Consider the following 138,951-nt stretch of genomic DNA (forward strand, 5'->3'; position numbering starts at 1 on the left):
AGCAGCCCGCGCAGGGCCACCCGCTCACGGGTGCAGTGACACCGGCGGTGAGGTCTGACGCCAGGTCAGGGCCGCGGGCAGCTCGGCGTCCGCCCGTGACCGTCCCCCGCCGGCCCCCGCGCGGAGCGGAATCCCCGCCGCCCCCGCCCCGTCCACGTGACCCCCCCCGCGCGCGCCCCGCCCTCGGTGCCCCGGTGCCCTGCGCGGCCGCGCAGCGGGGGCGGGTCGCGGCGACAGGTGGGGCGGGGCGTGCCCGGGGCGGGACCCGGAGGGGGCGTGGCCGGAAGCCTTAAAGGGCCGGCCGGCTGGGCGGGCCACAGAGGCCGCGGGGTGCGGCGGTCTTCTGTTCGCTTACGCGGCGTCGCCACCATGTCCCTAACGGCCTCGGCCGGCCGGGGCCCGGGGGCCGTGTGGTCCCCAACCCACGTGCAGGTGACGGTGCTGCAGGCGCGGGGCCTGCGGGCCAAGGGCCCCGGGGGCACGAGCGACGCGTACGCGGTGATCCAGGTGGGCAAGGAGAAGTACGCCACCTCCGTGTCGGAGCGCAGCCTGGGCGCGCCGGTGTGGCGGGAGGAGGCCACCTTCGAGCTGCCGCCGCTGCTGGCCTCCGGGCCCGTGCCGGCCGGCGCCGCCACCCTGCAGCTCACCGTGCTGCACCGCGCGCTGCTCGGCCTCGACAAGTTCCTGGGCCGCGCCGAGGTGGACCTGCGGGAGCTGCACCGCGACCAGGGCCGCAAGAGGAAGCAGTGAGTGCGGCCGGGGGAGGGGACCGGGCGGGGGAGGGGCGGGCGGCCTCGGCGCTGTGGCCAGAGGTCTTTGGGGGAGCCCCGGCTAGTGGTGGTGTCCCCCCGGCTTCCGCTTCCTTCACTGTCCCGCCCCAGCGGGCTCTGTGGAGGCAGGGGCGGCATCTGGGGCGCTTTTGAATCTGCAGGACGCCGCTCAGCGCCTGGCACACAGTAAGCACCAGATGAATTTTCGATGAGTTGAAACTATATGTGGGCAGGCGGACTCCTCCTGTCAGGGTGGGTAGAGTGTGTCTGATGCCTGCCACAACTTAGGTGGAAGCCTCGCGGGTATGTCACTGACCAGGACACTTTGAGACTGATTGGGCCGGGACTCAGGGAGGCATGAAACCCACGGACACCCCCCGCCCTAAAGGCTAACCCAGGGAGCGGGGCCATTGCAGTGCGGGCATGCCGGCTGCCCTGAGATTGCTACCCCTCCCCCGCCTCTTACCGGCCTAGGGGGTTGGTGAAGAGAATTTACCCCTCGAGAAACAATGCTAGAACAGTGTGGTGTTTGCCCTGGGCCCCATGTTGGTAGGGATTTCCCAGTGATGGAGGGAGCCAGGGTCTGCCCTGGCCTGAGCAAAACTGGGCATTGTATCTCTTTGGAGTTTGTCACGCTCTTCTCTGGTCCTAATCCTGGTGGATGGCTGCTCCCCTGTAGCTATGCAGTCTGGGGCTCTGTGTCAGGGTATCTCTCTTACGCAGAAAAAGCTGGGTAAAAACTAGTTCACTCCAGGGTATTACCGATTTATTTGTTCTCTTTCACAGGTGTTTGGAAAGGGCAGTGCTTGACCCAATGGAACATTTGATTATGTTTATCAAATATATCAAAAGCTAGCCTTGATTAGCTTAATTGGTTACTTTGCTAGACCTTAAGTAAGCAGGCCAGACACGTTATCACCTAAACCTTACAGTTTAGGAAACACACTGATTGATTCACTTTGTGTATTTTGTTTTATTTTTTTATTTTTTCAGAGACAGAGTCTCGCTCTCTCACCCAGGCTGGAGTGCAGTGGCATGATCGTAGCCTGCTGTAACCGTGAACTCCTCCCCAGTTGCTGGGACTACAGGTGTCCACCACCATGCCTGGCTAATTTTCGAACGTTTTTGTGGAGACAGGGTCTCACTGTATTGCCCAGGCTGGTCTCAAACTCCTGGCCTCAAGGGTTCCTTCCACCTCAGCCTCCCAAAGTACTGGGATTATAGGTGTGAGCCACCGTGCCCAGCCCCCTTTGTGTATTTTAGATATACATAGTTTAAATATTTTAACTTTCTCTTGTGAGGAAGACAGGAAAATCCAGAGGGTTTGTAGTTAGTCCCTTTACTGTAGGGTGGATCGCTTCAGCAAGCATGCTTGCAAATGGAATATCTGATTACCTTATCTGGCCAAAGATGAATAGGCATTTCTGAACTCAAATCAGATAAAAATAGAGAGCCTTGATGTGAGGATGGATGAGGTATCTCATGGCATCAACTTACAATCCATAAGGTGAGCAGTGTCTTTGCTAAGGAAGGGCTGAAGCAATGCTAATTTTCCATCTGATTAAACGACATTTGGTGCCTTGGGTCAGCTTCCTTTTCAGCTACAAATAGGCGCTGTTGGCTGTCCTTTGTCTTGCCCCATCCCAATGTGTGTGTATTTTCACTTCTCTCTCTGCCATCTGTTTTTATGTGGACATTTTATCCCTTTGAAAGACAGATTGCATCTCCCTGCCAGAGACCAAGATTCCAGAGTCCTGGGTCTGGTGCCTGCTGTGGTCCTGACTCACCATGGGCTGCTCTGTCTCTGAACACCCAAGTTTCCCTATTTGTAAATAGAGTATGTTGCCACACTTAATTGATGTTTGTAAGATGTTTCTGGGTTCCTGGATTAATGGGGCCAGTGTATAGATTCAGAAGGTTCTATTATTGCTTTCTGAGAGATGAAAACCTCCGTAAGTTGTCTTTTTCAAGAAGTGTTCGATCTCTGCATCTTTATTTTTCTCATCTTCTCAGATGTGATCCTAAACAGTTTCTCCTGTCTCTAGTGTCTGAGCTGATCACCACTTAGTCACAGTATCGACTTACAGGAAAATAGTGCTTAGTTGATGGCTTCTTATAACTGCGGAGGAAGGCTTCTTTGCTCCTCTACCGGTAGGCAGAATTGCAAGCTTTCCATCTACCACTTTCTGGGACTTTCCAAGGTGCTGGGGGAACCCAGGTAACCTAAGCCTGTCTGATGCTGGGGTGTATCACCTGGGTGCCCAAGATTGCTGAGATTGGAGAATAAGATATGCACTGAGAGGCAGACATTTGACAGAAAGAAACTGGTTGGGCTAGGAAAGTTATTTGAACTAGTTATTAATGGTTTGACTCCAGCTTAGGCACTAACAACTAGAAAGAAAAGTTAAAATCTTGGTCTGTAGATATTGTGTGTGTGTCTACCTGCGTCTCTCTGTGTTCTCTTCTAGCAAAGAAGAGTTGCTGCAACAGAGTATGACTCTTGTCATGGGTCCAGAAGCTCAAGGTGTTAAGAGCTAACTGTGCTAATATTTCCATTTGATTTCTTGATAAGCCCCATCTGTCATATTTATTTGGAGTCAAGCGAATGTGCTTTTTATCTTGACTCAGAATTTGCTGACCTCAAATTTACTGTGATGACACACACTTTTAAAACACCAAACAGAAGCTGACATACAGATAGGATACATTTAATAGGGCAGAATGTGTAGCCCTTTGGTTAGGAAAAATGGAAATGAATTGATTTTGTACTTATACATCTGTTAAGGACATGGAGTCTCAGTGGGTCTTGGTTAAATGGGAATCAGTTAAACACTGTGGCCACAAAACAGACACGAACCTGAGAGGTAAAATCAGGTGACCAACAGGTAGGATTCTCTGCTCATCTTTCTAGTCTCATGTAGTTTAGGATATGAAGAGCACCAAAATTTGGAGGAAATAATCTAAATACAGATTAAAACAAATATTTATTCAGCTTGGTGACTGGAAGGCCATCGTTTAACTAAATACCATGAAACTTAATATTGTAATAGTCTTCCCAAAATGAAGGGCAAATGTGAGTGATGGAGGGTCATGTTCTTCTATCTGTTAAAGACTCAAGAGGGAATTCAGTTACATATGAAAGGATTTGGATATTATAAAGGGTTAGATATTTTGAAGAACAGAAAGTATAGTAAGATGCCGAGATAGGATGCCAACGGAAATTTGGATTCTTAAAAAGAAATAAAAGGTAGATGGTTGGATGCAGAGAAGTAGATGACTGTAGTGAGCTACAAATCACAAATTATAGGCATCTGGTGTTTGGATTTATACCCTTGGGCTTCTGAAGCACATTTAGGTTTTTCGCAACAGGTTGGAAAATTTGAGCAATGTTGTTACTGGTTAAGTTTTTCCTTTCTTGGAATTTCCCTTACTAATAATGGGCCTTACTGGAAACCCTCCTACCTGTCCCACAGCCAGTCCCCTCCCACTGCAGGTAGGAAACTGAAGCTCAGTGCTGAAGGCTGAATTCTCTGTGGGTTCTGGGATAAACAGCCCTAACCTGTTTGTAGCAGCAGAGCGAAATGACTAAAAATGAGAGCAATTCAGACTCCTTCAGGTGAAGTGAAAGATGTTCCCTCATGTGTTTTTGACAGTATTATTTATGATTTCATTTGTAAGACATTCAGTTAGCATGGAGAAAGTGCTAACTGCCTTTTTCCTTCTCGTTTCCAAAGTTCATCCATTCTTTTAGTAAACATTTATAAATACCTACTGTGTGCCAGGTGCTGTATGAACCATGGTGAACCAAACAGGCATGATCCTTGCTTTCAGGAAACTCAGAGCCTTGTGGGGGAGTAGACATTAACAAATTAACACATAAATAAATAGTCGTGTATTGTGATAAATACTGTGGAAGAAGAGAACAGGGCATCAAAAAAGAAAAAAGCAGGAAGGACGTGATTTAAAGGAGGAGATTGCAGATAGCTTCTCTGAGGCAGAGGGCTGAAGAATAAAGAGGGGTTTTTCTAGGCAAGAGTAGAGGAAGGGAGCCTGATGGGGGAGGAGCAGCCTGTGCAAAGGCCCTGAGGCAGGAACACCTGGGAGCTGGAGGGTTGTGCATGATGTAGCTGAAGAAGGCCGGACTTTACTTGAGAGGGAGGGAAGCCACAGAGCATTGAAAGCAGAGGGTTGGGTTGGTGTGAGCCACTTTGTCAGTGTGATTGCTGTGGCTGATGGGTGGAGAATAGATTAGAACCTGGCCTAGCCTGGAATCACACAGACAGAATGCGAGGCTGCTGCAGTGACCTAGGCGATGGATGGGGGTGGCTTGGACGGGGGTGACGGCTGTGGAGATGGGCAGAGGTGGCTGCATTTCAGAAAGCTCTTGCAGGTGCAGTCAACCTGACGCGTGATGGGTTGGATGGGTAGGGGGTGAGGGAGAGGCAGTGATAAAAATGAACACATAAAATAAGGAGAGTTTGGTGTTGTAAGTGAACCAGGAAGTGGCGGTTGGTTTCTTTCCCCAACAGTCACTGTGATACTAGGGCGAGGTCACCATTACAAAGGCAGCTTTGGGCAGTGACACCTATGAGTGGAGTCTTCTGTCGCAGTGAATTACCAGGAAATACCATTGAAACCAGGGTGTGTATGTGTGTCTTCAAGTATTTACTGTTTTAAGACAGGCCGGGTCTTTGTGTTGTGACTTGGTGGCTGATGTCATCTCGCTGGTGTGCTCTCACACAGCTGACGGAGCCGCTGCTTCAGGGGCTATCGGACTAAGAAAGGAAAACATAGTACACTACATTAGGAAAGCTAAACCCATAGATGAAAAATAAAACCCTCAAGTAAGTGAACCATGTAAATGTTTTTCACGTTAGGGAAGTTAAGCATAGAAAAGAGTCTTGTCCTTTTTCATCTTGCTTAAACTGCCTTTTGGTTACAAAGGCTCCTATTGTATTTCTGTAACTACCGTCAGAGGAAGGTTTTTATAAATAGTATCTGATATGTCATTTTAATTCTAGTTATTAACTAAAAAATGTTATAATTATATTACAAGCAATACATGTACTTATTAAAATGCCATCAACTCCAACATACATTTGCTGACTTCACTCTTCCTCCTCCTTAGCGATGATCTGAGATATCCATTAGAACACTATAGTTTGCATTGCCCTATGTCCTGGAAAATCATGCTTCCTACCCTATACTTTTGGAGAGACAGCTAGGTCTGGCTTAGCTCCAGAAGGATAAGAAGGCCTGGCCCTAAATAGAGTGATAGGTGGTCGTTTTAGATCTTATCTTCATCCCAGAGCGGTTCCTGGGGCAGATCTCTAAACCTCAGGGTCTTTGAATTCCAACAAAATTAACACCCAGACTCTTGCATTAGCCAAGCGGGTTCTGCTCACTTTAAGGTTTCCCAGGTCAGATCTCACGCCCCATCGGGCTCAGCAGGAGGCCAAGCCTGACTTGTCTGCTCTCCCCTGGGACAGGGACCACGTCCATCTGTCCTTCTTGTTCTTTGCTGAGTGAGCCCGCGTCTCTGCCAGGGAGTGAGTGGTTGTGGTGCCTGCAGGCTCAGGGCAGGCGGTGGTTTGCCTGAGTGAACATGGAGAACCATTTAATGTTATGTTTAGCCCAGTGGATTAGAGACCCGGAATGTCCAAAGTATGAGGTCAAAGCTCTGCTTATTTCAGTTTCCCAATTGGGAATACGGCGTAGTAGTCAGTGCCCTATTGAAGAAGCGGGTTACCTGCAGCGACTTGGTAGCTAATGAAGCCTTTGGCAAAGGAGCCAGTTTTAGCGCTAATGAGACGAGAAATTCCTTTCCTGCAGGGAGAAGTCTGTTGATAATCTTTTAGAGAAAAATCAAGGGCTGGAGTCTGCAGGGTGTTCCTGGGGGACACACTTAGGAATGTGCCTGTGGAGAGAGAAGGCAGCGGTGATTAAGTGTCTCTTCCTGAACGGAGTCCTGGGAGGGCATTTCCAAGGAATCCCAGAAAAATATCCTAGAGGTGTGGCTGACACACACTTCACTTTTTAAATACTCTTTTACTAAAAGGGACATGGCTAACCTCTAGGTAGGACAATTAAGGCTTCCAGAAAGCCTCTTGTTGCCCTGAAGAGTGGGTGTCCTGTGCAGAGTGCAGCAGCAGCAGGCAGAGGCCTGGGCTGTCCCTTCAGGACTGTCCCCTCCCCCCCATACGGCACCAGTCCTGTGGGGGTTCCTTTCAAGGGAACTTTTCGTTTTTACTAATTATTTGTTATTAAAACAGGATTTAAAAATACTTTGGGTGTGTGTGTTTCCCCTCCCTTCTTTGGACTTACCTTGCTTAGGAAATAAATCACGGAAGCTTTGCTCCCTTGCCAGGAGCTCTCATGGAAAGGAGTGTGAGGCTGTTTATGGGGTGAGGAGGGGACCGAATGTTCTCTGATGTAGGTCATGCTGAAGTTTGTTTGTTTTCTTTTGTCCTGGCCAAGGGATGTTGAACCAAAGTATTTATTGTATTTTCTTTTTCCATCCTTAAAGTCTCCTTGTGTGAGGACCCCATGGTTGCCACGACACACTGTTCTTTGACAGACCAAATAAAACGCATCAGTGGCATTTTACATTTGGGCAAGAAGTGAGATAGATACTGGATCTGATGGTAGAATGTTAACACGTGTGGCTTTTTGAGATACGATCAAGCTTTGTAAAGAATTGGTAAGCCACTGGTGGGAGTGGTAAACTTCCATGTTTAAAAATGGATTCATGTTTCTAATTTTTAGAGAATCTTAAAATACTGATGCTCAGGATTTCCTTTAGTCTTCACCTACGAGGAATTCAGTATTGCTTTCCACTTAGAAAGCGTGTCTTGATTCAGGCGCTTAAGTAAGTTGTGTCGCCGTGGCATGTCTCTGAGAGTCTGGGAGCCCTCTGTTTCGCCTCTGTCCCACCTGTGTGGGAGAGTTCTATGAGGATCCTTATATTCCTCAACAAGTTACAGAAAATATACACTAAACATGGTGTTTTAAAAATCCTTATATATTTTTTAATTTTGGAAATTGTGTGATACCAACCAATTTTGGAAGTCTTTTCTACTCTCTTTAAATGCAGATCATTGTCACTTATATGTGGTGGATAAGTTTGGGTACTTAGTAATACAGTCAGTAAGAACTGTTAGTATCTTAGATTACCTTGTGAGAGCCATCTGAATGGGCAGATAAATACGGTATATACCTGCTTAACAGAATGTCAGATAGCCATTAAAAATGATGGCTATGAAGATTGCAAGGCGATAATGTATAATTCGCTACAGATAGAATTGTATGTGCACGCTGGTTACAACCAAGTAGTAATTATAGTTAAGATTTATAGCCAGGAACTGTTCTAAGCACTTTACCTACATTAAGCCATTTAATCTTCACAACATCCTTGTGAGGTGGGTGCTCTCAACCCTGTTTCAGAGGAGGAACCTGACCCACAGAGAGTTTAAACATTTTGCCTAGGGTCTCTCAGCTACTAATTGTTAAAACGTACAGGAAAAAGACTTCAAGAAAATTTGTAAAGAGGTAATAGATTAGCATGAGATTGAGTTAACTTTTTAAAAATACGTATTTGCATTTTTTTCTGTAACCTGTCTAAGAGAATTTCTGGAGAACAAATTATAATCTAGAAAGGGCCAGAAGCATTTTTAACCTGTCTTTTCTGTACTCTCTCCTCTACCAAGTCATTCACCAGTTCTTAGGATTGAGTTTGCTGGCTCCAAATAGCCTTCCAGTGCCGCTAGCGTGGCTGCTTCAGGGATTAGGGTGAAAAAATGAGCCCTGGACCATTGGCTATTCTCATGATTTACCAGGAGTTCTTCCAAGTAGCTGACGTGGGTCGGAGGGGAAGGTCTAGGGAGGCAAGGTCAGCCGGTGGGTGATTCTGTATTAAGAGTTAGGTGACAATGACCAGCTACCTTGTTCCTTAACAAAACTTGTTACGCTGCATAGCTTCTGTAAGGTACACATCACAAATGTTTTATAGGTCATAAACACCCCTGTCTCTGTTGGCGAGGCATTGCTTCTGGGCCGCCGGGAGAAGGGACTGGATATTTCACCCACACGGAATCACTCCCTTTCAGAACCTTTTTAGATGTTCTCAGCTGCTAAACCACATAATTTTCAGCCTCATTTTTATTCCCTGGGGAATTCATGAACCACTTTTAAAATTTCTTCATCTAGGAAAGAATGAATGCGTCCTCCGTCCAACGCGAGGTCAGGGGTGGTTCTGTTCTTCCTGCTTCTTTCCTCACCTAAAGCCATTGTCCCCTGTGTCATAACGCTTGGTTCATGTGGACGTGACTCACGCTGCAAGTCAGGGTTGAGATTTGCACGGTAAGGGAAGTAGACAGTCCACATTGACCCTGGAGTCCAAACTTCACGCAGAGACAGCTGTCCCTTAAAATTAACACTGGCACATCTGAAATGCGGAAGTAACATGGGCAGCTGGTGGCCCCCCTTTGCCTGGGTCTGATACCGGGATGCGGTATCTATGCATTTGCTGAGCAGTTCCTGGGTAGCTGGTTCTTATGGCCCCTTGGGGCTTAAATTAGCCGAGAACCTTATTTGTGTGCGAGTCCTTATTTGTGATGAAATCGTGTATTTCAGCAGGAGCATGTGTCATTATTTTCTCATGCCTCAAAGTTAAAAAGTGGGCAGCAGTTGTCCCAATGTCACACCCCGGCGGGGATGTTTGCTGAGCCTGCTCTCGGTCCCACAGGAGGGTGAGCGGCTCAGGCCCTCTTTATCTCTGTCACTCCAGTGCCTGGCATGTGAAAATGCTGGAACTGAATCTTTGGAGCCATCATTTCTCTGTACGTGTCTGCCCTCCGGGGTGTTTTAGAGGAAAAACAGGTTTGTTTCAGCTACAGAAAGATTATTTTTGAGACAGACCGGTCAGTGCTTTACCGGTATAATCCCGAGTGTCTGCAGGGATGCACTGGGAGGCCTTTATCTCCCAGCAGCAGGAGCCACGGGCCTGACTCTGCCACATTCCAGCCAAAGGCCCCTGGATCAGCTTGCCTTGTGTTTGAGAAACCAGCTGTCCGCTCGAGGCAAGCCAGCCCTGAGAACGGGGCATGGTTGGATGGTTTTAGCTGCTCCCGAAAGACTGGTAAAAGATGGGAGGAACATGGGCAATATATATAACCTGAACTTTTGTACCCCCATAATAAGCTGAAATTAAAAAATTAAAAAAAAAAAAAGCCCAGGGTATTTCGCAGTGTGGATCCGGACACCGGCTCCCCGGCAGGGCCACCCGGCAGGCAGGGCAGCGTCCTGCCCCTGCTCTGTCCTCTGTCATGTGGACGCAGACTCGTGTGTCTTTCTCACCTGTACCCAGCCCATTCTTCTTCCATATTCCCTTATTTCTCTTCATAAGACAGCTTTTAGAAAGTGTAAAAGACTTAAATGACTTTTTGTATATTTTTAGTTGTTGCCTTATCTTGTGTTTGATCAAAAAAAAACAAGTCCAAAAAAATAAGGCCAGGAGGGTTGCCTGTTTGGCCAATATGCATTTTTGCTTGTACCTGCCCAGACCGTCACTGGGAGGGTGCACACAACAGATGACAGTGGTTATCTCTGGGAGGAGGACAGGGGAGCATGGGGTCAGGGGTGGGAGGAAGATGAATGTTTCATTCTGTACTATTTTGTATGATTTGAATTTTTACCCTATGCTTGTTACTACTTAAAATACAGTTTAGGCTGGGTACAGTGGCTCACCCCTGTAATTCCAGTACTTTGGGAGGCGGAGGTGGGAGGATCACTCAAGGCCAGGAATTTGAGACCCCTTTTCTACAAAAAAAAAAAAAAAATTGACTCGGTGTGGTGGTGCATACCTGTAGTCCCAGCTACTCGGGAGGCTGAGGCAGGAGGATTCACTTGAGCCCAGGAGTTCAAGGCTGTAGTGAGGTTTGATCAGGCCACTGCACTCCAGCCTGAGTGACAGAGCAGGACCCTCTCTCTTAAAAAAAAAATATGTACCTATATAGCTAGATAGATAGACAGATGGATAGATATAGTTTATAGAAGTTTTCTGTTACTTTACATATTCAGAGATCCCTTTAATTCTTACAGGACCAAGTTTTAATTATAAGCAAAAATAATTATTTACTTATAGAAAGGATCACTCGATTTTTTTTTTGCTAGATTGCAGGATTTTTTTCAGAATACAGGCTTAAAATAAACTTGCTACACTGAGATTGTGGCTTTCTTTCTGTACTCTGCCCTTTGGACTAGCGAAATGGACCCAACCCTGATTTCTGAGATAACAGCGGCGTTCTGGGCCTTGTGGAAGGTAATGCTGGAACACGCCCACACCGCCATCGCATGTCGTGCGGCGGGCTGGGACTTTATTATTGATGAACTGCTTCTGGGAGGTGCAGGAATTAAGGGAACTTGAAAAACAAATGGACAGAAACACTTAGAAACTGAATTGATCTTAAATGTTAAAACCTACAGTTGTGTCCTGGTATTTTATTTTTTTTTATCTTTTTATTTTTTTGAGACAGAGTTTTACTCTGTTGCCCGGGCTAGAGTGTCATGGCGTCAGCCTAGCTCACAGCAACCTCAAACTCCTGGGCTCAAGCAATCCTCCTGCCTCAGCCTCCCCAGTAGCTGGGACTACAGGCATGCGCCACGACACCTAGCTAATTTTTCTATTTTTGGTAGAGACGGGGTCTTGCTCTTGCTCACGCTGGTCTCAAACTCCTGAGCTCAAGCAATTCTCCCGTCTCAGCCTCCCCAGAGTGCTAGGATTACAGGCGTGAGCCACCGCACCCAGCCTGTGTCCTGGTTTGGGATTTTTTAGGGCAAGACATTCATGGACTGTGGCTTTCATGCATCTTATCAAATTATGCTTGGGTCAAATATCCATTAAACTGTTTTTGAATCTAAGGATGATATCGGTAGTAGAAGAAACAATTCCTGTTTTCCTTTGTAGCTTTAGTAATCCAGCGCATTTTTTAAAAATTTGGAACATTCGCTGGCTGCTTACCTGCCTAAGATACTCAGTCTCCTTTTTACGTCCTTAAATAGCCCTGTGGCTGTTCTTGGCTACTTGGGGTTGGTTTTAGGTTTGCTTGTGAAATAAACATCAAGAACAGTTGGGGAAGTTTTTGTTTGCACCTCCTAATGGTGTTGGAAGTTTCCAGAACAAATCCCACTTTGCTTAGGGATTGGACCTAAGTGTCAGGTAATAATAATCGGTCCCCAGGGAATGTTCTGGAATTGGTTGTAGCTTTGCTCATAAAACATCAGGAAGTGTGAACAAAAACTTCACTGATGCTTATGGAAAGGAGGGGCTGGCCCTGGAGTTGTCAGGTGGTTTTCTTTGAAGTCTATTATGTTTTTGTACCCCTGGGGAGGGCTGGCAGAAGCAGCTCTGTGGACGAGCTGGGGGGAGCCTTGGGCTGACCCTCTGCCCGGGCCGGAGGTGGGGTGCCCTGCCTGCTCCGTGGTCATCTGAGCCTCTGCATTCGGCCTGCAGCCACTTCTCCTTTTCAGGTGCCTCCGGTTGGTATTTACAAAAGCCAAACACCCTTCATCACCAAGGCTACCATTTACCACATGACTGTCAGAGGAGAAAAATACAAATAATCCTCTCAACATCTAAGTGACAAATATGCAAACTATTCCAGGCCGGTCCTGGGAAACGTATTGGAAAGATACCAGCCCGGGGACGGGGGAGTTGTGTGTAAAGCCCTTGCATCTTCCAACACGCATCAGTCCCCCTCACCCGCCTGTGGATTTCTCCTAAAGTCCAAAACAGTAGCTCACATAATTTTACCAGATCTTGGCTATATTTTGCTAATCCGTTTTAAATTCTTCTGGATGACTTTGTATACTGGACTTTCAGTCCAGTCGTATAATTTGTGATTGACGGCAAGTGGTGGTGGTTTTCTTCCTTTCTCCTTTTATCTTTGGATATTTATTTATTTATTTATTTTTGAGACAGGGTGCAGTGGCGTCATCATAGCTCACTGCAACCTCAAACTCCTGGGCTCAAGTGATCCTCCTGTCTCAACCTCCTAAGTAGCTGGGACTACAGGTGTGCACCACCATGCCCAGCTACATTTTAATTTCTGTAGAGATGGGGGGATCTCTCTGTTTTGCTCAGGTTGCTCTCAAACTCCTGGCCTTAGGCAGTCCTGCCACCTGGCCTCCCAAAGTGCGAGGATTGCAGGCTGTGGCTGGGCTGCACATTTAGATTAGAACCTTAAACTTTCTTCTCAGAGAGTTTAAATCAGAGTCCTCCTTTCTCTGTGTCACAAAAGACAGCCTGTCAAAGATAAATCAGGAGAGAGTTTAAAGCAGGAATCCTGTTGTGGGAGAAGGAACAGGAGCTTTGGGGAAATGTAGAGCTCACTGAGAGTCCTAGCTGCATTCCAAAATAATTGCGAGACCTCCTACAGGTAACCTAGATCGAGAGCTTCGGTTTCCTCCTCTGTAAAACGAGTTCGCCCTTTGCTGCAGGTCCTCCTGGTGCAGCTGGAATGAGGATGTTTCCTGGTGTGCGCAGGTGCTGCTCAGGTGGTAGCTTTCTCCTGCCCCCGGCCCCTTTCCTGCAAGTGCAGAGCGAGCCAAGAGCAGTTGGGGGCAGGGACCTGCCCTGGGAGGGAGCCCGGGCTGACCGGAAGAGGAAGTGGTGCTCTTTTGTGCAAAACCATCATTTCCTTCAAGCCCTCGGCCCTCAGCTCTTAAATAGGTCACCAAAAAGAGCATCTGAGTGAGAGTTCTCAGTTTGCCCTGTGCACGGTGGCTCTCGGTAGACCAGGTGTTTGGTGGCGTTTGTCCCATAATGGTCACGCTACTAATGAGGTTCACGTTCTCGCAGTTTCCCAGTGGTCCTACAGGGGTGTGGGACTGCCAGGTGGAAATCGATTGCCAAGGGGTGGTTTCCTTTCTCTGAAGTTTGTCAGTCAGTGGAGTCGCAGTGGTGTAATGTCATTTGCCATGTCTTGAAATCATTTGCAAATGACCATGTGAAACACTTGAATAACATTTGTATGTTCCTTTTTCTGAGTGTTAAGACAGAGAAGAATGACGTCTTTCCAATTTCTCTATTTTTGTTGTGGTAAATAACATAAAATTTGCCATCTTAAATTTTAGCTAAATGATAACTGTAAATAATTTTACAGTTATTTTTAGCCGTTCAGTGGCGTTCAGTGCATTCACATTGCTGCACGTCCCTCGCCACCGTTCATTCTCCCAGCTTCAGTCTGCACCCGGCACAGGTCAGCTCCCCTGTCCCTCCTTCCTCCAGCCCCTGGCAGCCACCGCTCGCCTCTTCCTTGATGAACTTGGCTGCCCCAGGTACCCCACAGGAGTGGAATCATATAGTATTTGTTACTTTGCATCTGACTTACTTCACTCTTTAAAAAAAAAAAAAAAAAAAAACCCTCTGTCTTGTGTGCTCCATTACCCGCTGGCAGGAACTGTCCTTAATACAAACTCTTGGTTTTTCTCTGCGATTTACATACACACCTGCCCGCCACCTCCTCGGCTGTTTGGGTGTGATCTTTGCATTCGTACCCCATCGAAGGAAAGTGTCAGTCACTGGAAGTGATTTGATGGAATGTTTTATGTTTTCATTTATTTTTAGAAATAGCTCTCTTCTCAAAAATAAAAGTACAGATTCTGCCCTCTACCCCTGACTCCTGCCTCTCTCCAAAGAGAAAGCGTTTGGGGAGGTTGGTCGTGGCAGAGAGGGGAGGGCCGGTGTGTGGGGACCGTGAGATGTTTCATGCCCTTGTTCCTTCCAGGTGGTACACCCTGAGGTCCAAGCCGGGGAAGAAGGACAAAGAGCGGGGAGAGATTGAGGTCGAAATCCAGTTCATGAGAAACAACATGACCGCTAGCATGTTCGACCTCTCCATGAAGGACAAGTCTCGGAATCCGTTCGGGAAACTGAAGGACAAAATCAAGGGGCGGAACAAGGACAGTGTGTCAGATACCGCGTCAGCCATCGTGCCCGCCACGACACCCTCTGTCGACAGCGATGACGAGTCTCCATCCAAGGACAAGAAGAAGAAGTCAAAGATCAAGACCTTGTTTTCCAAGTCTAACTTGCAGAAAACGCCGCTCTCCCAGTCCATGTCCGTCCTGCCGACTTCAAATGCAGACAAAGTGCTGCTGCGTCCCGGGGACTTCCAGTCCCGGTGGGGTGATGACGACGATGAGGATGAGTCCTCCTCCGCCTCGGACGGTGAGTGCTCGCTGCCTTCCCCCGGGACCTTCTTCTTCTTCTCAGCCACGTGCTGAGAGAGGAGAACAGATCAGAAGAGGAAGACTTTTAATCCAGTATCTCAGTTAATGAAACGAGGGTGGCGGTGGGCGCCTCGGGAAGGATGCCCCTCTGTTTCTGAGCCTTCTGGTTTCTAAGAATGTGTAAATTCCTCATCCAAAGTGTCTGGCTCTGTCACTGACGTGTAGCAGTTCAAGCTTTTGGAGCTAACAGGATGAGTCTCATGAGTGCATCCAAGCTTTTTTGTTTTATTTTTTATTTATTTATTTATTTATTTTAAGACAGGATCTCATTCTGTCACCCAGGCTGGAGTGTAGTGGCATCATCATAGCTCACTGCAGCCTCGAGCTCCTGGGCTCCAGGAATCCTCCTGTCTCAGCCTCCTGGGTAGCTGGGACTACAGGCGTGAGCCATTGTGCCTGGCCAATTTTTTTTTTTTTTAATTTTTTTAGAGCTGGGGTCTTGCTATGTTGCTCAGGCTGGTCTCGAACTCATGGCCTCAGGTGATCCTCCTGTCTCTGCCTGCCAAAGTGCTGAGATTACATGGCCACCATGCCTGGTCTGTTGGTTTTTTTCTTTTCTTTTTTTTTTTAAGGATAAAATCATGGAACCTATTCTGATTTTTCACCAATTCATCAGATAGTTATTGAGCTCCTCTGCTACACTTCCCTCCCTGGGGCGTATCCCTAATGAAAGCCCAAGAATGTAAGTCCTTGAACTCTGAATTAATTGTGTTTTGAACTTCAATTTTTTTTTTTTTTGACAGAGTCTCACTCTGTTGCCTGGGCTAGAGTGCCATGGCATCAGGCTAGCTCACAGCAACCTCAAACTCCTGGGCTCAAACGATCCTCCTGCCACAGCCTCCCGAGTAGCTGGGACTACAGGCGTGTGCCACCATGCCTAGCTAATTTTTTTTATATATATTTTTATCTGTCCATATAATTTCTTTCTATTTTTAGTAGAGACGAGGTCCCGCTCTTGCTCAGGCTGGTCTTGAACTCCTGAGCTCAAACGATCCGCCCGCCTCGGCCTCCCAGAGTGCTAGGATTACAGGTGTGAGCCACCGCGCCGGGCCTGGAACTTCAATTTGAATGCCTAAATTCCTCCTATTGGCCAGATTCTGCTACTCTCCCAAGACTGATGCCCTTTTCATTGGTTTAACATCGGGTTTCCCAGCCAGCACTGTGGACAGTCTGGGCCAGAGAATCCTCTGTGGTGGGTGCTGTGCTGTGCGCTGTAGGGTGGCACATACCTCCACCCCCAGCTGTGACAACCAAAACTGTATCGACAGATGCCTCCCTCCGCATCACAAACTGTCGCTTAACCCATCCTCTTTCTGTTCTTTGTTTTCCTTCCCGCAGTCACGTCTCACAGGAGAACAGCAAGCACGGATCTTAAGCAGCTCAACCAGATCAGCTTCACCCTCCCCAAGAAGGAAGGACTCTCCTTTCTTGGCGGCCTTCGGTCTAAGAATGACACGCTTTCCCGCTCTAACGTGTGTATCAACGGCAACCACATTTACCTGGAGCAGCCGGAAGCCAGGAGCGAGACCAAGGACGGCAGCCCGTCTTCCTCCCCGTCCCCGCAGGGCTTCAGGAAGAAGCATTTGTTCTCATCCACGGAAAACCTGGCTGTTCGGTCTTGGAAGGAGCCTGGGGAAGGAGGGGAGATGCCCCCCGACAGGCGACTCTCCGAGGACGCTCTGAAGTCCATGTCTCTGCCAGCCTACCGGCCGGTCAGCACAAACATCAAGGAAAACACAGCTCTGGCGAACTCTGAGGCTGCAAAAGAAACCAAAGAGAGCAAGAAGCCGGAGAACAAGAAGTCCTCTTTGCTTTCCCTGGTGACGGGGAAGAAGGATGTGGCCAAGGGCAGCGACGGCGAAAGCCCCCCTGGCGGCCTGGGGAAGGGGAAGGCAGGCTCGCTCTCGGAGGTCAGCGAGGACCGTGGGAGCAGATCTGAGAAGGACACTGCAGCCGTTGTCTCTGGACGGGGTAACTCCCTGAACCCCTTTGAAGATGTGCAGATCACAGAGCCAGAAGCTGAGCCAGAGTCCAAGTCTGAACCGAAACCACCTGTCCCCGCTGCAAGGGCTCCGCAGACTAGAGCGGTCAAACCCCGGTGAGTCCCTGCTCTTCTCACGCAGCCTGTCCCTCGATGTGCATGGTGCTCAGCAAGGCCCCCTTCTTGCTTGTTCCATGACGGTACCCGCATGTGCCAAAGGTTTGCCGGCTGAGCTGTTATTTAGCCAGTCCCCGCTGTCAGCCTGGCCTGCTCTGCGCAGATGCACGATGTTTCCTAGCCCCGAGCCACTGCCCAGCAGGCACGGCCTGTCCATCTCGACAAGGTGAGCAGATCGCGGTGGAACGCAGTGGTGTGGAGCAGATTCTGAGAGCTGCAAGCTTGAGGTCTGGGGTAGTGCACGACCCGCGTCTACTGAGTTCCTACCACACATTTCCCTTTGAGGCAGATGTTATCTCTCCTTCTCGTACTTTGGTACCAGTTTGCTGGCGTGCGAGACCCTCAGTCCACTCTCAAGGGTGCCTGTGACGGTCCTTGCATGGCCACCCTTGCCCCGCAAGAGCCCATGTGAGCCTTGGGGCTTCGCTGATCGAGTGACTCACACTCACAGTATTTCTGTGGTCCGGGCTGGGACAGACTTTTGAGAGACTTTTTTTGGAGATTCTGCTAGCTTTGTTCTGATACACACACACACACACACACACACACACACACATACACACATAGCCTGTTCCTCTTAAACATCTATGCCTGTTGCTTTACATCTTTTATTGCTTTAAACTCTCTAGATGCTTGTTGCCCCGAAGTAATCAAATGCTAGGGTTTTGTGTCAATCACCACAAAAAACTGTAGGCTGGTGTCCCTTTTGTGTGTTAAGTATTGATGTTCCTTCATTAACTTCTTAAGGTACTGCCCCAAATGTAAAAAAAAAAAAAGCTCTCCCTTTTGAACGGGTTTATTTTTGCATGTTTTTTGTCTCCCGCCATGCGTCTGCAACTGACCTGCAGATTTTATTTTGTCGTTTTTGCAGACTGGACGTGTCTCCAGAGCCCCAGCCCACAGCCAGGCCCCCTCCTCACCCTCCCTCTCCTCCTCCTTTTCCTGCTTTCCCCTCCGGTTCTGGCCGGGCACCTGCCCCCTCTGAATCAGGGCGTGGTTCAGAGGGACAGTCCTCTGAGAGTCCTTCTGTCGCCTCCTCTTTCTCATCTCCCACAGCAGCTCCCCTTGCCACGTCCACTCCGATCGAGGGCTGGCCTCCCGCAGACGGGGACCAGGCCAGGTCTGGAGAACCGTCCCTGCTCCTTGAAGCAGAGTCGCAAAAGGAGAATTTGACACCAGCTCCAGATACCATTTCTTCTGCCCCGGGACCACTTTTGGAACAGCCGCCCATTCCAGCGTGCGAAGGGCCAGGGAGGCCTGGAGAGAGGGACACGGGGGACAGCGGCAGTGACGGATCCGAGGAGCCTCTTCCAGAGCAGCCTAAAATGGGGCGACAAGGACTTCTGAGGTCCCCCCCTACAAAACGAGACTACATCCCACCCTCTGAAGGGGCCCAGGAAGGAGCGTCTGCCCTTTCACTGGGCGGGGGCAGAGTCGCAGGCCCAGCCGGGAAGCCTCCCCTGGGGGGCAGCACAGGCCCCGAGAGTCAGTCTGGGCTTTCGGGGGAGAACGAAGCCGGGGCCGGTGGGATGACCGCTTCAGTTACTGCAGCCGCGCCCCCTCTTCGCATGGGAGAGTTGGGCCCCTCGCTTGACTACGGGGTGCAGAAGTCTGCAGAGATGGGTGTAAACGGCAGCGAGGGCCGAAAGAAAACCAAGAAGCGCGTGTCGTTTTCCGAGCAGCTCCTGGATGAAGAGGAGGTGGCGAGGTCCCCAGGGCGGGTAGAGGAGGACAACAGTCGTCCCCAGGAGCTGACTCCTGCAGGGACTGCCGCTGGAACCGCATCTGGCAGAGAGCCCACTGGCCATTCCCGCACAGAAGATGCCGGGAGGGAACCTGCCGCTGCACACAGGCCCGCGCCAGCCCCCACGTGGGGTTGTCCCCTCCGCCCCTCCCGCGAGGAGCACTTCTCCCAAGGCCGCGCGAGTGAAGCAAGCTCAGCGAAAGACACCCTGCTCTCTAGGGTGGAGGGAGACGATGCCCTCCTGGCTCAGCGTCAGAGCAAAGCCAGTGACCATGAAGGGCTACTGTCTGACCCCCTGGGTGACCTCCAGTCAGCCTCAGATGTTCGATCTCCCATCATGGCTGATCTGAACTTGACCCTTCCTTCCATTCCTGAAGTTGCGTCGGATGATGAAAGAATCGATCAGGTAGAAGATGACAGAAAGACAGCAAAGGTGGCAACTCCAGATGAAGGAGCTTCGTCCTTGAGCACAAGTGTCGGGCCAGATGGCTTGGCACCTGCAGAGAGCCTGAATGACTTCACGTCAAAAGCACCCAAAGCATCCGTGACAGCTCCTTCAGGACAGACCTCGGCTTTAGGAATTCAAAAGCCACACCTTGGCGAGAGCTCAAGTTTGGAGAAACAGCTGCTCGGCGCTGGCTGTGGCGAGGAAGAAAACCCGAAGGGAAATGGGAGTCTTAGTCAGCCTCCTGGCACGTCCCTGCACTCTCCTCTCCCCAGCCCCTCCCTTTCTGAGACCTTTCTTGCCACACACTCTGTCCCCAGCTCTCCACATTCTGACACTCAGCACACCAGTACAGCAGAATCTCAAAAAAAAGCAACAGCAGAGGGCTCGGCTGGGAAAGGTGAACATTTTGGCAAGAGGAAGCCACTGCTTCAGGCCTGGGTCTCACCCTCAGAGACACATCCAGTCTCAGCCCAGCCAGGCGCTGGCCCCGGGTCAGCCAAGCACAGGTGAGAGACGGGGAGGTTGTCTTTGTGAATGTGAGCGATGTCCCCTCTGCATCTTGCCTGCAGGGGTTTTGGCTTTCCGATGGCATGGATGTTCTGGTGTTGCAGCCCAGCTGCCTTGCTGGTAGGGCCGTCCCTTGTGGGGGGAGTGGCTCAGGACACTGCTGCGTTTGTAGCAAGATCATAGCAGCAGTCTTCAAAGAGAGCTCCGGAGTTGTTCTGCAGGGTCACATTTGGAGCTCACACGTTGCAGAGAGGTAGGTGCCCAGTGTCTTAACAGTCTCACTGCCCAGGAGTGGTAGGATCTAGCGGTGTTGAGAGCTTCCTCCAAGCACTGCCCAGCGTGCAGCTGGCGTGTTTGTTCTGAACTCTTTGCTGTGGAGACACGAAAGCTCTGCGGGGAGCTCCACAGTGGAGTCCTAGGCTCTAGTTGCCTCCAAAAATAAGAGACGGCCTTTAAGGTTCTCCTGATACTCATAACAAGACTGAGGGTCTCATGAGAACATCAGGACACCTGGCCAAGGACGTGCTTTGCTGCCTAGCCTTGACTTCCTCCGTTTCCGCAGGAACTGAGACACCGGAGGTGTGAGCAGCGTGCGAACCATTCCACCCCTTGTCCAGCGCGCTGGCTGCCATCTTTGAGATGGGCAGTTTCTCAGTTTTGCCCTTACAGAAAGGTCTAAGGATCCTTTCCCCCTTCTCTTTAGACTTCATCCTGTGAAGCCCATGAACACAACAGCCACCAAGATTGCTAACTCCAGCTTGGGAACTGCCACCATCATCAGTGAGAACATGATCAACGAAGTCATGATGAAGGTATGTCTTCTGGGAAGCTGGCGTGGTCGTTGGGGAGCTACAGCGCACCTGCTTCTAGAGTAACGGCTGGAGTTACCGAATCGTAAGCCTGGGGTCTCTAGGTCACCTTTGGAAGCCCTCAGGCATTCCAGTGGATAATTACTTTTCCCCTTATAGTTATTTAGTTATTGTTGAATTTTTTGTGTGTCTCAAGCAACATGACCCATGCTGGCACTTCATTCTAATGAGAAGAAAATGCCACCCACACTCTGGCACCGTCAGGTCAGACATTCCCCACCCCCCACCACCGTGTTTCCTTTCTTATCTTTTGGCAAGAATGTAAAATTCTTACGGTTGTAATCATTGCATAGATATACTTCTTCAGTAACTTTATTTTGAAATAATTTCATATATTAAAAAAAGTTGCAAGAGCGGTACAAAGAGCCCCTGTGAACCCCTCCTCCCGCTGCACCGCTGTTCACATCCGGCCAGGTTTGCCGTGTCATCCTCGCCTCCCCCCACCTCCCCCGGCTCTGCTTGCACAGGTGCAATGTGTCATGTTTTTCCCCTAAACCATTTAAAAGTAAGTTGCATACCTCATATGCTTCTTTTACCCCTAAATAGTTTAAGTGTGTAATTCCTAAGAATAAGGACATTCATCAAAATCAGGAAATTTAACATTAATGTGATGCTGTTTTCTCAGCTGTGGTCCATATTTCAATTTCCCCAATTGTCCCTCTAGTGTCTTTTTAGTTTTTGTGGCTTTTGTTTCCCAGTCCAGGGCCCCTCACTGCATTTGATTGTCCTGTCTCTGCATCCCCTTTGCTCCAGAATAGTTTCTTAGCATTTTTTTTTTTAAATCTTTCAAGACATTGACACTTAAGAGTTTAGATCAGTTGTTTTGTAGAATCTTCTTCAGTTTGGGCCTGTCTAATGTCTCCTCGTGGTTTGGCTGATGTTACTCATTCTCGGCAGGAATTAACCATACAAATAACGTGTTCTCCAGTGTCAGCTAGAGAGGCGCATGGTGTCAGATTGTTCCACCAGGGACAGTGGTCACTCTGACGATTAAGTGGCATCTGCCAGGTTCTCCATTGCAAGGTTACTGTTTTCTCCCTTTACAATTGAAAAAAACATTGGTGGGGAATTAATTTCAGAACATGTGAACGTCCTGTTCTTCATCGAACTTTTACTAACAGGCTTTAATATACATCAGTGAATGTGATGGTTGCAAAATGGTAATTTTTCCAGCTCCTTCACATCGATGGAAATACTCTTAAATTCTCTTTTCCACTCCACAGTATATCATAAGCATTTTTGCATGTTGCTATTTAAGTCTTTGAAATGGTCATACCAGTATTTACGTAACCATTCCCCTATTATTGGCTATTTAGGTTGTTTTCCAGTTTTAACTATGAATTAACACTACAGTCAACAATTTCCTGCATAGAACTTTTTCTCTTCTTTCTTTTAGATTCTGTCCTTAAGCTGAATTTCTGGGGAGAATATTGCTGGGTTAGAGGATCTCTTCTCTTTAAAAAGCGTGGGCTAACATTAAAAAAGACTCCTCCCCACAGAAATAAAACCAGCCTTCCAGATGATCTCTGCCTGGGAGTGTCTTCATCCTGCCCTTTCTGGGTCTAAACTCAGAAAGATTTAGAATATGGCCTTCCTGTAAATCCCTGGGCTTCGACTCCTTGTCATGGGGACTGGACGAGAATGATTTACGGAGGCATTGGTGACCCTTAGTGGGCAGGCATGTATTATATTTCAAATATGTGCAGAGGAACTTCCCGACTGACTCCTGGGAACTGCAGTCTGTAGAAATAAACATTATTTTTATTTTCATCAGGGCAGCTAAATTTTCACTCAATTATAGATTTTACAGTGCCATGGACTCCAAGATATCAAATGGTTTTGTTGTTGTTTTTTGTGGGGGAGATAGGGTCTTGCTGTGTTGCCCATGCTGGAGTGCAGTGGCAGGAGATTGTAGTGCACTACAGCCTCGAACTCCTGAGCTCAAGCAGTTCTCCTGTCTCAGCCCCTTCCCGCCAGGAGCTGGGACTACAGTTGTGATCCATTGTATGTGGCTGAAAGTGTTTCCCTAAGTGCCGGGTGGTGGTTATTCCCTCCGGCTTCATTGTGCCTCTACCGCTAGGAATGGGGATAAAAGTTCACTGGAAGCTGGAGGTCTGAGTTTTGGATAAAAGAGGCCAAGTCACCATAACAAATTACTGCTGAAAACAAGCTGGCATCCTCTAGCAGACTTGCCCTCTCTTCTCTTGTAGGACGTGCTGACAGGGCAGGCGGTGAGCATCGGCCTCACAGTTCCCAGCCACAGCCAGAACTGTGTACCTGCTACACGTTAGCCCGTGCCTAAAAATGCACTCTTACCTCGACCAGCTTGCCTGGCTTCCGTGTGGGTGCTGCAGGTAGAAGAGGCAGCACTTATCTTCCCGGAGTTAATGATATTTACCAGGAAATGGGGCCAAAGAACAGCATAAAGGGGACAGTAATGAAAATTAGGGTCATTTAGCAGCCTCCCTTCCCCTCTTCCTTTTACTGTGGAATGCAGCATAGCTTCAAAGAGAAACAGACGCCTCATGCTCAGGAAGTTAGCAAGACCCTGGCTCCCACTTTATTTACTCTTCCAAGCTCATTTAGTCAGGGGCTTCTCTCCTGGCCTTGATTAAGAGAATAACTGGCCTCAAAACAAAGGTACCGCTGCTCATTTTGCTCCTGGTTCAGAAGCCCTGCCGCAGCCCCTCTCTCTGCCTGCCTGCGGCCAAGGTCTTGGTTCCGGCACACCTAGCGAACATTCCGAGTGAATGTGCTGAGCTTCCTGGAGACTGCTGTCGGCCTGCCACATAATTGATGCTTTGTGCCAAGGCGTAAGCCAGTGTTCATGAAAATAACTATGCTTTGGAATATTGCAAAATAAGAGAGAGGTTAGGGGAAGAACTTGCATACCTAAAGTTATGAAAAGCTAGCTGGACCATTACGACAACGATTTTTCCCCCCTTGGTTATTGTTTTAGGGTCTCCATCCTTTATAGATGATTTATAACTGGGAGGTTATTATTTACCAAGGTGGTTTTTAATGCTTCTGTTTTAAAATAGTACAGCCAACTAGATCCAAAAATCATCTGTTATATGGAAAGAGTTGGACACACATTTTTGTGTCCATGATCATTATCACACCCACATAAAAAGAAAAATCAGGGTAAAAATCCTGGTAGAATATATGTGACAGTAGCCACTGCTCTCTCTTGAGTCAGTGGGTGTGTTCTCTGTGCCTCTTCTCCATGGCCAGTGCTCACCTTTTGTAATTTTTAAATCGTCACATAGCTGGGCTCTTCTGATTTCAAAGTCTTTTATTTATTGATTGATTGATTGATTGATTGATTGCGAATGTACTGGCTTCAGTTGCATCGTGGAAGGGCAAGTGTTGGTTCTACGCCTGCCTTAGCTGCTGTTGGAGGAGGTAGTCTCTTGGCCTTTCTGTAGACACAGAAACCATAGACCCCTAGGGCGGTGAAACTGTTACTGCCTCGCAGTTCTGCAGGCAAAATCTCTTCATCTTGTTTCTTTAAACGTATAAATCTCCAGAGCCACAGATTTCAGGAAAAGTCACTTTTGTCTCCCTCAGTGGAGACTTGTACAACATGTTACTCTTTGTTTAATCTCTACCTTGTGTTTCCTTGTGGTTCAGGCCTCTTGGGCTTGCAGCTGGGCTCCAGGCGTCCCGGATTATAAATGCCGAGGAAGCCCAGCCACCATGCAGGCTGCCTGCTCTCACCAACAGTGAGAGCGCTCAGCCCTGGTACAGGCTGCTGTGCACCCTGAGGGTGATGACTGGTGGCACTTGGTGTAGACTCTGCATATTTTGCGAGTATGAAATAACTTCAAGTGGGGTCTCTGAGTGGCCACTGCATCAAGCACATCCTTCTGAGTGTGGCTTAATCAGCAGCACGTGATCGGGCTGAGCAGCGACCTGCTCACGGCATGGAAGGAGAGCCCTCATCCGCACCCTCTCTAGCCGTGTGCCGTCATGGGCCTTTTCAGGCTTTGGGCCCGTCTCCAGCTCTGCACTGGGGTTTGGTTGTGCAAGCTCCTGGAGTACCCAGAGGAGCAAACGCTCATTTGGAGGACTGAGTCCTCCCATGATGACATTTTTGTGTGTGTGTGACAGAGTCTCACTCTGTCACCCCTGCTAGAGTGCAGTGGCATCATCATAGCTCCCTGCAAACTCCTGGGCTCAAGCGATCCTCCTGCCTCAGCCTTCCGAGTAGCTGGGACTACAGGCATGCACCACCATGCCCAGCTAATTTTTCAATTTTTTGTAGAGATGGAGTCTCGCTTTTGCTCGGGCTGGTCTTGAACTCCTGAGCTCAAGTGATCCTCCCGCCTCGGCCTCCCAGAGTGCTGGGATTATCAGCGTGAGCCACCACACCCAGCCCCATGATGACATTTCTCAAAACCCCAAGCCCAGAGTCAAGTCCAGAGGCCCCCAGCCTGTGAACCAAGTATGGTTTTTATTGATACAGTTTTAAATGGTCATAAAAACAGAAAACAAAAGCAAAAAAAGCCAACGAGGAACATGCGACAAAGGCCATATGTGTCCCACAAAGTTTGAAATATTTATTCTCTGGCCCTTTATAGAACACTTCAGTCAGCAAACTGTTTTCACCCTAACTTGAAAAGGTATTCCCGAGAGACCCAGGTCACGAATACCATGTTGTTCTTTTGCGTTTCTTTGAGATGGTAGATTTCTGTGCCGATTTGGTAACGTCTCCCCCTCCTCTGTCCCCTCCAAAGAAGTGCAGCCCCTCGGACCCTGCCTTCGCCTACATGCAGCTGACCCGCGACGAGCTGATCCAGCTGATCCTGCAGCAGAAGGAGACCATAGGCAAGAAGGAGCTGCAGGTGCGCGAGCTGGAGGACTACATCGACAACCTGCTGGTCAGGGTCATGGAGGAGACCCCCAACATCCTCCGTGTTCCCGCCCAGGTCGGCAAAAAGGCCGGGAAGATGTAAATCGCCGGAACAAAGCAGAGACATGTTCGTGAGTCTGTTTCCGCCTGTTCCCGAGGGCAAGGCTCCGAGTCACCGTCTCCCTCGCGTTATCTGGCCAGAGTCGACTCTGCCCACCGAAGTCAGGTTAATGATTACAACGACTCTTTCACTGTGTGCTCCCACGGCTGCAGTTTTAAATGCGCGGTGCCTTAACCGGGTCGTGAATATTTTATGCCCACTAGAGTTGCGGTCATCGGATCTGATCCTGAGCCCCAGACTGGGATGGCGCAGGAGGTATGAATGTGTTTTAACACTAGGGTTTTCTCTCTTTCTCGCTGAGACTTTTTCAATGCATATCCTCCGGTTATTAAAGCTTCGGGAGAAAGGAGGAAAGGGCCCTGCAGTCGGTGCTGTGTTACACATACTCTCTTGGCTTTTGAGTAGCTCAGGTGTACTCTTGGCTGCAGATGCTACATTTTGATACCATGTAAACCTACCCAGCTTCTCAGACTTGGGTCTTGTTTTTTTTTTTTTTTGACGGGAACAGAGGCATTTGGGGAAAGCCTCTGGCTGTGCCTTTCAGATTTTGAGCAAGCTGCCTTTTCTAAATGTGAACTTCTATTCTCGTGCCTTAAAATGTACTCTTCAGATCCATGGGGCCATTCTGCTGGAGGTAGGAAAAGTAGAATACAGGAATTAGGAGAGTTACTCTTTACTCACTAAGGGGGAGTTGGTCAAAGTCCCTCCCTTGGTGGCAGCAGGGGTCCTGCTGGCTCCGCTGGCCTGTTCAGTGCCTTGATGGGGGGTGGGGTGATCCCAGCACCCACTGCCGTCGGGTACACAGCGACATCAGTGGGGTTCCTTTGGCTGTTCCCTCTGCCTTTGCTTGGCTGGTTGCCTTGGCAGCACTTCCTGGGGAGAGACAGGGTCCACCAAGTCCTCAAGATGAAGAAGCCCATTCATTGTGCAGGGGACAGGGAACCACCGTCTGGGACCACGAAGGGCTTCCACTGTGTTCCTGTGTCTGCCCCTTGAATACCGCCCGGCCCTGCCCAAGAGGAAACCCAGGTTACTTCTGGGATACTGGGGAAGTTGTAGTGAGGGGCTTAATGCAGTTAATAAAATTTAAAAGCCAGTAGAAAGAAGAAGTGCCGCAGCCTTTAAACTGTTGTTTCCTTTTCATTTTCCTTCACGAATATGCTCACAGGCATTTTACCTCCTTGTAAAATTGTGAAGAGCAAGAAGATGATACTATTTTTTGCATTGCTATATTTTCAAAATCAGATTAATAGACGTGTACTTTTTAAACTAGGGTGCTTGACCCCTTCTTAACTAAAAGCACCAGTTCATATTCTTTGGGTAAATTCACTGTTACTCACCTAATATTGGAACTGGAATATTTCTTTTTATTTTTTGAGACAGAATCTTGCTTTGTTGCCCAGGCTAGAGTGAGTGCCGTGGCGTCAGCCTAGCTCACAGCAACCTCAAACTCCTGAGCTTAAGTGATCCTCCTGCCTCAGCCTCCCGAGTAGCTGGGACTACAGGCATGTGCCACCATGCCCAGCTAATTTTTTCTATATATATTTTTAGTTGTCCAGATAATTTCTTTCTATTTTTAGTAGAGACGGGGTCTCACTCTTGCTCAGGCTGGTCTCGAACTCCTGACCTCTAGCGATCCACCCACCTTGGCCTCCCAGAGTGCTAGGATTACAGGCGTGAGCCACTGTGCCTGGCCTGGAATATTTCTGTATTGCTCATTTTTCCTCCTGGTTGTGATAGAATCTTAGCTAATCTTGTGATCTCTCGTAGGGGAAGAATATCACAGGCCCATGGCATGGGCGGGGGTTGAGATGATAGCAGTTATTAAATTGGGACTGTCTTCTGTGCATGTTCTTGTTATATCGAGGGTAAGAGGCAAGGTTGTCAGCTGCAGAATCCCTTCTCAGGATTCTGTCTGCTGCAGCGTGGGTCATAGTGGAGCACTTTAATCTGAAGGATGATACTGTAACCTGATTTATCTAATTAGCTTTTAATTATCTACAGCTATTTTATCTTATTTAATTCCTCCTACAGTACTGGGGACCACTGTAAACTTCTCAGATGACTTGTATTTTTGTAGTGCTATGAAATTTATTTACACACTTATAAAGAAAACCGTATATTCACTTGAATTCCGGAAATGCACATGCGTGTGTTTGTTCCGCATTATTTTTTACTTGATATAAATGCATTTTTACTGTGATAACCCAAGTGCGCTGGGGGACAGGTGTGCACCGAAAGGTCTCTCTCCCTCTGGACAGCTGGCACGGAGACCTGCGTTGTTCATGAGGACGGCTGGTTTGGAGATTTCTGCTGCTAGGATCTGGGGTCTGTCACTCAGTGTGTGAGAGGCACCTCTGGGTGGAGCCGTGAATTCCTGTGCTCTGAAATGCCACTTGGAAACTCTGGAGAATGAAGGACAATTGACTTAAGGGTGTGTCTGGCTTCTGCTAGTGCTGGAAAAAATTCAGTTTATTGCATCCCTGCACCTCACAAGGTGGATAACCTGGAGGCCATTCAGTGAATACCTGTTGTCCTTCAGGACTGAGCTTTGTGGGGTGGTTGTCTAGGAGCTTTAGCCTGCTCTGAGCCATTAGCGGAAGGTGGGGAACTGGAGCCCTGGGGTCCGCCACTGGTGGTGTCGGAGGGCACACATCCACACAGGAGGAGAGCGGCCATCCGCCTCCCGCTGCCGCAGAGCCTAGCCGAACTCACGGCCCGGGGACGGGCTGTGCCCTGGAGAAGTTGGGGCAGTTCTTTTCTTGGCCCTGCCTGGCTGCCTCCAAAAAGAGCCGTCAGGACTTGAGGGGAGCATCAGGTTAAATGCCCCCGTGAACTTGAGCTTCCTGAAAACACGCCAGTCCTCTGTCCTGTTGTTTCATATCATCTCCTTCCTTGGACGGTGGCTGGTGTCCTGCCCTCGCCTTTTACTCCAGCGTGTTAACCTCATCAAGGTAGCGGAAGGGAGGAGGAGGGAGTCCGCCCTTTGTCATGCTGAAGGGCTGGGGACCCTGAGTGGCGGGGGTGGGGGGCTGTGTGCCACACCTGCAGGAGTGAGATGCCGGTGTGTGTGCTTTCTGGCTTTGCCAAGGGTGGGAGCTCAAGGCCAGAGAGGGGATGGAAGACCCATGACACTGAGCCACATACTGCAGCGAGGCAATTTAACGTTAAAGGACGCACCGTCTTCCCTCCCTGGGTCCTTTCTCCCAATCAACCTTTTTTCTTTTTTTAGAATGACTAAGTAATGATCTGTCAGGGCTGAAAGGTTACTTGCCTTAGATGGAGAACTTAACTCCTGGGGTCCACACCGGCCTCCCCACCGTGGCCTCTGCAGGTCTGCTGTGTGGGCCGCAAACTGCCTTCCCCGCCCGCCAATTGAGGGATCGCCCAGCGCTTCTGGATTATAGAATTATGATTTCCTGCTTTGTTACTTTGGGAATTTTGAATTTCTTCGGGTTTTGTTTTTAAGAAATAACCTAAAATTTCCTACAACACTAAATAAAATGGTACTACCTTTCAAAGATTTGTGTCTGTGCTTTGCTATGAATGAAAATTTCTCCTGTTTTCCTGGAAAACCTCTTGGGTGGGGGTGGAGACCCGCGTTTCTCATCCCGTGAGGGTCTCTCACTTGGAGTCCTGCTGCGGCCGTCTTGCCTGGTGCCAGGGAATCCCAACACCCTTTTTCCTGCAGAGGATGGGACATCTCAGATCCCTTCCTTAGGACACACGCTTCCTCTTGGCCTGAGGGGTCCTGGCAGTTGCCAGGTAAACATCATTGGAATCTTTTGCTGCCAGTGCCACAAGCTGCCACCTTGTCCTTTGCAGCAGGTGCCTTTGACTGAGCATATGAACAAGGGTCCTTCCATGATCTCCCCACCCCCCACCACAGGGTTCCCAAAGAGCGAAGTCTTTGCTTCGAGGGCATGAGTTGAATTCAGCCTGGGTTCAGAACTGGTCCTTAGTTCTGTCAACTCAGTCGATCGTTTCTGAATCGAGGGTGTTAGGGCTGCACAGGAGTCTCCATTGAGCTCATCTCTCCACAGCCCTGAGCCTGGAGGTCCGCCTGCCTCACAAGTGACAGGTGTCCATGGTCCATGCTCCAACGTCCCAGACCTGTTGGAACTGAGGAGATGCTTTCTCACTCCCAGGGATAAAAGCCACGTTGTGGACAGATGGAGGCAGGCGGTGCCTATGAGGCTCCTGGGTTGGGGCTGCGGGTGCTGCCCTGAAGGCCCCCCTGGTTTTGGTGGAGGGGCCTGGTTACCCCCACTGGACATCAGTGGTGGGACCACCTGTAAAGGGATATGAAAACAGCTTCTCTTAATAAAACCCATAGTCCTCCAGGTTTGATTTTAAAAAAAAAAAGCCCTCTAAAAGGAGGGTCTCCAACGAAGTAAAGTTTAATTACACAAATGACCCCACCCTTTCTCTGTGGTTTATTTTTCTTGCTTTCGGAGTTCTCTCAGTTTGGTTCCTCCTGCTGCCACCAAACCCAGCCCGCAGGGTAGACTGTTGTATTTTTCAAACTCCAGCCTAAGGAGAGATGCACCCCCTCTTTTGAGTCCCCTTAACCCAGTTGTTAATAATGGAAAGTTTTTTAAAAACTGCCAAGAAAATAAGGGAAATAATTATAGGACACAGGAACAGCATAGAAAGTAAACTTTCCTCGTTCCGGATTTCTGAGTCACAGTCAAGCCCCAAAGGCCTAGGGGCTTGGTAGGCACCTGCCCACTCAGCCAGGTTCTTCCTAGCTGGTCTGAGGTCCCTCGTGTTCTGCTCTGTAGGAGCAGTAGACACTGTTCCCTCCACCACTCCCCCATCCACTCAGTCTGTAGATTTTTCTAAGTAACATAACTTGTTTGTTCTTGGAAAAGAAAAAGAAAAATCACAATTTCCCCCCTACCAAGAGGACCACTGTTATTTTGACTTGTCCTGGGAATTTTCCGCTCACGTGAATAGGTACATTTTAAATACAGACAGCCCATGCTGCTTTGGACATATCTCCATGCCTTTAGAGAGTCTGCAACTATCTGTGTTCTGCAACCAGAACTGATAGTGATTCCGAGGGAGAACCTACCCTGCTAACAGCCCCCCGCCTCAGAAGAGCTGCGGTGGTTCCAGAGGTGATCTAGGTCTCCTCTGTCCCAGGTTATAATCCCAGCACCTCTGGACCAGAGTGAGGACTTGCTGAGGGAGCACCCTGCTTTTCCCCCACCCATGGAAAACGGCCACTTACGAGGCATCATGACCATTCTTGAACCAAGGCCAAAGGGTTAGCAGCACAGCCTCCCTTAGCCCTGAGCCCAGGCTCTCGACAAAGGGATCCCGTCCCCTGGGTTTCTCTTCGGGTGGCATCTTTCCGGCCCCTCAGCCTTCCCCTCCTGGGAAGTCGCAAGCTATCGTTTCTGACTCAAAACTGGCTTCCTGGAGCCCTGTGGGGCCAGCGTTTCCCAAAGCCAAAATCTCTTGTGAGGGAGGATGTCTTCACTTAGCCTTGACTTATTTGACAGAGAAACCTGTACCCTGAGTCCTAGAAAGTTGCTTTGGTGACACTGACATGGCTGTCACATAGTTGAGAAAAAGCTGCCTCTGTCCTCTTTGCGTGTGGACCGAACCTTGGCTGTGAAAGGAAGGCCCGCTCGCTCATGGAGTTCCTACTGTTCGCCAAGCGCTGAGATGATTCTCATAACTCTCATCAAGGTAGGTACGTCCCCGTTATGCAGGTGAGCAAAGTGAAGCTTAACGAAGCATGAGGACTTTAGTTTGTCTAAGGTGACACCGTGAGTAGTTCAGACAGGACTTGCTGGGGCCCACCCTGCCCTCCCCCCGCCCACGGAAATCGATGTTAGAACCTGTCTGACGTGGAGGTCTAGAACATGGGTCAGCATATGACCTGCCTCCCGTTTTTGTACCTCCTTCAAGCCAAGAATCATTTTTACTTTTTTTTTCTTTTTTTTGAGATAAGGTGTCACTCAGTAACCCTGGCTAGAGTGCCATGGCGTCAGCCTAGCTCACAGCAGCCTCAAACTCCTAGACTCAAGTGATCCTCCTGCCTCAGCCTCCTGAGTAGCTGGAACTACAGGCATGTGCCACCACGCCCGGCTAATTTTTCTATTTTTAGTACAGATGGGGTCTCGCTCTTGCTCAAGCTGGTCTTGAACCCTGACCTCAAGGAATCTTCCCGCCTCGGCCTCCCAGAGTGCTGGATTACAGGCATGAGCCACCACACCTGGCCAATTTTTACATATTTTAAAAATTATTGAAAAAAAATCAAAATAATGGTATTTCATGACATATAAACATTACATGAAATTCAAATTCAGTGTCCGCAGATCAAGCTTTATTGGAACACAGCCATATCCCTTTGTTTATGTAACTGTCTTTGGCTGTTTTCACATTACAACAGCACATTTGAGTAGTTGCAACTGTCCTGATTGTTCGCAAAACCCAAAATATTTGCTATCTGGCCTTTTACAGAAAAGCTGGCCAACCCATAGTCTAGGATTACTTTGGGGGGGGCCAAGGAGATAACGTCCTATGAGTCACTGGGATCGTGGAGGGTTGGTGCAGGAGGGAAAATGGAGACCATATAACTCAATCCCCTCTTAGGACTTTCCCTAAGGCCACATGCACCGCAGTCTCCCAGGGGAGGTGACGCATTCATGCTCTGAGCCTATTCAGAGAACGTGGCCTGTGGCCACCACTTCAGAGTGATCAGATGCCTTTGTTCCTAGGAGTTCAAGAAATGGAGCGAATTGATCCTCGGCCCAGGAGCGGGGAAGTGGAGGGGACAGAATAAACAGTGTGGAGGGGGAAACTGGGCGGGCGGGAGGAACTCGCTGCGTCGGGGCACCCGGGAGAACTGGGGAAGGACGAGTGTCCGCTGAAGGGCCGAGGTGGCGGCAGGAAATCTGGTCAGAAAGGCTCCAAGGCCTGAGGCAGCTGCCAGGCCTCAGGCGACGATGAGAGTGTACTCAGGGCTCAGGGAAGCTGGGTCGGGGCCACAAAGTGTCAGTCAACCGAGCTGGGAGGAGCCCAGGGCTGAGAGCAGCCACCTCTCACGGGTCACTTGCTCTAGATTAGAATGGGCCCCCCAGGAATGTGATCTGTTTGGTGTCTGTGACAGGACAGGTCTTCACGGGAGTGGGACAGCGTTTGCTGCAGGCCAGCCCTCAGTGCAGCAGGTGCTCCTGGGGGCACAGGGACAGGGAACGGTTCCCACACAGACTTACGGTACAGGGAAAGGCAGACAGCTACGGGGAACGCACACACACCCTTCGGCTGCCAGGCCCTGCTCAGCCCCGGGGCCTCCCTCCCATCTAGAAAGAACCCTGGCCTCGACGGCCGCGTCACCCCTGGACACGGTCACCGACCTCTCCAGCCGCCTCCGCTCTGCTCTGAACCAGCCCTCTGCGGGCGCTCGGCTAAGGGGCATCTGTTGAAAACACAGTCACCACCATGAATGACAGCACCCAGAAGGATTTGTAGCAGCAGAGAGGGCACCGGGGATGATGTGTCTGTGCTGACTTCCTGGAGCAAGGCAAATACATTTCCCAAACAATTCCATCTCCTCCTGAGAAAGTGGAGAGCCCCAAACTCACACGTCTTAGTAGAGTGCGCCATCTCCTGGCCGGGTCCCTGTCCTCCTCGCAGCCTGTTTGAGGACGAGACTCTGTGGTACAGGTAAGTGCATCATACCCTTGTGACAGGAAAAGACAAGCACATTCTACCCCTTACAGTTGCTGGATCTCCGGAGGATCACAGAACTGCTTTCCCACTTTACAGTGAGTCACAATTTCAAGGTGTCTGTCATGGGTAGATGGCTCTGCAAACTCCCGCTTTTTTTTTTTTTTTTAATGCAGTTAGGTTCAAGACCTGCACAAAACTGAGGAAGAGAGGAGTCTGACGCAGTTCTGTATGCAGATGCAAGGAACTACTCTGAATAATAATTATTTTGATATTTGGGACATGTTGCTCCTCTCTGGTAAGAATGTCGACGGTACTGTCCTAAACCGATGCGTGTCTCTGAGCGGTGTGTGTGTGCACACACTGGATATCGAGTATACAAACTGGGTCTGGAAAAGAAGAGATTGGCATCGCATAAAAGGTATTTTTGTTTTGTTTTTAATACTTTTCGTCTTTTATTTTTTGCAAGATGGGGGTCTTGCTCTGTCACCCAGGCTGGAGTGTGGTGGCTTAATTATAGCTCACTAAAGCCTTGAACTCCTGGGCTCAAGTGATCCTCCCACTTCAGCCTCCCAAGTAACTGGGACGACAGGCATGCACCACCACTGCACCCAGCTGATTTTTTTTTTTTTTTTGAGACAGGCTCTTGCTCTGTCACCCTGGGTAGAGTGCAGTGGTGTCATCATAGCTCACAGCAACCTCAAACTCCTGGGCTCAAGCAATCCTCCTGCTTCAGCCTCCCAAGTAGCTGGGACTACAGGTGCACTCCACCATGCCCGGCTAATTTTTTGTTTCTGTTTTCAGTTGCCTGGCTCATTTTTTCTACTTTTAGTAGAGACGGGGTCTCACTCTTGCTCAGGCTGGTCTCAAACTCCTGACCTCAAGTGATACTCCTGCCTCAGCCTCCCAGAGTGCTAGGGTTACAGGTGTGAACCACCACACCTGGCCTAATTTTCTAAAATATTTTTTCTAGAGATAGGGTCTTTCTTTGTTGCCCAGGTTGGTCTTGAACTCCCAGGCTCAAATGATCCTCCCACCTCAGCCTCCCTAGTAGCTGGGCCTATAGGTGTGAGCCACCACACCTGGCTGCTTTCCTCTTGAACTGTGAAGATAGCCTTATGAAAGTTTCTGTTTTACAAATATTTTTTCAACTATATTATAGTCATCTTAAGTTCCTCAACCTTTCAGTAAAGTCTATTAACAGTCTCATGTGGAAAATTAAAAAATGTAAGTTTGGGTGCTTTGCATTCATGGATCAACTAACACCTAGCCAACATGGTCGCACCCTGCCAGTCCACCAAGGTCAGAGGTTTAGGAGTGTCTGCTGTCCAGTAGTTAGCGGAGAGGTGTATGTGAGCAGAGGGAAGGGACCAGTAAGCCAGGGAGATGCTCCTGAATGGATAATTATTGCAAGGCACAACACCTCTTTCCAAATTTATACAACAGGAAATGTGTCATTTGTAGCAAAGGAGGCTGATTCTTGGATTATTAGACAAAATGCAAACTTTTTGTCAGAGATGCCCTGTTCTCCACTGTGCTCTAGGGAACTCACAGTCTCCTTAGACGCAGAGAGGTGTAGCCTCTGCGCCTGACTGCTGACTATAACTCTTTCAAAAGTTTATAGCCCTGCTGATCAAGTCCCTCTTTTTGAGGCTCAAGTCCCCCAAGGACTCACTGGGTACGTGGTTATTGTGTCACCTTATCTCTGCACAGTAATAAGCCCCATTTTTCTTCTGAGTGTTTTTTCATCTCTAAGTTGCATAATAATTTATTGGTCTTCTAAAGAAGGCAGCTATAACTTGTGTCTTATTCCTCAAGGGAGTGTCTCTATTTGTTAAGGGGCCGACAAGATTCCCTTGTAATCTATGAATTCATTCTGCACAGGAGCTTTCCAACAGTTTTCTGTTCTCAGAGGAAAGTTCTGATCTCACCCCTAAATCCCAATGCCAGGTTGAAATTGAGCCCACAACACCCAAGATCTGCAAATGCCAGAAGCTCTTCTCCATGGTCAGCCTGAGAGACAGAGTCTCCACACACACTTTCAGCACTTGCCATGTGACTCCTTTCTGCTTTCTTGGACTCCTAAGGGACAGGCCTCTGGTTGTTCTTGTCACTTAAATCAGCTTTCATATTTTTCAGACACACTTGATTCTCAAAGTTTCAAGCTTAAAATCTTTATTCTTAATGAGCACGATTAGAATTTACTTATATTTCTTTTTGTTGACTTTTAATTTATATTCAAAGGTGACATACATGTCTTGGTCCATTTTTACTAGTCTAACAGGATCCTTGAGACGGGGTAATTTATAAAGAACAGAAATTTATTTTCTCATAGGTCTAAAGGCAGATTCCATGTCTGGGGAGGGCTGCTCTCTGCCTCCAACATGGAGCCTTGAAGGCTGCCTCCTGAGGGGAGGAACACTGTGTACTCAGATGGCAGAGGGCAGAAGGGCAAAAGGGAACAAACTCCTGCCATAAAGCTCTGTTACAACAGCATAAATCCATTCATGAGGGTGGAGCTCCCATGACTTAAACTCCCTCCAAAAGGCCCCACCTCCTAACACGGTTGCAATGGGGATTAAGTTTCCAGCACATGAATTTGAGGAGACACATGCAGAGCAGATCACAGCACGTTTCTAATTTGTAAGGTTGGTTTCCGTAATAGCATCACTAGAGGCAAAATTTTACTCAAGATTCTTTGATCTATACTATACCAAGCTAGAAACTTTGGCACTAGAATCCTAGAGCATCTTAAAACTCAAGGTTTTAAAAAACATCTGAATCTGCTTGCACCCTCCAGCTTGCCGAAAGCCACCTCACTCCATATTCTTCCACTCCAAACTCCGTTAGACATTGCTTGCCTGACCTCCAAAAGCATTTGAGTTTGCCACCCCAGATTTTAATTCAACTCTCTCATTTTACAGTTAAGGAAAATAAACTGCAAAGAGAGAAAGCAATCTGGTTGGGGAAGCAGCTCTGGAAAATAGAACACAAACTCCTTCGCTCTTACTCTCCCGTTTAGAAACATATTTTCTACTATGGCCAAAAATCAATATTCATTACCAAAGAGAAACGAAGACTCTGTGATTCCCCTAGCGCTTTAAAAGGAGGTCGTTCAGGGAATACAACAATAATTTCTCGTCTTTTACACGTGCCCATGTAGGTGGAAAGTTCACCCAAATGCAACCCCCAGTCTGGCTCACCCCAAATCCACTACAGATAACAGAGAAACGGGAGACGCAGCTCAGACCAGGAGCCTCCTCTCCTAGCTCACGTTTCTACCCGAGCCCGCAGAGAAACAGACCGGAAGTGGCGCGCAACTGCAGGAGGAACCACCTATCCCGCTGTTGTGCTGGCCGGAAGACAACGGTGCATCGCTTAAAAGTGTCCCTTCCTAGTTTCTGCCGCCGCACGGTTGCCGTTGCGGACTCCTGGGTGCATCTCCGAAGGCTTCCGCGCCGCTGGGCAGGTTGTGAGATGCCGGGCGGAGGCCGCTGCCCCGACTGCGGCTCCACTGAGCTCGTGGAAGACTCTCACTACTCGCAGAGCCAGCTGGTGTGCTCCGACTGCGGCTGCGTAGTCACCGAGGGGGTCCTTACCACCACCTTCAGCGACGAGGGCAACCTCCGAGGTACCCGTGGCCGGCGTTTCCCAGGCCCTGGGAACAGCCTGGAGCGGTGGAGGGACTAACATCAGATTCCTCTTATCTCCTCTACTCCCATCACGAGCACATTTAAATATGGGAGAAAACGGCCTAAAGTGAGCGAGTGAGCGCAAGAAGATAGGGACTGCCATTCCATTCATCAGTGTTTTTCCAGCACCTAGTACGGTATCTGGCATATATAGTGGGCATAATAAATGTTGAATAAATGAGAGAAAGAGAGAGAAGATTCTACTCAACTTGCCTGATCTGGTCATGGTGGAAAGATTGCGGGTCAGTTCTTTCTGCTGCTTGGGCTAGAGTGCAGCCTAGCTCACTGCACCCTCAAATTCCTGGGCTTAAGCGATCCTCCTGCCTCAGCCACCCAAGTAGCTGGGACTACAGGTCGCGCCCCCACGCCCAGCTATTTTCGTATTTTTTGTAGAGACGGAGTCTCACTCCTGCTCAGGCTGGTCTGGAACTCCTGGCCTCAAACAATCCTCCTGCCTTGGCCTCCCAAAATGATAGCATTATAGGTGTTAGGATTATAGGTGTGAGTCACCACGCCTGGCCAACATCTCTTTTTTGTTCTTTATTTTCCAAATTCCTGACCAGTGCAGCCCTCAAAATCTGCAGCCAGGAAAATTGCCTGCATTGGATGTACGGGAGGGGTGACTGAAAATCTGGAATACTTGGAGCTGTTTTAGTGCAGTCTTAACCTTCTCAATCTCTGTGTATTTGATACTGCTTGTGGACATAGAAAACCAGATGGGCCTTTAACTGTGTGCATAGATGGGCACCATCTGTGACAGGTAGCAGATGCTCACTGATTTGAATTTTGCTCCCTGGCCTTATGTGGTAGGAGGACAGGGGTCTGATGAATAAAGGCTAAACACACTATTTGTTGTTCATTATCTTACAGAAGTAACATATTCCCGAAGCACAGGGGAAAATGAACAAGTCAGTCGCAGCGAACAACGAGGTGAGAATGGGACTACTACAACAAAGTGGCTTTAAAGAAAATTATCCTGATTGTATAATACATCTGCTTGCTTTTTTTCTTTTCAGCATTACTGGTGTAAGGTACAAAAGAGAATGGTAATTAGAAATAAACAGTGGGGATGGTTCCAAGAGAGGTAGCAATTCAGTATAAGGTTAGTGTTTGCTTAGAGGTGTGTTTGAGGTAGCCTCAACTGGATAAAACTTTGGCTAGGCCCAGAATCAAATCAGCCTCCCCAAAAATGGTGGGCTGAAATATGACTTTTTTCTACAAATGTTTTTGTGTCTGTAGAATGAGCACACCAACTATCATTCCTGTCAATGCAGAAAGGTACACATAATATATGCATCTGAGGCAAGTTTAACAGAACTAAACTAAGTCCTAGTAGAACTTTCTAGGAGCGGCACAGTAGCTCCTCTGACCCCTCTAATTCTTGCTGTGGGTTTTCCTAGGTCTCTGCCGAGTAAGGGACCTTTGTCGAGTTCTGCAGTTGCCACCAACATTTGAGGACACAGCAGTTGCTTACTACCAAAAGGCATACCGGCACTCCGGCATCCGCGCTGCCAGGCTGCAAAAGAAGGAGGTGTTGGTTGGGTGCTGTGTCTTAATCACCTGCCGGCAGCGTAACTGGCCCCTAACCATGGGAACCATCTGCACGCTGCTGTATGCAGATTTGGACGTGTTTTCTGGCACTTACATGCAGCTAGTGAAGCTCTTGGGGCTGGATGTGCCATCTCTGTGCTTGGCAGAACTGGTGAAGACCTACTGTAGCAGGTACCTGCCCAGTGGGAGACACTGGGATGGGAGAGCTCCTTAGATCTGAATCCTTTGACCTTTGAATGAGGTTTTTTTTTTTTTGAGACAGAGTCCCGCTCTGTTGCCCGGGCTAGAGTAGAGTACCGTGGTGTCAGCGTAGCTCACAGCAACCTCAAACTCCTGGGCTCAAGGGATCCTCCTGCCTCAGCCTCCCAAGTAGCTGGGACTACAGGCATGCACCACCATGCCCGGCTGATTTTTCTATATATATTTTTAGCTGTCCGTATAATTTCTTTCTATTTTTAGTAGAGATAGGGTCTCACTCTTGCTCAGGCTGGTCTCAGACTCCTGACCTCGAGCGATCCTCCTGCCTCTGCCTCCCAGAATGCTAGGATTACAGGCGTGAGCCACCGCACCCAGCCTGGATGAGTTTTTTTGACCATAGCCCTTCTAAAAGGATTTGTGAGAAAGATCATTTCTATTTTATGCTTATATTAATAAGGTTAATGTCATTTTTTATTTCTAGAATGCTAGAATTTTCAAATCCCTTTGCCCTCATAGCAACCTAATGAGGTGGGGAAAGTAGCTATTAACCTTGGCACAGGCTGTTGTACCACTCGTGTCATATGCTCTGGGAATGGCAGTCCCCGGAGCTGGGCTGTGGCTGGCCTATGTAGCTGTATGCCACAGCCCCGCCTCGGCAAGCTCATCTGTGAAGGAGCTGAAAGGATATTAGTTAGTGACAGAACTCGGGTTAGAAGCTAAGCCTTTTTTTTTTTTAAAGTGTCTATGTTCTTTTCTTTTTTCTGACAAACGTCGTAGAAAGCAAATAGCCTTGGATTTGAAGATTGGTTACTTCCTAGCTGGGTGACTGTAGGCAAATTTTTCAACTCCAAGTGCACATAACAGGGTGCATTTGTATGTAGATTAAATGAGGACAGTGTAAAGTGCTCAGAATAATGGCTGATAGGGAGATGCTCAGCACATGAGCAATCTTCTGCATTCTCCTGCTCTTCCTCTAACAAGCAGAAGACTCGCCCTCTTTTCTTTCGGTGCCTCTATGAACTTGCTGCCCAGTGAGCCTGAGTGTTCCCAAGGGGACAGAATAGCTGCCCCATCCTGAGTGGACTGCCCTTCCTCACTCTGGAAGAGCAGCCCCCTCGTGGTCATTGAGACTCAACCCTCATTTTGGTTGTTTCAGCTTCAAACTGTTCCAAGCTTCCCCGTCTGTGCCAGCCAAATATGTGGAGGACAAAGAGAAGATGCTGTCGCGAACACTGCAGTTGGTGGAACTGGCCGACGAGACGTGGCTGGTGACCGGGCGGCATCCCTTGCCTGTCATCACTGCTGCCGCTTTCCTGGCTTGGCAGTCCCTGCAGCCTTCCTATCGGCTGTCGTGTTCCCTTGCCCGATTTTGTAAATCGGCGAACGTGGACCTGCCCCACCCCGCTTCCTCCCGCCTGCAGGAGCTGCTGGCGGTGCTGCTGCGGATGGCTAAGCAGCTGGCCTGGCTGCAGGTTCTGAAACTCGACAAACGGTCTGTGGTGAAACACATCGGTGACCTCCTCCAGCACCGCCACACACTGGTCCGTGCGGCCTTTCAGGATGGCACGGCAGAAATGGAGACCCAGAAGGAGCCGCAGGGGCGGGGGCAGGGAGAAGAGGTGGGGAGTAGTTCTTTAGGTTTGCCCCAGGGGAAGCGACCGGCCAGTCCTGCCCTTCTCCTCCCACCCTGCATGTTGAAGCCCCCGAAGCGGACCTGTCCCACACCCACTGTCTCCACTGTCACCGGAGACGAGAACATTTCTGATAGTGAAATTGAGCAGTATTTGCGTACCCCTCAGGAAATTAGGGACTTTCAGAGAGCCCAAGCTGCTGGAGAGGCTGCCACCAGTGTTCCTAACCCTCCCTGATGCACGCCTGTTGGGGGCTCTTCACCTCGTTCTGATAGCACCTTGATAACAGGCTGTCACATCCAAGGAATAGGCGTACACAGTCCTTGGGTACTGTCTTTCTTTGAAGGAACCAAGAGGGGCTCTGCAAATAGTTCGGCCCTAGGTCCTGGAGTAAAGTCAGGAGTGCAGGGATGACTGGGCTGGAGAGAGTCCCAACCCTGGGTGCTTGGGAACAAGTTGCATATGTTTGTTTTCTGTGGGATGGCTTTCCTCTTAGACCACTGGGAAAATGTCGGGCTCTCCTGTTCCTGGTCTGATTTGGACAAGCTGCTGATGCTTCTCGAGGCCCGATGGGCTTTCCTCTGCTTGTGGAGCAGCTGACATTCCCAACGGTGTCAGCCCGCAGAGGAGCAGGAACTGGAGAATTCCTGACCCTGCGTCCATTTGTGGGTGTCGGTGGGTTGTGTGTATGGTGTCATGAGATCCTCCACCTTGTAACAAAAGGACTGTGGGTGGACTAAGGCTGTAGCTCAAAGGGCTTTGCAAAATTTTAATATATTAAAACAAGAGGCATCTGCTAGAAAACATTCTATTGTATAAAACCCGAGCTCTTAAAAACATGTTTTCTTTGGCACTTTCGTTCCCTCCCTCCCCGTTCCCCAGCGTATTGCAAAAAGCTCTCCAGTGCTAAGGCATCGGCAGGGTATGTAAACAGCAGCCAGCGTATGTGGAATAATACAAAGCTTTTTTTTTTTCTCTAATATTGTCTGTGCAGCAAGCATAAATAACAGGACCCATCCCAAGAAGTGTGAGTTTTCTCCCCTCCCCTGTGCCTTCTTTCACCTTGGTGAGCAGGCGGGTTGACATGAAGACTGGGAGGGGACCTGGAGCAGACCTGGGTTTCCTGTTGCTCTTCCCAAGACCCAGGGTTCCCTCCACTTCCATTCAGTCCTGTAGTAAAAGGCTGGTGGTGGTGTTTTAGGTTGGGGAAAATGTGGGTGCTGGTGTTTAATTGTAGTGAGGGCACAGGCCTCTGGTGATCTGCAGGGACCCTGGACACTGCCTCAGGGCTCAGCTCGGCTTCTGTGAGTCAGGAAGCTGGTTTGACATTGTGGAGGTTTCTCCCTACTGTGGAGCTAGAGATCACTGTGTCGGGATGGTTCTTTCATACGGCCTCACGGAGGCAAGGAAGTGCTTTTCCTTAGTCCCTAGTGACGGGAGGCTGAGATCCGGGAGATGGATCTTGTAATGAACAGTAAGTGCTTCTCCGAACACCACCTGCAGCCTTAGGGTGGAGCTGCTCTTCAGAGCGTCCTTTATAGGACTAGGTTTAAGGCATGACTAGATTCTGCCCTAGTTCCAAGTCCCAGCTCCTCCTACTGCCCTCAGACACCTGGCAGAGTCTGCTGCTTAGGTGTAGGGCCTAGACTTTGTCCTGATGTGCCACCTCTGAGCCCTGCTGCGTGGTGTGAGTACCACTCCTCTGGGAATGGTGGCTTTATCCCTAGTTGTGTGCCCCCCCCAAGGACTAGTTGATCTCAAAGCTGCCTTTCACACTGCCCCACCTTCCCCTCTTGCATAGTTGGTCAGAAAAGTAGCACCTGTTGCCTCCCATTGTCCTAGTCACCTGGCTCATCTGCTAGGCTGGCTGTCATGTCAGCCAAACCGGGGAGGAGAGAGGACTTAGGATCTGGGCACCGACTGGGCTGACTTCAGCAGAGGGCACAGGAGAGAGCAGGGTTCCGGAGCTCTCCGCTGTGCTTTCCTGGCACGGCTGACGTCCGCCAGCGAGGCAGCCTGGCCGGGGGTGGGAGGACGTGGGGAGGGCCCACCTGGGCTGTGCTGTGCCCTTTCACTCTGGTCGTGGGTCACCCCACAGAGGACTTCCCCTCTACCTGGGAGGGCACCAATGACTGGGCTGCCAAAACTGGCCCGGGCTGGACGGAAACGTATCTGGCCTGTTCCTGGGATTGTCTGTCGCCGCCCAGAGGGACGCCCTCTAGGCAAGTGGCGAACATGTGCCTATCTCCTTGCCCCAGCCTCCGGGGTAGTGCTGGCCATAGTGCTGGCCAGCCCGGGTGCAGCCATGGGCGCCTCCACCTCACACCTGTTGACGTACCCAGCGACGTCTTGGGGGGCCCCGGAGGGCCTGGGGGTAACGAGCCATGCGGCCGGCCTGTCCTAACGCGTCGCCCGCCCCGCCCTAGACTGTGGTCTCGCTCTTCCAGAGGCCGGTCTTCATGCAGCCGCCGCCGGCCGCCTCCGCGCCCGTCACGTTGGTGTCGTCGTACTTGCCGCCCTTGGGGGCGCCGTTGAGGCTGGCGGAGTTGAGCGGGTACGAGCGGCGCTTGCTCTCCTTCTCCAGCGCGCCGCCCCCGCCCCTGAGGTTGTCGCGGCTGGCGCTGCGGCGCTGGCCCGGCCGGCCCGCCTCGGGGAGCGGCGCGGCGCTGGTGTCGCTGCCCTCGGACGGCGTGAGCACGGGCTCGCCCTCTGGCGGGGCGCCGGCGCCCGGGCTGTGGCGGCCGCTGCCCGCGCGGCTGGCGGTCGGGCTGTCGCGCAGGCTGCCGCTCTCGCTGGACGGCGGCTCGGGCGCCCCGGCCGCCGCGCCCGCGCGCAGGGCCTTCAGCCGGTCCCTGCCGCCGGCCTCCCCCGCGCGGGGCCCCTTGGCCCGGCTCTTGTGCGCCCGCCGCCCCTGGTGCAGGTTGTTGGCGTGGCGGGCGGCCAGGCTCCCCCGCGGGCCCGCGGCCTCCGGCTCCCCGTCCCCGCGGGCCGCCGCCGCCTCGCACGCCTGGCTCTGGGCCAGCTGCAGGTTGGTGAGCTTGCAGGGGCCCGGGGCCGGCGCGGGGCCGCCGCTGCCACTCGGGGAGGACTTGAGGGAGGGGGGCCCCTCCCCGAACACCGGGGAGCCGTCCTCCGGGGCGGCGGGCAGGGCCCGCGCTGGGGCGTGGGAGGCCGCGGGCGAGGCGGGCGGGCGGCAGGCGCGCCAGGCGGCCCGCACGTCCCTACGCCTGGCACAGTGGTGGGCGAAGACGAAGAGGCCCAGGGCGGAGGCCGCCACCCCGTACAGACAGCTGCACACCACCCGGGGCAGCCAGCGCTGGGACACGGCCAGGGCCCCGCAGGCCCACAGGGCCAGGTACAGGAAATGCGTGGTCACCAGCGCCCCCAGCTGGACTCCCGGAGAGTAGAGGCCGTCACTATCCTCCGGGGGCCCGGGCGTCACCACCCCTGCGCTCCCAGCAGCCAGAAGGGAACCTGAGTCACTCAGGAGGGGGCCGCTGCTGCGGAGCCTGGTGGGACCCCTCAGCTCCTCCCCTGGCTCCAGCGAGGCCCTGCTGTTGCCCCCCTTTGGGGCCTGTGCCAGGGGCCCCCGTAAGCGCAGCCCCGCACACAGGAAATAGATCCAGGTGATGAGCAGAATCAAAGCCACCGGGATGTAGAAGGCTCCTAGGCTTGGGCGCCACACCAGCCAGCAGCTGCGGGAGACAGAGGCGCTGGGTGGAGACGGGCACGTCCGAGGTGGGGCCCACAGGCGAGGGTGGACGGGAAGACAGGGGAGGGTGTGGAGGCAAAGACAGGCTTAGTCCACATGCAGGGGCTTGGGTGGGTTGTGGCTGGTGGACCCTGGCAGGTGTCCGGGCCAGTGCAGTAGAAGGCCTCCGGTGCCAGGTGGGTAGGGCTGGGGCAGGAGGGAGCAGTGCTCACTAGGGGCTGTGGTCCCTGTAGTTGTGGATGTTGACAGCAGCCGTGACGCCACATATAATGAGTGGGATCCCTCCAGCGATCAAATAGAACCTGGAGGGAGTGGGGTTTGGGGTCAAAGAGATGGGGAAGGGAAGAACCATGTGCTCAGAGCCCTTAACTCGCTGTCTGTGTCCCATCTTCTTCCCTCTTTAAATTCTGTCACAGTATTTAGCTAGGGATGCAAGGCCTCTACAGGGCAGGCCTTGTACATCTCTCGGGAACTTGGCCAAGCCTGTTCTAAGGGACAGAGGCCAGAATTGCTCTCTCACCCTAAACAATGCCGAAGTCAGGGGTGCCACTCAGGTTCCTGGGATCCCCAGTCAATTCCCTCCAAAAAGTCACCTCCTTCCCTGGCCTTGGCATGCCTGGAAAGCTGGGACGATGCACCCACTCCATGGTCTCGTGTAAGCTGGCTGCATCTAAGGCCTGGGCTCTTCTGTCTTTGAGAGCAATCTCCCAGGGTCCTTGAACCCACCCTGCACCCACTCCAGGGGGTTTCCTGCACCTGCCCGAGTCCCGCCCCCCTTGCAAAGCTAACAGTTGATAGTAGGTACCGGAGCATGGGCCGGGGAGCAGGTGGGGCAGGGTCCCCTTCTTGTGGAGGGGGTGCCCTCCAGGTGAGCTCCTTGTGGAGGACTCGGGCCTTCACACCCATCCAGAGCAGTGTGGACAATGAAGAGTAGTGCAGAGTGATGCCCACCTGCGGGACAAGGCACTGAGGCTGGAGGACCTGGGCTGCCACTGCTGGGCCCTCCCAGAGCCTCAGCCCTGCTGGTGTTGTCCCACTCTCCCCAGGTCCCAGCCCCCAACCCCACGGCTCCTTCACTCTACCCAGCCCACTACCCAGACACATGCCAAGCTTCCGTCCCTGCTGCGTCCACCCCAGGCTTCCCTCCCACCCCAGGGAGTCTCCAGGACCCTGCCATTGCAATCTGGCTGACGCCTCCCCACCTTGAAGCCCCTACTCCCACTCTCCATGCCACACCCCCACCCTGCCCTGTGAGGCTGGAGCAGTGGCGCCGGGGCCTGCCGGCCTGAGCCTCTCCAGTGCTTCTCCCTGTGCCTAGGCTGCCAGCACTACTCTTGGCACAGCCACCCCCAGCCCCTTCTGCTCACCGCCTGGCAGACCATCTGGTAGTTGGTGAGTGTGATGCCCCCAGCAAAGACGGCAGAGGTCATGGCCATGTGGAAGCACAAGTTCAGCAGCATGTGCCAGCCCTTCCGGGACACATGGATGGAGCTGCCCCAGAAACGATCTTTCGTTAATGGGCCACCCACCCCCAGGTCAGGCCCATGGGGTCTCGAGGCCATCGGGAGAGCCAGAGGGGTTACGCAGCTCTCTCTGTGTGTGAATGTGACGGGGGCCCTGGGGCAGGAAGAGCGCTGATCCCCTCAAATGTGTCTTCCCATCCCAAATGGGCAAGAGCCTGAGGCAGTCGCGTGGATGGACCCACCCGAGGAAGAAGCGCTTGCCAGGCTGTAGTGAGACCCACTGGCTGCCGCCCATGCCCTGGTCCCCGCGGGGGCGCCCACCTGTGGTTGAGGATGTAGGTGATGATGGTGGAGAAGAGGCAGAGCAGCAGTAGGGCCGTGCAGGGGTACACGACAGGGTGCAGCCCCGCCTCCGAGCCCCCCACCTCTCTGGGGAAGGCACTCAGCTCCTGGGAAAGGGCAGGGAAAGGAAGTGAGCAGCGTGGACACCTCGCGAGTTGCCACCCTGTCAGCCTTGGCCCTGAGCTTTGTTCTAGGTGCTTCCAGGTGGGCAGGGACAGGAGGACCAGGGCACCCACTCCAAGGAAGTCAGCCTCGGGGAGCACTGCCTGCCTTTCCCTCCTGCCATCCTGCCTTGCTGGGGACATCTCACATCCCCAGCCTGAAAAATCAGAGATGAAGAAGGAGGGAGAAGGTTCTGCCCGTGACCCAGCCGGCCTCTCTGGGAGAACAGGGTGCGAGATGGAAGGCGGGAGGGGCACTGGCCAGTGGCCGGTGAGCATGATGACGGGGAAGAGAGGAGACGGTCCCAGGTTCTTTTTCCCCCCAGTTTAAGAATCTGGTCTCAGAAAGTGCAGCATGTGAAGGCCAGGCTGGGTGGTTCCAGAACCGTCTGTCTGGATGTAGGAGTACAAGCAGGCCCTCCCTGTCTCCCGAAAGATGGAGAGGTGTGGGAGAGAGCGGAGGGCCACCTCCCCACGAGTCCTGCCCCAAGGCTGCTGCGCTTTCTGTACTTCTCTGAGGCCCCAAGGGATCAGAGTGTCCCCCACCTTCCACATGTCCCTCATCCCTGCCCTCCCACCCCCGGCCCCACACCCACCATGAGCACAGCCACATTGCCCAGGTGCTGGCAGTGCAGGGAGCTGACGTTGGGCTGGCTGGAGCGGAGCTGGCAGCCCTCGGAGCTCCAGCCCCCGGGGCCCCCGGGCCCCTCCTGGCTCCACCAAGCGGCCATGGGCTCAGCCCCCTCAGCCCAGTGCCGCAGCGAAACGGCCACTGGCTCTGTCAGGTTTCCCACGCCACAGCCACCTGCGGGGGGAGAGGGACGTCCACGCAGATGCACACGGGGCTGTCAGGGAGGCTGGCTCCATGGGACACAGCAGCAGCAGCAGCCGGAGCATGCATTAAACTCCGTCGACAGGCACCGTGGGGCCTGGGGGTCTAGTTAGAGGCCAAGCGCAGCCTTGGGCTAAGTGGGGACCCTGGACAGGGGTGAGTGAGGAGGGCAAAGAAAAGCACAGGCCCTGGGAGGCGGCCCACTCTGTGTGCCGAATGAGTAGTGACGACTGCTCCAAGGAGCGAGGACTCGGGCTGGGTGCTCAGGGACGAGGTGCAGAGGGAAGGTTGAGGGAGCAAAGCCCAGGTGCAGGGAGGAGTCGGGAGGGGGTGGGGGGAGGACAAGGAGGGGGCATTCCCAGGGAGAGAGGAGCTCCAGGCAGAGCTGCGAGGGTGGATGTGCCCGGGGCCTGGGCTACCCGGACCCCAAACAAACCACCCACCTCTCCCCACATGCTCCTCTCAGCCCAGGTGGCTGCTAACACGGACTCCGCCCCTCCTCAGCCAGCTCTCTGTGCCCCTCAGGGCTTGGTTTTGGGCTCCAGAACACCTCGTGACACCTAGAGGTCAATGCCTGACCTCTCTGCTGAAGTGTGTGTTCCCCAAGGACAAGGACACAGTGTGTGCACAGGTGGGTCCCAGCCCCAGCACAGTCTGGCACACACAGGTCCACAGTTCCTGGTCAGATCCTGGGGATGCTGGGGGGCTCTCTGACGTGCAAAGTGACATTTTGAGGAGGTGCATCAGTGGCAGTGTGGGACAGACTGAAGAGGGCCTGGCACACACCAGTCCAGGGAAGGCTGTGACAGGAGGGGCCTGCGCTCAGGGATGCGGCCGGTGTCAGTGTGGTTGTGGGAGGAACAGAGGGTCACGGAGAGGCAGGCAGGTGTCGGGGAGCTGGTGTGGAGAGGGGTGGGGCCGGGACAGTGGGGTGGCTGAGGAGGGGCTGTAGGTGACCCATGTAGCTTCAGGGTGCCAGGCCCCAAGCTGGCTGGGGAGTCTGACACACGGATCTCCCACCTGCCAGCCCTCTGCTCATGTCACCCCTCCCGCCCCGGCCTCCCCCTCCCTGGTGTCTCTGGAGGTCCTGGTCATCCCTCAAGGCTCCCCTGTGTCAGTCCCGCTTCAGGCCAGAGCCGTCTTGCCTTTCCAGAACGCTTCTCACCGGGGCTGCCTGTTCAGAAGCCCGAACCTCTCCCCAGGTCCCACCCTTCTATCGCTCAGTGAGACGGTGGCCTCTGGGGCAAGGACCATGACACAGGTGACTGTCCTTGCAACACCAGAGACAGTGCTGGGCTCCCAGCCGGTGCCCCCGCGGCATCGCTGGCCCCGTGGGCCCCGTGTGTGGCAGTGCGAGTGTGTTTGCCCCGGAGTGCGCTGGAGGGAGCCGGCTGAAGGTTTGTGCTCACAGTCCTCTTGAAATTTCCCAGATCTGGGATATAAAATCCATTTTCTTCCGGAGCCTTTCCTCCTGCCATCCCTTCCCGTATGGGGCATCTCTGCCCCCCAGTCCCCTTGGGAAATGGGGAGGGACCCACCGTCCCCTGCCAATCCCACTAGGGCACTGGGGGGCCGTGGGCAGGGGAAGGGCGGGACAGGGGTGCAGGGCAGACACATGGGAGGCACTGGGTGGTTCAGCCCCTTACTGGTTCCTGCAAAGATGACGGGGGTGGCCACGCCGCGCCTCTTGCCGGGCCCAGCCCCTGGGCGGGAGGTGTTGCCGTGGCTGCGGAAGAGGCGGCCGTTGCGGAAGATGAGCAGTTGCAGGGTGCAGTCTGGGGGGGCCGGGGGAGCCAGGGCAGCCGGAAGGGATGAGAACAGACTGGGGGGCAGCTGGATGGAGGCCAGGGCCACGCTGTTCTGGGGGGACACAGGAGCTCCTCAGAGACACTGGGACCCCTGAGGGCTCTGCTGTCTTCCGGCCCCCTCCTCCTGCCTCCTCTCCCACCCCCCCACCCCCACACCAGGCCCCTGCACCTCCCACGCCCCCCCTCACCAGGGCCCACCTTGATGTGGAAGGACGACAGGGAAACGTTGGGCCTCCCGGTGGTGCAGCGGAAGCGGAGCTGCTGATCGGCCGGGGGCTCGGGCTCGGCGGGGGGGCTCTGGCCTAGGCTGCCCGGCGCCCCCGCCTCCCTCCTCTGGAAGGCCGTGCAGGTCAGGCCCACGTAGCTGTGCGGCTTGATGAGGTAGGCCTCCAGCGCCACGTTCCTCGCGTTCTGGGGACAGGGATCTTGTCACCGCACCGTTTGAGGCTGGCAGCTTCGGCCTGGGACTGCTCCCTCTCCACAGATCTGTGCAGGCGGCACCCCTCCTGGTGACCTGTCACTGTGCTCCCAAGAACAGGCCAGGCCTGGGGCCTCCTGGGGGCCTTCTCCTTCCTCCCAAGGCGCTGAGCCCCGCTCACCGCCTTCTCCTGCGCTCACCTCTTCACTGTGACCCTGTCCCCCAACCCAGCTGGGAGCAGGCTCCGTGTCACGCCCCTTTAGACTGCCCCAAGTGCCCAGCACGGTGTCTGGCACATAGAAGATGCTCTTCCGTGGCTCTTACTGGTTAGTGACCCCATCGGACTGGAGCTGTCACCTCCTCTCAGGGAACACCCATCACTGCCACCAGGCTCCCCTGCTGGCCCCTCTGCCCTTTCACCCGTCCTCCTGTGCATTCCATCAGGCCAGCCCTCCGGCTCAGCTTCTCCAGGGTCACGGGCCCCTCTCCTTCATACTGCCGGGGACAACTTAGAAGTGGACCACATGGCTCAGAACTAGCTGGGCCGTGCCAGGTGTGTGGCTGACCGGGACGCGCCTCCCTCCTCGGGATGATGAGGGCCCTCCCGGGCCAGGCCCCATTACCACGGAGATGTGCTGGGCGTGGGGGCTGAGGGCAGCCCCGCCGATGCGCTCCAGGGTGCCCACGATGCGGCTGCAGGCCTTGTCCTCGCGCTGGGCCAGCCACAGCAGGTGCTCGGCCACCAGCATCAGGTTGCTGGCCATGTCCACCATCACCTCCGCCAGCTGGGGAGGCAGGGAAGTCACCAGGGCCAGGAGCGGGCTGGGGACCCAGGGGCCGGGGTGGCAGAGAGGTTTCAGCAAATGGGGGCATTTCCAGAGGTCCAGTCAAACCTCACCTCTTTGATCTGGTCGACGTAACCCAAAAACTTCTGGATCATCTGGGCCACGTAGACTACGTCCATCATGTCCGAAAAGCTGGCGGCCTCGGCTGTGTACACGCGCAGTTGGTGAGCCAGGGTCAGCGCGTTGGAGGCGTTGATGGGCATCTGGGTGAAGAGAGAGGGTCATCGTGCCTCGTTCCTTCCACCCCACCTGCCCCTGGGGCCCTCTCCTCTGTGCTGGTGCTCAGGGTGACAGCTCCTGGGGAGGGGCCAGCCCACCTGCTGGGTCTACGCAAGCTAGGAGGGCATGGGGGGCTGGCATCACCATAGCCAAGGCCGCTGCGGCCAGCACCCCTGGCCCGAGGACAGCAGGACTCTGCCTTTGTGTGCTGGTGGGTAAAGAGACACGGGGTGGCTGGATGGGAGGAAGGCCTGGTCCCCTTCCCCAGTGTGGCCTTGGTGGGTCTGAGTCCCCTGGAAGAGGAAAGCTAGAGGAGAGCACAGGGGACAGGTGCCAGCCCCTCACTGTCACACCCAGGGGGTGGAGGCATAGCCGAGCAGACCCGTGTCTGTGGGGTTTTGGGCTTCGTCCCTTCCCCATGCCCCAGCGCCAGAGCTGACGGGGCACCCCACCCCTTTCCTCACCAGCACGAAGGTGTAGAGCACCCGGGTGATGTCGTTTGTGTACAGGCAGTGGGAGTAGTCCCCCGGCTCCCAGCGGCCAGCTCGGTCACACCGGCGGGAGGCTCGGGTGCCCGGGGCACCCCCGCTCAGGGGCACCGAGGTGAAGGGGTACTGCAGGCAGGACTGGTAGGCTGTGATGCCAGCCAGAGTTCGAGGCCACCTGGGGGCAGAGGCAGAAGTTGCCAATGACCCAGGCTCCTCAGGACAAGGGCCCCTCCCCTGCCCTTAGGACTGTGATGTCAGACTCTTTGGGGCGGTGGACAAGGACCCAGGACAGGGTGCAGGCCACCCTTCCAGGGGTCCCAGTTCCACCCTCCATCCCTGTGTTTGCTCTGACAGTGCTGTCACAGCTGATGGGGGTGGGATTCAGAGTTCTGAACTCAGGTCCAAGTTCTGCCACTTACGGCTATGGCCTTAAGCAAGTCACTTATCCATGTGGGCCTCAGGATTCTCAGCTGTCCAGTGGGCAGAATGACACCTGCCCGGCCTAACAGAGAGGGTCACTGGGATATTAAAATGTGCTACTCTTAGCAGGTGAACTTGTGCAAACCATTAACATAAGGAAGCAAATAAAAGCCTTTTTGCGCTGGGAAGCACATTCCCATGGTGATTTTATATATAAAGTTAAGGCCTCTCTAAATGCAACAGCAGGACTTCGGGCTGCAGGACAACAGGAAGTGTTATGTCCATCTTTAGCACTTAGCCAGGAGAGCAGGTGGGGGACCTCGGCGCTCTCAGGTGCAACGGTGGGGGTGGGGCGGCTGGATCGCGCCGAACCTGAAGTCCCCGCGGTTGTTGGCGACGCGCTCGGCAGGGCAGTAGGAGGCGGAGGTCTCCAGCACCACAATCTCCACCTTCTTGCTGGCGTTGCCCTGGACGGTGGACACGGAGCACTCCCACTCGCCCGAGGCCCACACGCCGATGTGAGACAGGGTCAGCTCGCTGCGGGCGGCAGGGGGCGGCAGGTGAGGCACGCTGGGGCCCGGCCCTCAGCACCGTCCTGGGCGCCAGCCGCAGGCCCTTTCTTCCTCAGCGGAGCAAGGGGAGCACGTGCACACCCTGCTGCTTCTGACTGGCCTTACGATGTTATTTTGAGCCTAAATCCCCCGCCTTTTGCAGGTCCACTGCAGAGATTAAATCTGGTGACATAGGTGACAGCCACTATACACTACAGAAATGACAAAAATCATCATTTTTTTCCTATCAGGTATTTAATTTATATCCTCTACTCAGACCATTTACGACTTAGTCCAGGATTTCCGGAGACCGTACACATGTGTTCTTCCAAGAACATGTCGGGCCCGCTCTCCGGGGGGCGGGCGCCAGGTGCCGTGGCTGGGGAGGGGCGGCAGGCTGTACCTGGTGATGAAGGTGCAGTCGTGGATGAGGCTCTCGGCCAGGAGCACGCCCGCCTGCTCGTCGCCCTCCACGGGGGCCCGGTTGTGGTACCAGCGGATGCGGGTGTCGTTGCCCAGGTAGCTGGCGGAGCACTGGAAGGGTAGCCGGTCCCCCTGGAACACCACTTGGCGCAGGGACGGGATGAGGTGGTGCGTGTGCAGCTCCAGGGCCCCCTCTGTCGGGGGGTACAGCAGCCATGAGGCCTGAGCGCATGCGCGTGGGAACCCGGGGGCCCCGGGGGTGGGGGGCCGCTGGGGCCCCGTGCCTGTCGCCTGCTCCAGCTGGGCAGGAAGAGGGGTCCAGAGAAAGTCTCCAGAGACAAGAGCAAAGGAGAGGAGCAGGCGGTTTTTGGACAAGGAAAAGTGCTCCTTTCTCAGTGCGTGTTACCCCAGGAGGCGCGGCCCCAAGGAAGCCAGGGAAGCCGGTGGAGGGTGGACGGCAGTGGCACCGAGGGAAGAGACTGCCCTGGGGACCAGGCCCGGCGCACAGGGCTGAGGGTGCAGGCAGGGCCCCGGCAGGTGTCCGGGCGAGGACTGGCTCACCGCAGCGCAGCTGGGCCTCCTGGAGGCCGCCCAGGGCCTGGGCGTGCAGGGCGCCGGGGTAGGCGCAGAGCGTGCGCTCCGACAGCTGCAGGGAGTGGTTCCGGGCCCAGGGCAGCAGCCAGCGCAGGTGGCAGTCGCAGGTCAGGAACTCGGTGCCAAAGTCCCTGTGGGGTGGTACAGGAGTCACAGGGCTGTGGGCGCTCGGGGTGGGGATGGGGCCCCAGGAAGAGGGGCGGGCTGCCCCGCTCCCCCCAGCCCCGGCGATCACGGCGAGGAACTCGGTGGCATTCCAGGCACTGTCTGTCTGCCCACTCGTGAGGCTGGCCGGGGTGGTCACAGTGCTGTGCGCCTTCCCCCTGGGCAGCGGCAGGGAGCATGCTGGGGTCCTCGAGCAGGGAGCAGATACTCACACAACCTTCAGGGCTGGCAGCGCGTCAAAGACCCCCGGCTGCAGACTGGAGAAGATGTTTCCAGATATGTTTCTGCAGGGGGCAGGGGACAGTGACTGGGGATGTTAGGGTCTCCCTGGGCCACAGGAGGTGGGGAGGAGAGAATGCAGGGGCCTGTGAGGGTTTGGGGCCGCCTTCTTCCCCCCACACCCTCCTTCCCTCGCCTCTGGTCCCCGCTTGCCACCTGGCCACTCACAGTCGGAGCAGCCTGGGGAGGCCTCGGAAGGTGTCAGAGGTGAGACAGCCAATCCGGTTGTTGGAGAGATCTCTAGAGAGACACGTGGAACCTCAGCAGGCCGGCTAGGTGGCAGCTGGGCTAGAGATGCCACTCCCCTGACCCTTGACCCCAGCCAAGGGGGGAGGGGGAGGGGCCGGGAGAAGCCCCCACGTGGGTGGGGTGAGAGGAAGGCGGTGGGGGCTCAGCAGGAGGGGCGTTGCTCATGGGGTCACTGGACTCTCTCTGGCGGTCAGGGGAGGCTGGGGTTGGGGGCAGGACATGCCACTCACAAGCGCTTCAGCTCCCCCAGGCCCAGGAAGGCCCCCGGCTGCACCGTGCTGATGACATTGTTCCTCAGGTCCCTGCAGGAGGCAAGTTTGGAGACCCTCACACCTCTCCCCTCTGGGTGCCACCTGCTCCCCTGGGGTGGGGTGTCCTCGCTGTCACACAGCCATTGGGTTTCTTTGGGGCCCAATTTCCTGCTAAATCTCTGCTGTCCTCAGCACTGGTGGGGGAGTGGGGTTAAGGGCCCCTCAGACAGGTCTCCTCGGCCTCTCTGCCCACCGTCACCAGGTTCTGGTCAGGAAAATGGCAGAGGACGGTGAAGCCAGGGGATGGGGTCAGAAGGACCTTGGAGGGGGCGAGGGGTGTGGTGGGAACAAGGTGTGGGGAGAGCACTGAACTAGGAGTCCAGACGCCACGTCCTGACCTTGCCTGGCCTCTGAGCTGCCCTGAGGATCCCATTGGGCTGCCCTGGGAGGCATTTGGGAATAGGAGGTCGGGCCTTTGTAGGTCGCTATCCTAAGGCAGAAATCTGGAGCCGGCCTGGGCAGGCGCGGGGAGGAAACCGGTCGGGCAGCTGGCTGCACGTCAGCCGGGCCCTGCCCTCTCCGCTCCAGCGCAAGATGTGAGTCCTGCATCCAGCTCCTCATGCCTTCTTCAGACGAGGAACCCCCGGGGGCGAAGGCTGGTTCCAGGTCCTCAGCCCAGCTCACAGCGCTGGGACAGGACAGAACATGGCTGTGGCCCCCCAGGGCTCCGAGGTGCCAGCCCCGCCCTGCCTGGGGGTGAACTGCAGGTGGCTCCCACAGTAGCTTCTGCCCCTTAGTCTGGTGGCTTGAACCCAACCATGCCAGAGTACAACTCTGTCCCCCTTCCTCACCTGCCCCAGGGGCAATGCTGAAGGGACAGTTCCCTTCCACCGGGACCTGCCAGCTACCTGCCTGGCCCCAGCACAACACCTGCACCCGACAGGCCTCTGGGCTCCTGGGGCAGGAAGACCACTGAGGACCATGGTGGGCGCTGGCCCACTGGCCTTCATCCTGTCCCGTCCTGTGCTGGGCACGGCCAGGGAGAGGTGCCTAGAAGGCTGGGGGTCACTCACCCACCTTCTCAGGGGCCACCTGGGTCTTTCTTGAGCCAAAGCAGACCAGGCTTGAGGCTCACAGAGCACCTCTCCTGCGGGGGCCCTGAGCTGGAGGCTGGAGGGGGAGGCTGCTGCTGTCTGGGCTCCCACACCCTCCCTGCCCCTGTCCAGTACCCAGCAGATTGCGGGGCAAGGGACAAGCACGGCAGGGGTGGGGGGTGGGGGTGACTCCTGAGATAACCACATGTCAAGGGACCTGTGGCAGGAAGGCAGGAGACTGGCGGAGGTATCTGGGGTCAACCTGCTTTCCAAGGCCCTGCTGCCCCCAGCCCAGACCGAGGCAGGGGCTCTTGGCTCTGCCTGCCAAAGCCTCAGGGACACCCCTGGGTTCCAGGCAGGAGGGGGTTAACTGAGCCAGCTCCCTGCTGGGAGGAGAGGAACCGGGTGTTCAGGACAGGAGGTGCCTCCCACCAGGGGACCTGTTTGTGCACAGTCCCAGCTGGGGACAGAAACACCCCGCCCAGCCCTTCTCATGGTCCTCCTACCGCAGCTCCCTCTCATAGGAAGGACTCAAAGGACTTGAGGCCTCCACCACCCTGAGTCCCCCTGAGAAAGAAGTCAGGCCACCAGAAGGCCAGCTTTCCAGAGGAGGCGAGACCTCCATCCTGCGTGCCCAGGGAGTGCGCAAGCACTGGGACCCTCGGGCACCCGCTGCACGCAGAGGGAGGTGACACAGGATAAGTACCCCCCGGCCTGCCCAGGGCTGCCCTTCCTGCCTGGGCCCCCATTTTTGCTGCCCGGACCCCTGTCCCCACAGCCCACCCCTCGGATGTTGTTCCAGCGTGTGCCCCCTGGCCCCTATCGGGGTCTGGCCATTCTCAGGGCTCTGCCTCCCACCCCCACGCGGGGGACGGGCAGAGGGAAACACATTCCTCATTGTGTCACTTCCCTTCATGGGCTGCCAAGGGGCTCAGGCTGCAGCCCCCCTTCCCTCTGTGCTCGCTGTGTTTATTCTCATTTCCTCCCCAGGCCCCCTCGAGAGCCCCCACCCGCCTGCCCACTGATGCTCTGCAGATGGGAGCTGGGCTGCACACAGGCCTGGCCTCCCCCTGCCCTCGACTTCCTGCAGCCCGGCAATGCCGGCCTCGGGAGCGGAGCTCCCACCAAGAGTTGCCATTCTCTCCCCCTTGGCTCGTGCCACCTGGAGAGTGGCTTCAGGGGTGACCAAGGCAGCCCCTCGGAGTGCCCTCCGGAGTTGGCCAGTCCTGGGTCCTCTCCCTGTGGGCCCACGGGCAGCCAAGGCCTCCTGGTCCCTCTTGGTAAGGGGAGCAGCTCTGGGGCAGGAGGAAATGCTACCACAGAACTTGGACATTCTGGGGACCTGCAAGTCGCCTACAGATCGCTGTCCTGAACCTTTCTCGCTTATCACGTCCTTTTGAAAGTCTGACGAAGTCCGTGGACTCCCGCCCCAGAAAAATGCACTGCATCTAACGTGGTGCCTACGAGTTCACAGTTTCATGGGAGTTCTAGAACCCAGGTTCAGAGGCCCTGCTCTGGATTGTCTAATCCCTTCCCTTCATTTTTTAGGTGAAGTCACGAGGTTAAAATAGGCTAAAATAGCTTGTGCAGTCACCCACTCCCTGTCTGCTTCCACAGAGCCCTGTTCTTGGAACCTGAAAAAGATGCTGTGTATTGATGGAGCTTCCCCGCTTGCCACCCACTGCCCGACCTGGAGTGGGCTCCCTTGACTCCAGGCCACCCCTCCCTGTATCTAAGTCGATGTTGGGGAGAAGGACCCCCTCATGTCTGCAAGGCAGAAGTGGAGGGAGGATTCCTGGGAGCAAATCATGCCCTGAGCCTTCTTGGGAAAACAGAAGCGCAGGAAGCTGAGCGTATACAGAGGGCGCCCTGCAAGAAGAGAGAAGGATGAGAAGGGAGTAACTGATGAGTACAAGTCCAGGAAAAGCAAAGAGGCATGGGGTGGGGAAAAAAGACTGATAAGTTGGACTTAGTAAAAATTTAAAACGTTTGCACTTTAAGGAAACCATCAAGAAAGTGAAAGACAACCACAGAATGAGAGAAAATACTTGCAAATTCAATATCTGATAAGGGACATCTATCCAGAATGTACTAGGAACTCTTAAAGCTCAATGATACAAAGACAAATATAACCCAGCCAGAAAACATGGGTGAAGGATTTGAACAGACATTTCTTCAAAGAAGACAGCCAGGCCAGGCGCGGTGGCTCACACCTGTAGTCCCAGCACTCTGGGAGGCCGAGGCGGGAGATCACTTGAGCCCCTGGAGTTTGAGGCTGCAGTGAGCTATGATGATGCCACTGCACTCTAGCCAGGATGACACAGCGAGACTCTGTCTCAAACAACAACAACAACAACAACAACAAAAAAGAAAAAACAAAGAAGATATACACATGGGCAATAAGTGCATAAAAAGATGCTTACCATCACTTAGCAATAAGGGAAATGCAAATCAAACCCACAGTGCAATATCACTTTGCACCTCCTAAGATAGCGACATAAAAATGGCAGACAATAGCAAGCGTTAATGAGGACATAGAGAAATTGGGACCTTTACACAGTATCGGTAGGAATGTAAAATGGTCCAGCCACTTTGGAAAACAGTTCAGCAATTAAAGTTATCATACAAGCCCGTAATTCTATCCCTAGGTATGAATCCAAGGCAAATGATCATAAATTCACACAAGAACTGTTAGTGAATGTTCTAGCAGCATTACGCACAATAGCCAAAAAGTAGAAACCACCCCAACATCCACCGACTGACAGAAGGATAAGCAAAGTGTGTTATATTCATCCACTGGAATATCATTCAGCCATGAAAAGGAATGAAGCGCTGATATGAGCTACAACATGGGTCAGCCGTGGAAGCACCTTGCTGAGTGAAAGAAACCAGTTATGGACGATTACGTTTGTATGATTCCATTTACATGAAACGTCCAGGGCAGGCAGATCCACAGACAGAAAGCAGATGCGTGGCTGCTCAGGGCTGGGGAACAGGGAGTGACTGCTAATGATTCCAGGTTTCTTTTGAGGATGATGAAAATGTTCTAAAATTAGATCATGGGGATGATTACACAATTCTGTGAAATATACCAAAACCCTTAGACTGTGCACTTTCAACGGGGGAACTTTTATGGTGTGTAAATTATATCTCACTAGAGCCCGGAGTCAGGAGTGTGTAAGTTTTTATGACTCTGTGTGTGTGCGCGCGGGGGGTGCGTGAGTGAGTGTGTGCCCAGGTTCAGGCAGGGTGGGACGGCAGAAAGTTGGCTTCCTCTGGCCCCCACAGACCTCCCTGCTTGTGGGTTTGAAAACCAAATTATAGGTTTGGAGGCCACAGAGCAGCTTTCTCTGGGCCCTACAAGACTTCCAGGGTTGGTTAGAAGGTGGGGGCTGGCTGAGAAACAGGCCAGAACACCCCTGCAGGTAGGGAGGTTGTCTGGGGGAGGGGAGAGAAATCTGTGGCCCCCAGGAAATTTATATGGTCCCAGCCTCCCTGCCGCCTGGTCCCCAGGGACCCTCTTGTCTCTGATATTGACCAGGAGGTATCTATTGGGCATGCAGCCTGTGCCAGCAGTTGGGGCTACCACAGCAAACAAGAGGCTGTCCCTGAACCCATCAGCCTCTGCACACCCCCTCTTGGGACCTCAGCCTCTCCGTGGTGTTCCTCCCCATCCATCCTCCCCATCTTCCCCATCCATCCTCCCCACCCTCCCATCCATCCTCCCATCCATCCTCCCCATCCTCCCCATCCATCCTCCCCATCCTCCCATCCATCTTCCCCATCCTCCCCATCCTCCCCATCCATCCTCCCCATCCATCCTCCCCATCCTCCCATCCATCTTCCCCATCCTCCCCTGCGCTGCCTGCCGCTGCCAGGATGGGAGGGAGGGACAGAGCCCCTCGGCCTCACCCTTGGCCCCGCCCACAGATTAATGGAAACCACCTGGCGCGTGAGAGCTCCACGCTCCACCCCCAGGCCCCCACTCGCCACCATTCCCATGAGCATCTGCTTCTAATGAGCGCCTCAGCACCCCTGCATACCAGCCCCGGGGGCTCATTAATCTCATTAGGCAATGACAAATCATCCTGGGGCCCACCGAGCTCCCCTCTCGGGCCCTTGTCCTCCAGCCGCGCACAAGCCTCTGGGCGCCCGCGTCCACACAGACCCGAGTGCTTGCACTCGCAAGCACACCAGTCACTCCCTCCGCCGCCTCCGGGGTTGTCTGCCCTGTGGCCAGCCCGGTCCAAGGGCGTCTCACTGCAACACCCTCAGAGCACCCCAAAAGCCTTCCAGGGGCCTGCGCCCCACTGCATGTGCTTGGTGGGGGACCTGGGAGTGAGACATTGGGTACTTTGAGTACTTACATTTCAGCTACTTAATGGCCTGCCCGAGGTTGGGGAACTCTGGACACATCTACAGGGTGACACATCTTCCAGGTTAGCGTCTTGTAACTTGGAACTCTCCAGAGGGGAAGGGAACTGCCCTGTGCTGAAAGCCCATGCTGTCTGGGCACTCTGTGCAGTTGGGCTCGTCCACCCCCGTAACAACTTGTCATTGCCCCATTTTCCAGGTGAGTAACCCGAGGCTGGGAGAGTCCCTCAGGAGGTGAATGACAGAGGGAGGACTCAATCCTGGGCCCCCAACGGCTCCTCCCGGCCCAGAAGTCTTTTCTCTGGGAAACAAACAGGCTTGGCCATGCTGAGAGGTGGCAGGACACGGAGGGGAGGGCGCAGAGGCCGGGCCTCACGCACATCTGGGCCTTTCTGTGCACCCCCTGAGCTGGCCTGGTCCTTCCTACATGGTAATAGAGGTGTATCCCCCCATCTGCACCCCCAGGCTCTCTGGACCCTGGGCCCTCCTGTAAGAACATGTCAGACGCATGCCCACCGGGCGTCCATGCTGTATCCCCTCCCTGCCCTCCTGCCATGCTGACCTCACACAGCTGCGCACCGTCCACCCCCCCAGCCGCAGGGCCCTGCACTGCAGAACGGGCATCTCGAGGGTCCCCCCTCCCCCACTTACACACAGCCCATTCTCTCGGCACAAGGAGGCCATGTGGGCACTTCCTGGAGCAGCCCGGACCTTCCCTTCCAGCTCTAAGACTAAGCCCCGACCCACCCATGGGACTTGCTGTGTAGAGACTGCCGGACGTTAAGTGGCCATGGCCTTGGCTGCCCAAGCAGAGACATCTGAGCCTGGCGGGACAGAGGGATCAGTGTTTCCTGAGCACCAACTACGTGCCAGGCCGGGGTGTCTCATTTGGGATGAATAGGCCCTCAGTCTAGGGGTCATCTTGTCCGCTGGCTCCTAACCCCAGATGAGCATGAGAATCGCCTGCACTCCGTGTAAAACATTCCCAGGCCCCGCTGGACCCGATGAGTTCTCGTCTCCAGGAGTGGGGCCCAGGGGCTGCATTATGCAAGGGCCCCGTCCCCACTGTGGGACAGTGGTTGCGATGGTTAGTTTTATGTCAGCTTGGCCAGGCCACAGTCCTGAGAGATTTAGCCAGACACTGACCTCGATGTTGCTGTGGGTGTTTTGCAGATGGGGTAACATCTACAGCCAGGAAGGGCAGGTACCTGCCACGACGCGGGTGGGCCTCAGCCAGGCAGGTGAAGGCCGCAAGAGCAAAAACCGAGGCTTCCTGGAGAATACCTGCTCCAGATGCCGCTGCCGCCTGGCCTCCCAGCCTGCTGACCTGCCCTGCGGACTTTGGATTTGCAGCCCCCTCAATCATGCGAGCCAGTTCCCTTTGTTAAAAAATGTCTTTATATATGTTTGTATAGAGAGGTGCTTGGGCGGCCCTGGCCCCCACACAGGCACCACCCCGTCCTGCCGTGCTCAGCACACCCTCTGCCCAGAGCGCCCCTCCTCGGGGGAAGCCTGGCCCATCACGGGGCTCTGCCGCATTCCCACGGCCTTCCCACGCAGCAGCACTGCGGGTCTCGCAGCACACCCGTGGGTCACCGCACGTGAGACCCACACTGGACCTCCTACATGCATCCACCCCCCTCTTTCTGCAATGGGGAAACTAAAGCCCCATGCCTGGTGCTCAGGCCGTGTCACCCTGACCTGTGCCCTAAGACTGCCCACTCTGCCCACTCACACTGTCGTCCACCTGTTTCTTAAACGCACCAGGCACTCCCCGGATCTCGGGCCTTCTCAGAGCCTGCTCCCTCCACCCTGGTTCTGTCCTCGCTACATGTAACAGCACCCCATCGTCCTCTTCCTTCCTGCCACTTCACCCTGCCTTGCTTTTCTTTGCTGCCAAATGTCTCCTGGCACATCACAGGTGTGTCCGCCATTTCCTGGGCCCCTCTGTAAGAGGAAATGGCCCAGAGGACAGGCACCGGGTCCACCGTGCACTCCCCGAGCCCAGCAGCGAGCCTGGCAGGTGTAGGGGACGAGGCCTCAGGATGTAGAACTCCCACTGTGGAGCACGTTCTCACGCCTGCACTCCTCCCATGTCACACGACTCCAGCTCAAGTCACATGCCATCCTGCCTTAGTCTCCCATTAACCGCCTGCCGCACCTGCTGTGAGGGCTCCCTGTCGGGGCGCTGGGGAGGGAGCCGGTGCAGCAGCCTGCGTGGGTGGGAAGGAGAAGGCCATCTTTTCATCTTCCTCGGAAAATGGACCCTCCTCCCGAGACTGAGGGCCCAGGAGAAGGGCCGAGGATGACGAAAGGACGATGCCAGCGAGGCCACCAGAGGCTTCGAGCTCTCTCAGCTAAGAAGGCAGAACGACTGTGGGAGGCACCTGGACCTCGAGGGGCAGGGCAGGGCGGGAGAGGCAGCGGCTGTTTGTCTTCCTCCAGAAGACCCCGCAAGGAACATCTTAGTGGGGGACTCGGAGCTCCCAAATGCTTAGCTGCCTTCCCTCTTTGCTGGCGCCCAAGGAGATGCGTGGTGCCTGCCCTTTCTCCTGGCCAGGCCCACTGTGTCTCTGAGCTGCACAGCAGGTAGATGCCAGAGGGACCTGGTCACGGGACTGCATGTGGACGTCACCATCACCATCCTGGGCCCCCTCCCGGCCACCCCCAGCATGCCCCAGATGGTAGACAAGCATGGGTTTGGCCCCTCCCCACTCCCGCTAACCCAGCCACAGGGTGTCGAGGCGAGAGACCCTCCCTTCCACTGTGAAACGGGTGTGACACAGGCGCCCTCGTGAGACTGCAGCCTTGGTGAGAGATCGCGACACGTGTCACAGAGACGCTGCATCTCTATTGCCCCTAAACACGCCAGCCTTTGCTGACACCTCCTTGGAACTTGACGGAGCCTGACCTGCTGAATTCTAGCGCACCCGGCACTGTCTGTGGTCTCGTCTGGACGGTCATGTCTTTGGCACTTTGGGAGCGGGCGTCACACCTTACGCTTTTGTCCCTTGCACTGATCCAAAGCTTTGGGGCAACACGGTAGGAGAGGCGGCCCGGGGCCCTCCCTGGGAGGAAGGGGGCTCGCCCAGCACACGGGGGAGGAGAGGAGATGGGGTGGACAGAAAGCAAGAATCAGCCTCCAGGGGAGGTGGGGCCAGGGCCTGTCTGCAGGAGGGGACAGGGGGGGAGGGGACCCAGTGCTGTGGTTTCTGGAACGTGCCGGCGGACAGGGAGTTTGGAGAGGGGCGATCAGGGCCCTCATTTGGCAGCTTCTGTGACTTGCCCGAGTGGCTGAGTCAGGTCTCCCACGCAGGGCGCATCCCCCCCTCCACAAGTCCCTGTGGACACTCTCGTCGGGGGCTCGTTTCGCTCACAACTTACCCTGGCCAGGGGCTCCTCGCCCGACCTCAGGGGTCCCCAGCCCCGGGGAGGAGGTTGGTGTGGGCTGGCAGGGCCCTCGCAGGCCAAGGCCTCCCCGCCCCCCCCCCATCCAGCCCAGCGCTCGGCCCCTGGGGGGCTTTGTTTGTTGATTTGTTTTTAGGGAAGGAGGAAAGAGGCCTCGGTCACCTTAAGCCGCCCTTAGCCCTTTTACGCCGGGCCCCCAGCTGCGAGGGGGCGGCGGCGGAGGGCTCGGCCCTCACAGCTAATTGCTCATTAAAGAGCATTAATGAGCTTCCCCCAGCCCCGCCGGCCCGGCCCGCCGGGTCTCCCCTCTCTCTCTGCGGCAGCTGCTCTCTCCGCCCCAGACCCCGCCCCTCTCCGTCCTCTTCCCGGGGGGCCAGTCCCGGCCAGCAGGTTCTGGGCGCCCCGCAGCCGGCACTGCCGACTCCCCGAGACCCCCACCGTCGCCACCACCGCCCCGCCCTGCCCCGGGCACTTACAGCTTCTCCAGCAGGGACAGGCCCAGGAAGGATCCGTTGCGGAGCCCCGTTATCTTGTTGTTGCTCAGGAGCCTGAGGGACAGGGGGACACAGATGGAGAAGGTGCTGTTACGCCCGGGAAGAGCGCGTGGAGCGGGCTGCCTCCCGCGCACGTGGCGCCTCCTGGAGTTGTGCGAGGCAGCCCCCCCGCCCTCTCCCCACTCTGGGAGATTGTAGGGCGAAGCCGCTGAGCCCCAAGTCAGACCCCTCTCCCGCTCGAGTCTCCCCGCGGCCTGGATCTGACGTGGGGCTCCGTGTGCGCGGGGGCTGGGCTGGGGCTGTGACGTCCCCTTTCCGCTCCCGACCCCCAGGACAGACCCCAGCCACCCTTTCGTGCGCTTCCCGGCTCTGGCCTTGCTCAAGCCTTTGGCCCAGTGTCCCGAGGGCGGTGGTGGGGAGCACAGCAGGGGCAGGGCTGGGGCTCCAGGTAGCAGGTACGCAGGCGACAGGTGGGGGACCTGCCCTCCGGGGATCGCCAACGCTGCAGCCTGGGAGCCAGGGCCTCAGCGGAAGGTGAGCACCCCCAGCCCGCAGGGGCCCCCAACTCAAAGGGCCGGGGAGCCCAGCGGCTGGCGGTCCCTGCGCCCTTGCCTCCCAAGCCTGTCCCTGGGCAAAAAGCCGACAGAGCCCTGGGTCTAGGGGACGCCCGGGCCGCAGCCTCTGCCCCTCCGAGCTGTTTGTTTGTTCGTTGTGTGTCGGGGAGGAGGAGGGGGCCCCGGGCCCACCGAGACTGAGCGCAGCTCCGCCCACCCACTCAGCCTTTCTCTGCCAAGCTCCCCGCTGGGAGGAGCGAGTTCCCGAGCGGCCAAAGGGCTCATCCCTCCGGTTAATTGCTTTTTAGAAAGCTTTAATGAGCCTCTCGGCCCACACTCCTGCCTGCCCTGGGCTGAGGCAAAGGGATTCTCTTCTAGTCGCTGCCCTTACGGGCAGAGAACCGACCGGGAAGCCCAGTGGTCCGGCCTCGGGCACAGGAGGAGCTGGCAGAGAGGCCTGCAGGAGCGGCTGGGTGGGCACCCCAGGACAGGCATGGGGAGCCCCCCACGTGTCCGAGGGCACCCCAGACGTCTGAGGCTCGTGGAGAACAGACAGTGGCCAGGAAGGGAAGGGGTGGAGACCTCATCTCCTTCCTCCCGTCTCCCCTCTCCAGGTAGACCCCCCCACCTGCCCAGTCCCTGCCTAATGGTCCCTCCACCGGTGATGGTGACAGTTCCCAGTGGGGTGTGAAGGGTGCTGGGGGAGGAGGACGGTGGATGGGTTTCCAGAATGCTTCACACACACACACACACACACACACACACACACACACACACACACACACACACACACAGACTCACTAAAACATTATCTTGATATTTCAAAAAGAACCTCACAGTAGTCATTATATGAAAACTTAGGCTGGGCTTGGTGGCTCAAGCCTATAATCCCAGCACTTTGGGAGGCTGAGAACGGAGGATTGCTTGAGGCCAGGAGTTTGAGACCAGCTTGGGCAACATAGCAAGATCCTGTCTCTAAAAAATAAAAAATGTTTAAAAAATTAGTCAGGCATGGTAGTGCGCGCCTGTAGTCTCAACTACTTGGGAGGCTGAGGCAGGAGGATCGCTTGAGCCCAGGAGTTTGAGGCTGCAGTGAGCTATGATGATGCCACAGCACTCTAGCCTGGGCAACAGAGCGAGACTCCTGTCTCTTAAAATTTTTTTTTATTGTAAAAAAAAAAAGGAAAAATTAGGGCTTCTTTGAGCTCCTATTCTCATCTGACGCATTAGGATGGTTTCATTTCACGTCACACACAAGGAGGTGGTGATAGTAAATCAGTCTCGTCAGTTCTTAGGGCCTCTAAAGAAAGGTCTCATGAGGCATTGGTGGGGCCCGGGTGGCCCCTTGGCGGTGATGGGCTCTTGGTTGGTTAACAACCTGACTTTTAAATCAAAGCCCACCTCACCACACCCCTGGTTCACCCCCTTCCTACGGCCCAGAGTTTGCATTAAATGTCAGAGAAGGGAGGAAGGCGAGAGGAGCCCTCAGTCTCCTTGGGAATGTCAGGGAGGGGTCCTGAAAGGTCAGGTGGAGAAAGGACGTCCATTCCAACCTCCTCCAATCCAAGGGCCTCTCCAGGGGTTGTCCTTCCCTGGGTCGGGGGTGGGGGAGGAGGACAGAACGCTGCTGGGGGCGAAGGGCAGAGGAACAGGGCTCCCCCGGATGACCACAGCCCCCTCCACAGGGGCAGGAGCCCCAGAACATTCTCTCTCAAGCTTGGGTAGTGCATGGACCTACTACAGGGAAAGGGGAACAGTATCTTATTTCCTGGAAATATGTTTGAGGATTCCAGTTTGAGAAACACTGACTTTAAAAATCTCACACTATGAAAATGCCTTTTCATTTAAAATTATCTCAAAATTATCTGCAAAAGATTTTTTATGGAAGTTTTCTTTAAAAAGATCACTGAATTGAAAATAGAGTATTAAAAAAATTCTCCAATTCCCAAATCCCTAAGATTAAACCCTGAGATCCCAGCTGGTCCACCAGAGGTGGTATTGGGGGGTTCTCCACACTTTCCAGACTCTTCAGCCTTTAACCCTTTAACCCCTTCCAAATACCCCAAATTCTTTCACTTTGAGCTGTGCTATATAAATACAATTCAAGCCGCATATGCAATTTTTAAATTTTCTAGTAGCCACATTAAAAAAAAATCAAAGATTCAATATATTTTATTTAACCCAATGTATCCAAAATGTTCTGGTTTAATATGCAATCAACATGCAAATTATTAATGAGATTTTCCTTTTTATTTTTGTACGAAGTCTTTAGAATCTGGTGTGTGTTCAGACCAAGATGTGGTTCAGACCAGCCATGCTCCAAGTGCACGCTGGAGGGGGCAGGGGGCAGGTTGCCGGAGCCGGGCCCACCACCGCAACCTCTGTCCCAGAACAACTTATCTCTGGGCCAGGCTGTGGGCCAGCTCCCAGCCGCCTCCCACCCCATGGCCTGTGCCCAGACCTCATGCCGACCAGGCCCGCCCCCTCCTCTCTCTCTCTCCCCTCTCCCTGTCTGAGCCTCTGTGTGTGCCGGGAGCCCAGGGCAGAGCAGGGCTGGGGGGTCAGCTGCAGCCTGCACTTCGGGCTTGGCTAGCCCCGCATCACAGTCTGGAAATGCAGAGGACATGGCCCTGAACCCCACCCTCTGACCACTCACAGAAGCAGGCACCAGGCAAATGCCTTTTCATCCTTCTCCTCCAGTGGGCCCCCTTCTTGCTGCCTTTCCAGCTCTTGGAAGACTTCGGGCAGGTAGCTGTGTGGGTCCCCAAATACGCAGTGTGGGATCTTTTGTAGAGGTCTGAGGAAATTTACTCTAGACCTGGGCTGAGCAGAGAGTGGCCTCCACTGCACTCTGGGTGCTGCTATCTGGAAGCTCCCGTGGGCCTCATGGGTCTGTCTGGGGAGGGGAGGGCAGCCATGGTTCTAGATAGAACGTGCACGGGTCTGGCATTTTTAGGAGCAGGTAGGAAGCTGGCAGTTACATTTCTGCTAATGGAGGAGCTGAACACACACACACACACACACACACACACACACACACACACACACACACAGAGCTTCATCCAATGGGAAGAAAAATGTTCCCACCATTCCAGGCTGTCTCAGGGGAGGAAAGCAGGCAGGGTGGCCACAGCGTCTGGGCAGAGAGGAGGGGGGCTTCCATGTAGCCAGCGCAGACCCAGGGCCAGCCTTGGCCCTCTTCAACCCCCAGGCAGCCGTCCTCAGCTTCCCTCTCCCCCTTCCCTCCTCCTCCTTTGAAAGTCAAGCTTTTCACAGGAAGGAGGGCCAGTCCCCAGAGTCGCCTGTCCTCCACTCCAGGGTTTGAAATCTGGCCAGAGAGAGGGGGCACACGGAGTCCATTCCAGAACTCTCTCGGGGTCCTATTTTCGGGGAGAGAAGCAGGCAGAGCGGCCACTAATGAGGCTGGAGGCCGAGGGAGCGAGCGGCTGGCGTCTATGGAGAGGCCCTGTGGCCTCTGGGCAGCCACAGGAACTCACCAGATACCAGCCCAACATCAAAGATGACCCTGCAGGAGTCACGTGGGCACCGCTCTGTCTAGCGTGGAGCCAGCACATGCCTGAACTAAACAGTTTTCACATGTGTAGGAAGAGCTGTACGTGTCAATCCCCCTCCCTGAAAGATGCAATGACCTCACCTCTGGACACTGGGGATCCATGCTCTCCAGGGACCCAGGCTGTCACCAGGTCCCCAGAGTCTGGGAGGCCCTGTGTCCAGCACCTGCTGCTGGCACCTTGGCAGTGTCTTAAGGAGACCACCAGTGGGGGGTGCAAGGCGGTCTGCTTGCTGCTACCAAGAAGGCTCGAGGCCTATAACCCACCCTGAACCGTCCAGGCGGATCTGCAGGTGCAGCGCACGGGGCCTGGGAGCATTTCCAGGGCCCCAAAAGACACCTGAAAACTAAGAACGAATCATTGCCTCTACCATATAAATGCTGCAAAAACGGAAATTAACAAATGCTTAATCACATAAGCACCAAATGCCGTGCTGTGTCATTAGCAGAGATTATTGTGTTCAGCGGAGGATGTGGGGGCCTTTCAGTGTGGTTGATGCCACTGAGGGGCTTCCAGCAGTGACAAAGCCGGGGTTGCACGGCCCTGCGTCCGCACACCCTCAGGCTGAAGGCTGCTCCACAGCCCCCTGCCCTTCCAGGCTGCCATCATGCGCTTCTAGGCTGCCTGCAGGGGACATACGTGTTGGGGAGGACACGCAAGGTGTTTTGCCCACTTCTGTGCTTCCTTCCTTCCCCCCCTTGGCTGGAAGCCTGTCCCGTCAGCCCTGAACACCTACTGGCAACAGAAGGAGGCCCAGGTAGTGGCTTTAGAGGGTCCTGTCCTGAGATTACCCCTGAACTCAGCCTGGAAGGTGGGCTGTCCAGCAGGGCTGGAGGTCAAGGCCACGAGAGAAAACAGTCTTGCAGCAACTCCTGCTCTAACCTGCCTTACCTTGAAGGTCTTACTTCCTTTCCTCTAGTCTACCCTTTACATGAGGGCAGCCCCCCTTGGTAGTGCAGGCAGAACGAAGAAACTGGGGCTTGGACGGGAAGGGCTGACCTTGGGGACGTTCTGGGGCTTTGGGGCCGCCTCTGGTGGCAGAAGCCTAAGAAACAGTGTGACAGGTGTTTGTGGGGGTGAGGAGTGTGCCTTGATGGGGCTTTTGGGGCTGCGGCCCCCTAGCTTGAGCACATGGAATACAGTCTGCTATAATCATCCACTTAGGCATTCATTCATTCATTCATTCATTCATCTCTCAGACCTACCTAAACACCCACTGTGCGCTCAACCTTGTGTGACACGATAGTGCTACAAACATAAACGACACAGGGTGTCTCAACAAGCTTCCACTCCTAGAACCTCCACTCATGGGGGAGATGTGTCCAGCAGCACAGAATGTCCCTGTGAGTGTGTGTGTGTGTGTCCACCTGATTTTCAGACACTGCGAAATTACCCCAGTCCACACTTCCTCCTCACACGACCAACCTAAAATCCAGCCACTGAGGAGCCAAACTTTTGGGCGAGGAAAGCAGACCTCTTTTTAAAAACAGGTAGGCCTGAAAGGATCAATCTGCTATCAGTCTTTTACACCCGAGTATAAATTAGTCCTTTGATCTTTCCTCCTCAGAGCAAGTTTCACTTGGAGGTCTGACCCTGCCCAGCTTTGTGAGCCTGTTTCTGTCCCCGCCATGAGAGTGGAAGGACATAAGGGCAGAGGCTGGGTCTCTCGCCTCCTGGTGCAGTAGGCACTGGCTGAGTGAGTGGACGGGCGGCCCCAGCGTGGGGGGTGCTCAGCAGACCAAGTTAGGGGGCAGTTTCCTTCTGCCTCCAATCCCCCTCTGCCTGTGTACCCCAACACCTAGCGGAGAGCACAGCCCTTCTGGGACATCACCCCCACAGGAGTCACATCGTCCTGAAGCTGTCCCGGTTGGTGCAGGAGAGGGAGCAGAAACACTCGGAAGGACGTTTCAGAGACCGCGGATCTCCCAATTCCTGGGGCAGTGTGATTCCAAACACGCTGCGCAGTGACCCTAAGTACACATGGACTTGTTAGGCCGTTATGAGGGGGAGCTCCCTTTCCCTGGCTCAGGTATCCATGTGGATAAGGAAATGGACCAGTGGGTCTGCCCTGTCCCATCCCCGGGGGGGACTTCTCTGAGCGGTCAGTGCGTAGAGGAAGAGGCGCCAGATCTAACTGTCCGCCAGGCTGTGTGGCTGAGAACACCCCCTGGGAGGGCGGGCAAGTCTGACCACAGACGGCTCTTCCAATCCAGCTGGTATCAGTAAGAAAACCTGTATTTTGATCTCCTTCTGGCTGCTAACCTTTTGTATGTCTCAGCAACCCAACCCAAGTGAAGAAAGGGAGTGTTATTTTGGGGCCTCTTTGAACCCCCAGTACCATGTGCCTGCATTTTGATAAAAACAAACAAACAAACAAACAAACAAACAAACCCACTGCCATCAGCAGAGTGGACAGGTGAGGCCTCTGGCCCTGCTGCCTGGGGCTGCGTCACCGTCACCGCTTGGGACTCACAGTGGTGAAGCCTCCAAGATGCCTGAGAGGCCTCAGAGCCCCCCAGTCTCTCTGTCCTGCTTCCTGACCCTCAATTTCCTAAGATGTGGCCCCTTTTGTTGGCCTTGTCTCCGGGTCCCCACCTACAAAGGCCAAGGGCAGAGGTGACAGGGGAGTCAGGAGCCCTGGGGTCCGGCTGGAGCTGGCTGGAGCTGTCTAACTCAGAGCTGCGTGACCTTGGGCAGGTCACCCCTTCTCTTGGGGCTTCCTTCTTGGTAAAAGAAGGGTCTGGGCTGGAGACCCCACACCTTGTCTTTGGTGGCCTTTCCCATCCTGGACACTGAGTCCCCCGAAGCCTGAAGTCACAGAGTTTCTGCCTCTCCACACAGTTCCCAGCAAGGCAGGGAGCCCTGGCAGGGGAGGGAAGGGGGGGGAGGAGGAGGAGAAGGAGGAGGAGGAGGAGGAGGAGGAGGAGGAGGGGGGGGGTGCTCGACCTTCTAGTCCCTTCCCAGCTGGGAGACGTCTGGCTTGGTCAGGCCCAGGGACCTCCCTCCTCATGCTGCCCTCTCTGCCTCACTGCGGAGCCTCTGTGACAGATCAGCCCCCATGGCCCTCACCTGGCCCCATCCATCTTGCACACCCTCTGGCTCCCAGGGGACAGTTGAGGCAAGGGCGGGGGGGCGAGGCAGGGAGGGTCCTGGGAGGCTGCTGGGTTAGCCACACTCCACAGTTTCTCTGCCCCTTCCCCCTTTGCCCCCTCCCCCAATAACTGAGTCCTAAAAGCAAAGGAATGTTCTGGAGTTTGGGAAGGATGGGGCCCCGGAGGAGGGAGGAAGGGGAGGAGGCAGCTTCGTCCTGTCAGTGTCTGGGCTCTAAATAGAACAGAGCGGCTGGGCTGGGGGAATGAAAATAAACAGCCCCTCTGCGCAGCCCTTCCTAGCGGTTACCTACCGGATTTTCCTTCTGGTCCCTCAGCCCGGGGCCATTTCCCTCCTCTCCCCTCCCCTGCACTCTGCCTTCTCCCAGGGAGGCTGGAGGAGCCTCCACCTCCGGGGTGATGGGGAAGCGGGCCCTGGTCCAGGCTGTGTGGCGTCTGCGAACTCGCCTGCCCTCTCTGGGCCTTGGTGAGCGGAGTAGCCAGTCTCTGCACTGCGTGGAAGGACAGTGATCTGCTCAGAGGGTGGCTGGAACTTTATCTTCTTCAGGAAAGGGTTCTTATCCCATGCGGGATAAACTTAGAAACACTCTCTCCCTTTAAAAACATGACCCCAAATTTAAGGGTCAATTTATGGTTAGGTTCAAATTACACTGGGTTGCCTGTGCCTTTGGGGGAAATTCTCAGACCCCAGGACTAGGGGCTGCCACTCCCCGACTCTGATCACAGAGGGATCCACAGTAGCTAGCAGGACGGGACTTCCCTGGGGCTCAGGAGTGACTGCGTTCATGCATACGTGCTGAAAAATTCAGACCAAATAACCCCTTTGGGTCCTGAGCCTGCTGGGGGCTGAATGTCATGTGCCCTCTTTGGAGCTCAGCACGATGGGCTCTCTGGTGTGTTGGTGAAATGAGGACTCGGCCACTGGCCCCCAGAGAGCTCTGATCTCTGCCCGGCACCCTCCCTGGGACGGGACCAGGACCATGACATCCCGCACAAGAGGGAGCGTAAGGACGGGGGTTCCCAGGCCCTGGGGTGGATCCCTGCACACTGAGCTGGCTGCCTCCAGCCCCGGGAATGGCCAGATGGGAAGAGTCTGGGAGGGACGTGGGTTTCTGCGGTGCCCCTCACTTTAGACGGGTGGAGGTCGGGGCCCCGCCGGGGGTGTGCCGCGGAGACCCGCGCCATTGGGTGCCGGCTGAGCTGGGCCTTCTCTGTCTCTGGCCTCTCCCCTCTTTTCTTTCCCTCTTTCTCCCCGCTCTTTCCCCTCCCCCTCCTCTCTCACAAAAGCTCTCTGTGCGCAGCCACTTCCTCTGGCTGCTGTCTCGGAGCCCAGACCTTATGAGAACCATATGGGGAAAGAGGGTGGACGCGGAGCGGGTGGGGGCCGGCCTGGGCCCGCCCCTGCAGCCAGCGCCTCCCACTGCCCTCGGGCCATGTGCCTGGCGTCGGCCACTGTGGCCCACGCTGCCCTGACTGGATCCTGGGGGCTGCGGCGTGCGGGGGTGCCGCGGTGGGCCCCCCGTCAGGGCCATGCAGAGGGCGATCTGTGCTGGAGACCCAGGCCCATCTTCCCCGCCCGGCCCCACCGGGACCAGCACGCTCCCGGCACCCGGCCCAGCCGGTGCCAGGCTCGCCGGTGGCCGCAGCCCCTGTCCTCCGGGTGGGCGCCCCCCCCCCCCGGGAATGGAGGCTGAGCAGGTCGCGGGTTTGCATGTCCGGTGGGTGGAATACGGAGTAACTTGCCCCGTGCCTGCCCCCTAGTCACCCAGCCTGGAATGTTCCCAGGTCAAAGGGGCTTGGGTCCCGGCGGGAAGGGACCCGGGTTTTTTAAAGCAGCTTGTACGTCCCGTGGGTCCCAAGTCCAGCCAGGTGACCAGTGAGGCCCTCCCCTGACAGGAATGCCGCGCCGGCCCTGGCTCGTGGCAGCCACCGTCCCCCTCCCGGCGGCTCAGCTGTAAGACGTGGGGGCCGGGCTGGCTTATCTGTAGGACCCCCCTCCGCACGGACGTTCTAGGAATTTATGACACTGGCTGGCATCCTCCAGGGGTGCTCAGATGTCCTGGGAGGTCCTCACAGATTTCCTTCTGGAGCTATCTACGACCAGTGCTCTCCTGGAATGCCTTATCCTAGCCCTTCCCCCTCCCCTCGCTCAGCGCTGAGAACCGGGGGGGGGGGGCGTCAGCTGCCGCCCGGGAGCGCTGGGGGCCCCTTCCCACCCCACGGCCCCCTGTTGTGAGCCGCCCGTCCCCTCGGGGAGGCCCAGGCCGGCTCTGGGCAGGAGCAGGGGTGCCCACAGCACCCCGCAGCCCGGCCGCCAGCCTGGGGGGTGGGGTGGGACAGACACAGCAGGAAGGAAGCCAAGAGCTCTGCTTTCCTGGAAAACAGCAAATGAAAATCCGCTAGAGAGAAAAACGCTGAGGGTGGGGGACAGGGGGCTGGAGCCTACAAAAACAGAAGGCAGAGCTGAGATAACCGGCGGAGGTGGAGGGAGGGGCTGCCTTGCGCTGAGAATTGCCCCTGTCGCTTGGCTGGCAAAGCTGGAGGCTCCTGCAGACGGGGACCTCAACTAGCACCTTTGTGCCCGAACAGTCCCCAGTACTCAGAGTCCACCAGGCTCCCCGAGGTGGAACCTCAGGTCCCCAGAGGACTCACCCACTGGCACCTGGGGGCCCACTCTGGAGAAAGAACGGGGTCCTCAGTGGGAATGAAGGGGACAGGGGAAGGAGGAGAAACCACGATGGAAAACCGAATGACTCAAGTCCTGTTGTTTGCAACAGGTGACAAACTAAAAGGTGACAGGGAAAATTTGTGTGGGAAAAAGAAAAAGAGCATATGAAGGAGGAATCTGGGAGTCGAGGCTGACCATTCATGGGGGACGCTCTGAGCTCTGGGCCTTTGCCTTGCTTCCAGCCTGAAGTGGCAGCCCCGTCCTTCCGAGCTGCGGGGGTCAGCAAGCGGATACCCCAAGGACTGTCATGGTGGCATGCTAAGCTGGCCTTAGAAGCTGCCTCAGGACCAAGGTCCCGCTAACCTTGTCCTGTCCCCCGGCCCCCTAAGAGCAGGGAGAAGAGGCTCTCCCTGGAATTCCCTAATCTGACTGAGTAAGACTTGTTTCCCAAAGAAACACAATTGTCTTAACACCCCCTCCCTGGAGAGCTCGTCAAATAACCAGGAAAGGTCAGCCTTGGAGAAGACACTGGGAGCAGTCACACGCTGAGACGCCGAGACTTTCCTGGGGGACTTGACCTGCATAATCAACCCTTGTTCCCGGGCAGCTCTGGCGACGCTCACCTTCCTGCCTCCCTCCCACCGCCTGGGTCCACACGTCTCTCCCTTGTGAAGAGCACATTAAGCCTCAACCATCCGGCCCCGCTTTGAGTTCATATTTTGTACGACTCCTGTGCACACGTGTGCACGTAATAGTAATACGTGTGTTATGCTTTCCTCTCCTTAAAGGGTTGGCCATGACCCTTCAAGATGGGAGGAAAGGGATCACCCCCTTTCTGCCCCCATGCAGACCTTCACTTCCTTCTTCCCTCAAGATGCCTCCTGGGGTAGGGGCAGGTGTGCTGAGGGAGGGACTGAGCCCCGAGAGAAAGGAATCTGTGCCCAGCTTCTGCTGAATGACAGCCTGGGTTCTCTTTTCTTCAGAAGCCAGCTGGGGCTGGGGGACATCAGGGCAGGCTCACAGGGCTCCTGGGGTGGGGGGTAAAGCTGAGAATATGTCTGTGGCCGGGGATTCTTACACTCCAGGCTGACTGGCCAGCGACCGTCCAACGACTGGCCAGTGGGTTCTTGGGTGCTTCCCTGGCCTGCCCTGTCTTCCCTGTGGGGACGTCCAGCCAGGCTCAAGGGCAAATCCTTCCGAAGGTATCTGAAGTCAGCCAGGTCAGCAGCCTGGCAGGGAAGTGAGGCCCTTCCTCTGGGGAGGAGTTGGGATGCGGAGGTGAGCTAAAAGTCACCTTTGCTGCCACCGGGTCACAATATATTCTCACCAACATTTGGCCACACTCTTTCCTTGGGGTGGCGTCGATGGGAATTAGCCATAGCTGGAAAGCATTAGTTGCCAAATCATTCTAAGATGTGCTGCAAAACCACCTTTCCACCCCCACTTCTGCCTTTGGTATGTTAGGATTCCCTAACCCTGACACACAGTGTGATCCATGTGTGCGTGAGCTCAGACACAAGAGCATGTGCACGTGCGCACGCACACACAGGCACGCACAGCTCTCAGTACTGACTTATCTCCGTGTAGCTGGGACTCACACAGACGCCCGCCCGATTATTCCACAGGGCAAGCATTTTTCTCCTCCAGAACTGAGTGGGCTGGAGAATTCCCAGGCCTGCTGGGACCCTTAAACTCCAGTGGACCCTCAGGGAGACGTGGCCATTGCCATAGCCCTGAGCGGCAGGCAGGGGGGAGGGGAGGAGCAGACACACCTCCCCCACCCCAGGCACACACATGCACACACACCCCAGCTGGGGAAAATGCAGGCCAGGCGGCCAACGTCAGAGCCGACCAGTTGTGTCCTGTCAGGAAGCGGGCAGCCTCTGAACTCACCCAACCAGAGGCGTTACTGTATTGTTCTGGACACAATCGAGTAGACTGAGCCAGCCCGGACTCCGGGCAAGGGGCGGTGGAGAAACGGTCGCCACTGGGGTCAGGAGGACAGGGAAAGGGAAGCGGCTTTTAGGCTAGATTTGGGACAGGGAAGGAAGAGGCGGCAGCCAGGCCCCGACCCTCAACTCCACGGCGTGCGTGGAGCTCCAAGCACGTGGTTGGCGCAGGAAATCTCTGCTGTGGGGAGAGGTCGCCAATGCTCGCCCCGTTGCTGGGACTTGAGCCCCCCTCGGAGGCGGCTTGGGGTCCCGGTGCAGCTCAGCGGCGCTCGGTGCCAGAAAAGCAAGTGCTTACTAAGGCTCTGGTTGAGAGGAGAGTCACGGAAGGAGGCCAGGGTGCACCCGTCTCCCCCAGCCGACTGCGTTCTCTGCAATCTTTGCGCTTAGAAGTGGATCGAGAAGCAGCCAGAGCTCGAGCTATTTCCAGGGGAGGCAAGGAAGAGGCAGGGACGCGGGGTCCGGCACAAGCTCACCACACAAACGCACGCCAGGGAGAGAGAGGCCCAAGAGCAATTGGGACGCAGGGTCCCCTGCAGATCAGAAGCGCCCACATTCCAAGGACAGGCTTTTCCGAGCCAACCCTCCCGCTGCCCTGTGCAGACGGGCTGGAAGCGGGGCTGGCAGGCCCGGGGTGCGGAGGGGGCGCCACTAACCGCGGGGCCCAGGCCCCCGGCTGCAGCCGAGACACTCCTCCAGCCTGGCCCCGACGAGTCCGCGGTGGTAAAGACCACAGCCCCCCACTGGGCCGCGGGGCGACAATCTCCCCTGAGCCTTCCTGGCTCTCGCCCTCCTCAGACCCCCAAGTCCGCAGCAGTAGCCCAGGCTGGAAACTTATCGCGCGCCGGCTTCCCGCTAGCGCGCGTTCCACTTCACCTGTGCAGGTGAGTGGGCGCCCGCGGTGCCTGTCCGTGGAGCGCGCCTGCCCCCCGAGCTCCTTCCTCCCTCGACGCCCCTGGAGCCCCAGTCCTTCCCTGCTCCTCCGAACCTCCCTTCTCGGCGCCTGGACTCGGGCCTGTCTCGGCGTCTCCCAAGTGGCGGAACCCCCTCCCCCTCCCCCAGCACCTCCCGTCTCGCCTCCGCTGGTCCCGCCGGGAAGGATACTCACAGGGTGACGGTGCCGTTAGGCAGGAGGCCGGGCTCGGGCGGCTCTGGGAGGTCCCCACCGCTGCACACCACCCTCCTGCGCGCCGGGTTGGCGGCGCTGCCGCTCAGTCCCTTGGGCCGCTCCCCCGAGCACTTGCAGCTGCGGATGGGCACCGGGCAGCCGGGCGCGCCCCAGGTCTCAGGCGCCAGGAGCAGCAGTAGCCACGGCAGCAGCGGCAGCAGCAGGCGCGCGGGCGCCCCCCGCATCCTGCGTCCCCCGGCGCCCATCAACCCATCGCCCGCGGGGACCCCAGCGCTGGGGCCCGCTGCGCGCTGGCCGGAGGGACCCGGGCGAGCGGGAGGCGTGCTCAGCGCGGGCCCGGGGCGCCCGAGGGCGGGGCGGGGGGCCCTGGGCGGAGGCAAGCCCCGGGGTCCCCGCCGCCGCGCCCCGGGGGCATGTCCGGGAGCGCCCGAGCGGGGAGGACGCGGGCGCGGCTGTCAGCGCGGCGCGGGCGGCCCCCGGCGGCGCGGCCCGGGGCTCGGCGCTGTGCTCGCGGGCCGGGGGAGGCCCGGCCCCTCCACGTCGCCCACTCGCTCGGCGCGGGGCTGGGACCTAACGGACCGCGCCGGGCTCCTGCCGCCGCCGCCGCCGCCGCCGCTGCGTGCCATGGATGGAGGCAGCTCGGCGCCCGCCCGCCCGCCGGCCTTCCGCGGGGCCCTAGCGCCGCCCGACGCGCGGCCTGGCCGCCGCCTCCGCCGAGCGGGCGCGGGCGGGCTGGCTCGGGGCCCCGCGTCCTCCGCACCCCCTGAACCGAGACTCCGCTGCATCTCGCCCCTCTCCCCCGGGCCGGACCCTTCCTCTCCACGAGATCCCTCAGACCTCGAAGCCCAGCACCCTCACCTTTCCACCACCCCCTCGCCCGCGCCCGGCTGCGCCCCACGCCGCTGCGGGAGGAGTCCAGTGCGCCGTGTGTCTGGTCGAACCTTGCGCCCCGCTCTGCCTCTGTGGTTTCCCTTGGTCCCGAGCAGGATGGGCCAGTCTGGAAGCCGGCTCTCGCTCGCCCAGCCCCGCCTGCCCGCAAGCTCCTGCCGAGGCCACCGCAGGAGGGTACAAGCCTGAGACTAAGGAGGCAGCAGACCTTCCTCTGTTGCCCGCGACCTCGCCCAGCGGGGAGTGCGTGTCACTCGGCCAAGGAGAGGTCAAAGGCCAAGGCAGACAAGGCTACATCTGGCCTCCTACCTTTTCGACATCCCCGTGTGTGTTGGGGGCAGGAGGGGACAATGAGTTGGAAAATGAGACCAGGAGGAGCAGGGCTCTGTGGCAGGGAAGGAGCACTGCGCAGTGAGTCCAGACTCAGCTCCGCCTCCTATTAGTGTCTGACTTTGGACACAGCCTCTAACATCCTGGGGTAGCTGATCTGGGGGTCACAGTGGGGGCCCTGCCTGCTCCCTGGTGTGTCAATGTAAGTTGTGGCAGGAGGATGAGTATGGGAGAGGGGCACTCAGTTTCCAAAGGCAGGGGACTGGTGGCCTTGGCGGAGTCTGACCTTGACAAGGGAGCGGGGAATGAAAGATGCCTGTGGTGTTAGATGGGCGGCAACAGGCAGGAACCAGGGCTGGGGACGGAGGGAAAGGGGAAGTGTGGCTCAGGTGTCCTCAGTTTTCCCACAACGCCTGGCCTTTCTGCCACTTAACAGAGCTGCGCGGGTTGGGGCAAGACTCCTGCCCCCATCTCTACTGTACCACCCAAGAGGTCCCTAAGGTGAGCTTGCCCGGCTGGTGTGGGGACCCCTGTGTCCCGTCAGCCAAATCCCCCACCCCCTTCGCAGGGAAGTGGCTTGTCTCCCCCGCCCGTGGGCGGCAGACACCGGGCCTAGACACTGGCCTCTTCGCTTTCCCTCCCTGGCTCCACAGATCTCTCCCAGTTGCAGGCTCTGGTTCCTTGAACTGCCAAAGATAAATAAATAGTGATTGCAAATGGAGGAAGGAGAGGGGGCACGGACTCCCCAGCAGGAGGCGGCAGGCGGGGGGCTGAGGGTGCATTCCGCAGGAAAGGGGCAGCCACAGCCCAGGGCAGGCCGCGCAGGGGTTCGCAGGCAGGAAGACTCAGGGAGAGGAGGAGGAGAGGCCTCTGGCCTGGGTCACACAGCTTCTCTGTGATTTCCTCTTGCTAAACGCAGACACTCAGGGTCTGGAAAGGAATTCTACTATAACACCCACTCTCTGCGGCTGCGTAGAGGCCAAAGGCCATTCAATGAGGGAGGCCTCCCCACGGCTGGGGATGAGTGCTCAGTGCACACATTTACTAAACACTGTTCTGTCCCCAGGGTCATGACATTTGGCCTCTGCACCCACTGGGGAGGTGGATGGGTTGGGGGCCACGTTCCTATTTTGCACGTATAGACGAGGAAGCTGAGTCACTGCCAGGTAAAGGCCCTAGAGCACAGGGTAGGAACTTGTCTTCCGATTCCGGATTCTGTCTTAAGTGCTCGTCCCATGGGGAGTTTCCTCCTTGTCTGTCCTCAGAGGTGCAGGGAGGAGTGGACGAGTTGCCCACATCAAAATCTTTTTGCTTCAAGGTTTGTTTGAGATAGAGGGATGACTTGAATTTAGTTCCTGACCTCAGAAAATCTGGCCAGGGAGCCTGACAACTTTTAAATGGACCTTTCTGGGAGGTGATAGGCTCTTCAGGGGAGGTTGGGTGAAGGAACTGTGATCATAGATAGAGATGAGGCTGAATTAGTTCTGACCGGATCGAGGGGCAGGGGTTTTCCAAAAGTTTCAGTCCAAATCTGGAGCAGGGATATAATCTACCGGACTCTACTAGACCTTATACTCTTAAGGGTCTGGGGGCTCCCATCTGCAATCCCCTCTCAAAGGAAGTTTGTCTTCACCGGGTGCTAGCTGCTAGCCAATCTCTGGGACAGGCGGGTGGGCCAGAACTGCACAGGGGGTACACCGCTGAGTGCTGAGTATATGCTGGGCATGGGTTGAGCACGTTTTACTCAAGAATTAGTTCATTTAGTCCCAGCAACAGGGTGAGGACGACTGTTTTAATAGACAGGGAGCCTGAGTGGTCATTCATCCCCACAGACACAGTTAGCAAATAATAGAACCAAGGTCCGAACCCAGGAACTCTTGGCACCAGAGTCCGAATTTTTAATTGTTATAGTCTATCATCTCTAGGAAACAGGAGAGAATCTCAAAAATTCTCAAAAGTTTCACTTCCCCTTGAGGTTTCTCATGGTGATTCCCTGGCCCTATCGGAGCTGAACTCTTTTTTTTTTTTTTTTTTGAGGCGGAGTCCCGCTCTGTCACCCTGGCTAGAGTGCCATGGCATCAGCCTAGCTCACAGCAACCTCAAACTCCTGGGCTCCAGCAATCCTCCTGCCTCAGCCTCCCGAGTAGCTGGGACTACAGGCATGCGCCACCATGCCCGGCTAATTTTTTCTATATATTTTTAGTTGTCCAGCTAATTTCATTTTTTAGTAGAGACGGGGTCTCGCTCTTGCTCAGGCTGGTCTCGAACTCCTGAGCTCAAACGATCCTCCCGCCTCGGCCTCCCAGAGTGCTAGGATTACAGGCGGAGCCACCGCACCTGGCGGGAGCTGAACTCTTGAAGGCGTCCACTCCCAAACCACAGCTGGTGGCAGAGCCAGGACCCTTTCCCTAGCAGAGGCGGGGAAGGCGGAGACTTCGCAGGGGAGCTGCACTGGGCTAGAAGGGAGTGGGGCTGGGTAAAGAATATATCAATATGAAGATGATAAACATGTGTAGGTGTCAGAGACTACGGCCGCTGACATTTTCCCGGCACCAGTCCCTGTTCTCTTCTGAGTCTGTCTGGGGCCCCCTCGAGGCTGTTTAATTCTTAGGTTTTCCAACCCCCTTCTGTGCCTTGTGGCCTCTCACAGGCCGGATCCTAACAACACAGACCCCAGGTCAACGGTGGCTGAGACCATGGCCCGTAAATCGATCGATGGTGCAAACCTGACGGTTCTCCAGGTTCCCATAGCCCAGAGTGACAAGGTGGAGGCACAGGGCTGGGCCCCCCAGGATGGCTCCACTGGGCAGTCCTCTGAGCTCTCGTCCCTGTCCCGTGCCTCCCCGCGGGGAATGTGCCCAGCTGCCTGTCCTGTTGGAACATTCATACTGGACGTTCATGACCCAGAATTCATGCCTCAACCAGAAAGTGTGAGTCAGCATTGTGGAAGCTACCCAGATAAATATTTGGGTCTGCAAGGGCTTCTCTCTGGTGATGGGATTCCACCACATACAAGGCACCTGTGTGTGGGTTGGACAGTCCCTCAGGAAAGGGTCGTGACCTTTGTCTTTATTAAACTCCAACTCATCCTTTAAGTGAAATCTGCTCACGTTCCCTGCGATGAGGATCCCTTCCTGCTTTGGGAGCTCAGTGGCTAGGAGCATGGACTCCGACTCTGGATTCAAATCCTGGCTCTCGGACGTGAGGGCCATCTGGCTGCGACCTCTGTCACCCCATGGGTGGCCAGGGCTGGTTCCGGCTGATCTGGCTGGCTGGGCGGGTGTCTCCTTCCTCCCTCCCTGTCCCTCCTGAAGTTGCCTGCTTGGTCGAAGAGGTGACCTTCCCCGATAGAGGACTGTTCTTCAGTCAAGGGTATGCGAGGAGCTGCGCTCCCCTGCCAGAACCTCCAAACACACTCTCAGATCCTGGCTCTCCAGTTGACTGATCACGTGACTCTGGGCAGGCCACTTAATTAGCCTAGGCCTCAGTTTTCTCATCTGTGAAATGGGAGATAAAACACGGTATCTACTTCAGAGGATTGTGATGACGATGAGATTATATGTCCGTGTGGCATAATCCAAACACATGTTTGGTTTTTGTCTCTGGTTCCTAACATAGAGATCTTAAAAGTCCTGGAATTTCCCGAGTGACGGGAGTGTTTTTTGTCTGAGTCCCTTTCCATCATACCTGAGTTTCTGCTAATGAGGTGACTTAGGCCGGGGCTCTAGAGAGCCTCAGGAGGAGGTCACAGAAGGACCAGTGATGAGCCTCACCCACCTGGCCTCTGGGAAGGGGACAGGGAGCTGGAGATTGGATTCTAGAAAACTCCTGAACAAAGAGATTCAGAGAGCTTGGTGAGCAATCAAGGTGCATGGAAGCTGCGTGTCCCATCAGCACCCTGCCCTGTGCTTCTTATCCATTTGGCCGTTCCTGAGTGGTGTCTTTATAATAAACTGGCAAATGTAAGTGGTGTGTTTTCCTGAGTTCTGTGAGCCATTCTAGCAAATTGTCTAACCTGAGAAGGGGTCTTGGAAATCTCTGATTTCTAGCCGATCAGAAGTACAGGTGGCCTGGGACTTGCTACTGGAATCTGAAGTAGTCAGTGTCAGAGATGAATTTAATCGTAGGACACTCAGTTGGCATCAGAAAATTGGAAGACTGGTGTCAGAATCATCCCAGGCAGGCACATGTGAGTACTCAGTGGATGTACAGAGTCAGCTTCCCATCTGGTTTCGGGGCTCCTGTTCCGGGCCCATGTGAGGGGCTTCTCCATCCATGGCCTTTTGACCCCGGGACAGCTAAGAAGATGGGCCCCATCACAGAGCAGCACCCTCTCCCGAGCCCCCCGGGGGGTTACACACCCAGCTCTCAGGAGGAGGAGGAGCAGCTGTGGGAAGAGTGTGTGGGTGGCTGGGAGGACAGGGAGGGGGCGCGAGGGGGGCATCTCTGCACAGGTGGGCGTGGCTTCAAGGGGGCAGGGGGCAGTGTGGATGGAGGCGCTGAGGCGCGAAGCCAGCATGCGCGGGGTTTGAGCGAACCCTCTGCATCAGCCCAGGGGGTGTTATTATCTTTCACAGATGAGGACGTTGGAGCTCAGAGATGTCGTGTGTGCGTGTGTGTGCATGTGTGTGCACACGTGTTGGGTGGGAGGTCCTTTGGTCTCACGCCTTTCTGTGTTGTGACAGGGTCACTGAGCGTGGAGAGGCTGAGGTGGCCCTGGCTCCCTGGTGCCCCCTCCCCGTGCCGCCCACCACCGTGCCCTGCAGTGACCCGACGTCCACACCACTCTCACTGAGGGAACAGAAGAGGAGGAAAAAGCCGCCAGGCAGAGAAAGTCGCAGGCGCGACTCTAGGCAGGATGAGGAGTAGGGAGCGTCCCGGCAAGCCCGGAGCCTTTGGGGTCACCTCGGGGACACTGGGCCAGAAGGGGGCTGGTGAGAGTGAGGGGTGGGCCCTCCGCATGGCATGTGGCAGGGCCTGAGGTTTGCCTGCTGCCAGCCCTCACCGCTGTTTAAAAAGTCATTTTTATCAAAGTAATCCACACATGTGGTCAAGAAGTGGAATATCATGGAGCAACTGACGGTCTCCCCTGGTCCCACTCCCCAGAAGTGGCCGCTTTGAACTGTCCCTGCCTTTGCTCCTCTGCTCTTTGCAGAAGCAGCCTCAGGACAGGCTCAGCACCCGGGGACAGCTGCCCTGTCTGACCCCCAGAGCCCTCAGGAGCTCCCGGAGGCCTGGCGCTTTCAGAGCTGTGGCTCTGCAGAGTCCGAGCTGGCTCCTCTGGGTTGCTGCCGCCCTCTTCCCACCCGCTGCTGCACCCCACTCGGGTCCTGGGGGGCTGCTGAGCCCCAGGGAGGGGCACTCCCACGCGCTCCTGGCTGCTTGGGGTTTTAATTTGCTGGAAAAGTCTAATTTGCTGGAAAAGTCTCCTCTTTGCGTGGAGGCCTCGTTCCTGCAGCAGTGTGTGTGTCTGGGACTGGCCCTTTTGCATTTGTCACTCTAGTCATCTCCCTCTGTGTCTCTCCCTTTCTCCTCCACCTTTCTCAGTGCTTTTCTTTCTCCTTCCCTGCCCTGTCCTCCATGCATCCTCCTCTCTCTCCTCTCTCTCTTTCTCTTCTCTCCTCCCCACCCCGCCCAGCAGGGCCCTGGGTCACTGAAGGACCAGGTTGTGTTTTCCTGCAGGAGGTCGTCAGCTCTGTTTCCTAGGACCTGTCAAATGCCCCCTGGCCCCTGTGGTTGAGGTTGGGAGAGAGGTGGCCAGCGGAGACCCCCTGGGCCTCCTGTCCTGGGGTCTTCACGCGAGGGAGCCCGGGCCTGTGGCTGGAGTCTGGGTGCCCAGGGCGCGTGTGCCTGAGTATCTGGCTTTGGTTTCGCTCAGGGCTGACTTTGCTGTTTCCATGGCCTCGCCTTCAGTGGAAGCTCGGATGGCCATGTTTGGGCAGCGCGCTGAGGCCCTGCCACTGCCCTGCGTCCAGGCTGGTTATGACAGCTGTGACCGGCGAGCGGCCCTTGAGGGACACTTGTTGTGGGGACCTGGAGTTTCAGTTGCCTCTTGGAGGGTCCCCCTTCCTCCTGGGCCTCAGGGGGTCAGGTTTCATGTACATGCAGGACGGCGGCGGTGTGCCTGACCCTTTTCCAGGACATTCAGCCCAGGGTGGCCGGGGCTGGAGAGCGGCTGCTGCCTGAGCCTTCACTGCGTGCCCGGGTCTGCACACGGACGTCGCATGCACGACGCACGATCACGTTCAACCTTCACAGCAACGCCGTGAGGCAGCCACTCCTAAGACCACCCCCTATTTACCGAAGAGGAAACTGAGGCACCGAGGGGGTTGAGTACTTGGTGCATGGTAATCTGGCAGGTAAGGAACAGAGTTGAAATTCAAACCCAGACAGACTGGGGCCAGAGTCTAGGAGCAACCACTGTGGCTGTCTCTGCATTTGTGTAAGTGTACGTGTGTGTTGATGTGTGTGTGTATGTGAGAATGTGTGTACATGTATGTGAGTACGGTGTGTATGTGTGTGATGTATGTTTATGTGTGCTACGCATGTGTCTATGGCATGTGTGTTTACATATGTGTATGTGTGCATGTATGTGCATATGTTTATGTGTGTGTGTGTGTGTGTGTGTGTGCCCCCGAGTGTAGCAGTCCCCACCCCGTCACAGCCGTCTACTGTCACTCCCGCAGCACCGCTCCCTGTAAGTGTGTTCTCACACTCCCTGCACAGAGCCCTCCCGATGACTGGGTTCCTTGAAGGGGGCACAGTGAGGGCCCTGTTCCCCCGTCCCCGCCCCCTGCCCCAGGCTCTGGGCCTCGCTCAGAGGGCCAAACGGCACACTGGCTGCCAATGCAGGCCTGGGCCCCGCGGGTGAGCAGAGCCACGCCGGGGCCCACGCTCGGTCCTGGCGCCAGGCCAGTGCCGGGTCACAAGGAGGCACACAGAGCCGCCTATGAAGACGGAGGTCCCCGGAGAGGAGGAAGGTGCCCTCAAGTCGGCCTGCAGCTCCTGGCAAGACAGCCATACGCAGGCAGAGCCACCCGCCACAGGGGCTGCCAAGGGGCTGCCCCTCCAATTTGCACAGGCCCTGAAGTCCCCTCAGTGGCAGCGGCAGCCGCCTTGGATGCTGGCAAACTCCTGCCTCACCCGACGGGGCTGGCCAGAGCAGTAGAGCCCATCACAGCCACTCAGAGATCTCTGCTTCGGGGCTTTCCTGTCCCCGGTGGTTAGTGGGCGAAGGGATGATCGAGATCAGAGGGGAAGTGGGGACAGGATACAAAGAGGAAAAAAGGGAGAGATGGTTGCCCCCCCCCAAATCAGGGGACGCCCTCCCTTTGTCTCCAGTGTGGGCGGTGCCCGGAGCCAGCAGGAGGACGGAGGGCTACACCAGGCTGGGTGAGCGGGGGCTGGCTGGGGTTCCAGCCCGGAGCAGCAGCTCTCTCTGCCCCATGGTGGATGGTGTCCTGGGAGCCCCGGAGGAGCCCTTGGCCCAGGTCACTCCCTCCCCAGAGCCCCAGGCCGTCCCAGCTGGGGAGCTGTTGGCAGAGGCTGCCTCTGCCAACCTCTGGCTTTATCTTCCCCACAGGTTGAAACCATCAGGCCCCAGCCCTCCGGCCTGGCTCTATGGGTCAGACGAGGCTGGAGCTCTGCGCTTTCATCCAAACCAGACCTGGCCTCCTCCGGCTCCGCGCAAGAGGACGGGGGGCAGGAGTGGCCCTTGCTCATGCTGCAGTTTCAGAACTTCTAAACTATTATCCTCTATTTTGATCTCCTCTCTGAAATGCTTACGAGGCACCTTCCACTCTGGGCTCCTCAGCTCCACCCTCATCCTCTACAGGGAATTCTAGTCCGTGCTGCAGGGACAGGGAAAATTCGGGGGGCCCCAGAGTCCCGAGCTGCCCCATCAAAGCAGCGAGCGCCCTTCGGTGCCTCATGTTCTGGGGAAGTCAAATCAAAGGCAAACCCTGAATTCCTCTTGCTCACGGCCAATAAAAACCTTGCTTCGGTGCCGGCTTCCTTTGCTGAAATCAGATATCTTAGTAATAAACAAGTCCAAACGGCAGGGAAAAGCTCTTGCTTCTTTCTTCTGATTCGTTTTTCTTCCTTTAAAAAAAAATGTTCTCCTCTAACAGGATGCTGGCCCCAGAAACTTGAGCACAGAACGGCTGCCTTCTCCTGCCCTGCACCCCAACTCCTCCAGAACCTTCCCCAGGCTCCTGCAGGGGTGGGAGATGGGGTCTGGCTTCCCCAGCACCGGACGGCTTAGCTCCAAGGCAGATCATGGGGCGCTGGGAGAAGAGGCCTCTCTGCTGCCCGGGGAGAGCTCGTTTCTCAGCCTTTGGCTGCTTGTGGTGGCCAGAAATAGGAGCGTGGACTTAAGAGTAGTGGACCAAAGTGTAGGACCCCTTTTTTCTAAGGCAACACTTCTAAATTCCCCCCAATGTACCATGGGGCCGTGGCCAAGCCCAGCAGCGTGGGTTTCAGTGTGGAGTCCACAGTTGGGAAGGCCAGCAAGGTGGATCTGGAGGCTTCGGAGGGGCTGGTAGGGCGGGAGGTGTCAGAGTTTTGCTTCTTGGGTCTTCCTTGCCTTTTCACGTCCACCCTGCCCCGGGCCCCCGCCTGGCCTAGTCCAGTCCCCGGGCAAATGTAGCTCCGCATGTGACCTGCTGCGAAGGCGTGCCCTCCCCATGTGCTGACATCTCTCCTCTTCCCTCCCAAATAGGTTTTTAAGTGACTTTGCTGTCAGAAGATGCTATTCTGTTTGTTTTTCCTTCTGACACTATCTCTCCAGAGAGTTTCTGGTCAAGAGAATTATGTCGAGGCTGCAGATTGCAGGAGAATTGCGCCTAATGGGGAACAGACAGACAAGACACCTTTCATGTCCAGCCAAGTTTTTTCTTTTTTTTTCCGTCCCTCCTCTTTCTCTCTCTCCCACTTCTCATCTTCCCTTTTTGGCTTCAATGCTGGCCCTAGTTTGTGCTTGTTCCTTCAGTACATCTGGTGAATAAGGTCACACATTGATTTTATTTTGGAGATTGGCAGCTGGGGCAGGCTTAGCTCTGAAGTTGGAGCGCAGCTCCCCGGGAGGGTGGGCGGGGCAGATAGCACGGAGCTCGCTGGTGTGGACGGAACCATTCCAGAAGGCTCTCCGGCCCTCATTGTGGATTCTGCTCCTTTGCGATCTCAAAGCTCAGGAGCGTGAGCTTATAAAATTTATTTTAAACACAAGACAGGTGCCAAAAGTTCCTCCCACTGTCCTTACCATGTGCCATGTCAGCTGATCTGTGCCGGATTTTATAGGAAAAAAAGTGTTAGCCCTGAGGTCCCCTGGGGACTCGAAGTGATTATAGAAGAGGAACTTCAGTTTAAGGACATCTCTCTACCTTGTAAGCAGCTACTTAGCCACACAGAGCCACGGTCTATACACGTTTTGATGCAAACGTGGAAAGGAAAGCCCTTTTCTTTACCTACGTGCCTCTTGAGGGGAGGGCAGATTAGTAAAACATTTTGGTGGATGGTTTGGATTCTTTTGCCCTTAGTCACGAGGCTGATGTAATAGCATTCAGCTAATTTCATGGTAGACAGTCAGAGTTCCCAGAGCAATCCTTTCCAATTGTACCGCTGACGGCATCCGCGCTCACTGCAGCCCTTCAGGAATTGCTGGGCGAGTCCTTCCTCCTTCAGAGCTTTGGTAGGAAGCACAGGGCCACTTCTTTTGTGAAGGTCAAAGATGTCCTGGATTTTAAGAATGTCCTGTCTGACCGCGTTCCTCCTGTTAGTGTAGCCTTGGGGAACAGAGTTCCCCGCCCGTCTAGCTCCAGGGAGGGGAAGGACCCCGTTTCGCACACTCTGAGCCCCGCGGCCCGTGGGATGGTCTGAGCTGAGAGGAGGACGGTGCCTGTGAGGGAAACGGGGTGACAAAGGGCAGACTCATCCCACCCATGGCTGGGTTTCATCCTCTCCCTCCTTCTCACGCCCACTGCTTGTGGTTTCAAAGTTTGTCTTGCATTAAGATGTGTCAATTCTCAACTGTTGCAATAGACTAAAAAATACCTTTCTTTGATGGTAATAAGGCTCTTGAGTTAAAGCTGCTAATCTAAGAACATGCTGCTGATTGATGACGGAAGCCAGAGACAGAAGATGCCAGGGTGGTGCAGTGACCAAGCTCTGGGCTTGAGTCGAGTCCTGAGTTTATTTCTTGCTCTGCCAGTAACTCATTCTGACCTCAGAGCACTGGGCCTTCTCTGGGCCTCAGGGTCCTCGTCCACAAAGCGGTACTGCCACATCGCCTCCACTACCCCACCAGCTGTCATGAGGGTGGAACGAGAGAATACGAGGCGTAGCGCTTTATATGACTCCTATGTTTAAAGAAAAAGGTAGGAGAGGGGGATACAATTTGAGAATTAGAAGGTTGCTTTAAGAAATATGGTAGAATCTACGAGGAACTGCCCAAGAGAACAAAATCCTGATGGATTATTTGGAGGGCTTTGAGCCTCTCAAACCTGGGGCTGGCTTCAGGGCAGACGAGGGCCCAGGCCTTTGACAGCACAGCTGCAGAGAGACTTCCGGGCTGCGTGGTGACTCTGGAACGCTGCTCTGATGAAAGTCTGGGAGAAACTCAACCTGCCACTCATCACGTGTAACAAAACACGAAGTCACAACTTGGCTCAATTTTCTCTTTGTAAAAGGTCCTGTCCTGCTGTGGACACACTGGACAGACTTTGGTTTCCTTATCTGGATTTGATTTGGCCTCCCCTGGGTTTGCCTTAATCTCTAGGCACGTGCCAGAGTGATTTTTTTTTTCAGACAGAGTCTTGCTCTGTTGCCCGGGCTAGAGTGCCGTGGTGTCAGCCTAGCTCACAGCAACCTCAAACGATCCTCCTGCCTCAGCCTCCCCAGTAGCTGGGACTACATGTGCCCTCCACCATGCCCGGCTAATTTTTTTTTCCTATTTTTAGTAAGACAGGGTCTCACTGTTGCTCAGGCTGGTTTCAAACTCCTGACCTTGAGTGATCCTTCCACCTTGGCCTCCCAGAGTGCTAGGATTGCAGGCGTGAGCCACCTCACCTGGCCCAGAGAGATCTTTATTGCTCAAATCATTTCAGCTCTCCTGAAGGGTTCTGCAGCCACCCTCAAGTTAGCAAAGAAATGAGGGAGCTGAAGGTACCTAATGGCTCTGCAAGAGTCACCCATGTCACCTGGGAAAGCCGTGTCCTTTCTGGCCTCCATCTCTGCCTAGCAGGGCAAGTTGCTGAAGTGGAGCGCTGGCGCTTGCCCCTCAGGTTAGCCAATGTCGCCACCTAGAGGCAATTCAAAAGAATTTCCTGCAGCAAGAAGTCACTTCTACTGTAATTCCCCAAACGTCAATGTTTCACTCTCACCCCAGTGGTGTGGCTTTGGCTGCATCTGTGGCCAAGGGAAGCCTTCTGCCAGAGCTGGGCTGGCAAGAGGCCAAGAAAGGGGCACAGCTGCTTCCTGCTGGCTCCAGTGCCCCCCTCCTGTTACATTCACTCACTACACCAGATCATAAAAAATAAATCTTTTAATTACTTTGTAATTGGCACAGATGGTGTAATTCAAACTCACATTTTTATTTAATAGACTCTGGCATATCACACCATAGCTTTGAGCAAAACAGTACAGGAGTGATAATGGTTTAAGTTGTACAAAAGTACATTCAGCAGCAGCATCATGATCTGAAAGTGATTTCATAAAATTAAAAGACTGGGCTTGAATAAATAAGAGAAAAAAAACCATCTAGAAAATAAACAACAACCCACTGAAGCTATCTGTCACGACTACTGGAGAACTATGTTCTCTGGTTTTTGACGATCTTGCTACCTTGTTAACTATCAAGAAGGTTGCACAATTCTGGCTTAGAAATGCAGTGGGGAAGCTATGAATGTGCTTGGAAAGTGCTTCTCAGGAAAAGGAATGTCAAAGCCAGGCCTTGTGGAAACCAAATGCCTCAACTGGCTTTGAATAAATCTGTCATTTCTCAGGAGTAATGAAATTCACTGGTCTTGGACTTAAAAAGTCATCATAAAAAGGATTATGGTGGGAGAGAGATCATTGAATTCTCATCACTGTAGGTCCCAGAGGAAAAACTCCCAGCCCTGTCTCTTCAGGAGGATGTCAGACAGGCCCAGTCCTATTTATGTCACCCTTGTAATTTCAGCGTCAATACCATAGGGTGGCTGACGACATAAACTCACGTTAGCAACAATTTGTGTTTGGAGGATTAACTTGAGACATTTCCTGAAGTTACCTGTACTGCCATTCCAAAGTAGAGAATATCTTCACATATCTACTGGCTAGGGGAGAAAGTGGGGGCAGAAATCACCTTGTTCCAGAGCAGCAATTTAAACGATTTAGCAGGAGTTTGTAGAGAATTACTAACCATAGGGAACTTCCTTTTTTTTTTGTAGAAATGAATTCTTGCTATGTTTCCCAGGCTGGTCTCAAACTCCTAGATTCCAGTGATCCTCCCGCCTTGGCTTCCCAAAGTGCTGGGATTACAGGTGTGAGCCACAGCGCCCGGCCAGGGAACTTCCTGTTAAAGTGGGGTGAAAAATAGGAATCCCTCTGACTTCCATGATGATAGGTACATGAGCAAATTTTAACCTGGAAAAGGCATTCATGGATCGATTTGTGCTCCCAGGCAGAAGTCAACATGGAACTCTATTCCCTGACTTGGCATCTGCTCTGCAGATACGTGTGAATTTCTTAAATCCAATCCAAAGCCACTGCTTGAAGTGAACTTCCTATGTCAGAGACTAAGTACAGATGGTTTCCATCAACACACGTAATCGTCAGCGCTCTCTCTCCAGGTCACGGGAGCGCGTGACTGTGCTGCGACACAGGGAATACCAAAATGAAAATCTAGCTTAGTGCATAGTTAGTCTTCTTGGCTGTTCCCTGGCTCAGTGCTCCTGTGTCACCTCCAGAGCCTTCAGATCTGCTGCAGACTTGTCCAGGGTAGGTTTCTTTGAGTAATCCCGCTCTCCAAAAATGGTGCTTCCTACTCGGACATTTGTAGATCCTACTTCAATCTGTGGGGGAGAAGAGAAAGTAGAGAGGACTGAGTTTAAAATAGTGAAACGTAGCAAAGGCTGAAGCTGTGCCTCCATTCTGGCTCTCGAGAGGCTTCTATGAAGAATGACAAGCAGATGAAAAAAGTCTCCTTATAACTTTAAGCACAGGATTGAATTCTGCCTTCCTTATAAATGCAATGTAGTTTTTCACTGTGTTAATAAATACAGTTTTTCCAGGAATGCAAATTTATACTGTGATTTCTGGGACTTGATATCAAGTTATTTACTATTCCAGAAGATCATGTTCAAGTTTGAGTTTTCAATCCTGCACACCTGAATCAGTCTGTATGTGCAGCTGCCGTATTTTTGGTGAATCCCCACCTAAGATTCAGGCTCGGATGCTTCATCAGGATTTACGGTCACAGAGCCATGCCTAAGCATTTACATAGTGCAATGCCTTTACAAACATTATAGCTTAATCTCTTATTTTCCTTTGGAGTACGCTTAGGGAATTAGATTCAGTTTTTAAAAATTAGGGGATAGGCTATAATTTCTACACATTTGTTTTAAAAAAAAAGTGGTGTGGGCAACGGTGAGGTGTGAGAAGAGCCGGGAACTCTGCCACTGGAGCCCTGCGCTACCGCGGGGCGCTGCAGAGGCCTCTCCAGCAGACCTGCTCTCGCTCCTGCCTTGCGGACCCCCGCGCGAGGCAGACAGGGCGCCCGCCGGGGGGCCACTCACCGCGTGCTGGAAGTCCACGGACATGCCCATGCTCAGCTCCACCCGGTCGGGGGGGACGTGCAGCTTCGCACACAGCTCCTCCCGCAGGGACAGCAACACCTGGGGAAGAGACGAGTGTGACAGCTACTTCATTCCTGCCTTCCCTCTCTGAGTGTGCCCAAGGGTGGCTGGATCTGACCATCTCTGACAAAGACTAAGCATGCCTCATGATTTCAAGGCCTGTCGAAATTTCCAGAAGTTACTGAAAAGGTTTTTTGGAAACTATCCCACTTTTAAGAAAACCACCCTGGAGAGGGTAGTCCTGAGAGAGGAAGAAAGAACCCATTTTTTCTGAAACCTGTGTTTTAGCCAAGTTCAAACCGAGTTGAGAAAGGTCTGTGGGGCTTTGAGCATCTGCTCTTCCTTTTCCTTCCGAGAGGAGCCAGGAAGAGGGTCAGGATGCGGCCGAGCAGCACGTGGGGGCCCGTGCCACCAGCAACGGCATCCAGCACGGTGCCTTAGCACACGAGCCGTCTCCCCCGACCCCCCGGTACCTGGAAGTCTGGATTTGGGCCTTGACTAAGATCATGCCCAAAGCTTCCTATGGTCATCAGCCCCACGAACTCCAGGCTGGGACACTTGGCATTTATGTGCTCCACCACGGCTGTCGTCTCGGAAGGGGGGAGGCCGTGTTTACCTTCACAAAAAGAAAGAGGAGACACATGTATTGAAACGTCCTAAACAGGCGGAGGAGGGCTCCACTGTCATCCCTTCCGCCTATCGGAGGAGGCGACGCCCAGACAGCAGGACCTCTGGGAATAACTTGTCCCCAAGTCCCACACAGTAACTCTGTATTAACATTGGGGACCTTCTTCCATGGTGCGCCCTTCTGGACAGGTTCTGAATTTCTCAAGAAAGAGCCATAAATTGGATCATTTTTATTCCATCTCAGGAGGACCTTAGCTGAGGACAGACAGGGACAGGGAGAAGAAAAATCCCTGATTTCTCAGGACACCACGAAGACTCACACTGCCAAAACGCCAGAGGAACCTGAGAATTTTTCTTTCTAAATCTGGTATTTTTATAGTTTTAGTAATTTAATAATAGGACTGCAAAAAATTTAAAATAAAGTATATATTAAATAGTTTTGACTATATATATTTGCAAAGTTTAACTGAACTTGCTAATTAAGTAGAGGAGGAATCTGTAGCAAATGCCCATTTGTTATGTAGTTATAAGAACTGATATTATCTTGCCTCTGTTTATCAAACAGAGATGCTAGGAACATTTAGTTCAATCTTTAATTATGGCAAATTATAGCTAAGTATCAAGAAGTGATGTAATAAAGACTTGATCTGGAGTCAATTTCAGATTTACCTATCTTGATAATATAATGTAGCTATAATCTGGGTACATGTATACATAATAGTGAAAATTATTAAAATCTACTGAACACTTATGTGCCGGGCACTTGTGCCAAGTCACAGGAGCTTTTCATTTAATATAATAATTCTGAGGTAAGTACTCTTATTAGTTCCATTCTAAAGATGAGGAAACTGAGACACAGGGAGGCTAAGCACCTCCGAGGTTTTCCAAGGCCACACAGCTGGCAACCGTGCAGCTGGGATTTGAACTCAGGCAGCCTGACCCGGTGCCTGTCTGGACGACAGAAGCTGCATGCTGTGCTCCTTCACACTAGGCCCTGGTGGATGCTGGTGCTTCGATGGTTGTAAGCAAATGCTTGGTCTGTAAACATTTATCCTCAACAAACAGCAACAAGTAAGTGTACAGAGTTCTGCGCTAACAGCTTTGATTTCAGTACCACACTCAATCCTACCACACCCTCTGAAGTCGGTACCATCATGGTACCATTGCCAGACACGGAGGGACAGAGGTTAAGTAACTTCTCTGAGGCTACGACGCTACGGGAAGTTACGCTGCTCAACCCAAGGTCTGATTAGAGGCAAGCTACTCTTGGCCGTGTTACTCTGTGGGTCCAAGCCCCGGGAGGACATTCACTGACTGGGCTCACAGTGATTTTCTTCTATTCCCTCCCCATGTAACACTAAGCGATTTTTCTAAGACCTGAGAAGTATTTTACATGTAACTTTCCATCCCCTTCAGGAATGACAGTGACCTGTGGGGATTTGCAGATCAAAGCCACAATCCCCTTCGTGATGTCTCCTCCTCTTCCTCCTCTAAAATTAAGACATAACAAACCACGATGTACTAAAGAATTACAAACAGACTGGCCTGCACGTCATCACGCCATCTAAAGCACACACAAAGTAGCATGCTGAAGGCCTGTGATTTGTGTCCATGACCTTATGTGTCACGTACTTAGGGCCACCACTCTCCCGGAGCGTCAACCGTCCTAGGGAAGAAAAATCTACAATGTAGGTCTAGTCACTTACTCTCCTCTCCACTGGTGTTAATCTGGACCATAACCTTTAACCTTTCCGGGGAGCCTTTTTTCTGCCAGGAACTGTTCACTTTGTCTGCCAACTTCACAGAATCCACTGTTTCCAGCATGAAGAGATTGGGGACAGCTGTAAGGAGAAAGCGGTGAGGTAGTAGCATTTATCTGCGCTACTGCAGCAAGTACCAGGTAACAAATCTGTGACTTAGTGGAGGGGAATATATCCCAGGAAAAGAAAAAGACAGTTTTCAGTTCCAATAAGAAAATAAATGTGACAGTTTTACTAGATATAAGTTCAAAGGTCAGACTACCCCTGGCTAATCAGCAAAAGTGACTAAGGAAAGGGAAATGCCAACACAGTCAGGCAGCATAAGTATCCACGTGCTTCCAGAAGCTGGTAGCTGGAGATTCCTGAGAGCAGGCCTGGCTGATGAAGCCTCAGTTCAAACAGAAACATAGGTCAAGATGACAATGAAGAAAGAACAACCAGTGCCAAGCCCAAATGCTTCCCTGGCACATCACCATGTTCTTAAACTTTCTGGGATGGGGTGTTCTTATTCGAAAGGACTCAGAATGACCCACACACTGAAGTCACCAGAGCCATTTTCTTTTTCAAAGATATATATGGGAAATGAAGGATCAGCTTTGCCTCACGTAAATAACAACGATGGTGATGGCAGAAGTAACACCTGTAGTTTTTACTGAATGCCGAAATCTTCCAGGCAGTATGATAATCACTTCATATGCATTTTTTCTTTTTAATCTCCACTGTAGCACTATTATTATCTTCATTTTACAGCAGGGGAAACTGAGGCCCAGAAAGGCAAAAGTGTATTCAAGATTACAAAATTAATAATAGGTGTGATCTGAGTTGAGCTAAGGCAAACTGACTTCATATTCTTTTTTTTTTTAAGATAGGGTCTTGCAATGTTGGCCAGGCTGGAGTCTGGAGTGCAGTGGCTATTCACAGGTGTGATGATAGTGTACTACAGCCTCAAACTCCTGGCCTCAAGCAATCCTCCCATCTCAGCCTCCCAAGCAGCTGGGACTACAGGTGCGCACCACTGTGCCTGGCTTGAGTTATTAATAATATTCTTTTTTTTTTTTTTTTTTTTTTTTTTTTTGAGACAGAGTGTCACTTTCTTGCCCGGGCTAGAGTGAGTGCCGTGGCATCAGCCTAGCTCACAGCAACCTCAAACTCCTGGGCTTAAGCGATCCTACTGCCTCAGCCTCCCTAGTAGCTGGGACTACAGGCATGAGCCACCATGCCCGGCTAATTTTTTTGTATATATATTTTTTAGTTGGCCAGATAATTTCTTTCTATTTTTAGTAGAGACAGGGTCTCACTCTTGCTCAGGCTGGCCTCGAACTCCTGACCTCGAGCGATCCACCCGCCTCGGCCTCCCAGAGCTAGGATTACAGGCGTGAGCCACTGCGCCCGGCCTATTAATAATATTCTTAATACTGAATTTGAGCTCAGGCTGATTTGCTTAAAAAAAAAAAAACATAAATTTTAACAAGTGACAAAGTATACATGCTTGTTGTAAAAAAAAAAAAAACCATTAAGCAATATAAAAGCATATGCAGTAGAAAGTCAAAGGCACTCACCCTACAGGATACCACTATTACCTTTGGAATTGAGAATTTTTCTAGATCTGTTTCAGTGTATCTTCATTCAACCAAACACACACACACACACACACACAGATGCATAATTTCTTGTTATTCTGTATTAAATAACATAAATTGGATCACACTAAATGTACTAGGGGTTGCTTACTTCCAATTAGCAATATATGTTTGAGATTTTTCCGTGTCAATACCACAGATCCACTGGTACTTTAAAAAGACTGCACTATTCCACAGAACAGAGGATCACAGTTTACTTAACTGTTCCTCTTGTTAACGGACATTAGATTGTTTCTTATTTTTTAATATAAAAACAAACTTAGGTATAGAACTTTGTGCATATGCTTTTCTATAGGATACATGAGTCCCCAGAATTGAAATTACTAGCTAATGAGGAAGTCTAATTTAAATTGTATTAGATATCACCAATTTGTCTTCCAAAAGACCTTTGCATTTTAGACTCTTTCTGTTAAGGGGTGGGAGTACTGATTTATTCACCCATTCAAAAGACTAGATAATAGCTGTCTTTTTCATTTATTACAAATCTGGTGGGTGAAAAGTAGAATTTATTATTTTGCATTTCCCTGATTGAGGATGAACATTTTTCACTTGATTACTGGACTTTTGTACTTTTTCCCTTTGTAAATTGCCTGTTCTTGGTTTTTGCCTATTTTTTTCTTATAGATTTAAAAAAAGGTTTGTAGCTCTTTACATATTCTGGACATTAATTTCTTCTCCCCTTTTAAAATATTATTTCTCTCCTACTCTGTGCTTCTCTTTTGCTTTGATATGCAGAAAGCTTTAATTTTTGAGTAATCAAATCTGCTAGTTGTTTTTCTTTTATGGTTTCTAGATTTTATGTCATGCTTAGAAAAGCCCTTCCCTAAGCCCAAGAAAATAAAAATATTTTCCTACACTTTATTTCAATACTTTTATAGTTTTGATTTTTCAGTTAAGATTCTTTAATTTGGCTGGAATTTACACAGAGAGGAAGAAGATCTAGCTTAATTATTCTCTCAGATAAACAGCTGATTGTCCTACTTGCCATTTATTCAATATAAATAGGCTCCCTACTTCCCTCACTCCCAATATATCTTTTAAAACTAGCCAGGTGCAGTGGCTCAGGCCTGTAATCCCAGCACTTTGGAGGACCAAGGTGGGAGGATTGCTCGAGGCCAGGAGTTTGAGATCAGCCTGGGGAACACAGTGAGATCCCCGTCTCTACAAAAAATATACCAAAAAAAATTAGCTGGGTGTGGTGGTGCACTCCTGTAGTCCCACAGCTACTTGGGAAGTTGAGGCAGGAAGATCGTTTGAGCCCAGAAGTTGGAGGCTGCAGTGAGCTGTGATCATGCCACTGCACTCCAGCCCAGGCAACAGAGCGAGATACTGTCTCTACCCCCACCAAATATATATATATATATAAAATATATATATTTACATATATATATACTTTTTTTTTTGGAGACAGAGTCTCGTTCTGTTGCCTGGGCTAGAGTGCTGTGGCGTTAGCTTAGCTCACAGCAACCTCAAACTCCTAGGCTTAAGCAATCCTTCTGCCTCAGCCTCCTGAGTAGCTGGGACTACAGGCATGCGCCACCATGCCTGGCTAATTTTTTCTATTTTTAGTTGTTTGGCTAATTTCTTTCTATTTTTAGTAGAAATGGGGTCTCGTTCTTGCTCAGGCTGGTCTCAAACTCCTGACCTCGAGTGATCCTCCCGCCTCGGCCTCCCAGAGTGTTAGGATTATAGGTGTGAGCCACCGCTCCCAGCCTATATATTTACATATTTTTTAGTATATAAAACAATGTACCAGACTTCTGCTTCCAGACAAGATGGAGTACAGGGATCACATTTACCCTCTCACCCGAAACAACCAAATGGATAAAATATATGAAGATACACGAAACAATGGTAAACAAGAACTGGACATTGTGTAATGAAAGCCAGTGATCTCTGAGAGATGGGAAAAAATGAAGTGGGCTCTCCAAGGGCTCCAGCTTCCTGCCTGGAGAGTTCCTAGAAGACAGTGCAGAGAAGGAGACACAGGCGGAGTCTTGCGAACTGCGAATTGAGGAGATGGAGCTGAGGGCCTGGAAAGACTGACAGGGCTGGAGCGCACAGGACAGAACATGGGAGCTGCACACGGAGAATGCCAGTGATCTACAAACGGCTTCCTCTGAGGATTCAGCTGGGTGCTGATAGTGCACGCATGGGAGGAAATTACCCAAAGCCAGAGAAAGAAATATTTCAAAGGATTAGAGAAAACAGTGCCTGAGGTTCCCACAGGGTATGAGACATGCCTATTCCCACCAGTCAGACTGGCAAATTCAAGATTTATAGGGCACCGATGGAGTACACAGAAGGGTCTTGCCTTAACAATTAATCCGAGACCAACCTCTGCTCCGATCACACCAACCAATGTTAAAAGAAAAACCTAAAAGGATCAGACTGTTCCCAAGTAACTTAACTCTTCCAGAAAAAAGTTTAAGAATATTTCTAGGAATACAAAAATAGCTGTCACTCAACAAGATAACACTCACAATGGCCATCCAAATATAAACTACCAGGCCTGCACAGAAGGAGAACATGATGCATAATGAGTTAAATCAATCAAACCAAAACTGATCCAGAACTGACAAAAATGATAGAGTAAGGTCATTAAAATAGTTGTAACTGTCTTTCATATATTAAAAAAACAGAGACATAGAAGATATTAAAAAAAAAGACCCAAATTGAACTTTTAGCATGAAAACTACAATGTATGAGACAAAAAATTCATTGATGGGAGTAATGGCAAATTAGACGTGGCCGAAGAAAAGATTAGTTACTTTGACTAAGTTATTCAAAATGAAACAGAGAAAGGAAAAAATATTATAAAAATGAAAAGAGCATCAGTGAACTGTGGGGCTACCTCAAGCAGCCTAATAGGTAATTGGAGTTCCCTTAGAGAAGAGGGGAGACAGAAAATATATGTAAAAAAACAATGATCCAAAAATTTCTAAACCCGATAAAACTGTCATAAACCCACAGATCCAAGAAGTTCAAAGAACCCCAAGCACAAGAAATATAAAGAAAATTACACCAAGGCATATCATAACCAAATTCCTTAAAACCCATGATTAATGAGAAAATCTTAAATATAGCCAGAGGGGAAAATCATGTTATTTATGGAAGAGCAAAGAGAAGTAAGCAATCAGATTTCTCACTGGGAACAATGCAAGTGAGAAGATAGTGGAACAGTATCTTCAAAGTACTGAAACAAAAAATTTGAACCTAGAATTCTATAGTCAGCAAAAACATTTTTCAAAAACAACGGTGAAGGTGCAAGAAAATTCAAAGGTAAATCCACATGGGAAAGAATGAAGCTAGATCCCTTCCTTAGACTGTACACAAAAATGAACTCAAATAGACCTAAGGTGAGAGCTAAAACTATAAAACTCTTAGAAGAAAACACAGGAGTAAATCTTGACCTTGGAGTAAGCAACTATTTTTTAGCTATGGCACCAAAAGTACAAGCCACACACACACACACACACACACACACACACACACAAAAGATAAATTAGAATACTTCAAAGTGAAAAATTTTTGTGCTACAATTGATACCATCAAACTGGTACTCAGAAAATACGAAGAACTTTAGGATGGGTGTGGTGGCTCATGCCTGTATTCCTAGCACCCTGGGAGGCCAAGGCGGGAGGATTGCTTGAGGTCAGGAGTTTGAGACCAGCCTGAGCAAGAGCAAGACTCCAACTCTACAAAAAATGGGAAAAATTAGCTGGGCGTAGTGGCATATGCCTATAGTCCCAGCTACTCAGGAGGCTGAGGTAGGAAGATCACTTGAGCCCAGGAGTCTGAGGTTGCAGTGAGCCATGATGATGCCATCATATGACCCTATCTCAGAAAAACAAAAAAAAAAAAAAAAAAAAGGAAAACGAAAACTAGAGATCAACGTCCCTCATGAGTATAAGATACAAAAATTCTAAGCAAAATTTATTAATAATAAATCAAATGCAACATTAAAAGGATAACACTTCATGACCAAGTAGGGTTTATCCCAGGAATGCAGGATTGGTTTAACATTTGAAAATCAATAAATGTGATTTGACATGTTAACAAACTATAAAAGAAAAACTATATGGTTATTTCAATATATTAAAAGAATTTGGGCCAGGCGTGGTAGCTCACGCTTGCATTACCACCACTTTGTGAGGCCAAGGTGGGAGGATTGTTTGAGGCCACAAGTTTGTGATCAATCTGCACAACATAGCGAGACCCTGTCTCTACAAAAAATAACAATAATCAGCCTGGTGTGGAGGCGTGTGCCTGTATTCCCAGCTACTTGGGAGGCTGAGGCAGGGGGATCGCTTGAGCCTAGAAATTTGAGGCTTCAGTGAGCTATGATGGCACCACTGCACTCCAGCCAGGGCAACAGAGTGAGACCTTGTCCTAAAAAAAAAAAAAGAATTTGACAAAATTCAGTATCTATTTCTGACAAAATCTCTCAGCAAACTAGGATTAGAAGGGAAATTTCTCTTTCTAATAAAAGGACATACAAAAACACCAGCACATATCTGTTCTTAATAGAATGGCTAAAATTAAAAATGACCATACTAAGTGTTGACAAGGATGTGGAGGAACGTGAACACTGCTGGTGGGAATGTAAAATGGCACAACCTCTTTGGGAAAGTTTGGCAGTTGCTTAAAAAGTTAAACATACATTAGTAAGTACAGAGTTTCAGTTGTGCAAGATGAAAAGAGTTCTGTGGATATATGGTGGTGATGGCTGCACGACAATGTGACTATATATAATGCCACTGAACTCTGGCTAAGATGGTAAATTTTATGCTATGTGTATTTTACTGCAATTAATAAAAAATTAAACATACACTTATCATATGATTCAGCCATTCCACTCAAAGGTGTTTATCCCAAGAGAAAAGGAAAGTCTATGTCCATACAAAGACTTATACTCGAATGTTCACAGCAACTTATTTGTAGTAGCCAAAAAATAGAAGTAACCCAAATGTTCATCAACAGGTGAACAGATAGATAAATTGCGATATATTTTTACAATGGAATACTACTGAACAATAAAAAAGGAACAGACTATTGAAACATAAATGAACATGATGAATCTCAAACTAATTAAGTAAAAGACGTCAGACAAAGAGAGTACGTACTTCCTGATTCCCTTTAGATAAAACTCTAAATAATGTAAACTATCTACAGTAAGAGAAAAGCAGGTAAGCAGTACTTGAGGAAGAGGAGCGGGGAGGGATGGGATAGAGAATTTAAACGGACGGGAGGAAACTTTTGGGGGTGACACATTATGCTCATTACTTGGATTGTTGTGATAGTTTTGAACATACCTATGTCACAAACATAGCTCAAAACCCATCAAACTGTATACTTTAAATATGTGCAATCTGTCAATTATACTTTAAGAAAGCTGTTTTTAAAAAATAAATACAGATTCAATTTTGACATCTTGAGAGAAATAAGTTCAGTTACTCAAGATCTCCACATGTCACTGTCATATGGTTAAGTCTTTCTGTAGTTAATTCTTACTTTTACTTTACTGTATTTTATTGTATATTATTTCATTTTATTATTGTATATTATTATATTTTATTTACTAAAGCCTTTTATTTGAAGGGAAAAGGACAAAAATGTCTCCTTTTCCAGTTAAAACAATTTATGGGCTATAATTCCTTATAATTTATCTGAAAGACCACCAAATAATTTGAAAGACCTCCAAATAATAATTAACATGAGAGAGGGTAGGTTTCCAAGTATATATAACTAGCCAACTATGAATTCATTCTGTTTTTGGTATGATATTAAGAACTAAGATTTTCCTAAAAAAAACTTTAAAACATAAATGGTGAATTCGGTGTAGTCTAAAAGTTGCTCTCTCTTCCACAGAGGGTAGTATAAGTAGTACAGTGATAGAGCAATTTTGTCTTCACATTTAGAGTTTTATCTTACCCATCAATTTATTGACATTTTGTTTCTGTAGGTGGCCAATGAAATGCCATTTGATCTCAGGACATGAAGACAGAATCTGAAGAGAAAAAAGTAACCATTTTTGACTCAGATTTCATGAAGGCCTTGTCAGCTCAAACACCTTGCACACTCCCTGTGACCTTTTGCATCTATGCTCAGTTCCTTAAAGGTAATAACCCAATATCACCATCTCTAGCCAGCCTCCTAATCAGGTAAAAGGATACTGAGAAAAAAAATCTAAGGTTTCTGTTCCGTTTCTCTTCCTTGTTCCCATCAACTCCCTCCATCTTTCAGCTATCACCCATCAAGGATGAACTAGTTTAAGTTTTCAAATTTCAAAAGGACCCAAGATTATAGCAAGTCCCTAAAACCACCATTTCCAAAGAGCCACAAATGAGAAAACTATGGTCTGCATAAAGAAAGAAAATCTAGCTGAGAGTTATTTGGGGCTCAAGGTGAACGCAGACAATTCTACCCCCAGCCCAACCTCCTGCTCTAAAACTCAACCACCAATGCGGGTCTAAACTGAAGAGCCAAGATTTAATAAAAACTACAGAATTCAGTTATCCACTTACTTTAGGATTTGATGCTTTCTCTAGCAGTTCCTGAACCTAAAAGGTAAAAACAGGACAAATCAGAAGCCTGGCAATCATGGTGCTTCCAAAGGCCCTTGGGAAAGGGGCTCTTACATAGTTCTCCCCAAAAGTGCGCTGGCCATGGTTGTAGGCCTCGATCACCATGTCTGCAGGCTTGGTTTTGCTGACTGCTACCAGCCGGGGCTGGATGGCTGGGAGATCCTGCCAAGAAGGAAAGAGCCACGTGAATATTATCCCAATAAGTCCCATATAGGATGGATCTCAACTTGGCATTTGGCAAGATTCATTTTTCTGACACTGCAGGTAGATCAGTATCAAACTGTGGTGATCAAATGTCTTTTATATGCCTGGAATCTCAATCTAACATGTTAGCTACCTTCATATGTAACAGAGTACATTTCTCTCTCAGGAGAGTCAGGCAAGTGAAAGTAGTTATTTCCCGAAAGTGTGGTGTTTCACCAATTGCACCACCTGGGGTGTCACTCCAGACCCACTGAACCTGAATCTCTGGGGCTGGGGTCCAAGAATCCCCCTTTTAACAAGCTCTCCAGATGATTCTCATGCATAGCAGTGTTGGAGGTTTAAAAATCACTTTATTAGAGAAGGCAGCAGTCTCTGATTAGATGGGAGGCCACTTCTGGCTTCTGAAACCATAAGGTCAACAGTTTTAAAAACTCATTCTGCTCCTGGTACAATTATTGATATTGCCCCCTTCACTGTAAAAGAGACTGGCTTACGGTAACTATGTAATTGATCGTTCAGTCTATGAATCAAGAACAAGTGGCACAACTAAGACTGGGACACAATAAATTCTGGACTCAGGATTAGACCTGACATCCTCCCACGGTCACAGCCTAAACAGCAGGGTTTCCCTGCGTTCTGCTGCATCCAAATGCACACAGAAGCAGTAAGCGAAGAGACTTACTCATCCCTGCACAGTTGGGTCTTCAGGTGCTCCATCACACCTTGGAATTGTCACAGAATCACAGTACTCTCAAGCACCTGACAGAGTCAGGTCAACTGGCAAGATGTCTCCTCTCCCTTCCAAGGAGCCCCATTACCAGCTTCTTTTATGAGATCATGTCATGACTCTTAGGATTATGTTAATGAATTGATCATTTCCAGAGAGAAAAGTGGAACAGGCAGCCCGTCTGCCTGAGAATTCCCCTGAAAGAGAACCTCCTAGAGTGATGTTTCTTAAGGGAATCCCTAGATTTCTGGGGGAGAATCGCTGAGAATGATAGAACATTAATGCCAGAAGGGAGCTCAGAGCTTTCAGAGTTCATCCCACTGCGTGTGCAGGGAGGAAAATGAGGGCCAGAGTAGTGAAGTGACTTGTTCAAGGTAACATACTGAGTAGTCAAGGAAAGACTATAACAGACGTCTTCAGCCCAGCATTCTGAGCTCTGATACCATAAATGCTTTATCAGAGAAACCTTTGATCTCTCTGTCCAGGTCTGTCTCATTCCACACCATTCAGCTTAAACTTGTACTGAGGGGGGCAGATTTTGATTCTTGGGCTAATACAAGTCCAAGACCAGGCAAACTATATGTAAGCAAAAGAAAATAATCTCCGCTTAACCTGCCTGGGGTTGGATGTCAGACAGCTCCCTCCTGCCCCAAACATGCAAGCGCAGCTCCGGTGCCCGCCGAGTCCGGCCAATCCGCCTTCACCTTGGCCTACAGGTGGAACTGCTAGGTCTGAGCACCACTAGCTGTCAGACGCTGCCACACACGTGATCTCGGGCGGGTCTGCTCCTCCGGGTGCCCTCGCATTAGAGGTCTTTTCTTGCTGCCTGGGGGCACAGGCTTGGCCCTTCTCAGGGTCCGCCAAGGCTGTCGATCGCTGCACGAAGCGACGGGCAAATGGCTACGGTGCCTGGACACCGGTCATCTTCCCGGGCTGGCGGGTACCTTCCGCTCCAACTGAGCCAACCTCCAGGAAACCTAACAGGCCCGTGGCCAGGTGGCCGAGGAAACCCTCCGCTAGGCTTTCGGGGGCTCCGCAACCCCCGCCGACGCCTCGGCGGCCGACGGCCCCGCCCCTCCGGGGGACCCCTCTGCGTCACCGTGACGACCCGTTCCCACGCAATTGTTCCTCTCCGCAAAGCGGCCGCCCGCCGTGCCCACGCGGCCCCCTTCCTCACCCGCGGCCGCCGCGCTACCGCTTGCTGCACACGCTCGTTCACTGCCCGCAGCGCGACCCCGACTCCGAACTCCGCAGACATGCTGCCAGCTCTCCACATCCCCCGGAGACCGACGCCGAGCCCCAGAGCCCTGGAGTCCCCGGGCTGACACCACTTCCGGTCCCGCCCAGCTCACAACGTGCGGCCCACTCACCGCTCGCGACCGAGCAGGCCCACCCAATCGGCACGCAGGCGGCGCGGGGGCGGGCTCAGAGGGAGCTCGGCGGCCCCCCGCCCCTCTGCGGCTGCCATCTTGGGAAGGTCTCCCCCAGGCGCGGCGGGGCTCCAGGCCCCCATCGGAGGCGGCCATCTTGGGGAGGTCGCCGACAGGCGCGGCGGGGCTCCGGGCCCCCCCTCGGCGGCGGCCATCTTGGGGAGGTCGCCCACAGGCGCGGCGGGGCTCCGGGCCCCCCCTCGGCGGCGGCCATCTTGGGGAGGTCGCCCACAGGCGCGGCGGGGCTCCGGGCCCCGAGACCGAAGCCGGAACCCCAGGTTCTCCGCGCCAGGGCCCGGGGCCGCCACGTGCGTCTTCTCTCTCCCGCCGCCTGAGCCGCCGCACCACCCTGGCCCTCAAAGACTTTTCTGAGGCAAAACCCACATTCTGTTCTCGGGGTCCTGTTCTCTTTCAAAATGCCTTACAGGGTTTGCTCGTTCCTGGCTGGTGAAGAGCTGTGAACCGAAACTTCTGGGGGGCAGGGACCGGGACTGGAAGCCGCTAGAGCGGGAGGCACGGCTCTCAGCATGCCAGGGAATTCTCGCGAGGACTCGCTAAGCGATGTCAAAGAAAACGCTTCCTAAAGGCAAGGCACGGTTCAAACGTACGGCTTTTACCTTGTCATCCTTTACACCAGTGCTGTCCAGTGGAAATATAACGCGATCCACATAGGTAATTTAAAAATGTCTCACAGGCACATAGAACAATATGTTAATGTTTTATTTAACCCAATATATCCAAAGAAAGATTCAACGTGCAATGAACAGGACAACGGAATGAGATATTTTAATTCATTTTAAAGTGGTACCTGATTTCCGAAATCCGCTGCATGGGCTGTCTATATTTCAGCTATATTTCAGCTCAGGACACACGTCAGTCCAATCCTTGAGCCTCCTGTGTGTCCAGCTCTATGGGCAATATGGTTATAAACTTGAGGCGGAGCCAGACTAAATTGAATAGTCAGATGGTGAAACAGCAGGTGCCGCCGGCAAGTAGAAAGAGATCAGTTTTGTTAAGGAAAGCACTTTGGGCTGTAATTACTGTTGAAAGATTCTCAAACATTAATTCAACTTAATGAAGTGGGATGCTATTATGTTAGAGAAAGGGCTGCAGTTTGTTCTCCAGGTTGTCTTGTCTTGAGGTGACTGGGCCTTCTGGAAAGAAGGGGCAGTATCCTTACTCCATTCTCTCATACCTTTTTCCACACTCCGGGAGCAGGCATGGAAATTCACATGTTCTGCTCTGGGAAAATCATGTTGAGCAGAACCTCAGGTCCTTGCAGTAAGGGACTACTTTTTGGGAAGTCTCTAGTCATTTACTGTGGTTTACGTAACTGGGTTATCTGTAAAGTAGGATTGCTGAAGACATTATGAGTAATTGTGTTCAAATAAAATGCCTCTGGTCTTGATACCTTTCTACTCCAAAAAAAGTGATAAATATTTAAAAATGACCACAACAATCTTTCATGGAGTCAGCATAACAGATGTTTGCTGTAGAGACACAAGGTGGAAGGAGTTAGCCAGCCGTAAGTGGTGTGACGAACAAAGAAGATCATGGTAAAGGGATGTGTAGAGTAAGGACTGGATGAGGATGAAATATAATACTTTAAGAGATATGCTATTTGGAAAACATTTCAAAACCACATATACCTCACAGATCTATGGAATGTATAATCCAGGTGACAGTAATCCTGGTGATAAGTAGTCACCTGACATGACAAGTCATTGTGTCACTGTGACAAGTAGTTGTACTTTCATTTAATAGATCAGGTCTCTCGTCTTTGAATTACAAGGCAAGGTCATTTTCCTATCCCCTTATCCATTCAGTGAACATTTATTGAGGCTTTACTCTATAAAGGAACCCTGGGAAAGACTAGGATGGCTTTATTGTAGATTTCTTTCTTTTTTAATTTTTTTTTTTGAGACAAAGTCTTTGTTGCCTGGGGCTACAGTGCAGTGGCATTATCATAGCTCACTGCAACTTCAAACTCCTGGGCTCAAGTGATCCTCCTGCCTCAGCCTCCCAAGTAGCTGGGACTACAGGCACATGCCACCACACCCTGGTAATCTTTCTTTTTTCTGGAGAGATGAGGTCTTGCCCAGGCTGATCTTGAACTCCTGGCCTCAAGCAATCCTCCTGCCTCAGCCTCCCAAGGTGCCAGGATTACAAGTGTGAGCCACCTACCCTAGCCCATTGTGGATTTATTTCTAAGATACTGTTCATCTCTAACATTTTATGAAAATGGAAGTGGAGACAAAAAGATCATGGTGACCCCAGTCCCATGATTGTTTCACATTCTAATTACTTTGTAGTTGTACTTTTGAATCAATTTTATTTCACTTTTTAATTTCCTCTTATTTTCTTTTTAAATTCCTTTTCTTCTTCCTGGGACATCAACTCTCCAATTTAATCTTTCATTCTCCCCTACTACCTAATCTTGAACAATCCAGGTCCAAAATCCCTTCATCATCAGTAATTGTCTTTAAATTGCTTCAAAAATTTGCAAGGACAAAGGGGAAAAGAGAAATTGATTAAAAAACCAAATACCCAGAGGAACAGATTTTATAAATGATCTAAAGCCTAGTATACTTATTCACCATAAATGCCATCAAGCTATTAAAACATTCACCTCTGTAGTCCAAGGCCCTGCATTATGAGAAAAACATATATGGATTTGAAAATTGTTTCCTTCTGAGCCTACTGTGATTCTTTCGGGGGGATTAAAAAAAAAGATAAAATAATAGAAAATTACTGTTGCCTGGTTACTTAGCTCTGAAGAGAATGGAGAAATAATGCCCATGTCCCAGTTTAAATGAGTTCAGGTAGAGTAGCCGATGACAGCAATCCCTTTGCAAACATGCTGTCACATTTGGCTTTTGAAATGTCAATATAGATTCTAGAACCCTAGACCTAAGAAGGACCTTTAGAGATCATTTGATCTTTCATATAGAAAGAATGACATTTAAACCATCCCAAATAGCACAGAATCTTCCCAATTTCTGAAGACCATCAGAGTAGAAATGTTATCCACTCTAATCCCTGGATTTATTTATTTTCTGTTTGCAGATAACTACTTCACCCCATTTCAAACTTTAGCCAGCCTGATCTTAAGTAAATTCTTTTAAAATACTCCATTCTTCAAGCTAATTTCCTCTTTTTTGGTCCCTGGGAGCTAAACCCCTAGCTGACCATTATGCAACTTTTTATAAATGTGAAGTTGTTAAATTTCCCTTTTGCCTTTCTGGGGTCACCTCATGAGCTTTATTTCTTAACTACTTTTTCCTCAAAAAAGGTTTTAACATTCTGTTTTCTTTCTAGCCTTTTTGAGTTTTTTTTTCTTAATTGGAACCCAAAACTGGACAATTCTTCTCAACATGGCCAAACCAGCTTATTTTCTACATGCTACATTTCCATAGAGGTATGTATTCTAATACTGTTTGCTACATTGCAGTGTCATTCCTTTCTTCCTCTATGTGCTATCCTATTTGTAACTTTGTTTTATTTTTCACGTTTGTTTGACTTTCCATTTGTGACACCCACTTAATAGTTGTGTGCTATCTAGCCTGTTTTCCCAGATTGAAAATAAGTTATTTTTGAACATAAACATGCTGGGCACAGTGCTAAAACCCTTCATAGGCATTATTTCATATAATCCACTCAACTCATTTTATAGATAAAGACACTGAGGCTTAGAGAGGTTAAAAAACTTATTCAAGACCACACTCCTAGAAAGTGGTAGAGCAGTGATTTGAACTTAGGCAGTCTAACTCCAGTAACTATACTCTTACCTATTCAATTATATTAATAAGTTCATATTATTTGTGTAGGTAGTTCTCAAACCTATAGAGATTGGGAACCCCATTAAAAAATCTGAGAAAGCCTGGGCTGGGGTTGCTGGACTTAACAAATAAAAATACAAAATACCCAGTTAAATGTGAATTTCAGATAAACAACACATTTTACTTTAGCATAAGTATGTCTCATGCAATATTTGGGGCAAACAGTACTTATACTAAAAATTATTTCTCGTTTATCGTAAATTCACATTTAACTGGGCAGCCTATATTTTATCTGGCAACCCTGGGCTGGGCAGCTTTCCAGAGCAGAGACTGAGACTTCCCACTGAATTGATATAAAAATGAGTTTTGGGTCAATTGAAAATATCTCTGCCCTTTGGAGCAGAATTGCAGTGGTGTATGAATTATTTAAAATGATAAATCTCTATAACACCTACCAAGAATTACGCCATGTTCACAAATTGGTTTCTTATTGTTTCTATACTGATAACGTGGATAGATTTTCATCTGAATATATTTTTAGGGAGATCTTGTACTTAACTCACCAGTCAGGTATGTTTTATTTCTTTATATCGCCTATCCTAATATTAGCTATTGCTAAATTTCACTTTAATAAAAAAGTAAATACAAAGACTCATTTTATTTAGTAAGACTGAAAATAAAACGAAGACATAAATTCACATAAGACTGTTAGTGTTGTACAAAACAATTCCTCCAGCTATTAATTCAAGACAATGAATCCAGCAGTATCATTTATAGGATTATTACTAAAACAAGAATCATTTCTGTTACAAATGGGGGGTCATTACACCCTTGGGGCTCTTTGAAAGTAGAATTAGTTTGACTATCCAATCACCAGACTACACAAAAGCAGAAATAAAAAGGAATGGAAATACAAGCACAAAATGATTGGCTATTACCTCTTTTATAAGGAAACAACAAAAACAGTGGCTAGAACTCTACTGAATAGAACTAAAGAAGTAGTGGTTAAGTTCATAGACACAGTAGCCACTGGCCGAAATACAGTTTATCCTCAAACTTAAATAGACAAAGTCAGTAAATATTACCGTCTTACTTTCACTATTTACTCTCTTTAAATGGTAAAGTTATCAGCGTTGACACATACATAGATCCATGGAAACCACTAAAGATCATTTGTAAAACATCTCATCTCTTTTTTTGGATCAATATATTGCTAAGATTCTTCCAGTGAACCCCCTGCCCCCACCTTAATATGATCACAGATCCCTCCAAATCTATTTTATTTTAGTTATACAAAAATTATTAATAAACTTTGGCTTCCTTGCAAACATTCTGTCCTTATATTAAAAAGCGATTAAAAACAGTACCGTATATGAATTGCTTCTGCAAAGTTTAATGAGAAACATTCAACCAAGGTGACTTTTCCTTGGAAAATCCTACAAAAACTGAATTTTATAAACAGTTACTTATTTTGATAGAAGTTCCATTATAAATAGCAGCCATTACTTCACTGTCTACAAAATTGCAGGCTGTCACATTTTATGTGTTTAGAATTCAAATGTTTTAAGATCAGATTTTCTAGTAAGTGTTAAAAAAACAAAGTCACACAGACGGATGGGTTCAATGTCACATGCTAAGGAAATAGCTGATTTCCATGATTTTACTGTTCAGATGGGTACAGACAACCATTGGATTTACACTAATGGGTACAGCGACATTTACATTTTTTGTTTAAAGAGGAAGTGATGTTAACATGGAGGGGCAGCTGTAGCAGGACTTTACTGAGGCTCTTTTGTGGTCAAGGGACGAGCTATCACAGGACGTTAGTACCCGAGAGGCTTTCAAGTTAAGAACCTGAGCAAAGCGTACTATTAGAGGCTGAGATATCCCACTCCTGATTCTAGTGTGGCAAACTGGTGTCTTCTGAGGCCCAGGCAGCAAGAACTCAGAGCAGAAGGAGCAAACATATCTGTCATCAGGGAATGCTGGGCATGTCACATTGTGCTTAGCAAGTGATTAATGCTTTCAAACAGGAGGAGGACGAATACATTTTAATAATGGCAACTCAGTGCTGATCTTGGGGAAATTGACCACTTTCTCAAGGACTCTTGAGCACATGAAAATCCGCCAGTCCCAGGAACATCTTGCTGCCTGCGCGAAGTGTGACCAGGACCTGTGGTTTGAGAATTCTAAGTCCCAGGAATTAGAACAGAGAAGGGCAACGTTTGAAGCAGGGGGAGTTAACACTGTATCTTTCTAGGCAGGCTAAAAGTTCCCCAAACTCCTAAGCAAGCTGGCCCAAGTTCTGGGACCATTCAATAAACCAGAAATCTGGGCATGGGACTGAAAATGAGGTGGGGATTGGTGCCAGAACATATCCTTCACAGTATTCACCTTGGGAAGAGGTGGTACAGTAGGAGTTTTGGTGGCGTGGGGTAGCTAATAACAAGGCCAAATGCTAAGCCAGAGCTGGTCATGGAGGGTACTGACATGGTTATTAGTTTACTCCAGACAGCCGCCTTCCACTTACCAATTGTGTACACAACTCCTGGGCTACATCAGATGGATCCCCCTGCCCACACTACCCCTAACCCCAATTTCAGGATATAAGAAAAACCTTTCTTTTATGTTTTCTCTCCCCATCCTGAATATCCCGGAGTGACTTGGAATTTTCCTAACCAGTGATGAAAAAGAAACATTCGGAATGGACTTTGATGCAGCCATTTGAACCCAGGGACTTGGGCATGAACTGTGACTTGCATCTACATAGCTGTCTCTGAGGAATTAACATTCAGTCTGACCTCTGTGTGGCTGCCTGGAGCCCTAGATTGAAAAACACAGGCTACTTAGAGGACAGGCCTGCCTCTATCTCTATGCCAGACAAACTCCCAGCACAAGCCATAGGCATTAAGTTCAGGAAACCTCTTGGCTGACCCTTTATCCTCCTCCACACACGGTGCCAGAGCTCTTCACTGTAGGATCCACAGTAAAGACACTTGCTCTCAAGGTACCTACGTAATCTGCCAAGCAGGTACTGCGGTGGCTAATAGCTCTAAAGATCCCACTTCAGCAGCTACTAAGACACTTGTTTGTTTCTGTCTTCTTGATGCTGAGTGGGACCATTGAACAGATTATTTGAGAAGAAAAGTCCAAATCACAGAATAAGTGATAAGTTTCAAGAAGCATTGTGTGGTGGTGACTAAGCTCTGACTCTACAGTAGTCAGAAACCACCACTCTGAGCCCTGGGGCAAGGAGCATAGCGTATAAAAAATCTTGCAAAACCTAGCACCAGTACTTCCTTATGAGGGCTCGAGAAAGCATGCCTCTAAAATAACTCATACATACGCTGAGAAAAATGCCAGGAAGGTCAAATGTCTGCAGCTGTTTCTCTACAGCTCTTCTGGCAAACTTATAAGCACATATTTGCTCAGTGGCTGAGCCTCACCCACAGGCATCTCCCACCTTGGAAGCAGGGGAAGAACGCCGGGCTGCATTTTTCCAAATAAGGGAAATCAGATCACATGGAGGCAACACTCTACATTTCTCCCCGTCCTCATGATAGCATCCCTAGTTAAGCCAGCTTCAAAGGACAAATTAGTGTTTGGGAGTCAAAGGTTCAAACCCATAGTTTACGAATCTTATCGGAAGTCATATAACCTTCTTACCTGAATAAAATCCCAAATCATCAATTCCCGCCCTCCCTTCCCAGGAGGGTGAGTAGGTTTAAGTCCATTTCTTCTTTTTCACACGGTAACCTGAAGAGAGTCAGAGAAGGTAGTGTAGGAGGGGGGAGCATTCTGATTCATTTTAAAAAATAAAGATCTCATTAAGTGTCATCTGAGGCTGTATCAAACTTTCAATTCTCCGCAGTGGCTGCCTCCAGAGGCTCATCTTCTAAGCCAAAGCTCAGCTTCTCAGCCAGCCCCTCAGACTGCTTGCCCAGGCTGCCTACGGAGTCCATGAACATGTTAGGAATGTCTTTGCCGAAGTAAATCTTGCTGTTGGAAGCAATGGCCTTGTACTTCATCAGCTGCAGATATTCAGGGGTCAGCTTCAGCTGCAAAAAAAAAAAAAGTAAGGAAGGCTTAGGTGGGACCATATTAGAGAAATTTGGGGGTGGCACCCCTGTAATTTTCCCATGGAGAGGCTCTCTGTCAAAGATCTGTGCCTCCATTTACTTTTTGTGGTCACACTGTTACATGAGTAAGAGAATAATCATTTTTCTAAAAGAAAGAAATCTCAGATCTTTAAGACAGCTCCAAGAGTTTTAAAAGTTTCCACATTTAACACAAAAATTAAACAAGGCACTGCTCAGGGAAAGGGAAGCACCTGTCCCACACGGCACAGGAGTCCTCGGTTTTGGCCACGAGGGGCTTTGGGTGGCAGTGGGCATTCGGCACTGGGAACTCTCAAGCAATATAAACCCAAACCCAGAGACATTGCTTCATCAGGCCGTGCAGGCCCTTTACCTTGTTTGCCTCGGCTATTTTCATAGCAGTGTAGCATTCGGCATCGGCCTTTGCCTTCTCTCGGGCCAGAAACGCAGCATCTGCGGGGAAGAGCACAGTGAGATGGATGAAGTGCAAAACCACGTGCTTTGCAGGGAGTGCAGAGGCTGTCAGAAACTCTGTTCTGGTCCCTGTAACTTTCCCCTAGTCGCCTCTGTGACCAATGGGAGATTGCTTTTTTCCCTCCGTGCTTTGGTTTCCTCACCTGTGAAACTGGGAAGAAGGCATTTTCCCCTATTGTACAAGTTCTTATAGGATCAACCAAGATGCAAAAGTGCTTTGAGAGCATCTCCCTGTGATGAGGACTAGCTATGAGCAAGCCTGTTGCTGTGCCCTCTGAAAGCATTATCAAAAAAATCACTGCTATCCAGACATACCTCCTGTTTCCACAGGCTTATTCTGTAGCTGTATGTCTGCAAGCAGAGCAGCAGGACTCTGCCTCAGGCTCCAGTTCCAGAGCTCTCCACCTCATCCCTTTTGTGGTACCGAGCAAGATCAAGAGAAGCCCAAAGAAGGCTCTGAATATGGTCACCCTAAAACCAAATGCCATAAACGTAAAATAGTTCAGTCCCTCTCATCTAACTCCATTTCCCTTTTATTTCCATCAGTCATTTAAAAAAGTTTCTAATTAACAGTGATTAAGCTGGCACAGTTCTAAGACAGAATTACATGCTATGGTCTAGACCATCACCTGTTTGGATTAAGATGTATTTAATTCCACTATGCAAGCAATATACTTCCCTAATCAGCTCTGAGGCTAGGTCTCCATCAAGCTGATGCAAAATTTTTGATATTCACCCTCTAGCCTTGGGAATGAGGCCAGCGTCATGTGAGTAACATTTGTAGCCTGGGGGTGGGTTCTCACCGCATGCCCTCAGCGTAACCCTGGTGGAAGGGGCTTGCAGTGTGGGGGGTGGTTCTGGCTTCCGTGGGGCCAACTCAACTGGCCTTAGCACTTGATGACACGTATTTATGAGAAATAAAAATGTGTTGCTTTGTTAAGAGCTCCCTAATGAGGAGCTACTGATCTGTGAAATTCTAATTGGCTCCTCAGTGGGCCCCTGCAAAGCCTGACAGGCCCCATAATGAGTATAATTGGACATAACACTTTGCAGCCTGAAGCCAGGCCTTGAGGACATTTTTGTCCTGGTATTCGCTTGACATAAGGCACCCCACGAAGTTAAAGGTGGGTGGAGGGAAGGAGGTGCAGGCTTGGGAGCAGGAACCGAGTGAATGATACTCAGAAAAGCCAGCAAAGAAAACATTTCTCTCCAGCTCCAGTGTGGGTGGTACTGAAAAAGTGGCTTCTTCAAACCCGGCTTAATATCTACACGGACCTGGAGAGCAAACCTTGAACTTAGAACAATGGCGCTGACCAACTTTTGAGGAGGGGGTAGCTAAGCCCTGAGGGACAGAGAGCCACCTTGTGGCCCTGTTAGCCTGTGTGTAACTTCATTTTTTCTCATGCCTAACAAAGTGCCCGGCACACACTGGCACTCAAACCGCTTTTGCTGAAAGAATGAATGTTCTCTGGAGTAGAAAATGGATGCTGAGGCAGCCAACATCTCTTCAAAACTCAAGTCTAAGCACAGAGAAAAGCTGATGTTTCAGAGAAGTCGTGACATCCTGGAACAGAGACTAAAAGGCAAAGGCAGGGACTCTCCCACCCACCGGCCGCAGGGTGGGTCTGAGCAAGACTCAGGCATGGACGCCTCTTCTGCTCACCTTCAATTTCTGAAATCTTCTTTTCTGTCTCCTTCTCCATCACCTTCTGCCCGTAGGTGATCTCGGCAACCTGGGCCACCTTTTCTGCCTCTGTACGAATGAAGTTGGGAAAAACTTGGAGCCCTGGTCTTTCAGAAGTTTGGCTAATTGCACCTGATCTGACTGCCCCGGCACACAGAGTGGGTGAGCACAGCTGGACAGCCCCTGCTCCCAGAGGGCAGCTGGGACGGACACACACGGGCAGAAATGGGATGTGCCGGTGAGCACAGTCCCACACCGTCAGCATGAGACAGTGACTGAGAAGACCTGGGCCCAGGGGAGGACAAATGAGCCCTGACTTCTCTCCTAAATCACAGGGTACTTCTCCATAAGGAATGTTCTGAAGAATAAGGTATTCTCTGATGAGTTTCCACATGGCATTGCATTTTAGATAGTCAGGTTAGTTGTTGATAATACAGTGCAGCGATCAAGAGTACAAGTTCTCGAGCCAGAGTCCCTGGATGTGAACCCCAGTTCTGCCACTTACTTGCTTGGACACGTTATTTTACTTCCCTGTGCTTCAGTTCAATAAAACGAGGTTAATGATAGTACCGTAACCAACTCACACAGTGGTTGTGAGGACTGAGTTAATTCACATACTGCGTGCTTAGGAAAGCACTCAGCTCACAGTAGGTGCTCGGTAAGTGTTGGCCATTATTACCATGAATTAAGAAGAATGAACAAGAAGGCTCCTTTCACCTAAGAGATACGTGGAAACTCAAAGCTCATTACCCCGGCCACAATCTGACAATTTCAACTTTGCTTCCGGGCATACGAATGCCACTCCTGCGCTATGGAAATGTCTGGAGCTCTACGTGCTCTACCCACGCCTGGGCCTTCCTCGCATCCTCCCACCCCGCCCAGCCCTTCCGCCCTGCCAGGGGCAGCAGAGAACCACATCCAGACCAATGAGGGCCTTCTTCCTCTCCGTCTCCGCTTCCTTCTCCACCACCTTCTGTTTCTGGGCTGCAATGAGCAGCTTTGTCTTTTCGCTTTCCCTGAAGGGGAAAAAGTATGCAGCTGTGAGGCCGTATGGAGAAGCTTCTCAGGAACTTCACTGTCCCCTGCAGAAGTCAAACCCCTCCGCTGAGGACAGGCAAACTGCGATTTCTTACTCTCTCCTAGAAGGCTGTTCAATGGCCCAGGTAGAAACTGATCTGTTGCAGACAGTAACATGGTTCTTCTTCTCCTCCAAAATAACTCATTTGTGGGAAATAAAACATAATTTACTTTAGTAAAATACACCTGCCTGTCTCTCCCTCCTATCTCCCCTTTGGCATGAGCCATTGAACACAAACAAAGCCCCCTGGCCCTTTTAAAAGCCTTGCTGCTCTACAGGGCCCCTCCCGGGGTCCTCAGTCACGGTTAAGGGGCCCCAGGGGTGGTCCTGACACGCCTGTTCAATCTCACAGTGCAGCGGCTGCAGCCGAGACTCAAGCAAGGGAACCACTGAAACGCCTGGCCCAGCTCCAGTTAATTCTGGGATGGGATGAGGTGGGAGGTGGAAGAGTGGCGGGCAGGGCACGGGCGCAGGGTATACTCACATCAACTCGTAGTTCCTGCGGATCGCCTCGGGTATGTTGGGCTTTGTCACCCGCACAGCCTGGAGGAGGATAAAAATAGCAACTGATGGGAGAGTGAGGGTGGGGAGGGATGCAGGCAGGTCCCCCTGGGCCTTGATCTTCCTGCACAAAAGGCCATCCCTTGGAAGAGGGGACACAGTGTCAGAGAGAGGGGACTCCCCCATGGTGGCAGTGCTTACTTGGATGACAAGTCCAGGGGCCATGGAGGTCAGGTCCTGTTGCAAAGCCAGTTTGAGATTTTCATCAATCTGATCTGGAATTAAGAAAGACACAGAAAAAGGAGTTGCCACACCTCCCAGACAGGGGCGAGGGCAGTCTGCGGGTAAACGACAAGCTGAATCACCAGCTCGAGAATGCGCCTTGTGGCAAAAGGGCTGCCCAAGGTGAGGTACTTGTCAAAAGGCCAGAAACCTCAAGACCCTCTGCAAGACTTCTGGAGCAGTGTGCCCGGCAGCCCTCTGGACAGCCAAATGTGAGGACATCCTTCTTCTGTGGCCTTGGCATAAAAGATAAAATCAACTTTGTTGTTGAAAATATCAAATATGCCATACAGGAGATCTGAGCCAAAAAAACCAAAAACACAAAACAACAATTCTAGCACATTTCTCGAGCGAGGCATCAGCCTTTCTCTAGACAACAGCAGCAAAAGAGAAGGAAGGCTCACAGTTTCCACCAAGAAGGGAGGTGGAATGGCTATGTTAGGTCTTTTGAAAAGAGCCGGGCACATTAATTCTAGTAATTTTAGAAGTTTCTAGAAGAAAAACAGACTCTGACGTCAAGGAGAGCCCCAGTGAAGAGTATTTCTATTAGGAACTCCATCAAACACCACAAGGGGAAAATTAAAATTTACAATTCTGGACATGAGCCCAAGTCTTTTGATGTGCCGTTTGCTTTGGTCCCGATTCCTTTGTCTGGAACTCACATGTGAGTCGTTTCACAGGCAAGTGTAGGAACAGCTATAACTGACCCCCCCCACCTCCCTCCAGCTGTGCTTGCAGAACGGCAGCACCAAAGCTGCCTTTTCTGGCCGTGCCTTCTCGGGGTTTTATAGCCCTCTTCCCTGCCTTCTGCCTGGGAGCTCCTTAGTAAGATCCCGGGAGGGGTCAGAGAAAAAGACTGGATGAAACCAGGCTGGGACTTGTGAACTGAATCACCTTCCTCATTGTCAGCTGCCATCTGCTGTAAGTAGACCTTTCTTGGTCACCTGTGTCCAAGCAAGAGCCTCTGAGGAAGAACAAGTCTCCTTCCTCCTACAGAGGCCCAAACTGATGCCCGCGGAAGCTAGCCAGTAGCCAAAATAATACATTTGTTTTATTACTATGCTTTGATTGTTGGGACTTTAAGACAGCATATGAGTAAGCGAGGGATTGTAATGTTTCTCCGTATTGGACGTGCCCTCGCAGGCCTCTCAGCACAGAGGGAGAAATGCCATAAAGTCAGCGCTCCCACCTGATAGGGGTCTAACAATTTAACAACCAGAAATAGATACTATATTTCATATTTTGTAATTTTTTTTTTTGAGACAGAGACTCGCTCTGTCACCCTGGGGAGAGTGCAGTGGCGTCATCATAATTCACTGCAACCTCAAGTTCCTAGGCTCAAGCGATCCTCCTGCCTCAGCCTCCCAAATAGCTGGGACTATCGGCACAGGCCACAATGCCCACAATGCCCAGCTAATTTTTCTATTTTTAGTAGAGACGGGGTCTCGCTCTTGCTCAGGCTGGTCTCAAACTCCTGAGCTCAAGCAATCCTCCTGCCTTGGCCTCCCAGAGTGCTGGGATTACAGGTGTGAGCCACCGCACCTGGCTCACGTTTTGTATTTTAAATAGAATACCAACCAAACTTTAAGTTAGATGGCCTGTACCCTTCATAAGTTAATAACAGAAGTCATTCATCAGACCAAGTTATATCTGAGTCAAGGCAGAAACCTGTGGCTCTGGGTTAGTAACCTCCTGGGAAAATCCAGAAGAAATATTTTGCAAGGTGTCTTAGTAATACTGATTGTAAGTTGTTAATATGTTATGGTAATATTGACAAATGTCATTTAAGTGATATTACTAAGTAAACACAGGCCTTTCAGGTAAACTTCTTAAAAAGTATTAGATAATATTTTCATAAAATGGGCAAAGAATGCATCAGAAAGAAGTGATGAAAATTAGGATTTTAGAAGCAATGAGTTAGTATTTTAATATTCTCTCTAGGGACATTAGAGATCCTTTGTCTTCTACTGTTTCAAATGCTTTCAAATGTTCATGTAATGGCACAAGTCCTAAAACAATGGCTAGAGAGAAAATTAGTATTTTATAAAATTCTGTTAGTTTGAAGTAAAAAAAAAATAGCAAATTTACCAGTGTTTTCTGAAAAGCAGACTGAATCCAAAACTGATAAAAGAATACAAACTCTATAAAATGAATTTAGATTTATTTTCTACTGTAGAAAAATTAAAAGTGATTCTAATGATTTCCTAAATCTTAAACAGTGCAAAAGGCTGTTTGTTTAATTATGATCACTAGCAATGTCTATGATTTCTTCTGTCTACTATAAAAAATATTCTCAGGGTCCTTTTTATGAAGATTCCTAGGAAAAATCCCTGTCTAGTCCTAGTATCAAGAATAGTTGTACTATTGGTTGAAAAATTAATTTACTTTTAGTATTAGCTACTAGAAAATTTCTAGCAGCAAGTTTAAACAGAATACTTGACCACAAAAGAGTTGTAACAATTACTGAAATGTTTCCTTCCTTTGCCACTGAAGTCAGGCTGTGTTTACTCTGACCAGGTGAAATGGACGAAAGGTATGTACTTAAGCACGCCAATCCTTTCTGTTTAAAGCGTTTTCCTATTTATGTCTACAGGTACAGGGTAAAAAAAAAAATCACAAAGGTTCTAGGAACTGTTAGGAGCTATGGTTCTCATCTCGCATCTAGAATTAACTGGAAACCATACCCGGTGCCCTCGTTCAGTGTGGAGTGATGAAAAAAGTACTGAAATAAGAGCCAGGAGACCAAAGTCCCAGCTTCAGCTCTGCCATCAGCTAGTGACTAACTCTGTGGCTCTCTCACTTTGGGCTGCAGGACCCTTATTTTAAAATGAGGATGTCGGGCTGGATAATCTCTAAGGTTTTTCTAGAAGTGACCTTGTCTTCATTATAGAATGATGTTTTGGGGACAGTGGGAACAGATTTCCATTCCAGTCCCCTGGTTCAGGCCAGAAATGATCCTCTATTCCACTATTATTCTTGTGGCCAAAGCTCAACCACTCTCAGGATCTTCTTCCATTGTCATCAGTGTTTGCCAGCAACTCCCTCTGTGACCAGTTCTGAGCACCGGATTCTGTCAGTAAGTCCCCATCCTACACTGTGGGTTGCTCAGAATCAGGCAGTGGGGAGAAGTAGGCTGCTCAGCACGGCAGGATCAGGACAGACTTTCTTACCGAACAGCTCAATGTAGACCTCCTGAAGCGTATGTACACTGCAGAACTGGTTCAGTTCGTGGTGGATCTTGTTGAAGATGAGGGCCTTGTCGTAGTCGGCAGTGTAGTTCTTCACGATATCATACACTGGGAGGGAAGGGGAGGGTTCAGCATGAGAAAGGGCAAGACTCAAAACTTTCTCAGAAAAAGCAGTTCTCCTTTGCTGAGGTGCCATGACAGGTCTGGGGCTGGTATGCTGGGTGAGAAAAAACTGGAAGACCTACCTGCGTTTGGAACCAGGAAGTTCACCACTTCAATTCTGTCAAAGTAGATCATCACACCACCACTGTTGGAGGGAAAATGGACAAAGAAGTCACTAGAAGCTCTGGAATATAGTGTAGTCTCCTGAAAGAGTTCACAGGAGGTTGGAAGGCATCTTGGATCTTCAAGTAGATCTTTACAGCTTAGAGCAATAACAATCCCCCAAGAAATCACACCACCTAAAAATATCTCCACAAAGACACAAGTGAGACTTTTGGTGTGCCAGTATGAAAAGAGTAGTTTTTGAATCAGCAATGCCTTTTGATTAAAGCAATCAATTTCAGGGAAAAGACTAAAGGTCAAGAAGTTTTTAGAACTTACAAGGTCACTGTGGAATTTTACAGTCAGTATTTCTCATATTGTTGTCTCCATTGCTTCAGTTAAGTGTTCCCTTTGCCCTCAATTATACAAAGAATTTCAAACATACAGAAAAGCTACAAGAATAGTACAACTGACACCCATATACCAACACTGAAATTCAACATTGATAACATTCTACCTTATTTATTGATCTTTTTTTGCTGAACATTTCAAAGTAAGTTGCAGTTATGATACCTTACTTCTAAACACTTTAGTAAGCATCGCATAAGAAGAATCACATTCTCCTACATAATTGTATCATTCCCAAACCTAAGAAAATTAGCAAAACTCCTTAACATCATCTAACACCCAGTCCTTATTCAAATTTCCCCAGTAGTTCCTGTTATGGACTGAATTGTGTACCCCTGCACCCCACCTCATATGTCGAAGCCTTAACCCTCAATGTGACTGTATTGGAGACAGGGCTATTAAGAAGTTAATTAAGGTTAACAGGACTGGTGTCCACCAGACATCTTTTTCTCTCTTCTTGCACAAACAGAGGAAAAGCCATGTGATGACACAACAAGAATGTGGTCATCTCCAAGCTAGGAAGAAAGGTCTCACCAGAAACTACCCCTGCTGGCACCCTGATGTGGGACTTTGGGTATCCAGAATGGTGAGAAAATAAATATCCGTTGTTTAGGTTCCCCAGTATTCTGTTAGAGTAGGCTGAGCAGACTCACATAGTTCCCATCGTGTCCTTTATAGCTGTCAATTTTGAACCAGGTTCTAATCCAGGTTCACCACTGCATTTATTTATGTCTCTTGTAAGTCTCTTTTTCAATCCAGCACCCCTCTAAATATACCCACTTTGTGAGGAGATCATGGCAGTTCTCTTGTGGGATGTTCCAATTCCGGATTTGTCAGAGTGTTTCTTTGTAGCATTCTTGACCTTGTTACTGTCTCTGAGACCCTCTTTGTTTCTCAGCTGGACACTGTAATAGCGTCCTCTTTGGATCACCTGCCCTGAAGGTCTCCCCTACCTTTAGGACATTCTCCTTAGTTATGCTAAAGTCATCTTCCTATATCAGGTCATTTATCTGCTAAAACCCTTTCTAACAGAAGTGCAAACTTCTTATCACAGCATGCTAGCTCCTCCGAAAAGTTCCATGATTTTCTCTACTGCACTCCACCACCTGGTCCAACCAGAATATAGGGAGCTAGGGGACAGGGAATTTGGTAAAACAACCAAGAAAGGGTGCCTCCCTTTTCACTGTCTCTTCCTACAGCCAGTCCGCTGGCCCTTCCTCTTTCTTATTTGGGCTTAATACCTTTATTCTGGGAAGCTTACCTAGTCCCACAAGGTACATTCTTCACCTCATCTGTCTGGAGTGTGGTCTGGAAACAGAGGAAACATAAAATGCTGGAAGATGGGCAGTGACGAGCAAAGTAACTTACTTTTCAGAAACCCAAATGTCCTTGAATGAATGTTTGAGTTGAGGTTGGCCTTTGTTAAACATGATTATCCCACCTCATCTTCCTCTTTTACAGGGTGTGTTGCTGAACAAGCAAAGGGACCTACCCCAGCCTCACTGTCAGCGAACCACCACAGGGATGAGTAACAAGGTTTAGTGAAGAAGACTCTGTATTGAGAGTCTTAAGACTTGTGCTTATTTCTACCTCTTTCATTTATAGTTGTCCCCTTTATTCTTGGGGCATACGTTCCAAGACCCCCTGTGGATGCCTGAAATCTTGGATTGTACTGAACCCTATATATACCATGTTTTTTCCTATATATACATACATATGATAAGTTTAAATTATAAATTAGGCACAGTAAGAAATTAATAATAAAATACAATTATAACAATATATTGTAATAAAAGTTAAGTGAAATGTGGTCTCTCTCAAAACATCTTACTGTACTGTACTCACCTATTTTCGGACTGTGGTTAACCACAGGTTACGGAATCAGGGGAAAGTGAAACCATGAATATGAGCACACTGTACTAGTTTTGCAACAGCAAGTTCCTTATTTAATCTGTCTCAGACCGTAACACCTGCTCAGCTCAGTCTCAGGCTTACTGAGACTCAAATGAGACAATGTACCTGAGTGTACTTTGAAAGCCATAAAGCATGGTAAATAGCAGAAGAAACTTACAAGGTTAGTTTAAAAGTCATTCTGAAAATCTTCTTCTTAGCTAGAGATACTTCAGAGATGGCTTGTCTAACTTAGCCAGGCTTTAGCTTTGTCACAACCAATCCCACTCCTATGTTAGATGTCATTTCACCATAACCGGTTTAACTCCCCCACCCCCACAAAAATTATATTCACATTTCTGAAGTTCAAATAAGGATCAGCAAAATTACCATGTTTTATTTCCATTTTTCATGGTAGCCTGTGATTTAACACACACACACCCCTTTTCCTTCTATACATTCAAAACAATTCTTCTCTGGCTTTTATGTGTGTGTGTACATGTGTGTGTATATATTACACACACACACATCCTTAAATCATTCTCTGAAAAGGCATTTTACTCATCCAAAAAGGCTAAGTAATTTCAAATAATGCACTAGTCAACAGCCCAGATTTGCAGTCATCCAACCATAGCACACAGCCAAGTTACCTGCACAGACTTATACGACGTGATGAAAGGGAGCATGAGATGGAAGCCAGGGCCGCTGGTTGACGTCAGCAGGGCACCACCCCTGCGGGGGAGGGAGAGAGGGGCAGGTTTGGTTTTGCAACAGGGATCTATTACATCAATGCCATGTGGGCCAACTTTCTTTTCAGCCCTATAAACATTTAATAGAGAGTGACATGTGCCAGAGCCATGTCCGCAGATCCTTTTCGTCCTCTCCGCTCGACCCTAACATTCTACGAAGGCTGATGGTAAAACATAAAAACCATTATTCATGCTTTGGCAATGGGAAAAATAGGCATAAAGACAGCAGAATCCCTGGCTATACTTAGATAAGAGAGGAAATCTGTTTTACTTGTCATATCTGTTGAGTTTGTGGCAATCCATTAGGGCAGTTAAATACAGAATATGGTTATCAATTAACTGTACTAATGTTGGAGTTCGGTGATAAGACCTGCCAAAATAATTTTAAGTACACTTTATAAGTCATTAAAATATATATGCATATATATATATATATATATATATAGGCAGTGGTTGCCTTTCTAATCAAGTTGTATGTAAATGATAAAAACCTTTTTCAGGAACACAGAAGCAGATGGTAGGGAGAAATAGAGGGGGAACTCAATGAGAGTTTTAGAACTTGTTTTCAGCAATCCAGAATAGGGCACATATAAGAAGGGGTTCATAAAGACTTAAAGCAAAAAACGTGGTATAGAGGTTACTGAAAGGAAAGCAACCCAAGACTTACAAGTGCTCCTTTGCTTTATAGTATGAGATCAAAGAATGCTTTTTTAAAAAAAACAAGCAATAAAATAAACTGACATAATGAGCTACTTTATTGTAGGCACCTCTGTCATAAGACTTGCCTTGATTGCCATAAATCAACCTGTAGGCTCTTTCATTTTTCCTGAAATGTAATCAGAAAAGAGTATCCCAAATTAGCAGAATAGGTTATCTTCTCTAATTGCCGTCAAGAACTGGGACTCAGCTGGCTTTTGTAGAGGCAGCCTAGTAGTGTGGAACCAAGACTGCCAGAGGGAAAGGGAGTCATTTAACAGGAAGTTGGGTTTCTACCTGTCTCTGCCTTACCTGTAATATACCCCAATATGTCCCTCTTCTATCTTGTGCACAGCTGAGAAGAGAGATGCACAAAAGAAACTGGAAGCCACCGCCACAACTGCTCCCAACTGAGCCATCAGTGAGCCTTTATCCTAGGGAAAAGATACGGGAAAACGTGTGGGGTCCGGTGTGCAGAAGAAAAGCTACCACGGCCAGAGCACCTCACCAAGCAAGCTGAGTTCCCTGAAAGTGGCTCATATCCAGCCTGGTATAGCATGAACACAAGGCTAGATTTACAACTCACTTCATCCATGTTCTCAGTCAACATTCCCATTCTGTAATTGTGGAATTACATCCTCCACTGCAAGGGAGAAGCAGTGCCAGATGGGCAGGGTTCAGAACACAGCCTTCTCTTCCTGTGAACACGAATGTGCTGTCACTGGAGCCTCTCATACTAGCAGTGGGGAAGAGAGGCAGCTGCGGTCCGTTGGCCCAAATTACAGAGGATGTCAAATGACAGGCGGTTGTGGCTATGTAATTCTGGTCAGAGCCTCCCTGTCCTAATTGCCTGCCGTTTCAAAGGAAACCATTATTTACTCCTTTCAGATGCTGGAGTGACAGAGACAGCATGCGAGTAGAGTTCCAAGGCAGGATTCTCTGGCCTCTCATCCACCTTCCCAGTTATTCCTTTGGCCCTAGACGGAACAGACTCTGAAGAAGACTGAAGCCACACTCCCTCCCGCACACTTGGGCACTTTGCACCTGACAGACCCCCAAGCCCGTGGCTGGAGGAGAAAGGGAGTGCCCCAGGCTGGGGGACGCCGGGCTCCTCGTGGGTCCAACTGCGTTCAGGCACCAGGACGCCAAAGAGTTGGCATCTAGACGCTAACTCCTGAACACTGAATGATCTGGAAAAACTCCGGTGACTGACAGCAACGTTCAGTCGGGCGTGCTTGGCCCCATCGGCGCAGGGCGCGGGTTCTGCCTCCCGGGTCTAACAGAACTCGGGCGCGGTTATTATCTACGAGGCGCTTATTTTTACCGTGGCGGCCTCCAGCTACCGATGTGCAGCTGCGTCCTTTCGCAAACACCCTTCCCTCCCCGCGGTCGCCCCGCCCCGCCCGCGCCCCTTCCCCGCCCTCCTCCGAGGGAGGGTCAAGCGCCCAGGGTCGGGGCTGGAGTTCGGGGAACCTCCGGTCGGTCCCGCCTGGGGCTCGCGGGGAGGGAACTGGACAGAAAGGGGCTCCCTTCTCACTCCAAGAGTGGGCCGGCGGAGGGAGAGGGGCTGCCGGGGCAGGGACCCCGGAGGACCGCGAGGCAGCCCCGGCCGGGAGCCGCAACGAGGCCCGGCGCGCGCTCTAGGGGGCGGGGGCCGCGTACCAGGCTGTCCCTCCGGGCGCTCCGTACTCGTCCGAACCCCAGTGCAACTGCAGAAACCGCCACACCCCTCAGCGCGCTACTTCCTTCCGGGCCGTCGCCTCGATGACGTCATCAGTTCACGCGAGAAGACCACACCCCCGTCTCCCTCCGCCCCGGCCCTCGAGCGCGAGCGCTCGCAGTTCGCCAGTGGCCGCCAGGGATCGCCCGCGGCTCGGTCCACGGGGTGGGGATGGGGATGAGGGTGGGGACGTGGGGGGCGCCTGGAGAGTGAGCGACAGGACTCTCGAGGGTGTCCTCTTCCCAGGTTTTGACTTGGGGACACTGCTGTAGACTCCTGTCTACATCAGCCCAAACCTTTTTTTCCCACCTGCGCAGGGACTAGTGCGTTGCAACCGTTCTTTTTCCTATGGGACGGCTGAATGAAACAATCTTTTAAAGGTGCAGATTAGCACCATTATGTCGCAATACCTACTCTGAGTAAAACTTTTCTGGGAGCTTTATCCTTTGAGATCCCCACAACATCTTAAAGTAGATTAACAAGGGATTATCATTCCAGTTTTAATGAACAGAATCTAAGACATTCAGTGAGGTGGGAGGGTAAAAACAGTCCATGAAAGCTTCCTTTGCATTTCCTTAACGTCTTGCGTTTACTGCCTCTGTAACACCTGCCAGAGTGCACAGGGGTTTGTGCACGTCATCGTCTCCCCGGGTGGACTGTACGTTCCTGGAGGGCAGGGACTGTGTTTCTTTCAGCACCCTCGGGGCTTAGGTGCTCAGTAAACCCACACTGAAGATGGTGGGACCAGGACCGGAGTCCAGACTTTGTGTCTCCCAGTGGAGGGCTTCACACTGTCCTCAACCTGCATGGTACAGCAGCATTACGTTGGGGCGTTTCTAATTCAGTCACTGAAGTTATTTTGTTTGCAGGCTATACTTAATTATAGCCTTCAGTAAATGGAAAACTTTTTACACGGGGCAGATGGCAAGCTGATGGTGTCAGACAGATTTAGGACTCAGGAAACGGAAAGTGTAGTTTTCCAGGCATGGCTGCTTGGGATTGGCCCATTCTCCCTCCCTGGGTTTGCTCTGGGTGAGTTTGTAACTGGGATGTTTCGGCATTATATTAATATGATTAAGCCCATAAGTGAGTAACACGGTGCTGAGAGCTCTGTGCCCACCTCCATAAATGACGGCCTCTCCTCTCTCCACTCTGTCACTGCACCCGCCCTTCCCCCCACACACATAGTCACAGCTGGCCAGTCTCTGTGCATCCTATCAGAACTTGAGAGCTTTCTCTCTCCGTGTTCAGTAATGTAACTCAGCTGGGCATGCTTAATAAACAATTATTTAATAGTTGAGTGAATGAGTAAGAAAAATGGAAATATTAGGGCTTATCAACCCAAAGAATTAGGCATTAGGGCTTAGTCTGTAGCATAAAGTATTTAAATTACTTGTAATTTAATAATTTCCTTTAACCAACCTCTAGCTATCCCCCATTCTCCCCGCCCTACCCATAAATATGTACAATTATTATGTATCAATTAAATATAATAATAATAAAAGCAGAAAAAAATTCCTATTAAACTTTGGAATGAATTTTGAGTAGAAGTTGTGGGATTTTGATCTCAAGAGGTATTTTTTTTACCAGGGCTGAGTTATTCAGTTGTGGTCCTGCCTAAAGGCAAGTAGCAGACTTCATTAGAGGATGCTGTATCAGTTCTGAAAATCCCTTTCTTAAGAGATCTGTGATTTTTATGATTAAGTATTCAAAGTTACCAAGAAGGTGAGTCTGTGATGATTTGTTTAACAATAGTGTGCAAAAGTTCATTTTTTTTGAAAAACTTGCAGTATAGAGTAGTGGTTAAGCTCAGATATCCCACAGTCAGATTGCCTAGGTTTAAATCATGGCCTCTGACTTTTAGTAACCCTGTAACCTTAGGAAAACAACTTAATCTATTTGTGCCTCAGTTTCTTAATCTGTAAAATGGAGGTAATAATAGTATGAACCTTACAGGACTGTTGTGAGGATTAAATAACAGATCAAGAAAACTACACACAAGGTTTGGCACATTCTAAGTGTTCACCATTAGCTGTTGCTGTTTTAAATAGCAAATTCCCTTAATGTGTTCTTTCCTGTTGGTGGGTTCAGATTATTAATGTGACACGGGGTGCGAGAAGGATAAGTTTAAAATGACATGATATTGAGGAATAACCAAATGGAGGCTTGTCAGAAGAAGAGATAAGGGCTCCTGAAATTATATCAAGAGAGATTTACAATACAGATTTCACAAGACATTATTGAGTACTGTCTGTGTATCAGGCCCAATGCCTTACACTGTCTCGTTTTATGTAATCTTCAGGTCAGCCCTTTGAGTTTAACTCCACTGTAGAGGAGGAAGTTGAAGTTTTGAGCAATAAAGGGATTGCCTAAGAGCACAATCCCAGTAAATTGCAAAGGCAGAATTTGAATCATCCCACGTATATTTCTTTATCATAGTAAGTGAATTAGGAAATGATTCAATTTAAAACACACACATACACACATCCCACATTTATTTCACATGTAACCTTTTAGGAATGTAGACCTGTGGTCAGAAATTGTGAAACTTTAAATTGGGCCAATTCATTTTGCAGTTATAGGTTGAAGTGGGATAAAAGATACTCTCTCCCAGTAATCCACATCTCCCCATCTCTGGATTGCTGTTTGTTTGGTCCTCTTATCAAGCTAATTGTTAGTGAGGCACCACTCCAAACAGAGAAGAGACCTCCTTCTTTCATCATTAGAGCCCCTTTTTATTAATAACTAGGTTAACCCCAAAGGAACCGGGCAACTTTAAACATCTTTGGCTTCTGTTCTTTTATATCACAAGAGTGGAAGTTGTTGGCAAAAGTTTTTGTTTGATTGAGATTTTTTTTCTTTTTTACTTTAGGCTCTTAAACAGAGAATAGAGGTAATCTTTCAGGATGTTTGATCCCAGTAAGATTTTGGGGAATTTAGGGGAAGAGGAGTGAAGAACTATATCCTTAATTACTAAGAGGCTTACTTAGAACTTTCTTCTCTCATTTTTTTTCCAGTTGGAAAAACCAGGATTTGTGCCTTCCAAGAACAAAAACATATTTGCTTGGGGCTAATGATGTTTCTTTAAGGCAGTTGGATAAAGGGATCAAAGAATCATCATAAAAAAATTAAAGTGGAAGTCAGTTGGAAGTCACCTAAGGGTCATTTTGTGATTATATGTTTTTACAGCTTAATTGAGATATAACTGACACATAATAAACTGTATATGAAGCATACAATCTGAGTTTCGACATGTATATACCTATGAAACCATCATCACAATCAAGATAATGAACACATATATCATGCCTCCAAATTTCCTCATGCCTCTTTGTAATCTTTCTCTCCTGTCCCTCTCTGGGACATGCCATCCCCTTTTCCCCCCAAACCACTGATCTGCTTTTGTCACTCTAGATTCCTTTGCATTTTATAGAATTTATATAAATAGAAACTTACAGTATGTACTCTTTTTTCGGGGGAGGGGTGTCTGGATTTTTTTTTTAACCTAAAATAATATTTTGAGATTCATCCATGTTGAGTATATCAATAGTTCATTCCTTTTTATTGCTGTGTAGTATTCCATCGTACAGCTATACAATTTGTTTATCCATTCATCTGTTGATGGACAGATAGGTTGTTGGCTGTGATTTTAATCCAAAACATTTATTTCACTCATGAAGAAGCAGAAGGCCAAGGAGAGGATCTCCAGAAAGGAGCCTTGGCCAAGGTCCCCAGTGCTTTGGGGGTGATGAGAAGGAGCTGTTACCCTGGGATTCTGTGACAGCAGGCTTAGCAGTTTGCAGCTTGGCTTGGCCTGTTTTGCTTGGGATGACCTTCCTTTTGCCATTTCTCATCCTCTAACTCTGAATTTATAATAACATTAGGAATTTTTAAAAAAGATTATATGGAATTTTATCTACATACATTTATCTATATAGCTCTCTTTATATCATTGCTAGACTCCTTCTTTTGCCATAGACAAAGAGATACCTTATATACTTGGTATGTGAATCTCAGAGGATAAGGTGACCCACGTCCATTCTAGGCCATTCTTTTTCCACCTGAACTCTTAATCTCATCCTTCCTCTCCCCGCAGGGACCCAGAGCCTTCAATTATCTCCTCTTTCTACCAGTTCTGTAGCCTCAACCTATAATCTTGTGGAATTCTTTCCATGCCCTCTGTCTGAGCCTCTCCATTGATCCGGTGTAGCCTCTAGTTGTTACCTGGTCTGTCTTCTTCCCTTTGAGCAAAGTTCCTTGAGAAAGTAGCCTGCAGTGGATGTCATTACTTCCTCACTTTCCAGTCCCTTGCTTTTAGTCCATCAGGCCCTTTCTCTGATGCGCTTGTTGCTGTTGATGACTCTCAAAAGCTCAAACTTCTCTGCTCTTGGCCTCTGTCAATGACCTGCTCCCTCCTGGTTTTCCTCCACTTGTCCAAATGTTCTTTTTTATTTTTTAATTGTTTTTGAGGGCGCCAGGCAGCCCTGTGCACCCTGCCCCGGGCACCTGTCCCAGCGCGCTTCCAAATGTTCTTTTTCCTGATCTCCACTGTGAGTCACCCTCAACTGTTCCTCAGAGCTCTGTCCTTGATCTACTGTTCCTCTTTCTCTGCCGTCCCTTCCCAGAAGGCCTCTCGTGTTCTCAGATTTCTAATTGTGTGGTTGCTGGTGATGCTCCCAAATGCGTATCGAATGCCATGAGCTACAGCCTAGAGCACCATTTCTTTGGATTTTGGATGGGGACAAATGAATCGTGTCTAAAACTGAACCTATAGTTCCTCTCCAAAGAACTTCTCCTAAGAAAGGCATCACAGTTCACTCAGCCAGCCACGCTAGACACTCAACCTTGTAGCAGCCCCGTCCCTTCTAACCACACCTTGACCCTGTGCCTTCCTCTGAGACAGTTCAGGGCTTTATCACTTCTCACTCGGATTGTTGCTGCGATCTAAAGCTGCCACCTCCTCACCTCCGCCTTGCCCTTCAGCCTTAAATCAGCCACGCTGCCCATGTGATCTTTGGTGTATACCTTTTCTGCTTACAAGTGCAATAATGGGTTTCCTATAGAAAAAGAGTTCAGATACTCTTAGATTGTCATAGAAGATCTTTAATGATATGATCCCTCTACACCTGCAGCTTTTATGAGATTATTCTGCTGTTTTTGTGTTTTGCTAAACTCCTACTCATCTTTCTAGATGTTTCCTTTCTAAATGTTTCCTGCCTGTTCCCACAGCATCCTGTGCATTCTCCTCATATAGCACTCATTTCAGTGAATTGTAACACAAATACCCAGTTACTCATCTGTGCTTCTCACAAGGCTTTGTCCTCCTCATCTCTGTGCCCTGCCACCCTCCCAGGGTCTGACATAGTCCTGGGATATAATAGGCCCCCAGGTCGTGCTTGTTGAATGAAATAATAAACATCACGTGATCCTTTAGACTAGAGCATATGTAAGTCCTTTCAATTACATTAGTTCGTTTGATCCTCATAAGAGTCCATGAGTATCACTGTAGCCCAACTTTACAGATAAGAATGGGCAAGTTAGAAGACTATGCCAGTTCCTCAAGGTCATGGGCAGATCATCTGATTGTAAAGCTACTATTTTTTCCTTCTACATTCGTGAATTAGGAAAATGTCAATGTATCAAGCACAGAAATTTAGTTCAATTTAATAAAGATTTATTGAAACGACTATTCACTATAAGCCACAATTCTTAGTCATAACAGCAATTTAAGAAGGGTGGAAGAGACCACTTATCCCCGTCAAGGTTCTACAGCAGCGTTTCTCAACCTTGGCACTGTTGACATTGTAGGCTGGATAATCCATCTATCCATTCATTCATCCATTCCTTCCTTTCTTCTTTCCTTCCTTCCTCCCTTCCTTCCTTCCTAGTGTGGGGGAGGGGCTGTCCTGTGCATTAGAGGATGTTTAGCAGCTTCTCTGGCCTCTATCCCTAGATGCCAGTAGCAACCCCTCCCCCAGTTGTGATAACCAGACGTTGCCAAATGTTCCTGATGTGTATGTGTGTGTGTGTGTGTGTGTGTGTGTGTGTGTGTGTGGCAAAATTGCCCCCAGCTGAGAACCACTGTTGTGCAGATAGACTTAAAAAGGAAGGAATTCAGAACAAGAGGGCAAGCTTTTCCAGGCTCCCCAAAGTACGACAGATGTTGTTCGGAGACAGTACCATATGGGCTAGGAGAGTCCCGGGAGCAGAGGATGGAGGGAGATGTGGTGAGCGTGGACTTGGAAGCAGAGGCCAGGAGTTCTAGAGGGAGACAGAAGGTGGGGGATGGCTGGGTGGGGTCCTAGAGAACCCATGAGAATAGAACCGCAGCAGTAGGATGGGAGAGGTAGAAACATTTTTTGTGTGTGTGTGTATGTGTGAGGAATATAGATCTCAGTTCATCCTACTGAACCTAATTCCAAAGAGGGGAGTCACTTGTTCTTTGGAAAATCAGACTTGGGGAGAGGCGGGCTGTAAATCGTAGAGGGGAGGACTTTAATGCCACTTAGGAATCGGGCCGAAACACCCATAAGGTTTGTCAGTCCACATTTTAGTGTTCTTAAGTAGCGTGCAGGGTGTGGGGGATGAAATATGGCAGGTATTTGATTTAAAAAGCCTGCACAGATTTAATGTCCTGATAAAATGTATTAAATCTTTTAAGGTTTTAATGAATCTAATATGTGTTTCATAAATCAAGAACTCTGCTAAGCCGTCTCCTGGTTTAATAAGAGTAAACTAGGAAATTGCTCTGAGCAGAAGCAAAATACATTTATATCACACTGAAAAGTAATAGATTTTTAAGCTGAGGGGGTCTTTCTGGGCCTTTTAACCGTGTTTGCTTATTACCTTGCTCCAAGTCCTTCAAATATTAAACCACAGGCAAACACGTGCTTAACCGTATCAAGATGTGAACTAGCACAAAGGTAAATATTATTTGTAAGAGCGCAGAAAACAAAGGCAGTATTTCCTTACCCTTAGACCTAGGACTGGGCTGATTTCTGCACTGAAACCTGGCTTTGTGTACCTAGGCTTATGGTAGTTGCTTAAAAATCGTTATTAACTGTTATTGAACCACTCACTCCTCCATCCTCACCCTGTTAACACATCTGCCGGATTGAAGTGGCGAGTGTGTAAAATACTTCTTGAACTTTACAGCTGACTCTGGAATGGCTCGTCAAGGTTGCTGGTCGGACTGTCCAGAGCAAGCACTTGGAAGAGTCTTCCCTTGTCTTAAATGCAAGGGCTGTGATGTTTGCTTTGTTGCTTTTCCTTCCTTGCGGGCCCACTGCTCAAGCTCCAGGGGGGTGGGCAGTGGGGCTTTTGGGGCTGTGGGTGTGACAGATGGCATCTTGGGCAGGCTGGGCTCCGAGGCCCTGCTCCCCCGGCTCCCCAGCTTGCTTTGTGGATGGGCAAGGTTCTGGGGTGAGATGGTGGTTGGGGAGCTGGGGGAAGGGGGGGTGCTGGGGCTCGAACATTCCTGTGCACAAAGCTGGCCGGGCTTGTGAGCTCTGCAGGGGAGGGAGCGGGCCCCATACAGCTCAGTGTGGAGAAGCCTGTCCAACCTCATTAGCTGTCACGGGCAACAATACTGATCTGGCAATAAAGGCGATTCCAAACCTGTTGGTCATTAATCACCCGCCTGACAGTTGCGAATGGAAGTGGAAAAACCTCATCCCCCCTCTGCTCTTCCCCTCCTTCCCTGGCCCGGCTCCGCAGTTTAGAGTTACCTCTTGGTATATGTGCGCCTCGCTGCCGCTGGGTTCTTCTCACCGCCTGGCTTTTCCAGGGGGACGTTGTGAGCGTGGAGAGGCTACAGGTTGGCCAGAGCCTGGCGCACAGTGGTTCCGTGCACAGAGGCTGGGGAGCGAGAGAGTGGAACGCAGTGGCCTCCAGAGGGGACCTCGGCTGTGACCCCTCTGGGATGCAGGGCTGGGTCTTGGCAGGCTCGTGGAAGCGGGGAAGTTTGTCGTCAGCGCTCTGGTCCCGTCTGTCCACACCCACCCCCTCATCCCCTGGTACACCCCTCTCCCCCTCCTTCAGCCACTGAGTGCCAACATCTTTCCCTTTATGTTTCTTTCCCTACCCCTCCCATCCCCCACCCTTGTTCCCAAATAAGCAGATCTGGCTCCCAGGAGCAGTTTTCCTCTCCGTCCTTTACGTCTCACTCTGAATTGAAGTCCCGTTTCCTTTCCCAGAGGGACTGGTTTTTTCAGCCTCAGCCCTAGCTGTGGCACTTGGTGAAGGGCAGTGTTTTGGGGGTGACAGGTGCTGTCCGTGGGGTGGGACCGGAGGCCTGGTCTGCACAGGTGGCCCTGAAATCAGCTCACAGAGGGTACAGCTTAGTTGCTTGGTCTGTTTCTTTGAGTTTTGTTTGCAGAGGAAGGAGGGGCCCGAGGGGAACAGGTGATGGTTTAGACTTTAGAGGACATCTACAGACCAGACCAGGATGAGGACGTCTCTCTCTCTTCAAGTTTCTTACATGCTCTTCAGTGCACTTGAACCTGGTTATATTTCAGAGAGACCAGGTCCAATTCCTGATCAGTTTCATAGGGAGGAGGGGTGTGGGGAATTAGCCAGGAATATTTGAAACAGTAGTCTCAAAATAATTTACATGCTTCTTGGCTCTTCTGATGGGCAGGCATGAGAGAGAGTAAACCGGACGCTAACAACCAGGGCAGTGGAGAAGTTGCAACATAAATTTTCAAGGGGCCCAAGATAGTGCTCTGGTTTCCCCAAACGTTTCTGTATCCCGCGGGTACAGATTGCCCCGGCCTTGGCCACATTTGTGGTGGTGTCTGCTCTCTCCACGAGGCCCCTGACCTCTTGCTGCTCCTTATACCTTAGGCAGGGACAGAAGCGCCTGTCCACAGTTGACCCATCCAGACAGCTCTGACAGAGAGAAATTCCCATGACAAACTAATAGAGACAAAATGGAACAGGACAGGCATTAGTTGTAGTATTTTAAGCCTGTTTCCCCATTTCTTATATACCCTTTTCCTCTTTATCCTCATGTTTCCTTTAACACTATGGTTGTTTTTAACAGTAGAATAACTTCGGGAGATTTTAAAATGTAGTCATGACTGGGCCACATTCTCTAACATTCTTTTTTTTTTTTTTTGAGCCAGAGTCTCACTCAGTCGCCTGGGCTAGAGTGCTGTGGCGTCACCATAGCTCCCTGCAACCTCAAACTCCTGAGCTCAAGTGATCCTCCTGTCTCAGCCTCCTGAGTAGCTGGGACTACAGGCGTGAACCACCAGGTTTGGCTAATTTTTATATTTTTAGTAGAGATGGAGTCTCACTCTTGCTCAGGCTGGTCTTGAACTCTTGAGCTCAAGTGATCCTCCCGCCTTGGCCTCCCAGAGTGCGAGGATTACAGGTGTGAGCCACCGCACCACGCCGCTCTGATAAAATTGTTCTGGTGTGGGGCCTGCACATGGAGATTTTTTTTTTTTTTTTTGAGACAGAGTCTTGCTTTGTTGCCCAGGCTAGAGTGAGTGCCGTGGCTTCAGCCTAGCGCACAGCAACCTCAAACTCCTGGGCTTAAGCAATCCTACTGCCTCAGCCTCCCAAGTAGCAGGGATTACAGGCATGCACCACCATGCCCAGCTAATTTTTTTTTCTCTCTATATATATTTTAGTTGGCCAGATAATTTCTTTCTATTTTTAGTAGAGACGGGGTCTCACTCTTGCTCAGGCTGGTCTCGAACTCCTGACCTGGAGTGATCCTCCCGCCTCGGCCTCCCAGAGTGCTGGGATTACAGGCGTGAGCTACCATGCCCGGCTGAAGATATTTTTAAAAGCTCTCAAGGTGATGCAAGTCTTAGCTCAGGCTGAGAACTACAGGTGTAATCTTTTTAACAACCCATCATGGCAGTTCTCACCATGGTGTCTCTGTTTTTGAGGTTTCCCTAGCCTGAAATGACCTCCTCTTTTTTCTCTGCCTATTAACCAATCCCTTGGTGCCACGTGTACCAGGTGCCGCCTGCATAGCACTTGGCACCGTTCAGACGACAGAAGCAGAAGATGTGGTCTGTGGGTGGGTAGGTTTGGTTAAGGCGGCAGGAAAGGTGGAGTGACAGCAAGAGCACACGAGTAGTGGCTGGAATGACAGGGCATGTGCTGGGGACAAGGAGAAGATTTGCTTGATGAGATGGGATTTGCCCAAGCTCTGTCTCCTCTTGCAGCTGGCACCCACCCCTTCCACGCTTCCTGCAGCGCGACAGTGAGTTCCCTTGGTCATGTGTCGCTGTGTACCACTCAGTCTCTTTCATGTGTAGGTCTCTCATTCTCCCCGAATCGTAAGCAACTAGAAGGCAGGGACTATACTTCACATTAGTGGGAACTTATTCTATGCAATTCAGTCCAATCCCGTCCAGTCCATTTTAACACATATGTATGGAGCGCTGGCTACGTGCCGCTTCTAGGCTTTTGGGATTCAACTACACAAAGACACTGGCCCTCCCGAGCTTAGTTCTTGCAGGGAGTTATAGACAACAATAAACACTATAAATAACACTTAGATGCATTACATAATAAGGTGGAGGGTGGTGAGTACCACGGCAAGAAGAAAAAGAAGCCAGGGTAATGGGAATGAAGGGTGAGCGTGTGTGGATGAGCATGTGCTGGTATGTGTGTTTGCACGGTCATTGCATGGAAGGTAGTAAGCAGACGGCATTATCAAGTGGAAGGCCTTATTGACAGAGGTATTAAATAGAAGGGCAGACTAAGTCTCAATGAAAAGGTGAGAGGAAAGGAAGTGAGTGAGGGAGCTGGCCACGTGGATGTCTGGAAGAGCAGTTCCCAGACAGAGGGGACAGCTAGAGCAAAGGCCCTATGCAGGTGCATCCCGGCAGGTTTGAGCAGATAAAGCGACAAGAAGGAAGCAGTGGCGTGAGAGGAGATCAGAGAGGAAGCAGGGAGCTGGTTCACCTTGGCCGCTACTCCGAGTGAGCCAGGAGCCTTTGTAGGGTGAGTTCATGACATCACCTGACTTAGGTTTCTGGAAGGTGTCTTGGGAGTAGCACCAGGGAAGGAGACAAGTCTTTACAGACACCACTGAACCTACGCTCGGTGAAAAAACCCTTCAAGGCATCCCCACTGAAGGGCTGTGCATTGTTATAAGACACACATTATCTAGATTTTTTCACCTGATCATCCAGCTTACTCACCAGGGTTGGCTTCAAGAGACATTTTCCCCTCTAATCCACACCTAAAGATTTGCCACTGTCAATAAAGAATGTGATGAGTTTTGAAGAGGGTTTTCGTAAAGTTCCGAAGAGTTTTGAGCAAGGGGCTATATTAGAATAATTGTATATCCTTCCAAAGTGGCATTTTGAATGGGACACTATTTATTTTGATATTGAAGTCTTGCTGTGCTTGTTGAAAACATTTAATACCTTATAGTATTTCTTCCGTGTTCCCCCTACGACCGGGCCCAGCCTGGCATTCAGCACACGGTACGTGTCGTAAGAACTTGAGGAATGGAATGGAGTTAAGCCTTGGGCATGTCGGTATGTGCTAATTTGCAAGGCAGTATTAAAAATTCCATTTGAATTTCCAAATCCAACTCATTTTTAGGGACCAAACTATTTTTTTTTTCCCTCAAGAGAAGTGAGACACACGCATTTAAAAGAGGTTCTCTACCTTCCCCTCCTAAGAAGCCAAGGTGAGCACTTTTCTGTTCCGCTTCTTACGGGTCCATTTAAATGAACGAGCAGCCCGGAGGGCAATCCGTCTGTCACCCAGTAAACAGCATTGTCGAGTGGCTTCTGTGGGTGTTAGTCACTGAGAGAGGACTCGCAAAATAATAGAAACCTCATCTCTGCCCTCGTGCTGCTCCCGATCCGGCAGGGAAAACAGAACCTGGAAATGAAAGGACACTTGCTGGCAGGTGATTCAAGGAAAAGAGACTCCGTAGTACCACATGTGTTTGTATCGTTTAAACCTTTTCAGTGTTTTTGAACATCCATTATCTCATCTCATTAGTTCTTGCAAGAATTCTCTGAAGTAAAAATCACAGGTTGCCCCAGCTGCAGAGGACCCCAGAGATCTTCCATTCTGACCAATCCCCTCATTCTATAAGGAGGAAACTGAGGCACAGATCTATGAAGTGCTTTGCCCTGGCCAGCCAGGAAGCAGGGGAGCTAGACCCCGATGCAACCCCGGGCTCTCGGGTCCAGACCACGTTCTTTCCTACACTTTCCAGAACGGGGAGGGTTACAGGACTGAGGTTGCAGGAGCATTAAATGAAGTTTGGGGAAGAGCTGGATTTGTCAGGGGGAGAGAAAACAGGCCCCCGGCGAGAAGAGTTCCTGAGGGTTTGTCGTTTCCAAGGGGAGAGGCCCAGGCAGGGAAGAGGTGACAGTTCAAGAAAGGGATTTGGGAGGTTGGGTCACACCAGGGGCATCTCTAGGCCCACAGTCACAAGAGGAAACATTAGCTTTTAATTATTATTTTCGGAGGCCGACCCTCCCACGGTCGGGGCGTCTGGAGCAGGGCAATCAGGGAGGGTAGGAATGTCTGCCGGCAGTAATTACACGGGGCCTCCGTAATGAACCGAATTCCTCAGCGTGGGGCGCTGAGGTTCCAACCCCCGGACTGGAACAAAGACACGAGCCTGGGACACCCACGGGGGGAAGTTGCCCGTCCCTGCCTATGACCCGAGCCCTTCAGCGCCCAGGGTGGCAGAGCCTCACAACGCCACCCCGGGCCTTCTCGCTGTTGCCAGGCCTGGGACCGAGGTTGTCCTGCCATCCTGCCATGCCTCATCCTCTGAGAGGTTCCTGCTGTGGTTCACGGGGCCACAGGGAGTCAGATGGGGGGACAGGGAAGATACAGGGAGCCCCAGTCTCCCGAGGAGGTGCGGTGGTTCAAGAGGCATCTCGATGTGACAGCATAGTGGGCATGTATCTGGGGACTGCTAGACAGCGAGTCCTTGGGTCAGGCCTAGTTTTTTGTGTGGCTTCTTGGCCAGGGCATTTCCAGTAGCTTCTCAAACTTTAACGTGCATACAATTACTTAAAGGGGCTTGTTCAAATGGAGATTTAGGCCATTCTGAAAGTGTAGGAAAGAACCATATGACCCCCGTTATGGAATTCAACACTGTTTAGGAGATGAACAGGCTCCATCTTATTGTTCTAGAAACAGAGTCCCAGGCAACAGGGACAGAGGGACTAGACCAGCAAGGATTCTCTGGGCCAACGGAGCAAGGTGACAAGGGGCCCAGGAGAGGAGATGTGGGTTCCAGAAGGGCAGATCAATTCAAGGAACCAGCGTTCATGGAATGCTGGCCACCACAGTGTCGTGGCCGGGCCTTGCAAGGACAGAGGAAGAGGGAAGCCAGTGGAACACGGGGAGCCGGCCACCTAGTTGGGGAAACGACAAATGGACACATAAAAGCAGCCTAACCCGGGCGTGGTGGCTCACTCCTGTAATCCCAGCACTTTGGGAGGCCGAGGCAGGAGGATCACTTGAGGCCAGGAGTTCAAGACCAGCCTGGGCAACATAGCAAGATCCCATCTCTACAAAAAATAAGAAAAAATTAGCTGGTGTGGTGGCACCCACCTGCAGTCCTAGTTACCTGAGAGGCTGAGGCAGGAGGATCCTTTAGCCCAGGAGTTTGAACTGCAGTGACCTGTGATCATGCCACTGCACCCCAGCCTGGGTGACAAAGTAAGACGCTGTCTCTAAAAAAGATAAAAAAATAAAAAAAATTGGAGATTTAGAGTCATGGATCCGGGGTGGGGCCCGAGAGTCTGAATTTCTTTTCTATTTTTAATTGGCACATAATAACTGTACATATTTGTAGGGTGTGGAGTGATATTTCAATACACATATGCAATGTATAATGACCAAATCCATGCAACTAGCATATCCAGCACTCAAGCCTTTATCATCTCTCTGTGGTGGGAACATTCAAAATCCTCTCTTCTAGCTACTTGAAAAATATGCAATAAATGATCGTGAACTCTAGTCCCCTGCAGGACTGCAGAGCCCTAGGACTCACTCCTCCTGTCTCCTACCCAG

The 138,951-nt window shown here is 51.2% G+C and overlaps 5 protein-coding genes and 1 long non-coding RNA gene across 13 annotated transcripts; 3 read left to right on the plus strand and 3 right to left on the minus strand.

Moving 5' to 3' along the window:
- The first annotated feature begins 325 nt into the window (after positions 1-325).
- On the plus strand, positions 326-26,887 carry RAB11FIP1 (RAB11 family interacting protein 1). 3 transcript variants are annotated; one of them, XM_045535913.1, is made up of 6 exons: positions 326-746; positions 14,555-14,997; positions 16,398-17,157; positions 18,089-19,915; positions 20,620-20,728; positions 25,525-26,887. In XM_045535913.1, exons 1-6 carry the CDS (start codon positions 370-372, stop codon positions 25,741-25,743), a joined length of 3,735 nt encoding a protein of 1,244 aa, XP_045391869.1. In that variant the 5' UTR covers positions 326-369; the 3' UTR covers positions 25,744-26,887. The 3 variants fall into 3 exon arrangements, with proteins under 3 accessions (XP_045391869.1, XP_045391871.1, XP_045391870.1); XM_045535914.1 differs by lacking the exon at positions 326-746 and adding an exon at positions 1,001-1,073; XM_045535915.1 differs by lacking the exon at positions 18,089-19,915.
- Positions 26,888-36,799: 9,912 nt separating this feature from the next.
- On the plus strand, positions 36,800-41,358 carry BRF2 (BRF2 RNA polymerase III transcription initiation factor subunit). Its single transcript, XM_045535917.1, has 4 exons — positions 36,800-37,078; positions 38,010-38,069; positions 38,540-38,861; positions 40,045-41,358. The coding sequence occupies exons 1-4, from the start codon at positions 36,925-36,927 to the stop codon at positions 40,754-40,756; spliced, it is 1,248 nt and encodes a 415-aa protein (XP_045391873.1). The 5' UTR covers positions 36,800-36,924; the 3' UTR covers positions 40,757-41,358.
- On the minus strand, positions 41,263-76,680 carry ADGRA2 (adhesion G protein-coupled receptor A2). Its single transcript, XM_045535916.1, has 19 exons — positions 76,071-76,680; positions 63,092-63,163; positions 53,719-53,790; positions 53,408-53,479; positions 53,173-53,244; positions 52,763-52,926; positions 52,182-52,395; positions 51,600-51,764; positions 50,784-50,982; positions 50,154-50,303; positions 49,879-50,040; positions 49,036-49,248; positions 48,676-48,889; positions 46,794-47,002; positions 46,016-46,143; positions 45,599-45,722; positions 45,037-45,182; positions 44,444-44,533; positions 41,263-44,214 (listed from the first exon to the last, which is right to left on the minus strand). The coding sequence occupies exons 1-19, from the start codon at positions 76,334-76,336 to the stop codon at positions 42,942-42,944; spliced, it is 4,005 nt and encodes a 1,334-aa protein (XP_045391872.1). The 5' UTR covers positions 76,337-76,680; the 3' UTR covers positions 41,263-42,941.
- A 12,150-nt stretch (positions 76,681-88,830) lies between these two features.
- LOC123626693 (pyridoxal phosphate binding protein) lies at positions 88,831-104,946 on the minus strand. 4 transcript variants are annotated; one of them, XM_045535925.1, is made up of 8 exons: positions 104,925-104,946; positions 101,810-101,917; positions 101,696-101,731; positions 101,103-101,178; positions 93,475-93,609; positions 91,615-91,757; positions 91,082-91,180; positions 88,831-90,358 (listed from the first exon to the last, which is right to left on the minus strand). In XM_045535925.1, exons 2-8 carry the CDS (start codon positions 101,858-101,860, stop codon positions 90,230-90,232), a joined length of 669 nt encoding a protein of 222 aa, XP_045391881.1. In that variant the 5' UTR covers positions 101,861-101,917; positions 104,925-104,946; the 3' UTR covers positions 88,831-90,229. The 4 variants fall into 4 exon arrangements, with proteins under 4 accessions (XP_045391881.1, XP_045391880.1, XP_045391878.1 ...); XM_045535924.1 differs by lacking the exon at positions 104,925-104,946 and adding an exon at positions 104,542-104,578; XM_045535922.1 differs by lacking the exon at positions 104,925-104,946 and adding an exon at positions 103,864-104,030.
- LOC123626694 lies at positions 104,339-114,707 on the plus strand. The gene is made up of 3 exons (XR_006730969.1): positions 104,339-104,788; positions 107,435-107,534; positions 114,186-114,707. It is a non-coding gene; the product is annotated as an uncharacterized LOC123626694 (long non-coding RNA).
- ERLIN2 (ER lipid raft associated 2) lies at positions 109,269-124,966 on the minus strand. Of its 3 annotated transcripts, none has more exons than XM_045535920.1 (12): positions 124,869-124,966; positions 123,519-123,640; positions 122,412-122,493; positions 121,133-121,179; positions 119,445-119,506; positions 119,182-119,307; positions 115,931-116,004; positions 115,713-115,771; positions 115,075-115,166; positions 114,130-114,219; positions 112,366-112,445; positions 109,269-111,953 (listed from the first exon to the last, which is right to left on the minus strand). In XM_045535920.1, exons 2-12 carry the CDS (start codon positions 123,623-123,625, stop codon positions 111,753-111,755), a joined length of 1,020 nt encoding a protein of 339 aa, XP_045391876.1. In that variant the 5' UTR covers positions 123,626-123,640; positions 124,869-124,966; the 3' UTR covers positions 109,269-111,752. The 3 variants fall into 3 exon arrangements, with proteins under 3 accessions (XP_045391876.1, XP_045391877.1, XP_045391874.1); XM_045535921.1 differs by lacking the exon at positions 124,869-124,966 and adding an exon at positions 124,531-124,588; XM_045535918.1 differs by lacking the exon at positions 124,869-124,966 and adding an exon at positions 123,793-124,524.
- Between the last annotated feature and the right edge of the window lie 13,985 nt (positions 124,967-138,951).

This window comes from Lemur catta, chromosome 22, assembly GCF_020740605.2.
Source record: "Lemur catta isolate mLemCat1 chromosome 22, mLemCat1.pri, whole genome shotgun sequence".
Classification (NCBI taxonomy): domain Eukaryota; kingdom Metazoa; phylum Chordata; class Mammalia; order Primates; family Lemuridae; genus Lemur; species Lemur catta.

Excerpts from the sequence above, each read along its gene's own strand:
- RAB11FIP1 (XM_045535913.1), top strand. The coding sequence starts at position 370 with ATGTCCCTAACGGCCTCGGCCGGCCGGGGCCCGGGGGCCGTGTGGTCC. Across the intron at positions 14,998-16,397 it reads GTCCTCCTCCGCCTCGGACG|TCACGTCTCACAGGAGAACA; the intron begins GTGAGTGCTCGC and ends TCCTTCCCGCAG. Across the intron at positions 20,729-25,524 it reads TCAACGAAGTCATGATGAAG|AAGTGCAGCCCCTCGGACCC; the intron begins GTATGTCTTCTG and ends TCCCCTCCAAAG.
- LOC123626693 (XM_045535922.1), bottom strand. The coding sequence starts at position 103,962 with ATGTGGAGAGCTGGCAGCATGTCTGCGGAGTTCGGAGTCGGGGTCGCG. Across the intron at positions 101,732-101,809 it reads GCACTTTTGGGGAGAACTAT|GTTCAGGAACTGCTAGAGAA; the intron begins GTAAGAGCCCCT and ends TTTACCTTTTAG. Across the intron at positions 101,179-101,695 it reads AGAAAGCATCAAATCCTAAA|ATTCTGTCTTCATGTCCTGA; the intron begins GTAAGTGGATAA and ends TTTTCTCTTCAG.
- ERLIN2 (XM_045535918.1), bottom strand. The coding sequence starts at position 123,822 with ATGGGAATGTTGACTGAGAACATGGATGAA. Across the intron at positions 122,494-123,518 it reads CATATTGGGGTATATTACAG|GGGTGGTGCCCTGCTGACGT; the intron begins GTAAGGCAGAGA and ends CCTCCCCCGCAG. Across the intron at positions 119,308-119,444 it reads CTTCCTGGTTCCAAACGCAG|TGTATGATATCGTGAAGAAC; the intron begins GTAGGTCTTCCA and ends CTTCCCTCCCAG.
- BRF2 (XM_045535917.1), top strand. The coding sequence starts at position 36,925 with ATGCCGGGCGGAGGCCGCTGCCCCGACTGCGGCTCCACTGAGCTCGTG. Across the intron at positions 37,079-38,009 it reads CGACGAGGGCAACCTCCGAG|AAGTAACATATTCCCGAAGC; the intron begins GTACCCGTGGCC and ends ATTATCTTACAG. Across the intron at positions 38,862-40,044 it reads GTGAAGACCTACTGTAGCAG|CTTCAAACTGTTCCAAGCTT; the intron begins GTACCTGCCCAG and ends TGGTTGTTTCAG.
- ADGRA2 (XM_045535916.1), bottom strand. The coding sequence starts at position 76,336 with ATGGGCGCCGGGGGACGCAGGATGCGGGGGGCGCCCGCGCGCCTGCTG. Across the intron at positions 52,396-52,762 it reads GGAGGCCCAGCTGCGCTGCG|AGGGGGCCCTGGAGCTGCAC; the intron begins GTGAGCCAGTCC and ends ACCCCCCGACAG. Across the intron at positions 44,534-45,036 it reads GCTCCCCGGCCCATGCTCCG|GTTCTATTTGATCGCTGGAG; the intron begins GTACCTACTATC and ends CACTCCCTCCAG.